Source organism: Pristiophorus japonicus, chromosome 14 (genome assembly GCF_044704955.1).
Source record: "Pristiophorus japonicus isolate sPriJap1 chromosome 14, sPriJap1.hap1, whole genome shotgun sequence".
NCBI lineage: Eukaryota > Metazoa > Chordata > Chondrichthyes > Pristiophoridae > Pristiophorus > Pristiophorus japonicus.
In genome coordinates, this window is record NC_091990.1 from 30320422 (window position 1) to 30464600 (window position 144179).

Sequence of the window (144179 nt, forward strand, 5' to 3'; positions counted from 1 at the left end):
TTGTCGAAAGCCTTCTGAAAGTCCAAATATACCACATCAACTGGTTCTCCCTTGTCCACTTTACTGGAAACATCCTCAAAAAATTCCAGAAGATTTGTCAAGCATGATTTCCCTTTCACAAATCCATGCTGACTTGGACCTATCATGTCACCTCTTTCCAAATGCGCTGCTATGACATCCTTAATAATTGATTCCATCATTTTACCCACTACTGAGGTCAGGCTGACCGGTCTATAATTCCCTGTTTTCTCTCTCCCTCCTTTTTTAAAAAGTGGGGTTACATTGGCTACCCTCCACTCGATAGGAACTGATCCAGAGTCAATGGAATGTTGGAAAATGACTGTCAATGCATCCGCTATTTCCAAGGCCACCTCCTTAAGTACTCTGGGATGCAGTACATCAGGCCCTGGGGATTTATCGGCCTTCAATCCCATCAATTTCCCCAACACAATTTCCCGACTAATAAAGATTTCCCTCAGTTCCTCCTCCTTCCTAGACCCTCTGACCCCTTTTATATCCGAAGGTTGTTTGTGTCCTCCTTAGTGAATACCGACCAAAGTACTTGTTCAATTGGTCTGCCATTTCTTTGATCCCCGTTATGACTTCCCCTGATTCTGACTGCAGGGGACCTACGTTTGTCTTTACTAACCTTTTTCTCTTTACATATCTATAGAAACTTTTGCAATCCGCCTTAATGTTCCCTGCAAGCTTCTTCTCGTACTCCATTTTCCCTGCCCTAATCAAACCCTTTGTCCTCCTCTGCTGAGTTCTAAATTTCTCCCAGTCCCCGGGTTCGCTGCTATTTCTGGCCAATTTGTATGCCACTTCCTTGGCTTTAATACTATCCCTGATTTCCCTTGATAGCCACGGTTGAGCCACCTTCCCTTTTTTATTTTTATGCCAGACAGGAATGTACAATTGTTGTAGTTCATCCATGCGGTCTCTAAATGTCTGCCATTGTCCATCCACAGTCAACCCCTTAAGTATCATTCGCCAATCTATCCTAGCCAATTCACCTCTCATACCTTCAAAGTTACCCTTCTTTAGGTTCTGGACCATGGTCTCTGAATTAACTGTTTCATTCTCCATCTTAATGCAGAATTCCACCATATTATGGTCACTCTTCCCCAAGGAGCCTCGCACAATGAGATTGCTAATTAATCCTCTCTCATTACACAACACCCAGTCTAAGATGGCCTCCCCCCTTGTTGGTTCCTCGACATATTGGTCTAGAAAACCATCCCTTATGCACTCCAGGAAATCCTCCTCCACCGTATTACTTCCAGTTTGGCTAGCCCAATCTATGTGCATATTAAAGTCACCCATTATAACTGCTGCACCTTTATTGCATGCACCCCTAATTTCCTGTTTGATGCCCTCCCCAACATCACTACTACTGTTTGGAGGTCTGTACACAACTCCCACTAACGTTTTTTGCCCTTTGGTGATCTGCAGCTCTACCCATATAGATTCCACATCATCCAAGCTAATGTCTTTCCTAACTATTGCATTAATCTCCTCTTTAACCAGCAATGCTACCCCACCTCCTTTTCCTTTTATTCTATCTTTCCTGAATGTTGAATACCCCTGGATGTTGAGTTCCCAGCCCTGATCATCCTGGAGCCACGTCTCCGTAATCCCAATCACATCATATTTGTTAACATCTATTTGCACAGTTAACTCATCCACCTTATTGCGGATACTCCTTGCATTAAGACACAAAGCCTTCAGGTTTGTTTTTTTAACACCCTTTGTCCTTTTAGAATTTTGCTGTACAGTGGCCCTTTTTGTTCTTTGCCTTGGGTTTCTCTGCCCTCCACTTTTCCTCATCTCCTTTCTGTCTTTTGCTTTTGCCTCCTTTTTGTTTCCCTCTGTCTCCCTGCATTGGTTCCCATCCCCCTGTCATATTAGTTTAACTCCTCCCCAACAGCACTAGCAAACACTCCCCCTAGGACATTGGTTCCGGTCCTGCCCAGGTGCAGACCATCCGGTTTGTACTGGACTCACCTCCCCCAGAACCGGTTCCAATGCCCCAGGAATTTGAATCCCTCCCTGCTGCAACACTGCTCAAGCCACGTGTTCATCTGCGCTATCCGGCGATTCCTACTCTGACTAGCACGTGGCACTGGTAGCAATCCCGAGATTACTACTTTTGAGGTCCTACTTTTTAATTTAGCTCCTAGCTCCTTAAATTCGTTTCCTAGGACCTCATCCCTTTTTTTACCTATGTCGTTGGTACCAATGTGCACCACGACAACTGGTTGTTCTCCCTCCATTTTTAGAATGTCCTGCATCCGCTCCGAGACATCCTTGACCCTTGCACCAGGGAGGCAACATACCATCCTGGAGTCTTGGTTGCGGTCGCAGAAACGCCTATCTATTCCCCTCACAATTGAATCCCCTATCACTATCGCTCTCCCACTCTTTTTCCTGCCCTCCTGTGCAACAGAGCCAGCCACGGTGCCATGAACTTGGCTGCTGTTGCCCTCCCCTGATGAGTCATCCCCCCCAACAGCACTCAAAGCAGTATATCTGTTTTGCAGGGGGATGACCACAGGGGACCCCTGCAATACCTTCCTTGCACTACTCTTCCTGCTGGTCTTCCATTCCCTATCTGGCTGTGGATCCTTCTCCTGCGGTAAGACCAACTCGCTACACGTGCTACTCACGTCATTCACAGCATCGTGGATGCTCCAGAGTGAATCCACCCTCAGCTTCAATTCCGCAACGCGGTCCGTCAGGAGCTGGAGGCGGATACACTTCCCGCACACGTAGTCGTCAGCGACACTGGAAGTGTCCCTCAGTTCCCACATGGAACAGGAGGAGCATAACACCCGACCGTGACTCCTGCCATGACTTAACCCTTAGATACACTTAAATTGGCAACAACAATGTTAAAAGTTACTGACTGATATAAAAAAGAAAAAGACTGAGATAGATAGATTTTTGGACTTAGGGGGAATCCAGGGATCGGGCAGTAAAGTGAAGCTGAGGCGGAAGATCAGCATTGATCTTATTGAATGGTGGAGCAGGGTCAAGGGACTGTATGGCCTACTCCTGCTCCTAATTCTTATGTTCTTAAAACTCTATCAAAAACAGAAAATGCTGGCAGCTCAGGCAAATATTTTGAGCCAAAGGCTCCACACCTAAAATATTAACTCTATTCTCTCCACAAATGCTGACTGACCTTTTCAGTATTTCCAGCATTTCCTGTTATTTATTTGTTGTTTCAGATTTCCAGCAGCTGCAGTTTTTTTGCTCTTTTTGTTGATTGACGCTAACTTTGACCATTTGTGTGTCTGGATGGCCAGGGAAGGCAGGGACAGCTCTGATTGACAGCTATATTGACCAATCAGTTAGTTTACATTGCCAAGTGCGCAGTGCCTGATCGGCCGACCCCTCGTGCCAATAATCCAATAAGAATGGCGATTGATAACAGAGAGCCAATGAGAGTGCGCTGAGGGCGGGGCCCCGCAGGTTATAAAAGGAAGAATCGGCCGCCTTGACCTCAGTGAGAAGATGGCGATAACAGATGAGCTTGAGGTTTTTGGCGCGCCGAACTCACTTAACGATCAATCTGGTGACACTAATCTGTAAGTTTTGGGGGAGAAACAGGACCTAGGGGGTTAAAATTATTCTAAGTTCCCATTCTCTTGGGAAATCTGGATGTATGAAGCAGTTTTAAGTCTCGGCTTTGGGTGTGACGCATGTCAGACTGACGGTAAACACGGGCCCAGGGATTGGGGGCAAAGGTCGTGTCTGGGCTGCTTCAAAATCACCAAATGCTGGAAATACTCGGCAGGCGGGAGGACCAGAGGCAAGGTTTCAGGTCCATGATCTTTCGTCAGCAGCTGAAACGTTAACTCTCTCTCTCTCTCTCCACAGGTGCTGGCTGATCCGCCAAGTGTTTCCAGCACTTTTTGTTTGAGTTTTACATTTTCAGCATCTGCAGTGTGTTACTTTTACTTGGGTTGTTAAGCGAGGGATTGGGGTCAAAGTCAATGGGTTGGGTTGTCGGGCGAGGGATTGGGGCCAAAGTTGGGGCGTCCATGATTGTGTAGTGTTTCCTTTTTTAAACTGTCGTAAGAAAGACAAATTGTTAACCTAAAATCAAATGAAATTCAGTGAGTTTAACCTGTTGTGTCTATTAAAACTACATTTAAGGAGAGGCTGTATTTCGACACAAGGATGTAAAAGCCAAGCTGCTGACTAATCTCTGATCAGTTAGTTTACATTGCCCCTCCCACAGTTTGTTCTGGGAACTCTCGAGCATTGGAGAATTTTCCAGAAAGGTATTGACTCACTCTTGGGTGACGCTGATGATTCAGAATAGAATGCACAATTTCTTTGCCTTTTAATGCTTAGATTTTAAGGTAACTGTTGATTTATCAAATGATTAGTGTAAAAGCTGCAGTGTAATAAAATCTTGCAGTTATATAGCACATTTAACATAGAAAAACATCAGTGCTTCACAAGTGTAATCAAAAAATGAATGCTGTGCCAAAGGAGATATGAAGTGATCAAAAGCTGGGGAGGAATTTAGGGAGTGAATTTGAGTGTAGAGCTTAGATGGCTCCATGAGGCAGGGGGAAAGGAGGGCAGAATGCACATGTGGGCAGCATTGGAGGAAACTTGAGTTGGTGGAGGTGAGTTGTAGGTTAGAGATGGGGAAGGGTGAGGCCATGGGCTTCAAACCCAAAGATGACGATTTTAATTTTGAGGCTTTAGTAAACCTGGAGCCAATGTAGGACAATAGTAATACGTGAGCAGGACTTGGAGCGGGATGACTGGAGCAGCAGGATTTTGGATGTACTGAAGTTCATGGAGTTGGATGGAAAGCCATTCAAGAGAGCATAGGAATAATTGAATCTGGAGGAGATGAATGCTTGGGTGAAGGTTTCAGTGGCAGATGGGCAACGGTAGTTGTGGAGGTAGGTGACTGGGTACATTGAGTATATTTTTCTAAAGGCACTAGATTATTAACCATGGGAGCAGTGTGGGAGCCAATAATGACTGTCCTGTGTTAAAACTTTTTTTGATTGTGTTTTTCTAAAAGGTGGATATTTTACTTGCCTTAAATAGAATTTAACTATAAATATGGTTGTGAACTAAACTGCCTATTTCACTTACAAAAATAAGTTTATTTTGTGTTAACAGGCTAAATTCAGCTGGTTTATCCTGTGAAATTACGAGAGAGAAATCCAACTATGGTAAGTTTAGTGTTTTATTACTTGCTAGATTTCTGATCTTCAGTTATATTTGAAAATCAGTAGTTCAAAAGTTGTGATGTCTAGGGAAAATGGTCACAATTGTGACATCTAAGATCTCCTGGCATGCTCGCTTCCTTCAGATAAGAGATGCGGTCATGCATTCATGCTAATAGTGCCTTTCCGCCATACTTTAGTGCCTCAGCAGGGATTCCATCTGCTTCTGATGCCTTGTTCTTGAGCTGATGGATGGCCTTTTCTACCTCATGCAGGGCTGGGGTTTTACTGGCGGATAGTGCTGCGGGATGGAGTTGAGGATCTCTGCAAAACCCCAGTCCTGAACGAAGTAGAAAAGGCCATCTGTCAGCTCAAGAACAACAAGGCATCGGGAGCAGATGGAATCACCGGTGGCACTAAGGTATTGGCACGAATGTCTGACCCCATCTCACAACTCTGTCCCCTGCCCCCCCCCCCCCCCCCCCCCCCAGGTCATCAAAATCCACGGCTCAGCCTTGGACAACATGGACCATTTTCCATACCTCAGGAGTCTATTATCTACTACTCCTGTTGTAGCAGTGCATTTACTAGCCTCATTAAGATCGACAACAGCCAGGTAGAATCCATGAAAAATGGGGCTTCCTTGTTAGCTCTGGGAGACCTGTGCTATGGAAATAAGAGATTAAAAAAAGCAATATTAAAAATTCCACATCGCTTTTGTTTGAAACTGTGTCCCATTAGAGGAATTTTCTCATTACTGCTGAAATCTAATATTGAAAAGCTTCATGTTATCTACACTGAGAATTTTAAGTGTATTTAATGAGTATTTCAAATGATTATGGTAAAGGCTGACCCCACACCAAGAATTATTGTATAGCATGCTGTTGAACCCCAAAGTATGAATTTATATGCTGCTCTCTGAAGGATGTCAAGGCCTTGGAGAGGGTGTGGAGGAGCTTTACCATAATGGTGCGAGGAAACATCAGCGGCAGGTCGGGGCCATAAAAGGAGTGGTGGCCTGGGAGCAGCGTGGCGACATACCACTCCAGGGAATATCGTGAGTTGGTGCAGGAGGGTGACGGCAGTGAGAAGGCCGACTGGATTGGACGTCACCATAACCCCGATTGATGATTGGAGCGTGGGCAGATGGAGCGGCGAGAGATTGCAATACGATGTGATCGGGGCCCAGAAGAGGCATGGGCAATACTGGCCAGCCCACACTGTGATATGTGTGCGCACTAGGTCCGTGCAGCAGAGCTGGTCTCCAGTCGTCTTGGTTAACCCTTGCCACCTGTCAAGCCCGTGTGGTGGTTGGTGTGCAATGGCCACCTAGTGTTTAAAAAAAAATAAATAAAATAAAAATCCACGCACAGTTATATTCCACCTTTCCAAATGCAGTTCGGGACCTGGAATATTAGGTCCTTCAATGAGTTCACGGGTGTTTCAATGAGCACATCCCTTTTTGGCGTGGAAGCAAGTCATCCTCGATTTGAGGGATTGCTAAAGAAGGAGACGAGTTATGTGGAGAGGCAAGAGAAACTGGAATTGTTCTCCTTAGAGCAGAGAAAGTTTAAAGGGAGATTTATTAGAAGTGTTTTAATGGAGTAAATAATGAGAAACTGTTTCCACTGGTGGTGGGTCAGTAACCAGGGGACACAGATTTAAAATAATTGGCAAAATAACCAGAGGGAAAAGTGAGGAGAAATGCAGTGAGTTATGATCTGGAATCTGCTGCCTGAAAAGGTGGTGGAAGCAGATTCAATAATAACTTTCAAAAGGGAATTAGATATATACAGTACTTGAAAAGGAAGAGCGTTGGGAAGTGGAACTAATTTGATAATTGTTTCAAAGAATCCCGATGGGCTGAATGGCCTCCTATGCTTTTATGATTTGTTACATTGGTGAGTATTATACCACTGAATTGAACCATCAGTGTAAAATAATGGAAAATAGCAACAGGTGAAATTCAATTACATTGCACCATTTACTAGTTTTGATTCTTGTGTGTGTGTTCAATATGGATAACCAAAGGAGTGTTGTGTTTACTGACATTTGAATGTAGTTATTGATCTTTCAGGTAGAATGAATTTGCAACAAGGATGTGATGTTCTGAAATCCGATTCAGAAATGGAGCTGGTGCCTGAGATAGACATTGCAATGGAGTGGGGAACAGATGGATGCAGTACACAGGAGCAGAAGACTGAAAAAATAGCTGTTGGTGTGGATGAATTGAGAGTGGCTTCTAGTCAGAAGACTCCAAATTATGAGAGACCATCACATTCCAGAACTCTTGGCATCAAGAGGTCTAAAATCTACCAATCAAGCTCAACGTCTTCATCAGGCAGCTCTCGATCAAGCTCAACGTGTTCGTCGGGCAGCTTTCGATCAAGCTCAGCATCTTCATCAGGCAGCTCTCGATCAAGCTCAACATCCTCGTCTGGCAGCTTTCGATCAGGCTCAACATCGTCTTCAGGCAGCTCTCGATCAAGCTCCGTGTCCTCTTCGGCCAGCTCTCGATCAGGTTCAATATCTTCGGGCAGCTCCCGATCGAGTTCAGTGTCCTCTTCAAGCAGCTCACCTATAGAGGTGTACAGGTCAACTTCAGATGGCACCTCTTTAGCTTCAAGAGGCAGATGTGTATCACGGGGCAGGAGCTATAGAAGATCAAGGTCCCGGTCTAGAAGCTGTTCAAGGTCTTGTTACCCAAGATCCAGATATCAAATGTCTTGGTCACCGCATCGATACAGATCAAGGTCTAGGTGGTGCATACCCTACTCTAGGCCATACCGAAGACCGAGGTCCAGCTTGAGGTACAGAAGATCCCACTCGGGATCAAGGTCGAGGTCTCCATCCAGACTGCAGAAGAATAATTATGGCTCTGTGTACAAAGCCCAGTTGCCATCACACAGAAAAAGCCGAAGCAGATCGAGTGACAGATCTATCCACTTAACACAAAAAGGTATGGTTGAGAACAGGCTTAAGAGTGTTACAATGTATTTTCTAAAGAATTGGGACATAATCTGATAATACCTCTATGAAGTGGGACTCTTTAAAAAATATTGGCAAAATGTTGTATTTTGTCTGGTGATTTTTTTTGTTTTGACCTTTTCATTTGTGATAGCTTTGATAAAACTATTCACTTAAAGCAAAAAAAAAACTATTCTGTTTCCACCAGAGCCTGGTAAAGCAATTCCTTCTTTTGGGTAGCAGGGACGCATTGTGTAAATCCCTTCAAGTGCAACCCTATTTAAGTTCAAATTAAATGACAATTGAATTCTTCCTGCAGCTGTTAGGTGGGTAGTGGACTATTGTGGTTTCTTGATTTGATGCATTTGCAACATTTCTGGGTGCTGTTCATGTGCAAACTATTAAATATGGGCAGCTTCCTGAGCCATACCACCTTGCAAGTAGTTTTTGGGGAGCTTAAGCAATTATCTGACATCTTGTGGGTGTTTGCCATCTTGGTGCAGTTGGGATATACATATTTGAATTTTCTCCATTCTCTAGTTGTACTTCAGTGAGGTTAGAAAGTATACTCAACAGATTTGCCTCTGTTTAGCAGTCCTTCAGAGGCAGGAAGTTCAGCAGGAGGTTAGCAGTGAGCACCATACAAAATTATGGTCAGAACTTGATTCAAGTCTCGTTATATTGAGTGTTTAGCACTGGAGATGCTACTATTTCGATACCTTGAACAGTGAAGTTGTGTATATCTGCTATTCACTTAGCTGTTAATGAGCCATTTGGTAGTTTATAAACAAAGTGCTACAATGATGTTTGTTTTGCTGCCTTCCAAAGTCCAGGAGAGATGACACTTAGACATGTGGCATGTTCAGTAAGCTGAAGACTGCAATCAAGTGTTTTTATTTGACTCTTGGACATGTATGTTATCCAGTACTGTGTTTAAAGTCAGAGTCTCTGAATGACTGCTTGAGTATTGGAGTGATCTTGTGCATGGAACACAAAGTAGCATTTGCATTCTCCTAAAATAAACTGGATTAAATATCTTCAGTTGCAGTCAATATCTGGTCTTGATGTGGCATCACCATTCATAGTTTGGACTACAAATGTAGTAGCTTGTTTCCAATTGAAATGGTACTGATAACTGCCATCAGCACTTTAGACTCTTAATGCATGTTTTCAAAAGCTTGAAATTTTGCAACCTAAAAATTAATAAACCTGTTTTCTTTCAGAGAAAAAGAAGTTACTAGAAATAGCAACGGCAAATGCTGATAAGTTATTGGGAAAGAGTAACGTGCACTTGCCTCCTAATCTGAGGCCTGCCAGTTCTCTCTCAGATGAGTGCTTTTGTTTGGAAAAGTGCAACAGCAATGCAGTAAAAGAACTGACCAGAAGGGTGAGTGATGCCTATGTATAATATAATGAAATGTGTTCGTTCTAATTGCATGTATAAATGTAGATGGTCTCTTCTATCTAAATATTTGAGTACCCACTCGTGCAATGGGTTGTATGAGCTTGGTTATTAAAGTGGCTATCGTCGATTTTACCCCCGTTTTGACTCTCTTGCAGACTGGTGTTCGTGCGGTGGGGTAGAATAAATTTTGTGAGTTGTATTCTTTTTCTAGCTCCTCTGTTGCATTGGTTTATTATCCAAAAGCCCCCCCCCTCCCCATAGAGTCCAGTTTTATTAAAGTAATAGTGCTGATGGAGCACTGATATTTGCAGCATGTAACCATTCCTAAGAAGCAATGGTAGAAAATGTTTTGTGCTCTCATGCTGTAAAGAAAGACCTTGCATTTACAAAGCACCTTTCGCAACTTCAAGATGTCCCAAAGTGCTTTACAGCCTATAAGTGTACTCATTGTAATGTAGGAAGTTGTAATATACAGTAATGATGATTCAGCTCTTCTGTAGTTTTAGTCAACTTACCATTCAAACACTTCCCATATATAAAACGTGTAAAATCGGTTTGCGTGACTTGATTTATTTCTGTTTTATAGAAGCCTCGAAATGGACTGCACTTCTTGAAGATATGAGGTGGTATCTTTGTATCTGCGTGTGTGCAGTGTTTAGGGGCAGCTTGGACAATGTTGTATTATTAAAGGGACAATTGGCTTTCAAAAGCTCCGTGCTGTAAATAAAACTGGTACTGTGTTCGTACTGCTATATATGAAGCGAGAAAGCTCATTACAATCTAAGTGTGGTGCTGAAATGTCACTATTGTGAATATATTAGTTTTCCACACACCATCTGTGATGGGGATAAAGCATATGGCAGTCCCAGGACAAACCTGCAGTTGCCTGCCCACCATAAGTGTACATCTGCTTTTACTACCCTATCACTATTGTGTTTTGGAGGTGGAGATCAGTGACCTCTGTTGAGCCACCTACTTCTAGAAGTAGGGTCAAAATGGGGGAGCTGGGTCTGTATCATGCCACTCTAAAGACAAGACACTCTGAAGACAGTATGTTGGTACTTCAATACACTGTATAAAATACATTATATTGTCTCCTATTTCTGAAGGAAACTTGTCATGATGCATCTTAATTCTGGCACTCTAGTGATATTTAGTATAATAAAAGCTTGATGGGAACATCAGTGGCAAGTGAACCATTCCTCCACTGTCGATTTGTATATAGAACCTTTAATGGAAATGTAGCTGCTTTAATTACATAAAATATGCAGCACAGAAATAGGCCATTCGACTCTGCTATTCTGCTGTGTTTATACTCCAAGCAAGTCTTCTCCCAGTCCATCTATCTCATCTCAGCCATTCAACATGCATATCTTTCTAATTCCTATTTGAAAGCTATTTGCCTCAACCACTCCGTGGTAGCGAGTTCCACATTCTAACCACTAAGTAAAGAAATTTCTAATTTCCCTATTGGATTTATTAATTACTATCTTGTATTTATGGTCCCTAGTTTTGGATTCTCCCACAAGTGGCGATATTCTCTCCACATCTACCCTGTCCAACCCATTCATAATTTTAAAGATTTCCATCAGGTCTCCTTTAAATCTTTACTTTTCTGAAGAAAAAGGCCCCAACATGTTCAGTTCCTGATAGCTATTCCTGTACTATCCTTGGCACTGTCTTTTTTTTATAGCATAAAGACCAGAACTGTGCACAGTGCACCAAGTGTGGTCTGACCAGGATCCTATATAAGTTTAACATGACCACTACTTTTGAATTCTATACCCTGAGAACTAAATCCCAGTTCTTTGTTAACATATTTAATTTCTTTGCTGACCTGTGATGCTGCTTTTAATGGTTTGTTCACCTGTATCCCTAGATCCCTTTGCTGCTCTACCGCAATCAATGTCTTTACTAAGGTATAGGTGATGCTTCTATTTTTCCTGCCAAAGTACATCACCTCACATTTATCTGTTAAGTTCATTTGCCACTTAACTGCCCATTCTGCAAGTTTTCTATGTTTTCTTACATTGTTGCATTCTTCCTCTGTGTTAGCTATACCCCCCTCCCCCAAGTTTGGCACATTTTGATAGTTATTTGTTCCCAAGTAAAAATCATTAATGTCAGTTATGAATAAGTGGTTCCAGCACTGATTCTTGTGGGAAACTGCCTTCTACCATCTTCCAATCTGAATAACTACCCATTACCCCTACTCTTTCTGCTTTCTATTTTTAGTCATTTGCCATCCATTCAGCTTTGTCTCATGACTCCACATGCCCTAACCTTTGAGCCTATTGTGTGACATCTTATCAAAGATGCTTTAATTATATTTCTAGCACTTGGGTTTAAAAAAATATCCCATTGCTTTTATAAGTATTTGTAATAGAATCTAAGTGTTGAGGTTTCTATTAATATGGCAACTCCATAAATAGGGAAAAAAAGCAAGTCATTTAGGCAATGTGTTGTGCATTAGTAGTGTGACTAATAATAATGTATATAATTAAAAAAAAATTAAATGCAAGGCATCCAAGTGACCTATAGTGTACCACTTTTTTTTCTCTACCAGTTGGAGTTCAAGTTTACAATGTGGGCTGAGTTTGAGCAAACATAGAAAATAGGTGCAGGAGTAGGCCATTCGGCTCTTTGAGCCTGCACAGCCATTCAATGAGTTCATGGCTGAACAGACAGTCTGTCATGTGGAATTCTGAGCAGGTCTGTGCCCTCAAATTGGCATTGGATTGACTAATTTTGGCATCATGTAATGGTGTTGAAAGTGGAAAAGATGAGTGGAGGTGTTGTGCTCTCTTGGTTGAGGTACAACTCATTATTGGAGGGAGCTTCACTCTGCATGTGTCCATATTGCACTTGACCTTGGAGTGCTTGATCTAATACTGGGTCCAGAAGCACACCTGTCACTCAACAAGCTGAGGAAAACAAAACAAAATGACAGTTTCATGCTTTGTGCTATAATCCCAAATCTGATGGGAAATAGAATTTAGTTCACAAAATTTTAGCATCTGGAACGCAGTTAAAATATTGAACATTCCAAACAATCAGTACTGAAGTATGTATAACTCAGATCAGTTCTTGAACTGTGCTGCCCAGCACATCGCATTGTTAAATATTAGCAATTAATTTTAGTTACTGCAAAATGTCTTATTTCCTGCACTTACACTTCCTGCTGAGGTTTGACTAGATGCTGCTGTTGGATTCAGTATTAACCATGCATAAACTTTGTTCTAGGCTTTTCTTGTCCTCATAACTTATTCACTGTGTTCCAGGAGGTTTTGAATATCAGATCTTTGCCGAAGAAGAGGTCAACAGTTTTTGAAGATAAGTTTATTGGCTTTTATAGCCTAGAATATACTGTATCCATGCAGCTGCATACATTTGTAGTAGCTTTTAACACATGACAATGCTCAGAAGCATTTTGAAGTCATCATTGAACTAACAATGTTCAGTGGTAATTCACATTGATCGGAACCATTGTTGATATTGAAGCAATTGGTGCCCATTAAGCTTGATTAGTGGATCAGAAATGCTGGAACTTTAACATTTCAAGACTCATTCTTGTTTCTGTGGGTCAGCATGCTAAAAATAAGGTTTGATCTTTCTGAACTGTTAACCATATTGGTGCAAATTTACAGAAATAGTAGTGCCAAGCCACAAGGAACAATAGCAACTCTTCTGCAGGTTCTACCACATCAGGTAGAATAATGGTGACATATTATTCAAAAGCCAGTGTTATAATGTTGGGTCTGTCCAACCAATGCTGCAAATGTTTCACCCTGAAGACACTGTCTGAATGTCAGTCACAGTTTACATTAGATTGGCTCCTATTTTAAGATTAACCTGTGGATTTTCTGTTTTTTTTTCTTTGTGCAGAAATACAAAAAAGAAGCTGAAGAGGATGAGCCAGTTCCGAAATTGCAAAGTGCCACTGCCAGGTTGGAAACCAACCACTGGATAGCTTTCAGTGTGAAAGTAAGTAGAAGTATAATAAACAAAATTGGATTGCATTCTTTCCCTCTTGGCTCTCATCTAAGTTTTGGGTTATTGCTTGTTAATTTTTGATTAGGAAAATTTATTTAGTTGAAAAATTTGCACTGTCTTTTGTCAAGCACTATGCATTTCTTTTTCCTGATCTGATACTGCAGTTACATGCTATCTACTGGTCTTGCGCCAGTATGATTTTCACTGTACATCACATTGGTTCTGTATTTGTAGATTATTGTAGTGTAGTTGATGTGAAGCTAGTGATTCAGGATCACCTAATTTGAGGTGGTTTCAAACTGCTATACAGCTCACTAAAAATGCCAATCTACCATAATCATCATAGGCAGTCCCTCGGAATCGAGGAAGACTTGCTTCTGCTCCTAAAGTGAGTTCTTTGGTGGCTGAACAATCCAACACGAGAGCCACAGACCCTGTCACAGGTGGGACAAATATTTGTCGGGGGGTGGGGGGGAGAGAAGGAGAGGAGGTGGCACTGATTTACCACACACACTCCGCTGCCTGCGCCTGACCTCTTCACGTTCGCAGCGTTGAGATTCGAAGAGCTCCCGGATGCACTTTCTCCATCTAGGGTGGTCTTTGGCCAGGGTCTCCCAGGTGCCAGTGGTGATGTCGCACTTTACCAGGGAGACTTTGAGGGTGTCCTTGTAACGTTTCCTCTGCCCACCGTTGGCTTGTTTGCCATCTACCATCATTTTCTGGTTGGCATTGAACTGGAATAAAGCTGACAGACTAATGTACCTGTGGATTTAATTTATTACTCTAATCAAAATTTGGCAAATTAAATCTTTGCAGCTACTACCTATTTATACTTATTTTACAGAATGCAGTGGCAAAACCATTGAATCAAAAAACAGCAAATACTCCTGCGAAAGAGTCTCCTGAGCACAAGCGGAAAGGAAGCCCATATGGACAGTGGGTACTGGTACACAATGGCCACAAGAATGCTCATAAAACAAAGGCATGATGAAGATGTGTTAAAATGGTGTCAAAATATATATATATATTTTTGTACATGGGACCAATTATTTTGATCACCCAGACAGACTAAAGCTGGGCAGACTATTGTGATAGCACTCTTAGCATAGTTTGTGAAATGTGTAGCATTATCTTAATACTTTCACAAAACTATAGCTTGATCCAAAGTTTTTAAATTTAAGAATGTAATAGTACTCCAGCATGTGTCGTGCAACATGATTAGCAGTGTGTTGACCAATAAATAATCTATGCTAATTTCATGCTTAAATGTAATGCAAACTTCTGAAATGAGGTGCTGTTTTTCAGGTAAGAGACTGGTGATTTATCCAAGATTTCAGGTGGGATTTTTTTTGTTTTTGCAAAGATACCTTCATTTGTTTTGTAGATATGCACTGTTTTTCCAGAATTCAATAAAGGTGATTTGTGAATTTTAAATTGGTCTTTCTATGGCTTATAAATCTCTTTGTATAATGGCTAATTACAGGGAACCAACAGTGTGGATTTTGAATGCTAAATTTGTACAGGTTTTCTCTGCTTTTGGGGAGGGGAAGGGGAGAGTTTGATTTTATTATCCTTGTGATAAGAACAATGGACCATTCTTCAGGCTGATAAGTGGCAAGTAACATCAGTGCTGCACAATGATATCTCCAAAAAGTGAATCTAACCATGTGAATTAACAACCACTGCCCCATGGCATTACCCTTGCTGAATCCCCCATTATCAACATTCTGGGGGGGGTCACCATTGACTAGAAACTTAACTGGACCAATAACACACATGCTGTGGCCAAGAGCAAGTCAAGAATTGGGTATTCTATGGTGAGTGTCTCGCCTCCTGATTTCCCAAAGCCTTTCCACCACCTACAAGTCAGGAGTGTGATGGAGTACTCTGCACGTGTCTGCATGAGTGCAGCTCCAATAACACTCAAAGCTCGACACCATCCAGCACAAAGCAGCCCGCTTGATTGGCACCCCATCCACCGCCTACACCGTGGCTGCACTGTACCATCTAAAAGATGCTCTGCAGCAACTCGCTAAGGCATCTTCGACAGTATCTCCCAAATCTGTGACCTCAACCTCCTAGAAGGGCAGCAGGCGCATGGGAACGCCATCATATCCAAGTTAGACACATCCTGACTTGGAAATATATTGCAATTCCTTCATTGTCACTGGGTCAAAATCCTAGAACTCCCTTCCTAACAGCACTGTTGGAGTACCTTCACAAGGACAGCAGAGGTTCAAGAAGGTGGCTCACCACTTCCTTGTCAAGGGTAATTAGAGATGGTCAATAAATGCTAGCCTTGCCAGTGATGCCCCACATCCCAGGAACACACAATCTCCTGTAATTGAACTCTTCCTGTGTGGAGTTTGCCAATCATCATTTCTTTCCTCTGACATTTAAAATCTTATTCATTAAACATGTTTGTAGAGTGCTCTTGCATTTTGAAATGGCTCCATAAACATTGAGGCCTGGGGGCTTTTGCTGAATTGACCAAGACAGTGATAAGATTCAACAAAGTAGCAGACTCCCATCATACATGTGTCCATCATTGGCTTCTAACTGCCCGAATTCTCTCTGCCTGCCTTGCTCGGTCTATCTCATTGGCACTGCCTCTGAATTGAGAATGACTTGCTTCCACTCGAGTTCTCAGGTGACTGTACAGTCCAATGTGGGAATTTATTTCTGTAAAAGGTGGGGCAGACAGTGGTTGAAGAAAAGGGTGGGTGGGGAACCTGGTTTGCCGCGCACTTTTTTTTCCGCTGTCTGCGCTCGATTTCTGCATGCTCAGCAACGTGACTCAGTGATCAGCTCTTCCTCCATTTTGGGTGGTCTTGGGCCAGGGATTCCCAGGTGCCAATGGGAATGTTGCAATTTATCAAGGAGTGTGTCCTTGAAATGTTTCCTCTGCCCACCTGGGGCTCGCTTGCCGTGTAGGAGTTCGGAATAGAGCGCTTGCTTAGGGAGTCTTGTGTCGGCCATGTGAACGATGTGGCCCGCCCAATGGAGCTGATCGAGCGTGTTCAATGCTGGGGATGTGGGCCGAGGTGAGAACACTAACTGTACGTCTATCCGCCCAGTGGATTTACAGGATCTTGCAGAGGCAGCGTTGGTACTTCTCCAGCGCTTTGAGATGTCTGCTGTATATGGTCCATGTCTCTGAGCCATATAGGAGGGTGGGTATCACTACTGCCCTGTAGACAATAGCTTGGTGCCAGATTTGAGGTCCTGGTCTTCAAGCATGCTCTTCCTCAGGTGACCGAAGGCTGGGCTGGACCTCGATGTCTGTCCTTTGCTGATAAGCTCCCGAAGTGTGGAAAATGGTTCATGTTGTTCAAGGCTGCGCTGTGGATTTTGATGACCGAGTTTGTCACCATCCTCCGCCTGCTTCATGATGACATGCAAGCTGTGATCCTGAACAACGGATCCACCACAGATCCAATCCACATCTGGATCAGGGTCAAGCAGGGCTGCATCATCGCACCAATGTTTTTCTCGATCTTCCTTGCTGCAATGCTCCATCTCACTCTCGACAAGCTCTCCGCTGGAGTGGAACTAAACTAGAACCAATGGGAACCTGTTCAACCTTCGCTGCCTCCAAGATCATCCCATCCTCCATCATCGAACTACAGTACGTGGACGACGCTTGCGTCTGTGCATACTTGGAAGTCGAACTCTAAGCCATCAACACCTTCACCGAGGCATACGAAAGCATAGGCCTTGTGCTAAACATCCGCAAGACAAAGCTCCTCCACCAACCTGACCCTGCCACACAGCACTGCGTGCACCCGGGCCGCGTCTGTCTACATTTTATTTAACAACTTGGTTTGCAGCTATACGAAACTGATTCTGTATAGTCACATCTCAAATTTTTGGTACTTTCCTGTAGACAATGTACAAAAGGAAAATTGTAATCAACAGTCCGAAGGAAGCCAGAAGCAACTTAGACTAATACTGTAAGCTTAATCTGTACTTTCAAGCAGCAGCAGGCTCTAGGTTGGCTAGCTGGAATCCACATCACTAACCATTTTCATTTCTGTGGTCCTCGTACCGAGGCATCTCAACGCAATTCAGAGTGGTAGACAAATCGCCACCAAGAGGAGGGGTAAAAGCATTTAGGGGCAACATGTGCTGGAGGTGGGAGTTCCAGCTGCCATGGTCATAGTGATTCAAGGGGAAGCTGCTGATGAACACGGAATGAGGAGGCGTAGTATAACGTGGGAAAATGAGGTTATTCACTTTAGTAGGAAGAATAAGAAAGCAAATTATTTAAATGGAGCGAGATTGCAAAATGCTGCGGTACAGGGGGATCTGGGGGTCGCTGTATATGAAACATGCAGCTACAAAAAGCAATTTGGAAGGCAAGTGGAATGTTGGCCTTTATTGCAAGGGGGATGGAGTATAAAAATAGGGAAGTCTTGCTACAACTGTACAGGGCGGGGTGAGACCATACCTGGAGTACTGTCTACAGTTCATTCCCTTCACCCACTTCTACAACATCACTCAGCACCTCCTCTACTTGCTCCATTATTTTTAATTATTTTTAGCCAAAAATCAATTATTCACTATCCCACAAAACCAGCTTTCCAAACACAACCGCACCTTCTCCACTCTCGCGCGCTCTCTCGTGCACATGACCCCTGACCTCCCGAATCGCAGGAAAAATTAATCACCAAAAAAACACGCATGCACAGAACGGCTGTTATTAAGGACGCCGGCCTTGCACAACAGAATAAATTGCTAACGCCCATTTCACATCACTACAGCTAACGCCCAAATTGAAAAATCGGAACTAGCGTTTTTTTAAATGGGTGATATTCCGGCGATCCTGAAGAATAATATCACTAACGCTGGAAATATCGCCCAAAAGATCCCGATGGAAAGGCTAGCCCTTGGTCTCCTTATTTAAGGAGGGATATACTTGCATTGGAAGCAGTTCAGAGAAGGTTCACTAGATTGATTCCTGAGATGAAGGGGTTGTCTTATGAAGAAAGGTTGAGTAGGTTGGGCCTATGCCCATTGGAGTTTAGAAGGAGAGGTGATCTTATTGAAATGTATAAGATTCTGAGGGGGCTTGACAGGGTAGATGCAGAGAGGATGTTTCCCCTTGTGCGGGAATCTAGAACTAGGGGGCAGAGTTTCAGAATAAGGGGTCGCCCATTTAAAATGGAGATGATGAGGAATTTCTTCTCTGAGGGTTGTGAATCTTTGGAATTCTCTACCCAGAGAGCTGTTGAGGCTGGGTCATTGAATATATTTAAGATCGAGACAAGGCAGATTTTTGAACGGGTTATGGGGAGCGGGCAGGGTTGTGGAGTCGAGGGGCGAAATGGCCTACTCCTGCTCCTATTATGTTATGGAATAGGCCAGTGAGTTAGAGAGGCTGCAGAACAGGAAATGTGGCAGGAGAACATTACTGTGGTAGAAGTGGTGAGATCAGGGAGCGACTTGAAGGTGATCCAGGTAGTCCCACTCCCCTGCTCTTTCCCCATATTCCTGCATTTTTCTTTTCTCCTTCAAAATAGGCATTACATAGGCAAAGCTGGGCAGAATTGATTTCCCCTTGCTGAAGTGATTCATTAAGTTCTCTTCTCTATGCAGCGCACCCCACCAGCTTTTCCAACCTCCTTACTGATGGTTCTTGCCGCAGCTTTTAGGTCAAATGCCAACTTACCATAATGGTCTCTCGTGGATATAACACCAAGGTAGTCAATTAGTGACGCAAGCCTAGAGAAACCCTTTTGACCATGATTTGAAGACCGAACTTAGCTCATGGAAAAAAAAATTTGGATTATTTCTGTGTAACTTTGTGCCTTTGTGAATGATCTCATCCCACCAGTACTGCTTCATCTCCCTAATGGTTCTGCTAGCTTCATCATCATCTATCTTTGCAGCAGATTTTTAAAGTCTCTGACAAGGTTTCAAACACTGTTTTAATGGCCACTTGCTTTCACCTGACAGCCTGCCTTCCCCTCGCACTGCTTGGTCGACTAGGAGGCTCGAACATCAGTTGTTTATGACTTCAGTTGTGAAGAGAAGAAAATTATCTGCTGTTGAGTTTGTCCCATTGGCAGTCAGAAAGATCCAGTGCCAGGTATCATGGTCAGCAAGGAATGGCCTCCTCATTGTTGGTCACCTTGGCCTAATTGTTCGTGGCACAGTAACCATCAGCCACTCTGACATGGCAGTCACCATTTGTCATGAGGCTACCAGCTTGTACAAGACACCTAAGACTGCCCTCTTGACAAAGAAGATAACCAGCCGGTAGTGTGAAATTTTCAAATGGGATCAAATTGGTTTATATTTTACTGATAAAATGGTTATGCAACATTACCACCAGATGGCAGCAACACAACAGTATATTGTAAATATAAGGCATTGCATCTCCATTCATTTGACTCACTAATCTTGGTTACAAAATGTAACCTTTTTGAAAATCACAATTTGAAAATGTAGGTAGAACTACAATCAACTTATTGAAAGCACAAGATTTGAATCATTTCTTCAACCTTTATTGCATGTATGAACCTTTCAACACATTAGAGGACTAAATAAATGCAAATTAAATTTTATCTAACTTTTTTAAAAAAAGTGCAGAAGAACTATGTAAAATTGAGTGAAAAAATGTTTGTGTGTTTCTCAATCATGATTTAACTTTATATCTTCCTGTGTAAAATGCGCATTTTATTTTGAACGTGAAACATTTATTTACCTGTTTTATGATTACATTTCTATTTGCTTTATCTTGTCAATAATGTTTCTTTGTGACATAATAGGGTAGATTTTCATCATTACTGCCTTGGTGTTAAGCATTCCATAGGTGGTGGGGAGGATGGCACAGATCATGCTCAACTTTCCTTCCATTAATTTGAATGGTGGGGCGATCGGGCATATTCTGTTGGAAACATAGAAACATAGAAAATAGGTGCAGGAGTAAGCCATTCGGCCCTTCGAGCCTGCACCATCATTCAATAAGATCATGGCTGATCATTCCCTCAGTACCCCTTTCCTGCTTTCTCTCCATACCCCTTGATCCCCTTTAGCCGTAAGGGCCATATCTAACTCCCCCTTGAATATATCCGATGAACTGGTATCAACAACTCTCTGCGGCAGGGAATTCCACAGGTTAACAACTCTCTGAGTGAAGAAGTTTCTCCTCATCTCAGTCCTAAATGGTCTACCCCTTATCCCAAGACTGTGTCCCCTGGTTCTGGACTTCCCCAACATCGGGAACATTCTACCCGCATCTAAACTTTCCCGCCCGTCGGAATTTTATATGTTTCTATGAGATCCCCTCTCATCCTTCTAAACTCCAATGTATAAAAGGCCCAGTTGATCCAGTCTCTCCTCATATGTCAGTCCAGCCATCCCGGGAATCAGTCTGGTGAACCTTCGCTGCACTCCCTCAATAGCAAGAACGTCCTTCCTCAGATTAGGAGACCAAAACTGAACACAATATTCCAGGTGAGGCCTCACCAAGGCTCTGTACAACTGCAGTAAGACCTCCCTGCTCCTATACTCAAATCCCCCAGCCATGAAGGCCAACATACCATTTGCCCTCTTCAATGAGCAATAGTTCTGCTGGATGTTTCTTTCTGCGCCCGCTGGAAAAAAATTCCATTATAAGAGACTTGAGTCCATCGTGTAGTCTGACACTCCAGTGCAGTACTGAGGGAGTGCTGCACTGTCGGAGGTGCCGTCTTTTGGGTGAAATGTTAAACCAGGGAACTGTCAGTCCTCAGGCAGACATAAACAATCCCATGGCACTATTTGAAGAAGATCAGGGAGTTCTCCCTGGTGGCTTGGGTCAATATTTATCCCTCAACTAACATCACTAAGAAACAGATTATCTGGTCATTATTTCATTGCTGCTTGTGGGACCTTGCTGTGCTCAAATTGGTTGCTGCATTTGCCACATTACAACAGTCACAACACTTCATAGAAGTTGCTGAGATTGTGAAAAAAGAAAGACTTGGATTTTTATATCATCATCATCATAGGCGGTCCCTCGGAACGAGGCTGACTTGCTTCCAAGTCGAAAAGGGATGAGTTCACAGGTGTTTCAATGAAGGACTACTATTTCGGATCCTGAGCTACATCTTGGAGGGTGGAAGATGCCTGTGCGTGGATTTTTTTAACGTGTGGTGGCCGTTGCACCCCAGCCACCACACGGGCTTGACAGAGCTAGGTCTTGGTCCAGTGGCAAGGATTAACCAAGACGACTAGAGACCTGCTCTGCTGCACAGACCTAGTGCGCGCATATATCGCAGTGTGGGCTGGCCCGTGCTGCCCCTGGGCCCTCGCCTCTCCTGGGCCCCGATCACTTCCTTCTACGAACCCTTGGAGCTCCTTCGCCCCGACCTCGCCGCTCCTGCTGTACCTGCCCGCACTGCAGTCAGCCGTCGCCCTCCTGCAGCACGCTGCTCCCTCTAATGGCCCCTGCCTGCTGATGGAAATCGGCATGGCCCCGGCCTGCAAGACCATCAGCAGGCCGGGGCCATTACAGGGAGCAGTGTGCGGTGGCCCGGGAACCGGAAATCGGCATGGGATTTATATAGCGCCTTTCACGACCATTGGGGTATCCCAAAGTGCTTTACAGCCAATGAAATACTTTTTGGAGTGTAGTCACTGTTGTAATGTAGGAAACACGGCGTACGACAAGCTCCCACAAACAGCGATGTGATAGTGACCAGCTAATCTGTTTTGTTATGTTGCGAAAGGTGCTATATAAATGCAACTCTTTAAATGAACATATATATCAAGTGGTTCAGAAAATCTTTGAAAAGGAAAAAAATAGATCCGTCATCTTCAACAAAAAAAATGACACAATTCAAATCTATAATATCTTTTTAAATAAAAATTCAAACTCAGATACTAATATATCTGGTATTTGCTTAAACAGAATTGACTGAGGTACCTGTGTTGGGGTCTAAGTGCACTTACATGATCTTGATTTAAATCCAGACATTAAAGAGAATCACTGAATTGAGTTGAAGCTGATCAGAGTTCTCGCAGTTGGACAAAGCTCTGCTGCTCTTTTACCCATTAATGTGATGATGTTTTGATGTTGGTTTTGGCTCCTGCACAGGAATCTGTCACGAGGCCAGATTTTATGTCTGTTCATCAATAGCAATCTGGTCCTTTGAACAAGTCCCTTCCTGATGCCTTGGTGAACAGGTGTGCTGTGCAACAGCCAAAATCCGTTTTTAATTGAAAATACTAATCTCATGTGCCTTCGCTGGAAATAAAAACTAAAATCTACTTAATTACAAATGTATATGTCATGTCTTTGGATTGAATCTTTTGCTTAAATGTGGGGCCAAGTTGCAATTTAACAATTGAACTCGTATTACCATCTTTCTCTTCTTAAAGAGCTTTGGCTGAGAAAGGTATAATGAAAGAAAAGAACAATGATGGAATTCAAATTAATTTTTCAGAGATTTAGCCATTTCCCGACAAATCAAACCAACAACTATAGTAAGTGATGGAAACTCCCGAAGTACTTAGTAGTAAGAGTTGTAGTGACACAGTCCTCAAAGGATAATGTGGGCTATTAGTTATAACCCTCTTTATCTTAACCTTATCTAAAGGTTAACCCTGATTGCCAGTTCTTATGTATGATGGCGTACATTCTATCCTCAAAATGAGATATTGTTTTGCATGATTGCCTGACTTCGGACATTTATTTATTAGAATTATGAATTAGGATGCTAAGCACAATCATTTTGTGCAGTTTAAATCTAACTCTCAATGTACAAAAAACACCATCCCCCCCAAAAAAAAAGGGACCGTAATGTGCCACTAATCAGGCAATTATTCTCGGAGGAGCCAGAGAGTGGATTGTTTTAATAAGGTTAGGGTTTAATGAATGTTGACAGGGATTTGGATGGAGTGAGAGACATCTGAATTACATCCAACGCATATTACAACAATCCTTTATTTGGTGATGATGGGGGAATTGCAAATAAGGTGACTGCCCATCTGAAATAAAGTGTTGAGGCAAATTAGAGTTTAGGGCATCCAGAAATAAACTTAATCCACAGAATGTCATGAATTTGGAAAATATATCAAACAGCATCTAGTTATTTACATTGGTTTCACCTGCTGTAGCCTAACAGTATTAATCATACATAATTAAATAAGTAATTGGGGGAAGTATACAAGAGATATGAGGGGAAATTTCTTTACCCAGAGGGTGGTGGGAGTCTGGAACTCAATGTCTGAAAGGGTGGTAGAGGCAGGAATCCTCACCACATTTAAAAAAATACTTGGATGTGCACTTAAAGTGCCGTAACCAACAGAGCTACGGACCAAGAGCTGAAAAGTGGGATTAGGCTGGATAGCTCTTGGTTGGCCAGCACAGACACAATGGGCAGAAATGGCCTCCTTCTGTGCTGCAAATTTCTGTGATTCTATGATACATATCTCAGATAGCAGTCTTGGCTCAGTGGTAGGCTCTGAATCATAAGGTTGTGGCTTGAAGTGCCACTCTAGAGACATGAGCCTATAATCTAGGCCAACACTGCATTTGTGCACAGAGAGTGTGCTGCACTGTTGGAGTTGCAGTCGCTCGGATTAGATGCTAAAATGAGTCCTGGCTGCCCTCAGGTGGGCATAAAAGACCCCAGGACACTTCAAAGAAGAGCAGGGAAATTGTCCTGATGTTTCAAAATTTATCTCTCTACCAACATTATTAAAACAGGTTATCTAATTATTTTTTTCGCCGTTGTTTGTAGGACCTCACTTTGGGAAGGTTGGCGACACATTTGCCTGCATGGCATGTTGGCCTTCATAGCAAGGGGATTTGAGTACAGGGGCAGGGAGGTGTTGCTACAGTTGTACAGGGCATTGGTGAGGCCACACCTGGAGTATTGTGTACAGTTTTGGTCTCCTAACCTGAGGAAGGACATTCTTGCTATTGAGGGAGTGCAGCGAAGGTTCACCAGACTGATTCCCGGGATGGCGGGACTGACCTATCAAGAAAGACTGGATCAACTGGGCTTGTATTCACTGGAGTTCAGAAGAATGAGAGGGGACCTCATAGAAACATTTAAAATTCTGACGGGGTTAGACAGGTTAGATGCAGGACGAATGTTCCCAATGTTGGGGAAGTCCAGAACCAGAGGTCACAGTCTAAGGATAAGGGGTAAGCCATTTAGGACCGAGATGCGGAGGAACTTCTTCACCCAGAGAGTGGTGAACCTGTGGAATTCTCTACCACAGAAAGTTGTTGAGGCCAATTCACTAAATATATTCAAAAAGGAGTTAGATGAGGTCCTTACTACTAGGGGGATCAAGGGGTATGGCGAGAAAGCAGGAATGGGGTACTGAAGTTGAATGTTCAGCCATGAACTCATTGAATGGCGGTGCAGGCTAGAAGGGCCGAATGGCCTACTCCTGCACCTATTTTCTATGTTTCTATGTTTCTATGTTTCTATTACACTTCAAATAGTATCTCATTGGCTGTGAAGGACATCCTGAGTACCTAAAAGGCGCTATGTAAATGTAAGTTCTTTCTATATAATGCAAAGTCTTGTTCATTGCGATAAGCTGAGAAAGCTGAAGAATGGAGCATTTTCCCACTTTTGAATCCGATGATACATGGCTCCTTGGCTGCTGATTGTATGGCATGCGTTGGATGCAATAATAAACTCCTACTGCCTGACTCTTAGCCCCGCCTCTGAAAAGCACATCTACCGCAGCAGAACATGCACCACAGAGGTCCTCTTTACAACAAGAAAAACACCCTGGCATGTGCTGGTGCTGGAATGCACCAAAGCCCCAGTGGTAAAAGGATGGCTTATTAACATGTTCTTTGTTTGGAGACGGTGATAATTAAACAGAAGCTTTGGTTCTGGGAGAAGGAGCACTTTGTAAATAATACCAGTTGAGAAGTTGATTTTGATGTTATGTTAAAGTGGAGTCATTCTGAAATTGCCATTGGGTCAGAGTTCTAACTCCCAAATGAAATGACAATAATGATCATATGAAACTTTGCAAAGTAGTTGGCATCAAAATATAATTTTTGAAATGAGGTTAATCAAGACAATAATTTCTTTGCATATATAAATGTGTTTTTTTTGGTCTTTTTTGTGTGTTCCTCATTAATTCCTCTAAACGTTTCCTCTTCCTTGCCTGCCTAACCTGACGCCTCCGCAGCTGAAAGTGTGGCCGCATAACCTGCTCCCTGACCACCGCTAACTCATCCTTCATCTATCTGGCAGGTGGGAATGCTCAGGTATGACTGTGCCCCCTCTTATTTTCTCCCGATGCCCCTCCCACAGTTAGACACCACGGGGTACAAATTGCCCCCGCCTGAAACAGTGCGCACGCACCCTGCTGCGATGTCTTTTACCACAGCTGCGGTGCAGGTCGAGTCTTTAGAGAAATTGCGGATCAGTTTCTGTTTTGATTTGGAAGTCGGCCATAATGGGGGCGATGACTGAGGGGCAAAAACGCGGCGATGACAACAACTGAGGGGCGAAAGTTGGGGGCGGTGTGGTGTCAGCACCACGATGACGTCATGCCGTGTCACCACGACTCTCCCCTTCACTTAAAGGGGAGAGCCTCTGCGCTTTTTAAACTACGCTCCACTGGGTCACCAAGGAGGGTGTCGGCCAGGCTGCCTGTTGGTGGCCTGGCCGAACCGGGGGCACAATTGTTGGGCTGACATGTCAGTCGGTCGACAAAAAAAAAAACATGGCAGCAGCGGCAGTGAGCCCTCCCCCATAAGTGAAGCCGCACGTCTGCTGAAAAAGGCCACAGCCTCACTGGACCACCGGGTGAAAGCTTGTTTTAACACCGCCGGGCGGGCCGAAGATTTTCCGAGGGGAATGTCGCCATCGTGGGGGGGTGGTTAGATCGGTGGTACGTACGGTGATGATGTGCTTAACACCGATCGGCAGCAGAGGAATGGTACAGGGGGGATCCGGGCATGGCCGGGAAAACTCGGGAGAGCAATTGGGCTATCAGCGGCCATTCCACCAAAACTCCACTCCGCAGCGTGGCCGCCGATTTGTGGTGGTAACAGGCCTTAAGAAAATGGGCACTTTCGGCCCGGGCTTACCTCGTACCTTCCCAGTCAATGCAGCTGAGATTAAAGACTGAGTCTGTTCCACTCCACTAATGCTCAGTAGCATTACCCCACCCCTACATGATTTAAATGTTGAAAACATGAACGCAGGAAGTTCAAAGTGCTGTTGGCAACTACATTGGATTTTTATCGGATCATGTTCTCTTTGAAAACGAAACTTGATTGATTGAAGTATAAAGTTATTACACTTGCAAGGAAATCAAAGTACTGCTGGCTTTTTAACCACCCAGTTTTGAATAATACCACATTTTTCGGTGATATTTATTGAAATTTCCTATCAACAAACATGTTCACTTTGCAAATGATGCCTCACATCTTTGGGTTAGGGTTAGGGTTATCTCCTCGTCTTTCTCTCCTCCACCGCCTTGCTGAAGTGGCCATTCTTCACATGTGAGTCCAGGAAGGTTATTTTATAAACATGTTAATAAAATCAATATATCCATTACAATATCACATTCCTCCTTTAAGACACTCCTTAAAATCTATTTCTTTGACCAAGCTTTTGGTCATCGGAACTAATTTCTACTTATGTAGCTCGGTGTCAAATGTTGTTTTATAACGCTCCTGTGAAACGCCTTGGGACGTTTTACTACATTAAAGGCACTATATAAATACAAGTTGTTGTTGTTATTGTTGAAAACACAGATGTAAACAGTTGCTATGGCCATTGCCATGTTAAATGCCACCTATCCTGTACCATTCGAATGTACACCTGTTCTCCGTGATGCCTGTAGGCAGTGCTGTTGTACTTGTGGCACATTTTGGATATTTCCAAAGTTTCTGACTGCAGTTCAATTAATTTCCTACAGCTTTTCCTCAGGTGAATGCTCTGTGTGAATTTGTGCTCTGGTGAAGATTTGCAGTTGTCATTTAGCTGTAAGTTTGCTTTACATTTAAACATTTGAGTTTCCGTTCTAAACATTTAACTTTAATTTATTGAGTGTTTATAGAGAAATACAGAGCAATTCATCTAAATGTTGTTGTTTCCCTACATTACTGCATGTGTGGCACTTGCATTTTTGTGAGGCAGATGGCTTTTTTTTAAATAAAAGTGCTGTGGTATATAAAAAATCAGTAAAAAGCCCCCCCCTCACCTTCCCCCTTCTGCTGTTTCTTAGGCTTTTACTTGTCCTAATTTTATCTCACAATTTTCCTCCTCCCGCCTACAGTTTTCTGTTGCTAATGTGTTTGTGTTGGGTTGTGGATATATCTGTTGACTCAGGTTTTCAGAATAGGAGGACATGGTGCAGGGTATTGTGCCTCTGCAGAACATTTTTCATCCAGAGGGTAGTGGGAGCGGTGGGGGGGGGGTCTGGAACTCACTGCCTCAAAGGTAGTAGAGGCAGAAACCCTCATCGCATTTAAAAAGTGCTTAGATATTTGCTTGAAATACCGTAATCTGCAAGGCTACGAACCAAGAGCTGGAAAGTGGGATTAGGCTGGATAACACTTTTTTGGCCGGCACAGACATAATGGGTCGAAAGGCCTCCTTCTGTGTTGTAAATTTCTATGATGGTTGGTGAGTTGACAGATTCAGAAGTTTCCTGTTGGCTTTGTGCCTTGACTTAGCCATAAGTCGTTTTCTGCTTTAAATATCTATCCACTCCTTATTTACTTTCCAGTGCTTGTGTGTGGGCTGTTTCTTGCACCACAACATTCTATGCCTTTGTCAGGTCTAACTTTGTTGCATTCAGAGTTACACCTGACAACTTGTTGCCAGGTGCAGCTTTTATTATCTTTAAGAGTTTATGGGGGAAAATTTCCGTAGCACCCCGTCTGGAGGCGGTAGCACTCACGAGGCGCAAAAATTATCGCCAGGCGGAGAAGTCTCGGCCCTTGTGAGAAATTGGGGTTACCGTCCCCAAAAGGAAGTGGAGCGCTAAATAACACGTTCAAAGCACCAACTCGACAAAATCAGATGTTTTTTTTTTTAAAGGCCCACACCACCCGATACCCGTCACCTGAAGCTGTCGCTGGCATCGCCCGGCGCAACTTCAGGGGGCGAAACCCAATTTAGGGTCCGGGGCGATAACGGGGCGCTGTGCATGATGATGACGTTGTTATCGCCGTCGCAGCGGAGTGGGGCGCTATGGGTTACCGCCACTGCTAAACTCCTGCTGAATTTAACGGGAGACGTTAACGGTGCTGCACTTGGGCGAAAAGTCGATTGCGTCCTGTTAGCGCCCTCTGGGGGCGTGAACAGTTGGCGCAAACGACCCAAATTTCTAGGCCTATGTTCTTAAACATGAGCACCTTATTCACACTGTTGTGCTCCTCTTTGGGAACTTGTTTTCTATTGAGTTTCAAGGTAGTATTTTTATGTGTGATTGTATTTTTTGTTTTACAAATGCACTGAAGTATGACATCTAAAGTGTGTCAGGAAGTAAGTGTGACACACAAAGTGCGAGATTAACAGGACAGCTACATCAACATTGTGGTTACAAGAGCAGGACAGAGCCTGCATACTCTGCAGTGAGTGGCTCTCCTCTCATTTGTTTTACTATTATCTGACGCGAGTATTCAGAAGTGTGATTTGAGTGTATGTATGAAGGGTATTGTATGATTAATAATGCAGTTATTTTGTATTTATTTTCCTTTATTTTTATTGCTGCCTCTTTTATTGCAATTGATTTACAGAGGACTTAAGTCTAAATAGTTATGTTTGTTGCAATTACACCTCTAAGCAGCACAGTTGGTCTTTACGCTATGTGTGCAGGCCCAGATTAACAGGGGTGCTGATCAAGTGAACAGTTGCTTTCCTGGATGATGTCGAGCTTCTTCAGTGTTGTTGCAGCTGTACCCGTAAATGGGGTGTCTCCCATCACGCTGCTGGCTTCAACCTTGGGGATGATGGAGAAGCTTTGAGAGGTCAGGGGGCGAGCCACTCACTGCAGCGTATGCAGGCTCTGTCCTGCTCTTGTAACCACAATGTTGATGTAGCTGTCCTGTTAATCTCGCTCTTTCTGTGTCACACTTATTTCCTGTCGCACTTCAGATGTCATACTTCAATGCATCCCCTGTCTCACTGTAAGCAATGACATAGGAGATCGGCTAGTATGCATAAATGAGGAAGCCATGACAGCCATGCCTAATAGTTTATGGTGATATGTGTACACTTCTGGGCTGGGCGGGACACATCATCCACATGCCCAACACGAGGCTCCCAAAGCAAGCGCTCTACGCGGAGCTTCAACACGGCAAGCGAGCCTCAGGTGGGCAGAGGAAACGCTTCAAGGACACCCTCAAAGCCTCCTTGGGAAGTGCAACATCCCCATCCACTCCTGGGAATCCCTGGCCCATGACCGTCAAAGTGGAGGAGAGCATCTGGGAGGGCGCTGAGCAACTCGAGCCCCATCGCCGAGAACAAGCAGAAACCAAGCGTAGACAGCGGAAGAAGCGTGCGTCAACCCAGGCTTCCCACCCACCCTTTCCTTCAACTATTGTCTGCCCCACCTGTGACAGATACTGTAGGTCCCGCATTGGACTCCTGTCACCTGAGAACTCACTTTAAGAGTGGAAGCAAGTCATCCTCGACTCCAAGGGACTGCCTATGATGATGATACTTCCAGCAGGAGTCACTATATTGGGGTTAGAAGCTGGCCAATCTTGTTTGATATAGTTATAACAGCTCTCTCCCACTCAAATGAAGCAGATACAATTACAGAAAATAGTGTGCCTAGATTGTGATTGTTGGCAAGTTAAGTAACAGCACAGGGCTTCCTAACTGAACTTCACCTAACAAGTTAGAACATAGGAACATAAGAAATAGGAACAGGAGTAGGCCATACAACCCCTCGAGCCTGCTCCGCCATTGAATAAGATCATGGCTAATCTGATCATGGACTCAACTCCACTTCCCCGCCCGCTCCCCATAATCCCTTATCCCCTTATCGTTTAAGAAACCGTCTATTTCTGTCTTAAATTTATTCAATGTCCCAGCTTCCACAGATCTCTGAGGCAGCGAATTCCACAGATTCACAGATGAGAGAAGAAATTTCTCCTCATCTCTGTTTTAAATGGGCGGCCCCTTATTCTAAGATCATGCCCTCTAGTTCTAGTCTCCCCCATCAGTGGAAACATCCTCTCTGCATCCACCTTGTCAAGTTCCCTCATAATCTTATACGTTTCGATAAGATCACCTCTCATTTTTCTGAATTCCAATGAGGCCCAACCTACTCAACCTTTCTTCATAAGTCAATCCCCTCATCCCCGGAATCAACCTAATGAACCTTCTCTGAACTGTCTCCAAAGCAAGTATACCCTTTCGTAAATATGGAAACCAAAACTGCATGCAGTATTCCAGGCGTGGCCTCACCAATACCTTATATAGCTGTAGCAAGACCTTCCCTGCTTTTATACGCCATCCCTTTTGCAATAAAGGCCAAGATACCATTGGCCTTACTGATCATTTGCTGTACCTGCATACTATCCTTTTGTGTTTCATGCACAAGTACCCCCAGGTCCCACTGTACTGCGGCACTTTGCATCTTTCTCCATTTAAATAATAACTTGCTTTTTGATTTTTTTTCTGCCAAAGTGCATGACCTCACACTTTCCGACATTATACTCCATCTGCCAAATTTTTGCCCACTCACTTAGCCTGTCTATGTCCTTTTGCAGATTTTTTGTGTCCTCCTCACATATTGCTTTTCCTCCCATCTTTGTATCGTCAGCAAACTTGGCTATGTTATACTCACTTCCTTCTTCAAAGTCGTTAATATAGATTGTAAATAGTTGGGGTCCCAGCACTGATCCCTGCAGCACCCTCCTAGTTACCCTGCAGCACCCTCCTAGTTACTGGTTGCCAACCAGAGAATGAACCATTTACCCCAATTCTCTGTTTTCTGTTAGTTAGCCAATCCTCTATCCATGCTCATATATTACCCCCAACCCCGTGAACTTTTATCTTGTGCAGTAACCTTTTGTGTGGCACCTTGTCAAATGCCTTCTGGAAGTCCAAATACACCACATCCACTGGTTCCCTTTTATCCACCCTGTTTGTTACATCCTTAAAGAATTCCAGCAAATTTGTCAAACATGACTTCCCCTTCATAAATCCATGCTGACTGCCTGGCCGAATTTTGCTTTTCCAAATGTCCTGCTACTGCTTCTTTAATAATGGACTCCAACATTTTCCCAACCACAGATGTTAGGCTAACTAGGCTATAGTTTCCTGCTTTTTGTCTGCCTCCTTTTTTAAATAGGGGCATTACATTTGCAGTTTTCCAATCTGTTACAGGATAATGATCAGAAATAGTGCCCAGTTGACTTTTCACCTTCCCAGCCCAGCTTTATGCAACATTTCTGTAATATCTTGCCATTTCTATTCAGCTATCATAGTATAAATCTCTGCAAAGAAAAAAGACTTTCTAAAATTACAATGGTTTTGGTCCCTAGTCTGTGCTAACGGTGAACCCACAACAGTAGGCTTCCATGGGGTAAGAAAGACTTGTATTTAAGTAGCACCTTTCATGACCACTGGACGTCCCAAAGCACTTTACAGTCAACACGGTTAACTCCCCTGCTCTTCTTCAATATAGTGCCATGGAATCTTTTACCTCAGCGGATGGGGCCTCAGTTTAATGTCTCATCTGAAAGACGACACCTCCGCCAGTGCAGCAAATCAGCAGAGATTTCTACACCCCATTACTACTCAATGATTCCAGTATGTACGCCAGGTGAAAACAGGCTCAGTTAAGATACTCTAAGATCACCAGAGTCTATTAGCATTTACTATGCAGCTCATGCATGAAGAATAGCTTCTTGCATAAGGCATTGGAGGGCTGCCATCATCCATGGAGCCATACTCCTATACAATTCATTTCCTTCAGAAAAGACGGAGAAACTTGGGGGAAAACGGGGTTGATGATTTTGTTACGCTTTCTATAGAGGAAATCTCCCCTTGCTTTTATAGCCAGAACAGAAAGTTATAACTGGCTTTATGTATTAGTTGCTGGGTATCCCTGGGATTACAATTACAGGAGTGTGAATCAAACATCTTAATCAGTTACGTTACTTTCCCCTTAAACAACTTACTTTTAGTCATTTTCCTACAACAATTAAAAGTAGCTAATTGCAGACCCCAATTTATTGGATTTTGCATTAACATAGAACTGGGGCAGTGGAATGGGCAATTAATCCAAGGCATTAATTTGTCCCAGACTTACTTTGTTTGTGAAGTTTGGGCATCTTGACATTTCACTGAAAAGTGGGCAGTGTTAGGCAATAGCAGAAATAATTTTCAAATTAATCCCCAATGAGTAATGCTGCACTCCCAGATAATCAACAGCAAAAGGTGGTTTAAATGAAACAAACATTTATCTGTGCACAATACGTATATAGATTGGTACTCAAAAACAGATTAACTGATCATTCTCAATTGCTGTTTGTGGGAACTTGCTGCATTTGCCTTGTGAAGTAATTTCATGTGAAGTCCGAAGAATGTGATAGTGATTTCAGTGCATTATTAAGGGAGTGCGACATCATTTTCGGATCAGATGTTAGATCAAGGCCTTGTTCACCTTCTCAAGTGGACTTAAAAGATCCAATGGCACTATTCGAAGAAGGACAGAAGAGTTCTCCTGCTGTCCTGGCCACTTATCCCTCAACCAACATCAGTAAAATAGATTATCTGGTCATTTATTTCATTACTGTTTGTGCGACCTTGCAATATACAAATTGGCTGCCATATTTCTCACATTACAACACTTCATAAAAAGTACTTAATTGGCTGCAAAGCATTTTGGAACGTGAAAGGTGCAAGTTTGTTCTTTCATTATATATAGGTTCTTTCTCAGTAGTGGTTTATGAGGAACTTCCTAACTGACATTAGAATACCTCTTAGTTATTTCAGATCACTGGGGTTTATTTTTAATAAGGGCATGTGCAGCATTAGCAGAAAAGTATATTAAAAGAACTTTCACTGCTCATTACCCTTAAAAGGAAAACATTTATTGAATGGTGAGTTAACTTAGTGTTATATCAACTACATATAGGGAAGTGGAGCTGAGTCCATGATCAGATCAGCCATGATCTTATTGAATGGTGGAGCAGGCTTGAGGGGCTGTATGGCCTATTCCTGTTCCTATCTCTTATGTTCTTATATCCAAGCATACTACGGTCAGGTAACACAGCAGTTCGATGCTGGTGAAGGTTGATTCCTTACACTCCAACAGATTGTTCAGTTTACAACTGGGGTAAAAATGTTGCCGCACCAACACTTTGACCGTATCAGTCATTAGTGATTTAATAAATATTAGAATGCAACACATTTACATTGCTGGCTAAAAAAGTGAGCTTTATTGCACAGAGGTTATCCCTACTTTGACTCTTAAACATTAGATTGTTATATGCAAATTGGGTATTTTGTGATAAATTCAGCTAGCCCGTGATTGACACAAGTATGAGCTAGGAGCACTTGGGTGATGAAGATGGTGCAATGACTAATGTTCAAAACATATGTTGAGTTATTTTAAACAAAAATGTGTCATGTATCATTTTTCAAGGTAGTGGGAGAGTCAGACTGAATTCCTAGATGAACAACCCAGCCCATCATGTGGATACACTGATGAACTGAATTTTAGTCAATGTCCAAGTGAGTAAAGTTATTGGTATCAATCTGCACATAATTCAGTTACGATTGGAAGAAATTTTATTTCTCTCCAAAGAGCTGAAGGTGGGAAGTTCATTTTGATCACATTCCACAGTAAAATGTGTAAATTGCTTAGAAACTGAAAATATTTTAAAGTGAATAGTACACTTGCACAGGTATTTAGAGTACATCTTACAGAAAATAAATTCTGTAACAGCAGAGATTGGACTGTTTTCTAGCTGACCAAGTTCTTCCACAGAAACTGTTCATCAGGTTAAAAAACCTATATCAACAAGAAATCAGCATCTTGCATTCATGTATGATTTTACAAAAGTTTAGAATTAAAAATAGCTTCAGAACTGATGAAAGCAAGTTTTTGTTCTACTGTGAATCTTAAATCTTTGAGAGAAACAAAAATATAACCGCAAGACATCAAAAAATCTTGTGGACTTTACATAAAAGATTGAATTGTGAATAGGTAGCAAGTACAGGAGGCAAATAATACTAATTGTTAGATACTCATACCCAAAAATTACAAAAAACCCACATGGAGACATCATGGTCCAGACCGTAGTCATCTGAAAAGCGTATGTGATGAGATGTACGCTTTCTGTTGGAGATCCATAAATGATGCTCATTACGTGAAAGATTTTGCAGCATTGATTAACAGGTTAGATTTACACAGGAGTACAGGATACAAAACTTATCACAACCTCTACATAGCATAGGAGGATAAGTCCATTTGAATGTTTCAGGAAAACAAGTTAGACAGCTGTTCCTCTCTCCAAATTCTGCTTGATCTCTGCAGTGTATTTTCCATAGAACCGTTCGGCCTTCTTGTTGAAGTTGGCATTTCTCTCGTTAATGTAGTCAATATCAGCATCGTCATTGTAACGCCGACGTCTGCTGTATTTGGCACGCTTCTCAATTCTGAAAAAGGAAATTAAACTTTGTACTATCACGAATAAAACAAAGCAAAATGATACACCAAAAATTGTCCAGTATAAATTTCCATTATCTATGCTAATTGGAAACACATAATTGATGCTAACATGGCAAAGACTGTATGTTGGTTGAAATCACTAATTTCACTAAACACATTTGACATGTATAGGAACTGGAGGTCTTTGCAGTTTACCAATGGCTCCCGAAGGAGACATTATAAATGAGAGGTACCTACACTGGAATTGTGTGGCATGTCTAACTGCCTTGTATTTTGGCAGCCTGTTTAGTCCCTGAAATGTTTTCATTCAATGGCTGTAATTAGAATTTTAAAGGGGAAATTCATTGGGGCTGGGGGGAGGGAGGATACTCCTCTCAAAAAGACTGCAAAAGAACAACCTTATTTGTTCCAGTTCAGTAACACCCACTTGGAGACCCACTGTGTTGGGTTTCCTGGCCGGAAAAGACTTGCTTGGATAATGTATTCAACTGATTTGTTTCCTGACAGCTGTCATTGAGACGAGATGGGGAATTAGCTCCTTCCAGAGTTCTGGATGCTAACCCTGGCACTCGAAAACAACTCCAACATTCAGAAGCAGCCAACAGCCCCATAGGGTCTGTCCAGAAATTTGATGCACATTCCTCAACTAGTCTGCAGATCAGAACAATTTGGAAATTGGGAGTCTTCCAGCAAAACAGAGACACAACAGGTACGCTAACTAATTATAAATACAGCAGACGCTAATCCCTGGCACCATCTCAGAAAACATTTTAAAATTGCAAACTATTACAGCACACACCTGGAATTAGCTAGTAATTGCTCCAGTGTACAATCACACTTGCTTAATGTTACAGTAAGACACCGCAAGCTGATTAAAGCATGAGGTGATAGCTAAATACGTTTAAAGCAGCACTCACTGTCAGTTTCCAGCAAAGCATTATTACAACCACCACAATAACCTTTAGTATCTATCAGTAGGGCTTTTCTGCCCTTCTAGCTCTGCAAGATGAGCTCCTGGTCTATTATGCATATTTTACAAACACACAAAAAATATAGCATTAAAAACACACTCACTGTTTTTCAACATCTGCCACCAGCCTGTCCACGCCTGCTTTGGATGGAACATGGGTCCCATGCAAGAGACTGTTTGCAGTTGCATAGAAGTCCTCCCCACTGTTGGTAAGAAATATAAAAACAAGCCCCCTTAGCACAGGTAGAAATATGTATTTAACCCCAATAATAATAATAATAATAATGCTCTCAGTGATTCCACTGTGATATCAATGGAGGTGCTTTTGGAAGATAAAACAACCAAAATACAATGTGAAGAACTGGTCATGAGAAAGGAAAAGTAAAGTTTAAATAGAAAATCTTAGTGATCATCAGATTTATTCAGTTTGAGGTTTCCTTACATTAGTATCTGTGGCACTAAGAATCAGGTTTAGATGTGATGCCCTCACAGTCAAATAGGCTGCCATATTCACTTTCTAGATAGTCCATTGGGGAAAGTACAGAGTACAGCCAGCACCTATAGTGGTACTCCAAACACGAGTCAGTAGCTTCAAGACCTCAGTGTCCTATTCGAGCCCGAGGTGCTTTTCTGACACCATATACTCTGCAATTCAAAGACTGCCTATGTCCACCTCTAACATTGCCTGCCTCGGTCTATCTGCTGCTGAAATCCTCCTCCTTGTCCGTCACCTCCAGATTTGACTATTCAAATACAGTCCTGGCCAGCCTCTCACTCCACCCTCCTTAAACTTCAGCTCATCCAAAGCCTTGCTGCCCATGTCCTGTCCTGCACCGTCTCACTCACCTATCACCCTGTCCTACATTTATTCCCTGTCCCCCAACACTTCAAATCTAAAATTCTCATTCTTAAATTTTAATCCTTTTATAGCCTCGTCCTTCCCCATCTCTGTAACCTATTCCAGCCCTATCCAAAATCTCCATTCTTTTAGAGTTTGGCATTTTGTGCATCCCTTCCACCTCCTGTTGCCCCACTATTGGTGGGCGTCCTTACAGCCATCTAGACCCCATACTTTGGAATTTCCTCCCCAAACCCCTCTACCCACTTCTTGTTCTTAAAACCCACCTCTGACTAAGGTTTTAGTCACCCCTCTTAATATCTCCTTCTTTGTCTGGCATCCATTTTGTCTGATTATGGCTTCCATGAAGTGTGTTGGGATGTTTTTCTACATTAAATATATTTACATATTTCTGCTATATAAATGCAAGTTATTGTTGGGAAGAGACCAAGGGAGAGGGAATGAATGTCTAATCACATTAAAAGAATCAAAATGTATATATACTGTACATATTGCATTAATATTTTGACTGAACAGATATTCTGCCTGTTACTGTTGCACATGGCTGCAGTGTGTACCATCTGCAAGATGCACTGCAGCAACTTGCCAAGGCTTCTTCGGCAGAACCTCCCAAACCCATGACCTCTACCACCTAGAAGGACAAGGCCAGCAGGCGCATGGGAGCATCATCACCTGCAAGTTCCCCTCCACGCCATCCTGACTTGGAGATGTATCGCCGTTCCTTCATCGTCGCTGCGTTAAATTCCTGGAACTCCCTCCCCAACAGCACTGTGGGAGTACCTTCACCACAAGGACTCCAGCGGTTCAAGAAAGCGGCTCACCACCACCTTCTCGAGGGCAATTAGGGATGGGCAATAAATGCTGACCTTGCCAGCGACACCCATATCCCGGAACGAATTAAAAAATGTTTTATTCTATTGTCTCTGTCCACATCCATTTCATCAGCTTAGTTTATTTATCTTAATGGAAGTACGTTATAACTTTAGATTTGATCTAAAGCGCTGCGGAGCCAGGGCTAAGACTAACAAATGATATTTTGTAGGTCTTCAGAGGGAGTATTTCATTAATTACAATGGGCTACTTTTGAAGGGTCTTTACAGCTCAGTGTGGCTGCAGATTTGTCTGCTATTAATTACCATTATGCTCTTTATTTCAGTATTTAACTTGTATATTGCTGTCAGTGTAATTTTGCAGATAGTGTCTGGATAACAACAACTTTCAGTGACTTGAAGGGAACTACTTTGAAATTTAATTTAAAGAGAAAGTAACTCTTGATATTTTGAATCTTCCCTCCTGGGCTCCAGATACATCGCATATGTAGTTCTGTTGGTTTTCTGGGTAAGTTAACATTTTTTAAATTACATAGGCTATTTAAAGGCTCTCAGTAGGAATCTAAACAAGGTAATTCTTTGTTCCATCACCAAGACTGCCTACTTCCAGCATCTGTAATATCGCCCGTCTCCGCCCCTGCCTCAGCCCATCGGCGGCTGAAACCCTCATCCATGCTTTGGTTACCTTCAGACTCGACTATTTCAATATGGCCCTCGTCGGCCTCCCACCTTCCAAAACTGTGCTGCCTGTATCCTAACTCTAACCAAGTTCCAGTCACCCATCAGCCCTGTGCCCGTTGACCTACATTTGCTCCTGGTGTGGCAACGCCTCAAATTTCATATTCTCATCCTGGTTATCAAATGCCTCCATGGCCCTGCCCCTCCATATTTCTGTAATCTCCTCCAACCCTCCGAGATCTCTATGCTCCTCCAATTCTGGCCTCTTCCGCATTCCCGATTTTAAACGCTCCACCATTGGCGGCCATGCCTTCAGCTACCAAGGTCCCAACCTCAGGAATTCCCTCCTTAAACCTCTCCTCCTTTAAGACACTTCATAAAACCTACCTCTGTTACCAAGCACCTGTCCCAATACCTCTTTATGCGGCTTGGTGTCCAATTTATTCTGATAATGCTTCTGTGAAGCGCCTTGGGATGTTTTACTATGTTAAAGGTGAAACATAAAGGAAAGTTGTTGAATTAAAAAATGAAGTGGATAGATCTGAGTGCCAGCAGCTATGATACTCCCCATGGAATACTTTTGTGGCCTTACACTGATAAATCTGTTTTTTTTCCCCTTTGTGTCTAGGCCACCCTCACATGTCATTTTCTCCCCTGTTCAGAATAGCATGAAGATCAGAAGGTACATTTTTAAAAAGCAACTCACACATCATCCTTCTGCTTCTTGTATTCCTCCATGTCTGGTTTAATCTGCTTCACTAATCTCTGATACTGGCGTAACTGAGCAGCAGCAAAATCTGAAACAAAAATGTAAACATCATTTAACAAGCATCCTAACATGAGAATAACAAACCCAGTCCAGAATGGAACCGTGTCTATGATAATGTAATTAAACAAAATATTACAAAATCTCACACCATCCTTCATTTTCTTACGACAACGTTTTGTCCTGGTAAGATGCCGTAAAATGTTCAATACATTTAAAACAAAATTAAAATTGTGACTTCAAAATCCTTCCTGTTTTACAATAAACAGAACACAAAAAAGTATGGTGCAATCATATTTGTTGAGTTTGAAACTCAAGTGATGTTTATGGCTGTCTCCGCACATATGATGTTGAACTGTATTTGCCCATGTGGTTGAAAGTCAGTTGAGATGACCTTGAACATCACTTCAACCAGTTGTCCCATGGACCATTTCAGGTGGCAGACAATGCTGGTATATCAATGCGCTGTATCGTGAGGAGTCAGACATGCCTGCAATTTTCAACATGGCATATTCTTGATTTCAGCTGAGACAACAGAGAAAAGTGTTTAGCAGAGGCTGGGAATATCCCGAGGGGGAAAAATTAGGGAAGTCACCCCGGAGACCCTCAGACAGATCATACCAGCTGTTTATGAAGCAGTATTGGCAGAGGATGAGAAACAGATTTGCTGTCTACACTCTTAGCTTGGGAATGAAGCATGGAGAATTTTGAGTGGCATAATGAAACTAATATTGATGGCAAATCTTACCTTTAAAAAAAAATCTTTTCATTCTTACATTGGATTTCAGCTGAAAGATTCATTTAATACAGGTTGACCCTCCCTTATTCGGATAAGGATAAGGGATTTTTCCATACGAGTCGTGGTTACGTTAAATTGGATGGTATAGGTACTGAGCAAGGGGATATCTGGATTGGCTGGCTTGGGGCTGGGAGTGTGGTAGAGAGATCAGTGGGGGGGAGCGGGGGCAGTGGATCGCAGGGTTAGGCCAACGATTGCAGGAGTCGGCAGAGAGGAAGGACTTCAATTTGTTCATGTTCCGCGCATGCGCCACCCGGTAGCCGGGAATGATTCTGGACAAGGGGTGGTTCCAGATAAGGGAGGTTCAACCTGTACTAAGTTTTGTTAGTACAGGATGAGCGTCCGAAATCCGGACATTGCGCTGATCCGTGGAGGGGTCGTCTAGAAACCGGAAAATGTTCCGAAATCCGAACACTTTTTAAAACCGATTATGCTGCAAGTTGGGCCTAGGGAGGGGGGAAAAAACACCAAAAAATAAACATTCACAAAACCCTTACCTACTAAATCGCTGAAAAAGAATTAATAAAAACTTTAACATACCTTTTTTGCAGGTCTTCAACGTAAGTTTTTCCTGGCTACTGCCGCTGACCTGCAGCACCGCCCCCGAACCCTCTGCCGCCCCCACCCTTCCTCCCAACATGGCTTCATAAAAAGAGAGGTCATGTCTCACAAATCTAATTGTATTTTTTGAAAAAGTTAGACGAGGAAAACCCAGTAGATATTGTCAACTTAGATTTCCACAAAGCTTTTGACAAGGTATCGCATAAGAGGCTTCTATATAAGATCGCAGCCTCTGGTATTAGAGGAAATATTTTGAGTTGGATTCAGAACTGGCTGGCAGGACGCAGGCAAAAAGGTAGTTATAGATGGATTTGGATCCGTTTGGAGACTGGTCACCAGTGGTGTCCCACAGGGATCAGTGTTGGGATCGTTGCTTTTACTATTTTTATTAATGATCTGGATTTTGGGGTTGGGGCCACAATTTGCAAATGATACCAAGACCTGTGCGTGTGTTCGAACTGTAGCTGATGCTTGTCTGCTTCAGGTAAATCTGAATGTGTTGGGAGATTGGGTTCAAGACTGGAAAATGATGTATAACTTAGATAAGTGCAGTGTTATGCATGTGGGCAGGGCAAATGCTCAACATTCATACACCCTACAGGGAAAGACATTAAAGATGGTGGAGATAGAAAGAGATTTGGGCATTATAGTGTATACATCCTTAAAGGTACATGAGCAATGCCGTGCAATGATACCTAGAGCTAATGGTGTATCCATAGGACAATTGAGTATAAGATGAGGCGTACTGTTGTGTCTTTGTACAAGACCGTAGTCAGGTTATACTTGGAATACTGTGCCCAGTTTTGGTCTCCTCATATGGTGGGTGATATTGAGGCTCTGGAAAGGTTGCAGAAGAGGGTCACAAGACTAGTTCCAAGTCTAAAGCATCTTAGTTATCAAGATCGGCTAAAAGAGTTGGGACTCTATACCCAAGAGCAGCGTAGACTTAGGGGGGGATCTGACTGAGGTTTATAAGAACATATGAAATAGGAACAGGAGTAGGCCATAAGGCCCCTCGAGCCTGCTCCGCCATTCAATAAGGTCATGGCTGATCTGATCATGGACTCAGCTCCACTTCCCTGCCCACTCCCCATAACCCCTTATCGTTTAAGAAACTGTCTATTTCTGTCTTAAATTTATTTATTGTCCCAGCTTCCACAGCTCTCTGAGGCAGCGAATTCCACAGATTCACAACCCTCAGAGAAGAAATTTCTCCTCATCTCAGTTCTAAATGGGCGGCCCCTAATTCTAAGATTATGCCCTCTAGTTCTAGTCTCCCCCACCAATGGAAACATCCTCTCTGCATCCACTTTGTCTAGCCCCCTCATAATCTTATACATTTCTATAACACCACCTCTCATTCTTCTGAATTCCAATGAATAGAGGTCCAACCTACTCAACCTTTCCTCAGAAGTCAACCCACTCATCCCCGGGATAAACCTTGTGAATCTTCTCTGAACTGCCTCCACAGCAAGTATATCCTTTCGTAAATATGGAAACCAAAACTGCATGCAGTATTCCAGGTGTGGCCTCACCAATACCCTGTACAGCTGTAACAAGACTTCTCTGCTTTTATACTCCATCCACTTTACAATAAAGCCCCAAATTCCATTGGCCTTCCTGATCACTTGCTGTACCTGCATACTATCCGTTTGTGTTTCATGCACAAGTACCCCCAGGTCCCGCTGTACTGCGGCACTTTTCAATCTTTCTCCATTTAAATATTAACTTGCTCTTTGATTTTTATCTGCCAAAGTGCATGACCTCACACTTTCCAACATTATACTCCATCTGCCAAACTCTTGCCCACTCACTTAGCCTGTCTATGTCCTCCTGCAGTCTCTTTATGTCCTCCTCACACATTACCCTTCCTCCCATCTTTGTATCGTCAGCAAACTTGGCTACGTTACACTCAGTCCCCTCTTCCAAGTTGTTAATATAGATTGTAATAAGGTGGATGAATTAACTGTGCAAATAGATGTTAACAAATATGATGTGATTGGGATTACGGAGACGTGGCTCCAGGATGATCAGGGCTAGGAACTCAACATCCAGGGGTATTCAACATTCAGGAAGGATAGAATAAAAGGAAAAGGAGGTGGGGTAGCATTGCTGGTTAAAGAGGAGATTAATGCAATAGTTAGGAAAGACATTAGCTTGGATGATGTGGAATCTATATGGGTAGAGCTGCAGAACACTAAAGGGCAAAAATCGTTAGTGGGAGTTGTGTACAGACCTCCAAACAGTAGTAGTGATGTTGGGGAGGGCATCAAACAGGAAATTAGGAGTGCATGCAATAAAGGTGCAGCAGTTATAATGGGTGACTTTAATATGCACATAGATTGGGCCAGCCAAACTGGAAGCAATACGATGGAGGAGGATTTCCTGGAGTGCATAAGGGATGGTTTTCTAGACCAATATGTCGAGGAATCAACTAGGGGGGAGGCCATCTTAGACTGGGTGTTGTGTAATGAGAGAGGATTAATTAGCAATCTCATTGTGCGAGGCCCCTTGGGGAAGAGTGACCATAATATGATGGAATTCTGCATTAGAATGGAGAATGAAACAGTTAATTCAGAGACCATGGTCCAGAACTTAAAGAAGGGTAATTTTGAAGGTATGAGGCATGAATTGGCTAAGATAGATTGGCTAATGATACTTAAGTGGTTGACTGTGGATGGGCAATGGCAGACATTTAGAGACCGCATGGATGAATTACAACAATTGTACATTCCTGTCTGGCGTAAAAATAAAAAAGGGAAGGTGGCTCAACCGTGGCTATCTAGGGAAATCAGAGATAGTATTAAAGCCAAGGAAATGGCATACAAATTGGCCAGAAATAGCAGCGAACCTGGGGACTGGGAGAAATTTAGAACTCAGCAGAGGAGGACAAAGGGTTTGATTAGGGCAGGGAAAATGGAGTACGAGAAGAAGCTTGCAGGGAACATTAAGGCGGATTGCAAAAGTTTCTATAGGTATGTAAAGAGAAAAAGGTTAGTAAAGACAAACGTAGGTCCCCTGCAGTCAGAATCAGGGGAAGTCATTAACGGGGAACAAAGAAATGGCAGACCAATTGAACAAGTACTTTGGTTCAGTATTCACTAAGGAGGACACAAACAACCTTCCGGATATAAAAGTGGTCAGAGGGTCTATTAAGGAGGAGGAACTGAGGGAAATCTTTATTAGTCGGGAAATTGTGTTGGGGAAATTGATGGGATTGAAGGCCGATAAATCCCCAGGGCCTGATGGACTGCATCCCAGAGTACTTAAGGAGGTGGCCTTGGAAATAGCGGATGCATTGACAATCATTTTCCAACATTCCATTGACTCTGGATCAGTTCCTATCGAGTGGAGGGTAGCCAATGTAACCCCACTTTTTAAAAAAGGAGGGAGAGAGAAAGCAGGGAATTATAGACCGGTCAGCCTGACCTCAGTAGTGGGTAAAATGATGGAATCAATTTATTAAGGATGTCATAGCAGCGCATTTGGAAAATGGTGACATGATAGGTCCAAGTCAGCATGGATTTGTGAAAGGGAGATCATGCTTGACAAATCTTCTGGAATTTTTTGAGGATGTTTCCAATAAAGTGGACAAAGGAGTACCCGTTGATGTGGTATATTTGGACTTTCAGAAGGCTTTCGACAAGGTCCCACACAGGAGATTAATGTGCAAAGTTAAAGCACATGGGATTGGGGGTAGTGTGCTGACGTGGATTGAGAACTGGTTGTCAGACAGGAAGCAAAGAGTAGGAGTAAATGGGTACTTTTCGGAATGGCAGGCAGTGACTAGTGGGGTACCGCAGGGTTCTGTGCTGGGGCCCCAGTTGTTTACATTGTACATTAATGATTTAGACGAGGGGATTAAATGTAGTATCTCCAAATTTGCGGATGACACTAAGTTGGGTGGCAGTGTGAGCTGCGAGGAGGATGCTATGAGGCTGCAGAGTGACTTGGCTAGGTTAGGTGAGTGGGCAAATGCGTGGCAGATGAAGTATAATGTGGATAAATGTGAGGTTATCCACTTTGGTGGTAAAAACAGAGAGACAGACTATTATCTGAATGGTGACAGATTAGGAAAAGGGAAGGTGCAACGAGACGTGGGTGTCATGGTACATCAGTCATTGAAGGTTGGCATGCAGGTACAGCAGGCGGTTAAGAAAGCAAATGGCATATTGGCCTTCATAGCGAGGGGATTTGAGTACAGGGGCAGGGAGGTGTTGCTACAGTTGTATAGGGCCTTGGTGAGGCCACACCTGGAGTATTGTGTACAGTTTTGGTCTCCTAACTTGAGGAAGGACATTCTTGCTATTGAGGGAGTGCAGCGAAGATTCACCAGACTGATTCCCGGGATGGTGGGACTGACCTATCAAGAAAGACTGGATCAACTGGGCTTGTATTCACTGGAGTTCAGAAGAGTAAGAGGGGATCTCATAGAAACGTTTAAAATTCTGACGGGTTTGGACAGGTTGGATGCAGGAAGAATGTTCCCAATGTTGGGGAAGTCCAGAACCAGAGGTCACAGTCTAAGGATAAGGGGTAAGCCATTTAGGACCTAGATAAGGAGAAACCTCTTCACCCAGAGAGTGGTGAACCTGTGGAATTCTCTACCACAGAAAGTAGTTGAGGCCAATTCACTAAATATATTCAAAAGGGAGTTAGATGAAGTCCTTACTACTCGGGGGATCAAGGGGTATGGCGTGAAAGCAGGAAGGGGGTACTGAAGTTGCATGTTCAGCCATGAACTCATTGAATGGCGGTGCAGGCTAGAAGGGCTGAATGGCCTGCTCCTGCACCTATTTTCTATGTTTCTATGTAAATAGTTGGGGTCCCAGCACTGATCCCTGCGGCACCCCACTTGTTACTGATTGCCAACCAGAGAATGAACCATTTATCCCAACTCTCTTCTGTTTGTCAGCCAATCTTCTATCCATGCTACTATATTACACCCAACCCCTTGAACTTTTATCTTGTGCAGTAACCTTTTGTGTGGCGCCTTGTCAAATGCCTTCTGGAAGTCCAAATACACCACATCCACTGGTTCCCCTTTATCCACCCTGTACGTTACATCCTCAAAGAATTCCAGCAAATTTGTCAAACATGACTTCCCCATCATAAATCCATGCTGACTTACCAAATTTTGCTTTTCCAAATGTTCTGCTCCTGCTTCTTTAATAATGGACTCCAACATTTTCCCAACCACAGATGTTAGGCTAACTGGTCTATAGTTTCCTGCTTTTTGTCTGCCTCCTTTTTTAAATAGGGGCGTTACATTTGCAGTTTTCCGATCTGCTGGGACCTCCCCAGAATCCAGGGAATTTTGGTAAATTATAACCAATGCATCCACAATCCCTGCCATTACTTCTCTTAAGACCCTAGGATGCAAGTCATCAGATCTAGGGGATTTATCTGCTTTTAGTCCCATTATCTTACTGAGCACCGCCTCCTTAGTTATTGTGATTGTGTTAAGTTCCTCCCCCCCTATAGTCCCTTGACTATCCACTGTTGGGAATATTGTTAGTGTCCTCTACCGTAAAAACTGATACAAAATACTTGTTTAGAGTTTCTGCCATCTCCATGTTCCCCATTACTAATTCCCCGGTCTTGTCCTCTAAGGAACCAACATTTACTTTAGCCACTCTTTTTCTTTTTATATACCTATAGAAACTCTTACTATCTGTTTTTATATTTTGTGCTAGTTTACTTTCATAAGATAATGAAGGGAATAGATGGTGATCCAACTGACAGTTTATTTCAATTAAATAGGTTAGGCAGGACCAAGCGTCACAGATTTAAGTTGTAGAGGCCTAGATCTAGGCTAGACGTTAAGAGGTGGTTCTTTTCCCAGAGAATAGACGACCTCTGGAACAAGCTGCCGATTGCATGTGATGGATACAGATTCACTGAATTCCTTCAAGCGAAAGCTGGATTTGTTTCTGGCTGCGGTGGTGATCTCCTGGACTAGTTTCGATCACCTAGATGGGTCGGAGAGGAATTTCCCAGATTTCCCCCCCCACCTCAAATTGGCCTCGGTTTTTAATCTGATTTTTGCCTCTCCCAGGAGATCACATGGATTCGAGTGGGGTGGACTGTATGTGTTGTGATACAAAAGGTATCGCAATTGTGTGGGACGGGCTCGATGGACCAGATAGTCTTTACCTATCCGTCATTGGTCGTATAGGCACTTGAGGATGAGTAACTTACAGGGTTACGGATAAAAAGCGGGGATGTGGGACCAAGCACAACCACTCCTTCAAAGAGCCAACACGGAGAGTGTTGGGGACGATAGGATCAGGTTCTGAAACTACTCATCGCCAAGGTTCACACATGAATAATGGCCATATATGTGAGGGCACCCATGAAATCATATACCAGCAAAGTGTCAAAGCTTTCAGGAGACGACAATTAGTGGCGAAATTATTATTTTTTTTAAACCACCTCCTTCTAAGTGTATTTAAGATGCTTCTTCGGCAGCACCTCCCAAACCCGTGACCTCTACCACCTAGAAGGATAAGGGCAGCAGGCGCATGGGAACACCATCACCTGCAAGTTCCCCTCTAAGTTACACACCATCCTGACTTGGAAATATATCGCCGTTCGTTCATTGTCGCTGATTCAAAATCCTAGAACTCCCTCCCTACAGCATTGTGGGAGTACCTTCACTCAAAGGACTGCAGCGGTTCAAGAAGGTGGCTCACCACCACTTCTCGAGGGCAATTAGGGATGGGCCTCAAATGCTGGCCCATCCCGCCCACATCCATATCCCGATAATGTCTGAGTTCCTTACCAGCCCTCCAAATATTGTGCCTTTTGATTGTCCGATCATGTGTGCTGAAATAGGAAACTTTGAAGGTGATAAGAACATAAGAATTAGGAACAGGAGTAGGCCATCTAGCCCCTCGAGCCTGCTCCGCCATTCAACAAGATCATGGCTGATCTGGCCGGGCACTCCACTCCATTTACCCGCCCACTCCCCATAACCCTTAATTCCCTTATTGGTTAAGACATAATAAGGGTCTCTATAAATGCAAGTCTTTTCCTTTGTATCTAATGTGGCTTAGGAGGACTCTCCACTAGCGGAAATGTTTGTTTGTGACGCCCACATCCCGATACGAAGAAAAAAAAATCAATTTTTAAATAGTAATGCAGCAACAGCTGCAGGAGCCACTATACTGCCTCTGGGCATGCAGCAGGACTTTCCAAGCTGATCCTTCATCACATCTGATCCTTTGGAACATGCTGCCTAGAAAAGGTGACCAAGAATATGCAGCCATAATTCTATCAGTTCACCTACATTTACAACCCCATAAGAGTCACAGGATACGTTTGGAGAAAATCAAAGTATTTTTAAGGTGCTATTAATAACAGACAGACGATTCCACATTATAAATTCCCTCAATTTCTAACAGTGAATGGACACTGAAGTGATCAAAGTACCTGAAAATCCAGGATCTGAATTTTTCTTTTTTTTCTTTCGTTCCCATCGCTCTGCATCATCAGCGCTGATTTCCAACAACTTAACTCGTTGATAATCTTCTCCCTTTTCCAGACACTCCTACAAGGTTAAGCAGGAAATACAGATGGAAATCACTGCTTCAGACTCAGGCATTTCCTCACTATATCAAGATCCAAATAAGCAAATCCACAAAGGACAAGAACATGTTGAATTTTACATACGTGTTAAATAATGGATTCATCACACATTGTTATGACAATAAGGCACGATGGGCCAAGTGGCCTTCTGTGCTGTACGATTCCATGATTCTAATTTTAATGTATTCAAAGAGATGGTATCATTGCCTGGTACAAGGTTGCATTCTTCAAACAAACTCAACTGCTGCATTCGGTAGTTACATGCCGCCTCTGTACTCATATCTATCACAAACATCCTGGTGTCTTATGCTGTAATAAGAGACCTTGAACAGATTAAAGCACCCAACTGCACTTCATACTTTGATCACTCGGACATTACCTATCCAATTCCTGTCCTACAAACAAACATTTCCGCTAGTGGAGAGTCCTCCTAAGCCACATTAGATACAAAGGAAAAGACTTGCATTTATAGAGACCCTTATTATGTCTCTCAGAAATGGCGCCAAGAGTTTCACATACAATGAATTTCTTTGAAGTGCAGTGACTGCTATGCAGGCAAATGTGGGAGCCATTTTGTGACTGACCAGTTGATCTGTATTTTTTGGTGATGCAAATCAAAGGAAGAATGTTCACCAGCACGCCACAAAACTCTACGCTTCAAAAATAATGCCATGGAATCTTAACGCCCATCTGGACTGGCAGGTGCAGCCTTAGCTTAATGTCACAACCCAATTTTGACGCCTCTGACAGAATAGCACTCCTCCGCGAATGCACTGGAGCATCAACCTAGATTAATAGCTCAGAGTGGAACATGAACCCACAACCTTCTTACTCAAGAGGAGAGCATCTACCAACTGAGCCAAGCTGACACATAGCCCTGTGTTTCTACTGAGTATAACAATGGTGACTTGCTCTAATTTTTTTTTATAAAACTGTAAACTTTCTCGATATGTTCAAGATTAAAATAAATGCTAAGAGATGGTTTAGTGACTGCTAAAACTGAAAATCTGATAAATTTAATAATTTAATGTTACGTTTCAGAGATAATCAGTGTGTGAAACTGGAGATGATGAGATGATCACCAAAGGCTCCTGTTGATTTGGATTAAAAAAAAAATCTTAATCCTTTGTCTGCTATTTATGAGTCGCGGGTTAACAATATTGCAAATACCTTTTTTTTCTCTTCCACCTTCAGCTCCCACTCCAATCGTGTTCTTTTGGACTCCCAGTTGGCTGGTAGTTTCAGGATCCTGTCCTCCTCAGCTACCGCCTGGTGATTCAATTTCCGAGATTCATTCTGTCAATAAGGAACACCTTTTACTGCCTGGGTCACAAATCCAAGAATTCTCAAGGGAACAAGCACAGTTGTGGAACTTGTGCACCTTTACAATCTATAACAGGATAACTACTTAACGTATTCACAAACTTGGATATGCACTTGAAGTGCCATAACCTACAAGGCTACGGACCAAGAGCTGGAAAGTGGGATTAGGCTGGATAGTTCTTTGTCGGCCGGCACGGAAACGATGGGCCAAAATGGCCTCCTTCCGTGCTGTAAATTTTTATGATTCTATGATTCATACTTAAAAGGCAACCGCGGTCACAATATGATGAGACCGATGACAAATTGAAGCCTGGGCCAATAGCAACAGACTGACACCATCTGTACCACACAATGTCAAATGGTATGACAGTATTATTTAAAATTAATAACTATTAAGCACTAAATGCTGGTCCTCTTGACTCCTGCTGTACACATTAAAATACAACAGTAGGTCAATAAAATAAATAAATTGGACTCCTGACCGGACATTCAGAATACAATTACCATTGTGGGATTTAAAGTTGGGGAACTGATTGAAGGTTATTTGGAGCCAATGGCCCACTGTTGTATGATCTCCAGTTCTCTCCTGGGACCTCTTGATTTTAAAAGGCCAGAGTGTGATTAATCCAGCAGCATTTGACCTCACAGAGTGATGCTCTGAAGCACAGAAATAACCAGCTTAATGAGGAGTCCAAACAACAACAACTTGCATTTATATAGCGCCTTTAACATAGTGAAACGTCCCAAGGCGCTTCACAGGAGTATTACGCGATAGAAATTTGACACCAAGCCGCATAAGTAGAAATCAGTGCAGGTGACTAAAAGCTTGGTTAAAGAGGGAGGTTTTAAGAAGCATCTTGAAGAAGGAAACAGAGGGAGAGAGGCGGAGAGGTTTAGGCTGGGCGATCCAGAGTTTGGGGCCTAGGCAACAGAAGGCACGGCCACCAATGGATGAGCAATTATAATCAGGCCAAAAAATAGAGGAGCGCAGACATCTCGGGGGGAGTTGTGGGGCTGGAGGAGATTACAGAATAGGGAGGGGTGAGGCCGTGGAGGGATTTGAAAATAAGGATGAGAATTTTGAAATTGAGGAGTTGCTTAACTGGAAGCCAATGTAGGTCAGCGAGTGCAGGGGTGATGTGAGCGGGACTTGGTGCGAGTTAGGACCCGGGCAGCTGAGTTTTGGATCACCTCTAGTTTTACGTCGGGTAGAATGTGGGAGGCCAGCCAGGAGTGCGTTGGAATAGTCAAGTCTAGAGGTAACAAAGGCTTGGATGAGGGCTTCAGCAGCGGATGAGCTGAGGCAAGAGCGGAGACGGGTGATGTTATATAGGTGGAAATAGGCGGTTTTGGTTATGCTGCAGATATGTGGTCGAAAGTTCAAACAACTTATTGAACTTTCAAGCTTACAAAGATTGCATCACCCCAACAATGGCTTGGCAAGAGTAAACTGATAAATTTGTACAAGCCCCTTGTTGATGGCACAAAGGATTTAGAACTGCAGTTATATTACTAAAAAAGACCCCAAGACATTTGAGTTACTGGCAACAATCCCGTAGCCTTCCCAATTCCAGCAAAAATCCACCGTAGTGCAGATCATTGAAGAAAATCTCATGTCTATAACTATCTACAATATGCTGTGCTAAATGTAAATCAGCAACTGCAATGAAGTAAATTATAATTTTAACAAGTTAAAGAGAATGGTTAAAATGGTCCAATATCACTTGGTTCAGATCAAAACAGGAATTTGGGTATAAAATTGACCATTCATCAGGAGGTTTCTCTTACTGGCTGCGCACGTTGGATTGCTAACCATACGGCCTATTGGTCACTTTTCCCACTAGAGCATCGCCTACTTTGAGTGAAACAAACAAGGCATTTAACATAAAATAGCCATCCATTTCTCACCCGCTGAAGATGGAGATCTCGGAATCTCTTCAGTCGTTCTTCCCGTTTCTGTGCTGCTGAGGTCACAGACTCTCCACTGCTGCAAGGGACGTCCTGTGCCTGTAAATATTCAAAGAAAACGAAGTTCTGACACACAAGTTCAAGTTTCCAAATGTGGTTTAATGCAGAGGAAAACTTGGATTAGACAGGCAACTCGATGTGCTCACTGAAGTAAGGTGCTACAGATCCCAGGTGCTGAGTGAAGGAAGGGAAGTCAAGAGATGTGACTACAAGCCAAGGCAAAGAGAAGATAGGTTTACAGAAAGAGTTAGAAAGGAGGGCTCAGGTGGCTGCGGGCTTTGTCACTAATTAGGGGGCGGGTCCACAGAACGTCAGGGTTGGAGGACTGAAATGTAAGACTGTGTAAGGTTTCAGAGATAGGGAGCAATGAGGCTGTGGAAAGTACCCTTTTAATGGTGCAATAATTCTTAATTACTGCCAATCTCTCTGGCACTGAAAAATTTATTTTACAAGTGTGCAGTCTAATTCCTTCAGCTTTTAGTTGTTGGGGATTTTTAATATAATTTTTTAAAACTTTTTCTTTCTATCTCTTTTTTCTCTCTCTCAATTCAATCTTTCTTTCCCTCTCTATTTGCTTTCTGCATCTGATTTAACATTGAATTCACTAATCTAATTTACACATCCTGGTTCAGATTCTGCGCTGTTCATTAACAATTCTTCAATCGGATTAATTAAGGAGATACACAGTTGCTTTCCCTGTTCACACAGGTCCCAGATGTCCTATTGAGGTCACTGTGCCATTTTGACCTCCCACTTAACCTCAACTTGCTGTGTAAAAGCTCATGGAAATTAAATGGACAAGTGGGCACCATTCATTCTCCGGCTGCAGTAAATTCTGGACCCCGCCACAAACTCAAGTTTTCTCGTCACCGTTGCTAGCCCCCTCCTTGGCCACTGTTTCTGGCTGAACCAGAATGATCGCAAATATGGCATCCTATTTGACTTCAGCTTCCGACCCCAAATACTTTCCATCACAAAGATCTACTTCCGTAACATCACCCATCTCCGCCCTGCCTCAGCTTATCTGTTGCTGAAACTCTCATCCATGCCGTTGTTACTTCCAGATTGACTATTCCAAAGTTCTCCTGACCTCCACAAACTTAAGCTCCTTCAAAGCTCTGTTGCCTGCATTCTAACCCACACCAAGTCTCGCTCATCCATCATCGCTGTGCTCACTGATCTACATTTCCTCCAGCCCCACAACTCTCCAAGAACAGTGCGTTCCTCTAACTCTGGCCTCTTGTGCACTCCCTTCGACCCACCATTGACTGTCGTGCCTTTAAGTATTTAAGTCTTACTCTCTGGAATTGCCTCCCCCTCCCCAACCAAAACCTTTGTTTCTGCGCATCACTCTCCTAATTTAAGACACTCTTTAAAACCATGCGTTTGGTCACGTCCTAATATCTCCTTCTTTGACTCGCTTTCAATTTTAGTCTGATTACTCTCCTATTAAATATCTTGGAGGCTGAAAGGATTTAATTAAGGTGTATAAAATGATATGGTGCTTAGTTAGAGTGGATAGCAAGGACCTATTTCCCTTTGCAGAGATTTAAAGTAATTGGTAGAAGGATAAGAAGGTAGTTGAGGAAACATTTTTTTTCACCCAGAGGGTGGTGGGGGTCTGGTACTCACTGCTTGAAAGGGCAATGGAGGCAGAAACCCATATCGCATTTAAAAAGTACTTGGATATACACTTGTAGTGCCGTAACCTGCAAGGCCATGGATCAAGAGCTGGAGAGCGGGATTAGGCCAGATAGCTCTTTTTCGGCTGGCAGACACGATGGGCTGAATGGCCTCTTTCTGTGCCGTAAATTTCTGTGATTCTTGGGACATTTTACTACATTAAAGGCGCTATACAAATGCAAGTTGTTGTTGTGCAGTATGCAAAGGGGGGGGGGGCGGTTTCAGAGAAGGACCATTACAGGCAGTGAATCTTAATTCCATTATCAGAGGAGCATTCGTGGCCTGAAGGAAGCATCTTTACCAGCGATCCTGGTGTAAACTAACGAATATCTGTCATTTACAGGGATAGCCAAGCAGATTTTATTCTGTATCCAGTATCAACTCGGTTACTTTACTGGGTACTCAATCAATTTCAACTTTTTCTCTGTCACATACAAGTGATCAGCATTGCCTCAGCATGAATTAGCTTGTTATTGTCCGATCGCTCTCTCTGTGGGATCAGAGGGTAAACTGAGCATTTTAAACCATGCCCCAGTAATGAGTTATTACTTTAAACTCTACCCCTGCCACCGGAGTCTGACTCCCCAGGGCTCAGACTGTGTGGGCTGAGTTTGTCCCTCCCGTCGCCCCAAGGCCTCCTCTTCCGCCATCCTCACCTCACCAGCCGCCGCCATCTTTTCGCTCCCTCCTCCCGCCGGCGGAAGTGACGCCACAAACAGGCGTGGCGAACCGCCTGCGTCATCGGCGCGCGCGACGGGCTGACGTCACTGGGCGGGTGCCGCTTGGTTGCCATGGCAATGCGGCCGGCGCCTCAGGTGCGGGAGGCCCGCTCTCTCCTGTCCCAGCTTCGGGCTCCGTGATCGGGTGGCGGAGGGGAACGGCCCGCGACACAGAGAAAGAACACAGAACTTGCATTTATATAGCGCCTTTCACCACCAGCCGACGTCCCAAAGCGCTTTACAGCCAACGAAGCACTTTTGGAGTGTAGCCACTGTTGTAATGTAGGAAACGCAGCAGGCAATTTGTGCACAGCAAGCTCCCACAAACAGCACTACGATAATGACCAGATAATCTTATTCCATTATCATAGGAACCCATCTGGCTTGAAGGAAGCAGCTTTTCTCCCTATCCTCTTGCCAACAGGAATATCTGTAATGTAGATTGAATCTGCAACAGATTTTATTCTACATCCAATAACTCCCCTGCTCTTCTAAGAAATAGTGCCATGGGATCTTTTACATCCACCTGAGGGAGCAGACGGGCCTCATCCGAAAGATGGCACCTCCGACAGTGCAGCACTCCTTCAATACTGCACTGGAGTGTCAGTCTGCATTTATGTGCTCAACTCTCTGGAGTGGGACTTCTAAAAAATTCGTTCACAGGACGTCCCTGGCAAGGCCAGCATTTATTGCCCATCCCTAATTGTCCTTGAGAAGATGGTGGTGAGCCGCTGCAGTCTGTGTGGTGATGATACACCAATTAAACCCGCAACCTTCTGACTCAGAGGTGAGAGTGCTACCCACTGAGCCACAGCTGGCACCTATCACAGTCCGAGACCCGGGGAGTCAGTGCTGCCGCCAGTGTCCGGGGGGCAGAGTTTAAAGAGCTCAGGTCCCCACCGACCCAGTGTGGCAGGTCCTTCCACCCAAAGGCGGGATATGCAACAGTTAACAATCTACAGAGCTCCGCATTGAATGAATTACTTCACACCAATCATGAGTCATGGACACTGGCCGCTTCATTCTGAACCATATATATATGCTCCCTATAAATTATTAAAAGCTGAGCAGTAGCTTCAAAGTCATTGCACCACCAAAAAAGCTCACTAATGGGAAAACTGCCCTGCATACAGCCCGTGAAGTGAAAATATGTAGTTAGATTGAGAGTGCGTTGGGACAACTTAAACTGCAGGGATAACTAAAAGTATAGTCAAAAGCTTGTTTGCAGTAGTGATGATCTGAAAAACATCTGAAGGGAGATTTGAGTTAGCTTTCCCCTTCTAAGGATTACTGTAATTCTGATTTTCAAACCAAAACTTATTCTTGAAGAAACCAGACTGATTCCCAGGATGGTGGGACTGACATATCAAGAAAGACTGGATCAACTGGGCTTGTATTCACTGGAGTTCAGAAGAATGAGAGGGGATCTCATAGAAACGTTTAAAATTCTGACGGGTTTAGACAGGTTAGATGCAGGAAGAATGTTCCCAATGTTGGGGAAGTCCAGAACCAGGGGGTCACAGTCTTAAGGATAAGGACTGAGATGAGGAGAAACTTCTTCACCCAGAGAGTGGTGAACCTGTGGAATTCTCTACCACAGAAAGTTGTTGAGGCCAATTCACTAAATATATTCAAAAAGGAGTTAGATATAGTCCTTACTACTAGGGGGATCAAGGGGTTTGGCGAGAAAGCAGGAATGGGGTACTGAGGTTGCATGTTCAGCCATGAACTCATTGAATGGCGGTGCAGGCTCGAAGGGCCGAATGGCCTACTCCTGCACCTATTTTCTATGTTTCAATGTTTCTATGTTTCTATAGAAATCTTAAATATGAAAATAAAGTAGTTGTACAGACTTGGCCTGCTAATATAATTCAAATGCTCTCCATTAAGGCAATCAAAGATGAAATTACTTGGAATATTCTGTACAAACAACTTAGCTTAGATTTTCCATTTGAACAGAATTGGAGCTCATCTTTGGGATTGCAGGACTTCTGCCCACTTTTAAGATACATCCTCTGATCCCTGATGATTTTCTGGCCATAGGGTCTGTGACAAAAATTTACTCCTCTGTCTATGTTGAGTTTTTAACTTTTTAATTTTATATAGCTGGAAACAGCCTGCAGAAGATTAACAGCTAAAGGTCACACAAAATAATTTTCAATTGAAAGCCATCAGTTCAGGTCAGACGAGATCGCCCATTACATGCAGCCATGGTAACAGTTCAGACCCAGCTATCTTCCTGGTCTCTATGGCTCAGCTGCTGTATCTCGAGCCATTGGAGCAATCCACATATGGAGGGAAACTTTAACCCCAAATAACGGGTGGGTTTGGGTCAGGTATTTTAAAGTTTAATTTGTATTAATTGCCGGTTTTAGTGTCCCCCCTCCCCTTTTATAGGGGGCACCTGAAAAAATTATGATTTTAGTGCCCAAAAAACAAAAAAAAAATACAAAAAAAAAACCCCCAAAAAAGGGCCTTAAAATGTTTGGAGTGTCCCCCAGATTGGGGGGCACTTGATTTAATGTTTATTTTGTCCTATCAAAAGAGTTGTCTGGAGGGGCAAGTTCATTTTTAAAATCTTGGCGTGAGCACAGCTTTGTACTGAGTCTAGAGTTTTGTAAAAAATCATCCTCTAGAAATGATTATCTATATTTGATCATTACTCCACCAGGAGATTCTTAATAATGGGAAGTGAAATTGGGTAGAATGATCTTTACCATCTTCTTCGTTATTTGGAGGAACAACAGAATACAAAAAATGAAAATGATCAGATTACAAAATGCGAAGAATGGGGGATTATTATTGGATAAAAAGTTGAAGGGAAAAAATGACTGGGCTGTGGGCAAAGAACAGGGAAGTGGGACTAATTGAATAGTTATTTCAAACAGCAGGCACAAGCATGATGGGCCGAATGGCCTCCTGTGCTGTATCATTCTATGATTCTACCCGCCCTACAATTTTGTCTGCTCCCTTGTCTCACCTTCCTTTCCTGGTGCGTATTAGAATTATTACTGGTAGATGGTGCTTAATTACCTAAAGAGTAATTGAAGAAATCTTTGTTACCCATTAGTCACCTTCCTGATATTCAACTGTGTGTTTTTGAATCTGAAAGACTGTAGTTTCCCAGAAACCAGCTCTAATTCTCATTGTCTAAGTGGAAGCAAATCCCACAGAGGGAACAAAATTAATCCCATTAAACCAATCTTCTGCAGAATTCCCTCGTGGCAGCTTTGGCTGCATTCACATACATCTCACAGACAGTAAGGCCCTGATAAAATAGTGCCATGGGTAGAAGCTGCTGATGGATTCTCTGACAGTTTTAAAAGCTATCACTCACATACTTAAAACCCATTCAAAAGATCAGGTTGACAAATATTGATAAATGATTTCCCGGCATTATGTTGAATGGCATACCAGTGTATCGCCACAACTGGCTTCCACATTTAACACTCCCATCACTCTTTGTTTAAAATCCAGGGTTCAAGGGCATAACTCGTGCATCTATACAATCTGCCATATGTGCTGGTTCTGTAATACTCTTACAATTCTTCCTGCAGAATATTGAAGTTTTCAGTAATAAAGCAGAAGCATAGTTGAAAGGTAGGAGAGACTGACATGGTGTGTGAAGACTTTGTTTCAACAATTGATTGTGCCTTACAAATCCAGTCAATTTGTGGATAAGAGCAAGATAATTTATATGATTATTTGGATTTTCAAAAAGAATTACATCAGATCTGACATAAACTGCTTTTAGAATGGGTTGTACCTTGTGGGATTCAAGGGGAATATGAAATAGGACACACAAATGATAGCCAATTGGTAGAGAAGTATGGTTATAAAATAACACTTCTAACATTTTGGCGCAGTGACTACTGGAGTTGGGAATTTAAGTGTACTGATATAAAATTGTGTGGATGGCTCATTGTGTTATGAAGATGGAAGTTATTAAAAATGATTTAGAGAGGCTAAACACATGAGAAGATTACTGGCAAATCACATGTTTGTATCATTTAATAACAAAAGTATTAACTATAGCTACACAAGGAGGTGTAACTTTAAAGGAGTCAGGGTGTAAGGAGCAGAACCCACATAGACTGCAGCAGTTCACCAGCGGCTTCTCGAAGACAATTAGGGACCGGTAATAAATACTGGTCTTACCAGCGCACCCACATCTCGTGAATAAATAAAAATAAATCCAACATCCCAACATATGAGACTGGAAGTGACTGGCTAGAACTTTTTCAGCTAAAGATCTGGATTATAGAGGAATGATCTGGAAGGGCCAAAGGGCATTCATTTTCCTGAATTTATTATGGTCTTAAGTATTCCCTGATCTGGAAGTAGGCCTGAGCAAATGGATAGAGGAACTAATACTGATAATTAAGTTGAATGATATAAATAAACTGGAAAATGACTAGTTCTGTTATTTAAAAATGTTGATTTTGTTAACCTTTTGTTTTGATGTAGCCCTTTGTTGAATAGTCTTAAGTACATGAAGCTCCAGTTATTGAGCTGATGGAAAGTCAATGTCATACTTGTACTGTGAGGATTGCCCAAAGGAAATTAAGGATGGGCTGTAAACAGGAAATCCAGTTCTTCTAAGTTCTGTGCATATTCTAATCTAGGAATCAATTTCAGCTGATCTGACAGCTTATTTTTAAGGTAGTACATGTGATGCGCATTTAATGTGAAATGCTACCTCTTCATTTTGTTACTGCCTAGCCACAGTTTCCTTGGCGTGACCTTGCTCGACATTGCCTTGAATATCATACCAGGTCAGTTAGAAATTATAGGTATGATAAGATTACGCTTCATGTTTTAATTTTATTTATCACATACAACACTGGAATGAAATATCTTCTCTGCATAACAGATATACTGTAATACATTGTTACTTCATTCAAGGATTGTTCAATAGAGAACTGGATAAGCATTTACAATACAGGTTGAACCTCCATTGTCCGGGACTCCCTTATCCAGCATCACCCCTCGTCCGGCACCATTCCTGGCCATCGGGTGGCGCATGCGCAGAACTCTGACATGAACAAATTGAAGTCCTTCCTCGCTGCTGACTCGCGCAATCGCTGGCCTGACCCCGCGATCCCCCCCCACCCTATGATCTCTCTGCCACACTCCCAGCCCTAAGCCAGCCAGCTCCGATATCCCCATGCTCAGTACCTGTGCCATCCAATTTAATGTGACCGCCCCTCAACTGGCAAAATCCCTTATCCAGCACTGACCAGGTCCAGAAGTTGCCGGATAAGCGAGGTTCAACCTGTACATTAATCTTCATAGAACAGCACACCTGCCATGCCAGAAAGCCAGAAAATTGACCCAAAAAGTTGGCACAGCCTCAAACAACTGACAACTCAAAACAGCCCTGAAAGTGCGGTGGGGCACAAGTTTGTCAGATCTTAAGCTGCAGCTATACCAAATATTCTATCACTTTTGTTAAAGGATGGCGGGGAGGGACTTAAAAAGTACATAAAAGCATAGTTTAAAGCAGTGGTGAGTTCAATAACAATGACTACACTCCAAAAGTACTTTACTGGCTGTAAAGCGCTTTGAGACATTCGATGGTCGTGAAAGGCGCTATATAAATGCAAGTCTTGTTATTGAAAGCATGGGATTTCTATTCTAGTGGGGTCTGCCCGTAACAAAAAATGTAATTTTTGACACATTATTTGATGCATTATCTTATATTTTGGAGGCTACTTTAATTCTGAATTCAAGCCAAAAGAAATTCAGGAAGAATTAGATATTTTAGATATGAAAATAGTAGTTGTAGCAACTCAAGCACAACTTTACAGGGTATAATTCCTCTATTGCATTATGTTAATTTGTGAACTCAAACCTATTGTAACATGCTCCACCATACTGCATTCTATATTCACAAGCCAAAGTAGGCTCATTATCACATCTTTCCCTGTCTCAGGTCTACATGGCAGCCCAGAGACAGGCAGGGGATAACCTGGATTGAGAGGAGGCTGATTTATCTAAGCAATTGCTCTTTTTAATAATTCAGAAATAAGTGTATATAACTGAGACAAAATCTTACATTTTGAGTTCTGATTTAAAAAGTACACCCAAATATTAACCTGCCCTTTTATCTTTTAGATGCTGATCAACTTGCAGTGTATTTCAAATATTTTCAATTTGTAAAATCTTAAAACACACCGAGCTAGAAATGACTGTTGACGGTGATTGTGGACGAATTACCCTGAGTAATCCCCTACCCTGGGTACTGCAGGGTAACAAAGGGACCTCCACTACCAGTGAGTAAAGACATTGAAAATGACTTTCAAAGTTACAAGTCATGCCCAGGTGCCGGACTCTCACACAAGCAAGCTAATGGTCTACATCACAACCATTGTGGTACACGGTTGTAAAATCCTAAATATGGAATCTCCGTGTAATATTTTAAATTCCAAACCCTGGAAATTCCACAGACACTGACACAAATAAAGCCAGTTAATGCATTTACACCAGGGAACATCCTTTTTTTTCCCCAAGATACAATTACATTTATTATTGGCTGAGAGACTAAGTCAGTACAGGCAGTGACTGTGGCTACAAATGAATCGAGGTACTGAATCCACTCCTGGAAATGATCTGCGGAGCGTCGCCAGATTCTTCTAATGACAGTTCAGTTTGTAGGAACAATACCCCCGCCTCCCCCGCCCCCAGCTGCAACCAGCCATGAAGAACATGAGCCTTCAGATAATACAACAGCAAGTTAAGCCCTAGAAAGTTCCTTTGAGGATTTTTTTTTTTAAAAGCTGCATTTTCGTAGTTTATTTATGGTACATAAATTCTTTGGGGACAAACGCTTAAGAAACATGCTCTAGCTGAAACTCCCGAAAGCCATTAGCTCATCTTAAAACTTTTCTGTCTCCATATGCAACCAGAAAATAGTTCTGACAGGCTCCAGTCCCACTCTCCAACCTATTTGGTTCTGACAGCCTCCTGGCCTGCCTTACAACTGATTTGATTGGTTGATACTGAGAATCTCTGAACATAAGTGAATAAAGCTGACTTTTCTTATGAAATGCTAATAAGCTGTTACATGGGTTCTATGTATTGTCCATGTACATTAAATGTATAGTGACAATGGTGCGCCACAAGGGGCACTGTGGTGGGAGACCCGAAAGTACCTGCGAGACAGAGTATAAAAGGCTGCCCATTGATAGGTCCTTACTATACAGTATAAATGCACATGAGGCCCATGCTTGAGAGAAGGTCAGTCTGTGACCTGTCCTTTATTCCTTAGCACTCCAAGTGACGAAGGTGGGTGGAGCTTCCCCTTTTGTACCTGAAGGCCCAGGTTAGGAGTGTCTCCCACCTAGTGGTCATTGTTCTCACAGTGTACAACTTAGGTCAGATTATACATGGGTTACAATGCTGGTTGAATACATGGCACCTACCTCCTGAGGGGAGTTACACAATAAAGGACCAAGGTCACAGCAGTTACTACAACACCAGACTGTGTGGAGTCAGTGATTTGAGTGCTACATACATCACAAATTGGCAATGAGCTCTTCACGCAACCATGGCTACTTTGGGCACGCTAAAGGATTTCACAGAGGGTAATGACTGGGATGCCTTTATGGAGATAAGGCTCGAGTACTATTTTATAGCAAATGACCTGACGGGGGACACGAACGCACTGATAGAGAAGCGTAAGGCGATATTGCTGTCCAGTTGTGGTGATGAGGTTTACCGCCTCGTCAGGGATTTGCTGGCACCCGCGAGCACCAAGGACAAGTCATATGAGCAGCTGATTGAAATCATTCGTAACCAACTGAAACCAAAGGAGAGCATCCTCACGGCCAGGCACAAATTCTACCACCTCTGCAGACCTGAGGGCCAGGATGTGACAAAATATGCTGCGGACATCAGGAGACTTGTGGCGCCATGCGATTTTGGCACACACCTTAACGAGGCGTTGCGAGACGTCTTTGTTATGGGGATTGGCCATGAGGGTCTCCTTCACAAGCTGCTATCTACTGAATCTAGAGTCAGCCTGCAGCAAGCCATCAACATCAGCCGGGCATTTATGACCTCGACTTGCAGCACCAAGCAGATGATCCACACGGTCACGAACCAGTACTATTCACAGGATAGCACTCATCACGGACAAAACTGCAGAACGTGGCTCTGCCCAGGGCAGAGAGCACGGACCTCAGGGTCCTGGAACTCAGAGTCTGCTGAGGAGGGCTAATCGAGTAGCACCATGCTGGCGCTGCGGAGGAAGCCATGGGGCTCACCAGTGCAGGTTTGCGGAGTATACGTGCAATACCTGCCACACGAAAGGCCACCTTTAGCGTATGTGCAAAAGAAACATGACTCACCATGTGGCTGAGGAGATGGTAGATGGTCTGCTATCCAGCGAGGAGCATTGCGGTTTGGCTCGACGGGCATCCCAGCCCCAGGTAGAAGAAGATGATGCGTTTGGACTGTATACGTGTACCGACGATTCGGCCCCAGTGATTATGGAAGTCAAGATTAACGGAGTCCCAGTGAGTATGGAAGTGGACACGGGCTTGGGTCAGTTGCTGATGAGTCAGGAAACTTTTGATAAACTGTGAATCAACCCAGCTGCACGACCCAAACTGGCCCCGGTCACGGCGAAGCTGCGTACCTACACCAAGGAACTGATACCTGTTCTTGGCAGAGCGGATGTGCAGGTATCTCACGGTGGCGAGACGCACGGTTTACCTTTGTGGATCATTGCAGGCGATGGGCCGACGCTACTCGGCAGGAGATGGATGGGGAAGGTCCGTGGGAGCTGGGAAGACTTCATTCCTCCACAGACCACAGTCACCAGTGTTCACAGGCAGAGCAGGCCTCCACCTTCGGATCGGATGGCAGCGAAGGAAGCGTTTGTGGGGTTGGGCAGAGCAGTGGCGGCCGTCGACTCTCCCCTGCAAAGTCTGAGAGTGAGAAAGAGGCGCTGGAAACAGCAGCAGCGCCAACCGAGCTGGAGAAGAGAGAAGGGCTTCGACGGGCTGCTCCAGCAGGCACCGTCGGCCCGCAGGCAGATGCGGCCGTTCATGGGGCTTGCAGTAGGAGGAGCAGTGAATCGGCAGTTTCGGGAGCGGGACTCGCTCGGTGACGTCGTGAGGGCCGGTGCTCCGAGGAGCGGGGCTCGTCCAGGTTCGGCTGCGGCAGTGAGGAGGTCGGCTCCGGAGGACGTGTGTGTGTGTGGCGGCTCCCGGGCAAAAAGGGCAGCTGCGTGGGGTGCTCCGGAGGATGCGGCGGTCCGGGGGCCGGTGCGTTGCGGCTCCCGGGTGCGTTCAGAGTGTGGCGGCTCTCTCTCTCGGGGAGAGCAGGCAGCAACACAGTGAGTTCAAGATGACGGCGAGCCTCGTGGCAGCAGAGTTCTGGAGAGAGAGGCAGGCAGGCACCAGCAGAGCACCTAAAATGGCGGCGCCCAGTAGAAACCTTGTGGGGAAAACAAAATGGCATCTTAAAAGGGAAATGTACCTGGGAGTCTTAAAGGGGCCTTACACCGTTGGCGGTCCCCACAAAGAGACTTTTGTAAGGGCAAGAGTGAGTCAACATGATTGCTGTGATTTGTATGATGACGTGATTTATGACAAGAGTTAATATTTTGATGCTAAAATGATTACTGTGATTAAAATGATTGATATGATTGGTGAAAAGAGTTAATATCACAATGCACAGTTAAAAGGGTTAATAGATCTGTGACTAACATGACTAATGGATTAATCTGATTTCTGATTTTATGTGATTTATGCAATTGTTCAGCGGCTGCAGACAAGCCGCAAAGGCAACTATTTTCTGAGAACAGAGGCAACGCACCAGTTGCGATACCCTGTCTCAGCGCAGCCCATTACCTCGGGCAAACAGGGGCAGTATGTCACCACCATACCTCACCCAGTGGAGCTGGGATTTAATAACTGTTCAGTGTACCTGCAACCTTTGATATAACTCTTCAACGCATCTATATGTATCATACAACTGTACTGTCTATGTGTACCTGCTTTCTACTGGAGATTATGTTTGTGTACTTGTATCACCCATGTAAGGACTGCAAATATCACATGCTTGCATCGGATCGCAAGCATAATCTCTATATGGGGGGGGCGGAGGGGGGAGAGGGAAGTGGATGGTCATGGACTCACAGTCACAAATCAACCAGGACGAACAAGGCCGAGGTTACCGGCAATTTGCTTTTGGAACTGGTGGGTGGCGGGGGGGGGTCGGGGGCGGTGCAGAGTGAGATGTTATGTATTGTCCATGTACATTAAATGTATAGTTACAATGGTGCGCCACAAGGGGCACTGTGGTGGGAGACCCGAAAGTACCTGCGAGACAGAGTATAAAAGGCTGCCCACCACACCTGAGGGGCACTCTGGAGTTACACAATAAAGAACCAAGGTCACAGCAGTTACTACAACACTGGACTGTGTGGAGTTAGTGATTTGAGTGCTACATACATCACAGGTTCAACACTAAGTTTAAAGCATGGACCATTGACATCTATAGAGCATTGAGAGGTATCCATTGTAAGGGAAAATCACGAGGTTCTTTCCTCAACTTCCATTACATTCTAATGGATCATGATTTTAAAGTACAATTTTATGTTTTATTTGCCTGATCTATTGATCTAACAACATTTGTTGTCACAAGACACAGTGCAATGCTCAGTCTCTTAGCACTGACATTCCTCACAATTGCCACACATGCACATAAATAGGCTAAAAAAAAGATATATAACTAAGTTCGTTTGTAGTGGCACCTTTTGCTAAGCTAACAATGATGGAGCTGAGTCCATGATCAGATCAGCCATGATTTTATTAAATGGCGGAGCAGGATCGAGGGGCCAGATGGCCTACTACTGCTCCTATTTTTTATGTTCTTATATTCTTATGATGTTTTACTTCTGTTATACTTGTGCCTTAAGGAAATCAGTGGAAATAAGTTCAAAACCTTTTAGGGACATAGGCCTCAAATTTCCCCAGCCGCTTAGAGTGGCGTATCTTGATGTGGTGAGACGATTTCCAGGAGGAGAAAAAGCACCAAAAATCTACCTTGTAATTTGGCTGCTCCCTCATCGTCCGGATCCATCAGCGTCGCGCAGCAGGGTGTGTGAGGTGGCGGGGGGCGGGGTCGGAGCTTTGGCCGCACTTGCTCAGCGCGGCTGGTAGGGGGAGAGGGGCTTGGGCCCAGCGTGTCGTGCAGTGCCGGCAGGGGCACGCATGACTGTTTCAGTGTGCGCGCATGCGCAGTGGGCGCTTCAGTCTGCGCGCATGCGCAGTGTAACAGGAAGCTTGGCAATCGGCCAATTAAAGGGAGCGTGTCCTCAGAATAAGTGGCTACGGAGAATATATAAAGGTGAGGTCTGAATATTGATTTTTGTGTGGCTGAGGGAGTGGAAAGGAGTGCTCGATAGGTGTAAGAGAGGCGCAAGTGTGATCTTTGAACATTACCTGCGTTTGAGTCCAATGGACGAATGGCGCAAGAGCGTGCAAGGAGAACCAAGAATTTCCTCCATGAGGAAGTGGAGAAATTAGTAATGGTTATTGAGGAGAAATGGCTGGAGCGGGATATCAGCAAGAGTGGTCCGTCAAAGGTCTCCCCCAAGGAAATGAGGAAAAGATGGAACCTCATTGCCGAAGAATTCTCCGCTGGGGTCAACACTGCAAGATCTGGAAGCCATTGCAGTGAAGAAGAAATGGCAGGACATTGGTCAAGTAGTGAGTGTAAGTAATATCTTCATCTTTAAATTGAATTGCAGTGGAAAATGTGAGCATCTGTATGTGTCCCACCCATCAGAAGCGCACCATGTCTGACAATTTATATTTTCATCTTTGCAGAAGAAATTGGCCCACAACAAGAGGAAGAGGATTAGAACAGGAAGAGGTCCACCAAATCTGCACCAACTGACACCCCTGGAACAGAGGGTTGCTGCCTTGCTGACTTGCACTGGAAGAAAAAGAATAAGCTCTGCACAAGCTGGACCCACACGCGAGAGTGAGGGTGAGTCATTAAAATGCATAGTGGCCCTTCAAATCAACCTGCTGACTGGCTTGTTACACGTGAGACTACTCATGCCACCCATCCTGCTCTCTCCTGTGCTGCTAACCATTTGACTGTTGTGTTGTCTTTTGCAAAAGAAGACGACACTCCTCAAGATCCTGACCAAGGCGGATGGGGGGAGGAGGGATCCATGGAACTATGTGCTCAGGAGAATGCTGACCGCGATATCAATCAGGACATATCACAGGGCATCACACTGCCAGAACTCTCCATTAGCTTCTCGGCAACCATCCATGGGTTCACAGCTTCCGAGGTCGCGGGTCCGAGTGGCGGTCGAGAAATGCATCTTGGGACACCCAGTGCCCCAGCCTGCGCCTCGCACTGGAGGGGTGCCACTAGGTAGACCCACAGCGAGGGGAAGGAGAAGCCGACTAGTCTCTCCTGAGAGGCAGCCCTCAGCAGAAGTAAATCAGGTTTTTTCATTGGGTGATGAGACCAATGCCCTCACAAGATCACTCGTGGCGGCCGTCAGTGGGATGCGTGATGAGGTTGCCACACTATCGGGTGAAATCTCTACACTAAGACGGGAAGTCAGGGCGGGCATTTCAGAGGGTGTGCAGATGATGGCAGATGCCATGAGGGAGCTGGCTTCTGCAATAAGGGCACAAAGGCCGGAGACTCAAATTTCACTCCCACTTCACTCCATGCACCAGCCACTGGTCAGACCAAGACGGGCCCCCAACCGCCCCCCCACCCCACCATCACCGACCCTATAAGGAAGGGCTCTTTCCCCGAGATGTGGGTGAGGGATGGGTGCAGACTTTCTTTCCTGCTGTGGCTGTTGTTGTTGTTTGTATCGTTGAAGTGCACTATAAATTTCACAATAAAAGATATTTTACATCAAAACTGAATCATCCTCCATTAGGACCACGCAATATTTAGGGTCAACTGTAAAAAGTAAAAATCCCTCACCCCTACAGTCATGCATGCCTGCCGCCCCTAGCCCTGGTGGGAGGGCTAGCTGGTGCGTTCTGCAGTCAGCAAGGTAGGACTGCACTATTTTCTGTAGCTGATTTATCTTTCATTTATTTGTGGTGATGTTGTGCAGCTGTTGTGCTGAAGATGTTGTAATGTTGTGCTAATGTTGTGAAGGTCTTCAGAGCTTTGGAATCCTCTAACTCACCTTCCCCTCCCCCTCCCCCTCCCCCATCTCTGGCTACCTGCGCTGATTTCTTAAATGTAGGTTTTTCTATGCCTACAAAAGTGGCCGCATACACTGGCCGAAGTTAGTTTGGAGTAACTTTCAGCTGGCCAAATTTGCTTCTATGGCCAAAACAGGCATAAGTGGCTGGTCACGCCCCCTTTTGGAGAAAAGAAACAAAATTAAAAAAAAACCTAACTGACTGACTTACACTGGAGCATGTTAAATGGAGAAATTTGCGATTTTTAAGTTACTCCAAAAAAAGCTATTTGCTGCAAAAAAAGCGGGGCAACTCCTGGGGAAATTTGAACCCATAGGACCCAAATTTCCCCATGAGTTGCACCATTTTTTTTGGTGTAACTTGATTTTTCTGATGTATTTTTTTAGTTGCAAATATGGCCATTTAATTTGTGCCAGTGTAAGTGAGTTAGTTAGGTTTTTTGTTAGGTCAGTTTTTTTTCAAAAGGGGGCGCTCCCAACCACTTACACCATTTATGCCAATTTGGCCAGAAAAAAGTTGTACTAAACTAACTTAGGGCAGCGTATGTGTCCACTTTTGTCCGTACAGAAAAACCTTACTTACAGTTAAGGAATCGGTGCAAGTAACTACATTTTAAAGCACCACCAAGCACCAAACAAAGTAAAAATGTAATAAGCAATTAATTAACAAATAAAATAGAAGGAACACTGCACCTAAAGAACCAAAATCAATCAGTAAATAACAAATAAAAAATAGAATGCCTACCTTAGGGAACGCAGCGGGCCGCCGATGAGGGAGCCCATTTGGCCAGGGCTAGGGACGGTGTGCTTCGGCCCCTCCCAGACAGCCTGCAGCACGCATTTGCCGAAACGGCTGGCCAGGAGCTACTGCACATGCGCGCGGACTCTAGCGCACATGTGCAGAGGTCCCGGCACTGTTTTCAGTGCCGGGACCTAGCTCCGCCCCCTCTTGTTCCTCTGCGCCACACCAGCTCCACAGACGGCCCGAGAATCGGCCATGATCGCACGGATTCTTTTTGGCGCTGCTTCTGATGTAAAATGTCGGCGGGGGCTCGGAGGTGCGCCGAAAAAACCGGAGGGCCAAATTTGGGCCCATTGTTTTCTTTTCCTGGCTTATGCTAGTTTGGGTTTGAGTTATATTAATTGGTCCTAATGTTTTGTTCAGATCATTTTTGATATCTAAATATTACATTTACCTGCATTGGGTCGACTGTCCCCATGGAGTCTTGAGCCCATTTCTTAAAAGTGTTCTCATCCCATTTTATTTTTCTTTTATATTCTATTTGCACATGCATTTGTTAGTTTTATCTGTTTTGGTATTGACATGTAGAATGGAAGGGGAGATAATATTGCTCGGACTCTCAAAGGACAATCCAGGCTTATTCTAGACAGAGTGGCCCTTCAGTCACATTCTAATTTTCACTTTTGCTTGCAGGGGGCAATCTGGATCTTAAAGGACTTCAGTTCTAATGACAGGTATGAACCTGGAATGTAGTCGGTCACCGATACTGATTGATCCCTTGTGTGTTTCCAACTTTATCTATTTTTGTTTCAGGTTAACAATATTTGCAGTACTTTGCTCTTTGAGTAGTTTTGATATTTTTTCAACTAATTCAGTGAATTATGCAACAGAATAGGGTAGTTTATTGGCTGTACGTTCTTCGAGATTGAACATTTTTTGACAAATACTGAAAACTAGTCATTAACAGTTTGGAAAAAAATACTACTGTGTTTTTGTGAAATTAACAGTGGTCACTAATCATCTGATCATTAGTAGCCTGGCAGGCTTTATTTATCAGGGTTTGCGGCTTTATGTGCCAGTGCCTGGATAACTTCAAGATATTGTAAAATTTGACAGTTAATCTTTTGCTGACACAATATTGACTACATGTAAATATGCTGTCGCATTGATTTTAATTTTAACTTAGCAAGCAAGGACGTCATGTAAATAGGATCAACGGAAGGCTTGGAATGAATAAAATGTGCTGACTGAATGAGAAAGATTGTTGAAAATAATAGCATTGAAATAGTTAATTTTGCTGTCAGTAATTTCTTGAAAAGCAACGGGCTGAAGATATCAATTACAAAAAAAAAATCATGTGTTTTCCAGTATTTTCCTATAGGTAGTGATAGCAGCCAGTGGGAACTGAGACCATTAACTTGCATCAGTGAGATCCCCTAGTTCGGAACCTGATCAGCACTGCAGCCTGCAAACACTCATTTACTTTAAAGATTATTCAGGCTAATGACTTCTTTGGAAGCTCAGGTATCCTCCCATGGGCTCTGTTTACAAATCCACCCACCCTTCAATATTTTTATAACATCACTGATTTATATCAAACAGAAAGTTTAGTGGGAAACCTGATTCCTAGATGCAAATCTTAATATGAACCTGCATGCACTTGTTTTCAAATATCGAATGGCTTGTTGTGCGGGCTGTATAATGTAAAAAAAAATGATTGGAACTCAGTTAAAAATGTTGTACCGTTAGCATCCAACTAGGTCCTCTTGATAAATGTGTAGCAGGTGTTCTTTGTGTCACCTGTCCGGGTTACAGAGAAAGCTAAGCCACCACCCATCTCTTAGCTGATTGTCAACAAAGGCTATATGAAATTATATAGCCTGAAGGTAGCACTGGGCAATATTATTTCACACTTTTCTATCAAATTCCTTGGCCCTCTATTTTAATGGATTTGTTAATCTGTTTATTTTTAATAAGTTAAAACTCCTTTAAAATAGTAAACAATGGAATTAGATATAAACACATTAAATATATGCAATGATGGGGGAAAAACTCCAGTCGGATGCTTCCTTTGGATGAACATCTCTGACCCGGAAAAATTTGCGAAAATACCCGGTGGTCCCTCGATTCCGGTCGGAGGCCTCCAATTGATGCGCAATGTACAGGGACAGGATTTCCCCGTACGTACGAAAATGCTGGAGTCACGTGGGCCTGGACCACCAATCACTGGGCAGTATTCTCATTGATAATAATGGAAACTCCATTTTTACGAGTTCCCATTATTATCAATGAGAATTACCCCCTAAAACAAGGAACACAAAATAATAAATTAAAAAAAACACCTCACATATTTAAAATTAATTGAAATTAAAGTTAATTAAATGTTTTGGAAAAAAAATGTTTTGGAATTTTTTTAAATGTGTTTTAATAGGGTTTAAAATAAACTTACCTTAATGGACAGGATTTTTAACATAAAAATGTATGATTAAATTTAATTTTTTTATGTTTTGAAACTCTTACGCTGGCAAAATTAAGCTATACGCCTGCTTTTATCAGGTGTAAAAGTTTGAAGGACCTGGGGATTTATCGGCCTTCAATCCCATCAATTTCCCTAATACAATTTCCTGACTAATAAGGATTTCCTTCAGTTCCTCCTTCTCGCGAGACCCTCAGTCCCCTAGTATTTCTGGAAGGTTATTTGTGTCTTCCTTAGTGAAGACATAAATAACGCCTGGTAAAAGCCTCCCACAAAGCCTCCCACTGCTTTTCCTTAAACACTCTGTAATCCTAACTTCAGGACAGCTAAAGCATCTGTGCAAGAGCCCAATCTCTCCTGCGTGAATGTCCTTCTCCCGGGGATGCGGAGAAATCTTAACAGATCGTAAAAGCCGATTTTCAGCGCATGCGCATCGCACCCCAAAAAACGGCTTTTGTGAGGCCTCACTGGGTCCATGCGCACTTTTTACGGACCCGGCGAGGCCGGAATTTCAGGCACATAATACAGAACAATATGATAAGAGGAGAAAGCAGTGAATAGGACACAAAATTGGCATTAATTGGTATTAATGTGGTAACTATTTGGCGAGACCACAAGGATAGAGAATGGGAAGTGGATAAATTGCACAGATGCTTTAGCTGTCCTGAAGTTAGGATTGCAGAGTGTTTAAGGAAAAGCAGTGGGAGGCTTTGTGGGAGGCTTTGTGGGAGGCTTTACCAGGCGTTATTTGTGTCTTCACTAAGGGAGGTTATTTGTGTCTTTACTAAGGAAAACACAAATAACCTTCCAGAAATATTGAGGACCGATAGTCTAACGAGAAGGAGGAACTGAAGGAAATCCTTATTAGTCAGGAAATTGTGTTAGGGAAATTGATGGGATTGAAGGCTGATAAATCCCCAGGGCCTGATAGTCTGCATCCCAGAGTACTTAAGGAAGTGTGCCCCAGAAATAGTAGATGCATTGCTGGTCATTTTCCAACATTCTATAGACTCTGGATCAGTTCCTATGGATTGGCGGGTAGCTAATGTAACCCCACTTTTTAAAAAAGGAGGGAGAGAGAAAATAGGGAATTATAGACCGGTTAGCCTGACATCGGTAGTGGGGAAAATGTTGGGATCAATTATTAAAGATGTAATAGCAGCACATTTGGAAAGCAGTGACAGGATCGGTCCAAGTCAGCATGGATTTATGAAAGGGAAATCATGTTTCACAAATCTTCTAGAATTTTTTGAGGATGTAACTAGTAGAGTGGACAAGGGAGAACCAGTGGATGTGGTGTATTTGGACTTTCAAAAGGCTTTTGACAAGGTCCTATACAAAAGATTAGTGTGCAAAATTAAAGCACATGGTATTGGGGGTAATGTAATGGCGTGGATAGAGAACTGGTTGGCAGACAGGAAGCAAAGAGTAGGAATAAACGGGTCCTTTTCAGAATGGCAGGCAGTGACTAGTGGGGTACCACAGGGCTCAGTGCTGGGACCCCAGCTATTTACAGTATACATTAATGATTTAGACGAAGGAATTGAATGTAATATCTCCAAATTTGCAGATGACACTCAGCTGGGTGGCAGTGTGAGCTGTGAGGAGGATGCTAAGAGACTACAGGGTGACTTGGACAGATTAGGTAAGTGGGCAAATGCATGGTAGATGCAGTATAATGTAGATAAATGTGAGGTTATCCACTTTGGTGGCAAAAACAGGAAGGCAGAATATTATCTGAATGGTGACAGATTAGGAAAAGGTGAGGTGCAATGAGACCTGGGTGTCTTGGTACATCAGTCATTGAAAGTTGGCATGCAGGTACAGCAGGCAGTGAAGGCGGCAAATGGCATGTTGGCCTTCATAGCAAGAGGAATTGAGTATAGGAGCAGGGCGGTCTTACTGCAGTTGTACAGGGCCTTGGTGAGGCCACACCTTAAATATTGTGTACAGTTTTGTTCTAATCTGAGGAAGGACGTTCTTGCTATTAAGGGAATGCAGCGAAAGTTCACCAGACGATTCCCGGGATGGCAAGATTGACATATGAAGGCATATATTCACTGGAATTTAGAAGAATGAGAGGGGATCTCACAGAAACATATAAAATTCTGACGGGATTGAACAGGTTAGATGCAGGAAGAATGTTCCCGATGTTAGGGAAGTCCAGAACCAGGGGTCACAGTCTAAGGAAGGGGTAAGTCATTTAGGACCGAGATGAGGAAAAACTTCTTCACTCAGAGAATTGTGAACCTGTGGAATTCTCTACCACAGAAAGTTGTTGAGGTCAGTTCGTTAGATATATTCAAAAGTGAGTTAGATGTGGCCCTTACGGCTTAAGGGATCAAGGGGTATGGAGAGAAAGCAGGAATGGGGTACTGAAGTTGCATGATCAGCCATGATCATATTGAATGGTGGTGCAGGCTCGAAGGGCCGAATGGCCTACTTCTGCACCTATTTTCTATGTTTCTATGCTTGCATTGCATCTGTGCTGTGTTTTCTTTGCTTGAGGAATATTTGATGCTGTTCATAATTACAAACAGGAAAATATCCACTCCACTTTCAATCGGTGCAGAGGAGACAAAAGATAACTACAGATGGGGGAGGTCATTCATCTCATAAAATAATAAATTACAACACATATCGGCAGGGTCAAGGGACCCAGTTTTACGTCTTTCATATTGTATCTTTTTTCATGAATTCAAGTCAACATGGATCAATCCTTTTGGATGGATTTGGAATTGGTGACATGTCAAATAATTATCAACTCAAAGCACTTCACAGCCAATGAATTACTTTTGCAATGCAGTCACTGTTGTTATGCAGAGAAACTAGACAGCCAATTTGTGCACAGCAAGGTCCCACCAAGAGCAAATAAGATAAATGTTCAAAAGTGAAATACTGCGGATGCCGAAAGTCTGAAATAGCAACTGCTGGTCAGACAGCATCTGTGGAGAGAGAAACAGAGTTAACGTTTCAGGTCAATGATCTTCTGTCAGAACTGGAAAAAGTTAGAGATGTAACAGGTTTTAAGCAAGTACAGAGGCAGGGTAAGGGTTAGGGGTGGAAAGAACAAATGGGAAGATCTGTGATAGGGTAGAAGGCAGGAGAGATTAAATGACAGGAGAAAGAAAGATAAATGTTTTGGTAGTGTTGCTTGAAAGAGGAATATTGGGAGATCTACCTATTCTTCTTTGTGTCATGTATGTAACCACAATGTAACACCACTGTATTACTGTATACACTTAACCTAGATGCACACCTTGACCACAAGGGGTAAACTTGTGGGAGACATTCCTTACCTGATCACACAGGTATAAAAAGGGAGGTGCCACACAGGGTCATGGTCTTTTGAGTCCTGTGAATAAAGAGTTAAGGTCACAGAGTGATTTTGTCCCCAGAATGTGCCTCGTGTGGTTACTGTAGAGTAAGGACTTTACATTGGCGACGAGAAACGGAAATTCACGACCCACGAGAATGGGCACCGGTAGCACAGAGGAACGGTACTATGTTGGGGAAAACTGGGAAGATTTTGTCGAGAGGCTTCAGCAAAGCTTTGTTACGAAAGAATGGCTGGGGGATGCAGCGGCCGACAAGCGAATGGCTCATCTTTTGACCAGCTGCGGACCAAAGGCTTATGCGCTCATGAAGGACTTACTAGCACCCGAAAAGCCGGTGGACAAAACCTTTGAAGAACTTAGCAAATTGATCGGGGAGCACCTCAAACCGGCGAGTAGCATACATATGGCCCGACACAGATTCTACACCCACCGACGTCGTGAAGGACAGAGCATACCGGACTTCGTAGCGGTCCTCCGGTATTTGGCCAGCCTCTGTAAGTTCACAGACGCCTGCAGGGGGGAGATGCTAAGGGACTTCTTTATCGAGGGCATCGGTCATGCGGGAAATTTCCGCAAATTAATTGAGATCAAGGATTTGACCTTGGAAGCGGCGGTGTTGATAGCTCAAACTTTCATGGCGGGGGAGGAAGAGACGAAAATAATATACGCGCGCAATTTTGCCTCTAACGCGGCGGTGGATCAGGGTAGTCAACATCATCGATGCGACTCAGAGCCCTGCAGGCAGGGAACTTGTGGGAGACACTCCTTACCTGATCACACAGGTATAAAAAGGGAGGTCCCATGCAGGGTCACGGTCTTTTGAGTCCTGTGAATAAAGAGTTAAGGTCACAGAGTGACCTTGTCCCCAGAATGTACCTCGTGTGGTTTCATACTGTAGAGTAAGGACTTTACACTTTGAATAGTGCCATGAGATTTTTTTGCATTCACCTCAGTGTAAGCTATGGCTCAGTGGGTAGCACACTCACCTCTGAGTTTGTGGGTTCAAGTCCTGCACCAGGAACTTGAGCACAAAAAATCTATGCTAACACTCTAGTGCAGTGCTGAAGGAGCAGTGCACTGTCGGAAGTGTCGTCTTTCCGATGAGACGTTAAACCGAGGCCCCGTCTGCTCTCTCAGGTGGACGTAAAAGATCCCATGGCACTATTTTGAAGAAGAGCAGGGGAGTTACCCCCGTGTCCTGGCCAATATTTATTCCTCAAACAACATAACAAAAACAGATTATCTGGTCATTATCGCATTGCTGTGAGCTTGCTGTGCACAGGTTGGCTGCCGTGTTTCCCACATTACAACAGTCACTACGCTCCAAAAGTACTTCACTGGCTGTCAAGCACTTTGCGACGTCCAGTGGTCGTGAAAGGCGCTATATAAATGCAAGTCTTTCTTTCAACAGGCAGAAGAGACCTCAGTTTAACTCCTCATCCAAAAGACAGTAACTCTGGCAACGCAGTACTACGCCTATACTGCACTGAAGTCTGGATTATATGCTTAAATTCTGAACTGGGGCTTTAACCAACAATCATCTGACTCCAAGGGGAGACTGCTATCACTGAGGCAAGTTAATACAGCAGCTCTTTTAAAAATGACACCTTTTTCAGTTATAAGATCTTAATTAGTCAGTAGAGCACACGTTATGTTGCAGGAGGCTGTGCAAAGTGTGGTTCTCTTAACTTTTTTCCTGAGTGAAGGATATGGTGAAGGGGATCATAGTTTATCCATTCTCCCTCCCAGCTGAAAGGTGTGGAAAAAGCTGCCCACCCCCACCCCCCCCCCCCCCCCCCCACCCATTCCAACTGAAGGAAGCTGTGTAGGACAATATTTAATTCGCATTCCCTTCCACATAAGGCAGGCTACACAGAGATCAGTTTTATTGTCCTCCTTTTACTTGGAGGCTTGAAGAACATTAATGCACCTTGTTCCAAAATCACGATTTGCATGTCCTTCTGAAATGAAGTCGCTTGGCTGGTGGATGTGACTTCCTCAACAGCTCAGTTGAAGGCACTGATGTGGAAGGGATCAAAATTCAGTCTTTCCTCAGCACATAGGTAGCTTTGTGGTAGATACTGCGCGGCTCACGAGCTTGTTGAGCTGAAGCAGGCTATTTGAAGTGTGAAGCACTGAAGGGGCAACAAAAAAAGACTTGAGGAAAATATATATTTTTTAAAAAAGTGAATGAGTTGATCATGGTGTGGTCATTCTTCTGAATATGGAATAAAATAACATTAGCTGCAGTACAGCTGCTTCACATCTGGAGCTGTCATCTAAACAGTGAGGTTTATAAATCCGTTCCGTGCTCTTAATTACTATTCCTGTAATTTCCACTCCGAGTGCAGAGTTATTCATGGGGTTCCAAAATAAACACACTTTGGTAAAAGCCAAGAGTCTTTAGGAACAAACTCTCCTCTCTCCTCTACCTGTTTTTGAGCTGCAGAAATTCCGAATGTCATTTGAAACATGCAGACCTGTTTTTTAAAATAGCAAAGTCCATCTGTGTGGGCCTTTCAGTGGAATGTTTTGGCACATTCGGAATTAATTTTAATGCCCATTTATTTCTTCTTGCCCTTGAGCGATTAAAACACACAAAGAGAAATTGATTAATTGAAAACGTATCAGTATCCTGAGTCCTCTTTGCTACTCTTACATTCCCCTTGAATTGTGCTAAAGAGTAGTATATTGTTATTAATGTACTTACAGCAGTGATAACATTGGTGCCAGCTCAAGTACCGAATTGGTGTTCAGGTAATCAACAACATTCCTGTGCCAACGTGAGTTTCCACATTCTTTGTTCTTCCAACCTTTAAGAACGAGATTACCAAACCAGTACAACTACGTACATTTCTGTGATGTTTATACATGCTTGCAGGAAACTGTCCAAAAAAATTAACTTAAAGCAAAGGTACCAAAATCTGGTTTGGTACATAAAATCATTGAATCATAGAATAGAATCATAGAATGGTTACAGCACAGAAGGCGACCATTTGGCCCATCGAGCCTGTGCCGACTCTCAGCTAGTCCCACTCCCCTGCCTTTTCCCCATAGCCCAGCAAGTTTTTTTCCTTCAGATACGTATCTACTTCCCTTTTGAAATATAGGATTAAATCTGCCTCCACCATCCTTTCAGGCAGTGCATTCCAGACTTTAACCACTCGCTGCGTAAAAGAGCTTTTTCTTATATCGCCTTTGATTCTTTTGCCAATCACCTTAACTCTGTGTCCTCTGATTCTTGACCCTCCTGCCAATGGGAACAGTTTCCCTCTATCTACTCTGCCCAGGCCACTCATGATTTTGAACACCTCAATTAAATCTCCTCTCAATCGTCTCTCCTCCAAAGAGAACAACCCCAGATTTTTACTTTTATTTGGTGCGCACTAACACAGATCTGTATCATCAAAGTGTATTGCACAGTTAAGAAACAGTCTGAGCGCTAAAATTCTAGTAGCTTTTAATTGGCTATCACCTTTTTGTTGCTAATAAAGGCACAGTACCACTAGCGTCATTCCAGTATCAGTAATACTTTGTCAGTAATTAGGAACTTTTCATAGTTATCAAAAAGAGATAGGAAGGAGGCATGTTTGCCCTGGCGAGGAGTCCAAAAGATGAAAGAAGCATATTGGAGCTCTCATGTCGACTTTACAAGTTTGTGGGATAACTGAGGAGTGGAGACCAGGAAGGCCACAGGTTTGATTCCTGCTTGGTGCTGAGATGGCTGATCTTAGCCAGGATGGTGGTTAGGGCACTATTTAAGGCCTGAGAGCCCTGGCAGAAAATCAGCCTGGCACTTTTTTCTGATCGTTATCTAAAACCCCCGACAGGAAGTTTGTCTGTGTGGACATCGGGTGAGGCAGAACCTGGCTTGGCTGTGAGGACCCCTCCACCACTGCATACAAAAATCCCCAAAACACACAGTATCCAGAATCATACTTGAGTCGTGTCCAAAAATGCCTTCAGGAAAGGAAGGGAAGGGAGAGAATTGGCATGGTAAAAATATACTGATTTTAAAAAGTGCCATGACTTAACATCTTTTTTATTCTACTCATAGCTAACTAACAGCAAACAAAAGTCTGTGTTTCTGCTTTCTATGAATATCTTCTTGACTAACTATAAAATTACCTAAAGTATAAAACAACATTAAAGAATATTTCACTGCAAATCAAAGACCAGGTTTTAGGTAATGAATGTCATTGGGGTTGCCTAGTTTGGATTATTCAGGCCATGTAGTTCCTTGCTGACATTGGGAATTGGGAGTACCTGTGATTCAAAGCGTACTCTGTGTTGTTTCAGCTGGACTTCACCTGGTACCCAAGTGTTTTAGAGGCTAAGGACACGCTATTTGCTTTTAGGCTTTGACCACATTGTAGTCTTTCTAAATTCTTGGTGAGGATTATACCAACATTCCCGGCAGTGTGTGAAAATCCACAGTAACCACATTCTGCCTTGTTTGTTATTTCATTGAACAAAACAGTGTATTGGGGTTCAGTCATGTTCTGGAATACCTTTCTGTTCCAAAAGGTTGTATTGGTAGAACTTAGAAAAAACAGATTTTGTTAAATATTCACAGGCACTTTGTGTTGACAAAAAACCTCAGATTACAATATTAAATGCAGTTAGTCTGCAGCTATTTAGTTAAAGTCTTTTTTTAAAAGCTTACATTTTCATAATACTGTAACTGAATTTCCAAAAAGGATTGTACAATAGGCTCCTCACCTGGAAACAATTTTTCAGTTAATTTTTATACTGTTATGAGAAGTGTAGAATACCCTGTATAAAATCTAATTTGAGAAAATATATTTTTATAATTGTAATACAGGCCCGTCTTGAGCATGATCCTGGACAACAGTCTCAAACTTTGTTGCTACCATGTCCATTTTACAGGCATAAAACGGGCGCCAGTGTCCAATATTGCAGGCATGTGTACATTCCGCGCCAGACATGTGCCGCCCGCCATGTTGGTAAAAACTCCAGAATAGGTGTCAAGGGCCCTCGCCTTAACAAATGTTCGCCCCTTTGCTAACACAGACAGAGGCCCTGTTTCAGGACCCCTTCCCAGAAACAGGGCTGCCCTGACCACAGCCGGCACTGGGCCAGCTGCCTTCAGAATAAATATGTCCACATGCGGTCTAACCAGCGCGGCGTAACAGGACCGGTGGAGGCTGCCACCAAAATGGTAAGTTTGAATAAAAACGCTTACCCAGGATCTGTGAAGAGCAGGCGTGTTCCTCCCGGCTCCGCTGCACTCACAAAGACCATTGCCCATTCCTGATCAACTCCCTCCCACCCCGATCGTCCTCTTCCCCCCTCCCAGCTGCCCCCTTTCCTCCCTCTCACGCATTCCCCCAACACCCCAGATCTACCTGAGAACTGCTGCCTGAAATTTACAGCTGCTTTGATGCCGAGTTGGCTGGTGATGCACAGCCAGCATTCATAGCTCAATGGTCTAATTTAAATGAGGCTCAAGGCCCAATTTTAATCGGGCCTTGGGCCTACCCATTCACAGAGATTGGCGCTTTCCAATTTCACCGCCAATTAGTTTTACAGCTAGTTTAATGGGAACGGTTGCATAGTGGTTATGTCACTGGACTAGTAATCTAGAGGCCTTGACTAATGATCCAGAGACAGGAGTTCAAATCCCACCACGGCAGCTGGGGAAATTAAATTCAGTGAATTAAATAAATCTGGAATAAAAAAACTAGTATCAGTAATGGTGACCATGAAACTATCAGATTGTCATAAAAATCCATCTGGTTCACTAATGTCCTTTTAGGGAAAGAAATCTGCTGTCCTTACCCGGTCTGGCCTATATGTGACTCCAGACCCACAGAAATGTGGTTGACTCTGAACAGACCTCTGAAAATGGCCCAGCAAGCCACTCAGTTGTCAATAAAGCGGCTCACCACCACATTCTCAAGGGTAATTAGGGATGGGCAATAAATGCTGGCTTTGCCAGCAACACCCACATCCTGTGAATGAATAAAAAAAATAATTTGCAAAGGTGGGAATATAGACTGCAATTCTAAGACTTAAAGGAAGGTTTCCCTTTTCCACAGTACTGTAAATAGAACTGGCTTACATAGGGAACAGTGTAGCTGTGTTTGGTGCTGGAGTTGTGGAGAGTGTTCGGATGTGGTTTGGTGTCTACACTCGCGCCCCCCCCCCCCTCCGCCCCCAACCCTGCCTACTGGAGTTAACAGTAACGATGTACTATGTGGCTGGCAGTGTGCAGAGTCCAGGAGATGGTATGTGATCTGGGGAAGCCAAACAAAAGGGAAGAGGAGTGTATATATAAAATATTTAAAGGGATAAAATTTAACCTTAGTGCAACAAACGTAATGTAAATATATTTTACACAGCTAGATGTAGGTGTAAGGTTCCGTATACCCAAGGTATTTAAAAAAATGATACTCTGTTGGGTGAGGGTGCAACATGAAAAGTATTTCCATTATTGGGACAATGTCAACATTCATGAGAAATGAAGTCTCAAGTGAGTTTGAATATTATGAGTTGAAATATTTTTCATATTGCACCCTTGTACTGGGTTCTGCATTTAGAAACATAGGTCCCAAGTTTCGACATGATTTGCTCCTGATTTTTAGGAGCAACTGGTGTAGAACGGAGTATCTTAGGAATCGGAATTCTCGACATTTAGTTTGCTCCAGTTCTAGTCAGTTAGAACAGTTTCACTTTGGAACAGAATTTTTTTTTCAAAAGGGGGCGTGTCCGGCCACTTACGCCTGTTTTCAAAGTTTCGTGAGTGAAAACTTACTCCAAACTAACTTAGAAAACTTAAGTGAAGATTTTTGTACGCTCGAAAAAACCTTGTCTACACTTTAGAAAATCAGGCGTAGGTTACAAATTAGGCATAGGGAACGAGGTGGGGGGGGAGGGGGGGAAGGGAAGTTATTAAATTCTACAATAAATCCTCAGTTATACTTATACAAATATTATACAAATAAATCCAACCTGAATAAAAATTTATAAGCAAAGAAAAGATTAAATAAACCATGTTCCCACCTGTGTGAAATAGCATCAGCCTTCGAGCTGCTGTGCTTCAGGCAGGCCTTTCATGTTGGAGACAGGCAGGGGTGTGGCGTCAGTGTCTCGACGGCAGCGGCAGCGGCAGCAAGCTTCGAGCTGAGTTGCGGTGCTTGAGGCAGGCCTTCATTCTCTTCATGGCTGGCCGCGAAGAAGCAACACCGGACGGACCCGAGGCCATTCGGCCATGAGATATCAGCGGCGTCAGTGGCTGGCCGGCAGCCGTAGAATCAGCAGCGGACCGACTTGAGGCCATTCGGCCATAGGATATCAGCGGCGTCAGTGGCTGGCCGGCAGCTGAAGGATCAACACCTGACACATGCAGCTCTTTAAGGTGCTTGAGGCCATTCGGCCACGCTTTAGGGGCGGCGTCAGTGGCTCGACGGCAGCCGAAGATACAGCAGCAGCCTTCGAGCTGTGAGGGGGACTGAGGCCATTTGGACAGGGAGAGGCAGCCACATCGACAGTTTTATATTTAAATTTGCAAAGTTGAATTGGCACTCTTATTTCTCCAAACACACAGTCCTTAATTTGCATGCACCAATGCAGCATGGTTCTGCAAGTTTAGCAGTGAAAAGCTGAACTCACTGAATTCAGCAGGTGATTTATTCAGCAGTGCTGCTAAAAGCACTCCCTCACACACAGAAATATAAAAAAAAATTAAATTACAAGCCTTTGCAGGGGTCCAAGAAACAAATCTTCACTTTTTCTGCAGTCCTTTTAAAAATGGCCGAGTGCCAATGTTTGTGTGAGACTGCGCGTGCGCGCACGCTCCAACACGCACGTACAGGGTTGCCGGCACCACGAAGGCTAATTTAAATTGTACCCGCCCCCTGCTACTTAGAAAATCGGCGCGAGTGTTAGGCTCCGCCCCCTGCTGCGAAGAGCGCGCCGCGCCAAGCAGACATCGAGCTCCAAGGAGCTCGAGAATATCGGACTTTTTTTTAAACGCAGTTTTCGGCGCGAAAAACAGGCGCCCAGCTCGGAGGTGCGCCGTTTCCGCTGCGGGATGAAACTTGGGGCCATAGAAACATAGAAAATAAGTGCAGGAGTAGCCCTTTCGGCCCTTCGAGCCTGCATCGCCATTCAATGAGTTCATGGCTGAACATGCAACTTCAGTACCCCATTCCTGCTTTCTCACCATACCCCTTGATCCCCCTAGTAGTAAGGACTTCATCTAACTCCTTTTTGAATATATTTAGTGAATTGGCCTCAACAACTTTCTGTGGTAGAGAATTCCACAGGTTCACCACTCTCTGGGTGAAGAAGTTCCTCCTCATCTTGGTCCTAAATGGCTTACTCCTTATCCTTAGACTGTGACCCCTGGTTCTGGACTTCCCCAACATTGGGAACATTCTTCCTGCATCTAACCTGTCTAAACCCATCAGAATATTAAACGTTTCTATGAGATACCCTCTCATTCTTCTGAACTCCAGTGAATACAAGCCCAGTTGATCCAATCTTTCTTGATATGTCAGTCGCACCATCCCGGGAATCAGTCTGGTGAACCTTTGCTGCACTCCCTCAATAGCAAGAATGTCCTTCCTCAAGTTAGGAGACCAAAACTGTACACAATACTCCAGGTGTGGCCTCACCAAGGCCCTGTACAACTGTAGCAACACCTCCCTGCCCCTGTACTCAAATCCCCTCGCTATGAAGGCCAACATGCCATTTGCTTTCTTAACCGCTTGTTGTACCTGCATGCCAACCTTCAATGACTGATGTACCATGACACCCAGGTCTCTTTGCACCTCTCCTTTTCCTAATCTGTCACCATTCAGATAATAGTCTGTCTCTCTGTTTTTGCCACCAAAGTGGATAACCTCACAGTTATCCACGTTATACTTCATCTGCCATGCATTTGCCCACTCACCTAACCTATCCAAGTCACTCTGCAGCCTCATAGCATCCTCCTCGCAGCTCACACTGCCACCCAACTTAGTATCATCCGCAAATTTGGAGATACTACATTTAATCCCCTCATCTAAATCATTAATGTCGCAAGGTTATCAATCGAGCGACGTATGAGAAAAGATTTGCATCTGGTGCATCCGTCAAACTTGAAGCATCACCCTTCAAATGTATAAATCACCACCAAGTCACAATGGAACAATCTTTTTTAAAAAAAAGGTTTATAAAAAGAGAAATAAATCTGGTTATTTTCTGCTGGCTTTTTCTGACTGAGTTGACCTAACCAAATTAACAACAACAACTTGTATTTATATAGCCCCTTTAAAAACATCCCAAGGCGCTTCACAGAAGTGTTATCAAACAAAGTTTGTCAAAAGTTCAGTACGAGTACACTATAGTGTCAGCTGTGGCTCAGTGGGCAGCACTCTCGCCTCTGAGTCAGAAGGTTGTGGGGTCAAGCTCCACTCCAGAGACTTGAGTACATAATCTGGGCTGATACTCCAGTGCAGTACTGAGGGAGTGCTGCACTGTCGGAGATGCTGTCTTTCAGAAGAGATGTTAAACAGAGACCCCGTCTTCCCCCTCAGGTGGATGTAAAAGATCTCTCACCTACTATTTTGAAGAACGGGGGGAAACCCACACCATACCCCGGAGAACCCCAATAAACCCACACCGTCCCTGAGAACCCCCAATAAACCTACACCGTCTCCTGGAGACCCCCCAATAAACACACAGAGGAGAAGACCCTGACAATTCACCAATCAAGAACTGAAGAGCCCGATGATACCCACCTTCCTGGAAGCTTCATCATTGACAGGAGCCACAGAGGGTGAGGAGGGGACGCGGAGAGTGGGGAGGGGGTGCAGAGAGTGGGGAGGGGGCGCAGAGAGTGGAGAGGGCGGGCTGATAGTGGGGAGGAGGTGAGTGATATGTTCATAATAAAGGAGGACATTGTACTGTGTACAATGAGCAAGTATGACCTTAGCTCCTTTAATAAGACTCCAGAGTGCAGGTACCTCGTGGGTGGCCTGCTTATATACCGTGCTCCCAAGGGATGCTGGGATCCCTTGGGACTCCCAACAGGTAGGCCCTCTGGTGGCAGTGTAGTACAGTTTACAAGGGGTTAAATACATAACATCAAGGGGGATTTTTCGTTTTCGAATGCATCCATTACCATGAGCAAGTTCGCTGGCTGTGCCATTTCCACCCTGGTGGTGGGCAATAGCAGCCGACAGAGCATCTGCGCAGTTCTCTGTGCCCGGTCTGTGGCGGATTACATAGTTGTATGCCGACAGCGTGAGCGCCCATCTTTGGATGCGGGCAGAGGCATTGGTGTTAATCCCTTCGCTCTCAGAGAACAGCGATATGAGCGGCTTGTGGTCAGTTTCAAGTTCAAACTTGAGGCCAAATAAGTACTGGTGCATTTTTTTTTACCCCGTAAACGCACACCAGAGCCTCTTTTTCAATCATGCTGTAGGCCCTTTCGGCCTTGGACAAATTCCTGGATGCATAAGCGACTGTTTGCAAAATCCCCGATTCGTTAGCCTGTTGTAACACACACGCGACCCCCTATGACGATGAATCGCAAGCTAGCACTAATCTTTTATAAAGATCATACAGGACAAGCAGTTTGTTTGAATACAACAGATTTCCGGCTTTCATAAAGGCAGCCTCTTGTGAATTCCCCCATACCCAGTCATCTCCCTTGTGCAGTAGCGCATGTAGGGGTTCTAGCAGGGTGCTTAACCCAGATAGGAAATTACCGAAATAGTTAAGGAGTCTCAGGAATGACCGCAGCTCCGTCACGTTCTGTGGTCTCGGCGTGTTTTTGATGGCCTTCGTCTTGGCGTCAGTGGGTCTGATGCTGTCTGCTGTGATTCTTCTTCCCAAGTACTTGACCCCCTGCGCCAGGAAAACACACTTCGAGCATTTCAACCTGAGCCCCACACGATCCAACCGACTATGATTCTCTTCCAGATTCTTCCAAGTGCTCAATGGTGTCCCGACCTGTAATCAGTATGTTGTCCTGGAAAACCACGGTGCGAGGAACCGACTTTAGCAGCCTCTCCATGTTCCGTTGGAAGATTGCCGCGGCTGATCGAATCCCGAACGGGCATCTGTTATAGATGAACAGACCTTTGTTCGTGCTGATGCAGGTGAGGCCTTTCGAAGACTCCTCCAGCTCCTGCGTCATGTAGGCCGAGGTCAAGTCCAGCTTGGTGAACGTCTTCTCTCCAGCCATGGTCGCAAATAGGTCGTATGCCTTAGCGGGTACTGGTCCTGTAGCGAAAAACGGTTAATCTTTACTTTGTAGGTCCCCTGCAGTCAGAATCAGGGGAAGTCATAACGGGGAACAAAGAAATGGCGGATCAATTGAACAAGTACTTTGGTTCGGTATTCACTAAGGAGGATACAAACAACCTTCCGGATATAAAAGGGGTCAGAGGGTCTAGTAAGGAAGAGGAACTGAGGGAAATCTTTATTAGTCGGGAAATTGTGTTGGGGAAATTGATGGGATTGAAGGCCGATAAATCCCCAGGGCCTGATGGCCTGCATCCTAGAGTACTTAAGGAGGTGGCCTTGGAAATAGCGGATGCATTGACAGTCATTTTCCAACATTCCATTGACTCTGGATCAGTTCCTATGGAGTGGAGGGTAGCCAATGTAACCCCACTTTTTAAAAAAGGAGGGAGAGAGAAAACAGGGAATTATAGACCGGTCAGCCTGACCTCAGTAGTGGGTAAAATGATGGAATCAATTATTAAGGATGTCATAGCAGTGCATCTGGAAAATGGTGACATGATAGGTCGAAGTCAGCATGGATTTGTGAAAGGGAAATCATGCTTGACAAATCTTCTGGAATTTTTTGAGGATGTTTCCAGTAAAGTGGACAAAGGAGAACCAGTTGATGTGGTATATTTGGACTTTCAGAAGGCTTTCGACAAGGTCCCACACAAGAGATTAATGTGCAAAGTTAAAGCACATGGGATTGGGGGTAGTGTGCTGACGTGGATTGAGAACTGGTTGTCAGACAGGAAGCAAAGAGTAGGAGTAAACGGGTACTTTTCAGAATGGCAGGCAGTGACTAGTGGAGTGCCGCAAGGTTCTGTGCTGGGGCCCCAGCTGTTTACATTGTACATTAATGATTTAGACGAGGGGATTAAATGCAGTATCTCCAAATTTGCGGATGATACTAAGTTGGGTGGCAGTGTGAGCTGCGAGGAGGATGCTATTAGGCTGCAGAGTGACTTGGATAGGTTAGGTGAGTGGGCAAATGCATGGCAGATGAAGTATAATGTGGATAAATGTGAGGTTATCCACTTTGGTGGTAAAAACAGAGAGACAGACTATTATCTGAATGGTGACAGATTAGGAAAAGGGAAGGTGCAACGAGACCTGGGTGTCATGGTACATCAGTCATTGAAGGTTGGCATGCAGGTACAGCAGGCGGTTAAGAAAGCAAATGGCATGTTGGCCTTCATAGCGAGGGGATTTGAATACAGGGGCAGGGAGGTGTTGCTACAGTTGTACAGGGCCTTGGTGAGGCCACACCTGGAGTATTGTGTACAGTTTTGGTCTCCTAACTTGAGGAAGGACATTCTTGCTATTGAGGGAGTGCAGCGAAGGTTCACCAGACTGATTCCCGGGATGGCGGGACTGACCTATCAAGAAAGATTGGATCAATTGGGCTTGTATTCACTGGAGTTCAGAAGAATGAGAGGGGACCTCATAGAAACGTTTAAAATTCTGACGGGTTTAGACAGGTTAGATGCAGAAAGAATGTTCCCAATGTTGGGGAGGTCCAGAACCAGGGGTCACAGTCTGAGGATAAGGGGTAAGCCATTTAGGACCGAGATGAGGAGAAACTTCTTCACCCAGAGAGTGGTGAACCTGTGGAATTCTCTACCACAGAAAGTAGTTGAGGCCAATTCACTAAATATATTCAAAAGGGAGTTAGATGAAGTCCTTACTACTCGGGGGATCAAGGGTTATGGCGAGAAAGCAGGAAGGGGGTACTGAAGTTTCATGTTCAGCCATGAACTCATTGAATGGCGGTGCAGGCTAGAAGGGCTGAATGGCCTGCTCCTGCACCTATTTTCTATGTTTCTATGTTTCTATGTTTCTATGTAGTGCCCACAAATTTTGACCGTGCTGTCCTCTTTAAGTACCGGGACAATGGGACTGGCCCACTCGTTGAATTCCACCGGCGTGATGATGCCATCTTGCTGCAGCCTGTCCAGCTCAATTTCCACTTTCTTACGCATCATATATGGTACCGCCCGTGCCTTGTGATGGATGGATTGCGTACCTGGAACCAAATGGATCTGCACTTTCGCCACCGAGAAGCTTCCAATGCTTGGCTCGAACAACGATGGAAACCTGCTCGGAACCTGGGCACATGAGGCCTCGTTGACGGACGAAAGCGCTCGGATGTTGTCCCAGTTCCAGCGGATTTTTCCCAGCCAGCTTCTGCCAAACAATGTGGGGCCATCCCCTTGCACAATACACAGCAGGAGTTCGTATACTGCTCCATCATAGGAGACTTTGACTTCTGTACTGCCAATTACAGGGATTAGTTCCTTGGTGTAAGTCCTTAGTTTGGTGTGAATGTGGCTGAGCTTGGACCTGTGTGCCTTATTGCTCTACAGCCTGTCGAAGACCTCTTTACTCATTACGGACTGACTCACACCCATGTCCAGTTTCATCGATACTGGAATTCCGTTCAGTTCAACTTTCAACATTTATTGGTGGACATTCCGTGGTGAATGTGTGTACCCCGTGCACTTCTGCCTCCTCGGTGCGAGTCTCCAACTCAGCCTGATCCACAGTGGATCGATCTCCCTCTGCAACGTGGTGGTTTGCAAGGTTTGCAGCTCGCCTGCACATTCGCTGGAGGTGTCCCATTGTTCTGCAACCATTGCACGCATAGTGCTTGAAGTGGCATTGATGGGCCCGATGATCACCTCCACAGCACCAACAAGGTGTTAACTGCCTCGCATTAATGATTGATGGCGGACTCTGGGTCATCTGAGGTCAGGCAGCAGCAGCCGGCATGTACGTTCTGCCATGTATATTCCTGCTCGAAAACGACGTTACTTTGTGCACAGTACTAGCCAAAACTTCTTTACTCTGCGAAATCGGTTTGGTGTTGTCACTGGTGGACATGAATGCCTGGGCTATCGTTATGGCTTTACTTAGATTCGGAGTTTCAACAGTCAACAATTTGCGAAGGATTGCCTCATGGCAAATGCCCAGTACAAAAAAGTCTCTAAGCATTTGTTCTAGGAATCCCTCAAATTTGCAATGTCCTGCGAGTCGCCTTAGGTTGGCGACATAGCTCGCCACTTCCTGGCCCTCCGACCGTTGACACGTGTAGAACCGATATCTCGCCATCAAGACGCTTTCCTTAGGATTTAGGTGCTCCCGGACCAGCGTACACAATTCTTCATAGGATTTAGCTGTTGGTTTTGCCGAAGCTAGAAGATTCTTCATGAGGCCATAGGTTGTTGCCCCACAGACAGTTAGGAGGATCGCCCTTAGTTTGGCAGCGTTCTCGTCCCCTTCCAGCTTGTTGGCCACAAAGTATTGGTCGGCTCTCTCCACGAAGGCCTCCCAATCGTCCCCTTCTGTGAACTTTTCCAGGATACCAACTGTTCTTTGCATTTTCGCGCGGTTGTTCGTTACCTCGTTGCCAATTGATACATTGATAATAAAGGAGGAAACTGAATACTGTGTACAATGAGCAAGTGTGACCTTAGTTCCTTTAATAAGACTCCAGAATGCAGGTACCTCGTGGGTAGCCTGCTTATATACCGTGCTCCCAAGGGATGCTGGGATCCCTTGGGACTCCAACAGGTAAGCCCTCTGGTGGTAGGGTAATACAGGTTACAAGGGGTTAAATACATAACAGTGGGGAGGGGATGCGGTGAGTGGGGAGGGAGTGGGGAGAGTGAGGACGGGAGCTGAGAATGGGGAGGGGGTGAGGAGAGTGAGGACGGGGAGCTGAGAGTGGAGAGGGGGTGAGGAGAATGGGGAGGGGGTGAGGAGGCCTATCCAAGAAGAGGAGCTAAGCAACTGCCACTGTGTTTCCAATAGAAACAACTATGCACCTCTGAATAACTTCCCAATGTGCCTATTTAAGCCACTTTCTCACAGAGAGTACCTGGGCAGTGGCTTTAAAGAGACAGGACACGTTAGCTGCTAAACATCACGGCTAAGAGTTTCCTCTTTGTCCGTAATTAAACTAATTTCTGCGCAAACTCATTTGAATATTGCTGAATGTAAAATCTGCCATGAATCAGCACAATTGGGCAGCACTTCATAATACAATTAAAAAAAATTAGTATTTCTTTGATATATTTAAGAATGGTAACTTGGTGCAGCTTTAATAATGCAGATGAAAATCGGTTCATCACAAAAAATAAGCATTTTAATCAGAGTGTCTAGTCCAGCACCTGTGAGTAACTCACTTTTAAATAACTGAAGATGATTTTAAAAACTTTATAGAACTATTTACCAGTTACATTGGTGTACAGTATTCAATTTCTGAGTAAATTAGAAAAATATATTTAAAAGCTTTTAAAACGAGCCTATTGGAATCCTTGTATCGAAAAGAAAGCTTAATTTAAGAGCCTTCTCGAAGGCCCACAAAAGGGCACAATTAGCGGCAACCCCCAAAGGTGAGTAACTTGATCTGGGGGCGTGGCCAGTTTTGTGGGTGAAGCCAGCTTCCAGCGCGATATTTTTAAACTAGCGCAAAGGATTGCGGAAACTCGATTTGCGTGGAACGGAATTTGTGCTTAAAATTCTGCAATCTTATGTGCTGGCTTGGCTGATTTTGGGTGAATTGCACAGAAAAAACCAGCAGAAACTCCTGCCCTGCAATTTTGCCTGAGACTCAGGCTCTCTGTGGGCAGTGCCATGGTGATTGGCTAATTGTTAGTTTTAATTTTTTCATTTGACTTTTCAATTGAAATGGGATCTATTGGAGAGGTTGGTCATTCTGTTAATATTCTTTAAGTCACATGGATTCGGCCAACATTCCTCCCTCAGCCATCATATCATCATCATAGGCAGTCCCTCGAAGCGAGGATGACTTGCTTCCATGCCAAAAAGGGATGAGTTCACAGGTGTTTCAATGAAGGACCTAATATTCTAGATCCTGAACCACACCGTGAAGCGGGAAGATGCCTGTGCGTGGATTTTTTTAACGTGTGGTGGCCATTGCACACCAGCCACCACACGAGCTTGACAGAGCTAGGTCTTGGTCCAGTGGCAAGGATTACCCAAGACGACTGGAGACCTGCTGTGCTGCACAGACCGAGCGCGCACACATATCGTAGTGTGGGCTGGGTCGTGCTGCCTCTGGGCCCTCGCCTCTTCTGGGCCCCAGATTCACGCCTCTCCTGGGCCCCGGTCACTTCCTTCTACAAACTCTTGCCTTCTTCGCCCCTCCTGCTATGCCTGCCCGCACTGCAATCAGCGACCTGGCTTCGTGGCCATCCCCTCCTGCCGCCGCACGCGCTGCTCCCTGCAGTGGTATGCCGCCGCACGCTGCTCCCTCCAATGGCCCCGGCCTGCTGATGGTCTTGCAGGCCGGGACCGTGCTGATTTCTGGGCCACCACACACTGCTCCCTCAGCCAACAACACCAGATTATCCGGCCATTCATCCATTTGCTGTTTGTGATTGTTAAATTTCTCCACATAATGGTCACTGCACTTCAAAAGTAATTCATTGTTTGTCAAGCATTTTAGGACATCTTCGGGAGGTGATGAGGCGCTTTATAAATCCAAGCTCTGTCTACAGCCTGCTTAGTGTCTGTTGTTCCTCCTCAAAAGATCTTTGGAACATTGTGCTATGTGAAAGGAGCTATACAAGTTGTTGCTGATAATATTAAGCCTACATTACCCTCATGTGTCAGCTGTCGCTAAGTGGATTGCACACTTGCCTCTGGGTCAGAAGGTTGTGGGTTCAAGCCCCACTTCAGGAACTTGAGCACAAAAAAATCTAGGCCGACACTCCAGTGCAGTGTCAGAGGTGCCATCTTTCGGATGAGACGTTAAACCGAGGCCCCACCTGCTCTCTCAGGTGGATGTAACAGATCCCATGGCACTATTTTGAAGAAGAGCAGGGGAGTAATCCCCAGTGTCCCTCAATCAACATAAGGAAAAAAAACAGATTATCTGGTCATTATCACATAGCTGTTTGTGGGAGCTTAGCTTGTGTGCAAATTGGCTGCTCTGTTTTCTACATTACAACAGTGACTACACTTCAAAAATATTTAATTGGCTGTAAAGTGCTTTGAGATGTCCGGTGGTCATGAAAGGCGTTATATAAATCCAAGTCTTCTTTCTATAGGAAATCATTCCATGTGTTATGGGCCACATCTACGGTATAATGTGCAAACCATTACATGGATTTGTGGTAACGGAAAGGCTCTAGACTATTTGCTGTAAAGAGTGACAGTAATTTTGTTCTCAACTCTTTACATACATTTGTGTCATGAAAGGGTATTGCAGCTGAACAATGTTATTATGGAGCATAATAGTTATAAATGTGGGAGACACTAAAATCATATGTTAATAGTAAGTGATAGTTACATTTATAAAGTGCCTTTTATATAAAACTGTTTAAACTTCACAATTTTTTTCTCTGAAGTTCAATGGTGAATCATAGAAACATAGAAACATAGAAAATAGGTGCATGAATAGGCCATTCGGCCCTTCTAGCCTGCATCGCCATTCAATGAGTTCATGGCTGAACATGCAACTTCAGTACCCCATTCCTGCTTTCTCGCCATACCCCTTGATCCTCCTAGTAGTAAGGACTTCATCTAACTCCTTTTTGAATATATTTAGTGAATTGGCCTCAACAACTTTCTGTGATAGAGAATTTCACAGGTTCACCACTCTCTGGGTGAAGAAGTTTCTCCTCATCTCGGTCCTAAATGGCTTACCCTTTATCCTTAGGCTGTGACCCCTGGTTCTGGACTTCCCCAACATTGGGAACATTCTTCCTGCATCTAACCTGACTGAACCCATCAGAATATTAAACGTTTCTATGAGGTCCCCTCTCATTCTCATGAACTCCAGTGAATACAAGCCCAGTTGATCCAATCTTTCTTGATATGTCAGTCCCGCCATCCCGGGAATCAGTCTGGTGAACCTTCGCTGCACTCCCTCAATAGCAAGAATGTCCTTCCTCAAGTTAGGAGACCAAAACTGTACACAATACTCCAGGTGTGGCCTCACCAAGGCCCTGTACAACTGTAGCAACACCTCCCTGCCCCTGTACTCAAATCCCCTCGCTATGAAGGCCAACATGCCATTTGCTTTCTTAACCGCCTGCTGTACCTGCATGCCAACCTTCAATGACTGATGTACCATGACACCCAGGTCTCGTTGCACCTCCCCTTTTCCTAATCTGTCACCATTCAGATAATAGTCTGTGTCTCTGTTTTTACCACCAAAGTGGATAACCTCACATTTATCCACATTATACTTCATCTGCCATGCATTTGCCCACTCGTCTAAATCATTAATGTACAGTGTAAACAGCTGGGGCCCCAGCACAGAACCTTGCGGTACCCCACTAGTCACTGCCTGCCATTCTGAAAAGTACCCATTTACTCCTACTCTTTGCTTCCTGTCTGACAACCAGTTCTCAATCCATGTCAGCACACTACCCCCAATCCCATGTGCTATAACTTTGCACATTAATCTCTTGTGTGGGACCTTGTCGAAAGCCTTCTGAAAGTTCAAATATACCACATCAACTGGTTCTCCCTTGTCCACTGTACTGGAAACATCCTCAAAAAATTCCAGAAGATTTGTCAAGCATGATTTCCCTTTCATAAATCCATGCTGACTTGGACCTATCATGTCACCTCTTTCCAAATGCGCTGCTATGACATCCTTAATAATTGATTCCATCATTTTACCCACTACTGAGGTCAGGCTGACTGGTCTATAATTCCCTGTTTTCTCTCTCCCTCCTTTTTTAAAAAGTGGGGTTACATTGGCTACCCTCCACTCGATAGGACTGATCCAGAGTCAATGGAATATTGGAAAATGACTGTCAATGCATCCGCTATTTCCAAGGCCACCTCCTTAAGTACTCTGGGATGCAGTACATCAGGCCCTGGGGATTTATCGGCCTTCAATCCCATCAATTTCCCCAACACAATTTCCCGACTAATAAGGATTTCCCTCAGTTCCTCCTCCTTACTAGACCCTCTGAGCCCTTTTATATCCGGAAGGTTGTTTGTGTCCTCCTTAGTGAATACCGAACCAAAGTACTTGTTCAATTAGTCTGCCATTTCTTTGTTCCCCGTTATGACTTCCCCTGATTCTGACTGCAGGGGACCTACGTTTGTCTTTACTCTTCCTCTTCCTCTCCACAATATATCTGTTTAAAGCCACCAGAGCTGAATTATCATTCTTTTCTCTTCCCTCTCTCACCATGTTAAAAAAAAGTGGAGCATTCGTACATATCTTCCATCCACATATATTTAACCATTAGCCTGGTCAATAAACAGCGTCCTTGTGGTTAGCATAACAATGCTACACCCAGTGCTTTAATGGTTAATACAAATAAAACCAGAATACATAACTCATCATTGGATAGAATTGCAAGGCAGTAAATCACTTCCCGTTCACACCCACTAAGTGCAGTGTCTAATCAGTCACTGGGGATTTGTAATGGTCACAACACTGGGTGTTAGCAGTTCATTGTTTATTTTTACTTGAGTACTGCAACACCAGAAATTGAATGTCTAACACCTTAGGCAGAAGTTAGTACTTGCTGGTACGCTCTCTAGTAGGTTAGGTTAACATTTACACTTAGTTACTGAAATAATGATTACATTGACTGAGGTAGAAAGAAAAAGGGAATTGTGAACATAAGTTGCTGTGCGGGCACAATAGGTCTGCCCATACCTGACAGGAATGATATTGTTGCCAGGTGAGGATGCTTCAGCATCAGTACTGATAAATTGAACTGACCCAAACTATAGTATGACTTTTTTTAATATATGATATATTAGATTATATAATATGACTTTTCTATTTTCAGAAGCTGATGGACCTGTTGTAGATTTCCTGCATTTTCTAAAGATATAAAAATCTTACGTCTGAATATTTTCTAAATTGCCCAATTTTCTCTTCATATTTGCTATTGAATTCCTTATCAAAGCATTGCATTTGGGCATTTACACCCGTTATTCATGCTTTTTGTTGCTTATCATGCCTTGACTTAGTGCTAGCACGCTTCCCCCTCTGAATCCGAAGGTCATGAGTTCAAGGCCAACTCCAGGGGCTCAATTTTCCCCAAAGCAGCTTTTTGGCGTACTTGAAGAGTTACGCCCGTTTTTTTGGGGCCCAACTATGCCCCCCAAAATATCATCCAACTTTCCCCATTTGAATTGTTGATTTTGGCGCTGCCTATCCTGTCCTTTAGCTTTGGGAGTGGAGCCTAAGATCTGCACCAAAAAGATCGGATTGCCAGGGTACCGAGGGACACACTGCGGGCTGAGGCTGGAAAGTGAAACATACAACACATTCTGGCCAGCTCACAGCAACCCGCACAAGGACCCTGTACATTGCAACAGATTACCAGCATTAAATTATTAAAGAATTTATGACAAAAGTCTATCCTCCCTGCCCCTCCACCCCTTCCCTCCTGGTGCCGCTCCTAACCCTGGCTGAAAGGCCTTCTCTCCCCCCTCTCCCCTCTCTCCCCTCCCTCCCTCTCCCTCCTCTCCCCCCTCTCCCCCCTCTCCCCTCTCTCCCCTCTCTCCCCCCTCTCTCCCCTCTCTCTCTCCCCTCTCTCTCCTCCTCTCCTCCTCTCCCCCCTCTCCCCCCTCTTCCCCCTCTTCCCCCTCTTCCCCCTCTCCTCTCTCTCCTCTCTCCCCTCTCCTCCCTCTCTGCTGCTGTCCCAGCTGTGGAGCTGGACCTTCGACACTGATTCTCTTACCTGCGGCGATTTTGTTAACTGCCGAGGTTTTTCCTGAGTGGATATATTTACCGTCCTAAGAAAAATTGGAGTAAATCGGAGCTGGCCAAACTTGCTTAAATGGCCAGAATTGGCGCAGGTGGCAGGTTATGCCCAGAATGAGGTAAAAAAAAATCATGGCCTAAAAAAATCCTGTGAATTACGCTAACGCAGAAACTTTGGGGAAACTTGGAGATTTTACTTTACTCCCCAAAAAACGGTGCACACCAAAAAAATGGCACGGATAATTTGGGAAAATTGAGCCCCCGGACTTTGAGCACATAATGTTAGCGGTGCTGCCTTTCAGATGCAATGTCAGCTGGATGTAAAAACTTCCATGGCCATATTTGAATAAGATCAGGGAAGTTTACTGTTGTCCTAAGCATATTTATCTCGCAACCAAAATCAGCAAGGGCAGTTTATCTCATTGCTGAGTGTAAATTACCACCACGTTTGCTTAGAAAATAACAATGACCATACTTTAAAACAAATTAATTGGCTAAAATGTGCTTAGGGGTATCCTGATGACGTAGAGTAGAATCATAGAATAGTACAGCATAGAAGGAGGCCATTCGGCCCATCGAGTTTGCGCCACATCTTTCTAAGATAATCCAGTTAGTCACACTCCCTCGCTCTTTCTCCATATCCCTGCCCTTTTTTGTCCTTGATATATTTATCCAATTCCCTTTTGAAGGGTACTATTGAATCTGCATCCACTACCCTATCAGGCAGTGCATTCCAAATCCTAAACACTCATTGCGTAAAAAAAAGTTTTTGCTCATGTCACCTCTGGTTCTTTTGCCAATCACCTTAAACATGAACGGCATTATATAAATGCAACATGAATTCAGAAAGGGAAGATACTATCTGACCAACCTACCTGACCATTTTGAAGAAGTGATTTCCCAAATGGATTAAGGTTTATACAATAGTGTACCTTTACTTGAGCTTAAAGCTACAGCGATTAAGGATACAACCTGGGAATGGATAAGAAGTTAGCTAAAGGCAAGGAAACTGGACACTTGTTAAGTGAATGATGTGGAAGTTGTTGGATTGGGGTGCCCCTCTGATTGGTATTGGGACCACTACTGTTTCTAATTTAAATTGACAGCTTGGATTCAAAGGCTCAATGTAAACAGGTCAAAATAGGAGGGGTGGTTAAATCTGAGGAGTCTGGTTGGAGCTACCACTGCACAATAGGTAAGTGGGCTGCAATTTAATATGATTAAGTATAAAGTGCTGCCAATAGAGATGAAAATAGCTAGTGCAGGGTGAAGCTGAAGGAGATCTCGGGGCCTTAGTAGACTCATCGTTCAACATAACCATTCACTGTGGAGCAACAGCAACGGATCAAATAGAATTATAGAATGATATAGCTGAACAAGCAGAGTACAATTCAGAGGGAGATGTGCTCAAACTGTACACTGCTCTAACCAGACTGCACGTTTGAACACAGTGTCCAGGTAATTGAGGCACATTCGAGCCCAAGTGATTCAGAGAAGAGCCACAAGATGATCCCTATCATCAGAAGGAGGACTGGAGAGGTTTGGGCTTTTCAGCCTGGAAAGGAGGTAACTAAGAGGCAACCTTATAGAGGGAAAGAAAGGGAGGGAAGGAGGGACTTGGATTTATAGTGCACCTTTCACGATCACCAGGCAGCTCAAAGTGCTTTACAGCCAATTAAGTACTTTTTGGAGTGTAGTCACTGTTGTGATCGTAAGTGGTGTAGAAAAAGCAAATCTGGGACACTACTTTAAACTAAACTGTGATTATAGGACAAGGGACCACCAATTCAAAGAATCAAAGGCACAATTGGGGCTGTCATCAGTAAGTTCTTTACACAAAGAGTGATCAACACATAGGGTGGATTTCCAGGTAAGCAGTAGAGCAAAAATCCTGGAATCATGTAGAAAATGGTTGGATATAGTGGTGAGGAGAATGCATGATAATTCGGGATGGATACATTAGTGTAAGACCAAATTACTTTTCTATTAGTTTCTGGGATGTGGGTGACATCTGGTCTTCGAAAAGAGGGATTTCACCTTTTGCTGATCTGCTAATACCAGTCGGAGATGCAGGGCAGACAGTGAGGCAACTCGTCCCTCCCAGAGGAATGTGCCCTCCTGCAGAGTACCTTCATTCTGTTGGCATGGCCAATGCTGTCAGCTGTCTGAGTGGGGGATTGCTGGCACAGACCTGAAGCTTCAGTGTGCTATTCTGTCAAGTTGTCTCATTAAATTCCTGTTCAGAAAATCAGTCTGTGGAAATCCTGATCACTGCACTTTAGGGCAAAGTAATTGCATTATATCATGATTCAATTGTAGGCGGCAGTTACAACAAAATAGTCACAGTCAGTTTTATTCAGCTCTTATTTAAAGAGATTCTAAATTTAAATATCACTTAAATATGAATTTCAAAGTCTTTTTTTCAGATCGTCTAACTGAAGAAAGTTCTTTCTAATATTTTTATCCATTTCCATCCTGAGTTTCTCCAACACGTTAAATGTATATGTGTGAAATGACTTGAGTGTGTATGTGAATATACAAAAACCATTGCAACATCGCATGACCAGCTCCGATCACGATTGCGAGGAAGGGCGAGGCCTTTTACCATGGAGAATTCACTTGGCCACAGAAAGAGAGGTAAAATCAACAGACTTGAGGCTAGACTTGTACACTTAACCACTGGCTCCAGAGTGCCATTAGTGGAAACCTGGAAGTAGAATATGTGGAGTGTTGTATGGGGTGAAGGGTGGACCAAAGCAAACAAGTTAATGTAAGTGATCAGTTGTGGTATCACATTGCATTGTGCAACAAGTCAGGGAAAAAAAAAAAATCATGGACAAAGAGCACTTTTTAGGTCCATAATGCCCTTTACTTCGCAAAGATGAATCCCAATTGACACTGTTTATCATTATATTTTCATTATTGCTTGGTGCTGTTTAACTGCGATATTTGCAAATGATGAAACTAGTTAAAAAGCAGTTGCAGTGGGTGGTGTAGTGGATTGGGCACCTGGGTTCAATTCCACACCAGACGGATGTGGTTAAGTTCTCCTCTGCGAGGGTCCCGTGTGTTTTGGCAGTTTCAGTCCAGTTCCTTGTGGGCATGGACTTAAAAGCATAAAACTGGTTCCAATTGGCAGGCCAGAGGATAGTTAGTGTAAGGAATGGAACAAGTAGCTCCCTGGTGTAGTCGGGGCACTCTTCGGCGGTTGGGATTGGTGTACAAAGGAGAGGGAGCTTTACTCTACATCCTGACGCTGGGCACCAGAAATGAAAAGTGCTCCATTCCCCAACATTAACTTCCCTCATCTTGATAAGAAAATAAAAACAAGTTGTAAAAGTTAATTGTGAGACAAATGGTCCAGGTGCTTTTAATAGATCTCTTTGTAATTATTTCCTGTTTACATTTTGTTTTGGCAGTGTAGTTTAAATAGGCTGTAGGTCTCATTTATTTCCAGCAGAGGGCATCATCATCTCAGGTTTTAAGTATAATCCTCTGCAGTGAAACATTTATACATGGTGCAAATGTATCAAATCACCTCAAAATCACTCAATATATGGAATTTTGGAACCACATATAACATGACATGCACAATACTGATCCTGGAATAAAATAATCTCTCTCTGGTGATAAATTTCTTTCAAATGCTAGCTTTTAATGTTCCTTTCTTTGTGAAAAATGTTTTATGTTTATGATAGTAAACCATTTTTGTTTTAATTTATATTCAGTTGAGGAATGGGTCATTTAATGGATTGAGGTATATTACTTAAAGCTAGTCTTTGACACTATTTGTAAGCCTCATGACCAAGCCATGTGCCTAGTTAAAGGTGTCCATATTCAGATGTCACTGTATTGCAATGACTGCACCTTAAAAGATCTTACTGAAAGTATGGCCCCTGGTTCCAATGCTGTGGGATTTACTTAGTACAGTATCAGGAACTATAGGGTAAATTCAGTGGTCTAGTACTCCCAGCATGGAGCTGTGCCGGAAGGGACTGCGGAGTGGAAATTTGGTTGCGCCTGTGTTGCAGCGTTAATCCGGGTGGAGCGGTAAATTGTGCGCCGGCATATGGTTTGCGTCTGCCACTGCAAAATTCATCAGCTAGGCCCTGAGTTTGGGGCGGAGTGCTAAGGGAGGCGTTGCACACCTCTTTTCGGACACTAGGCTGGCTGAGCAAGTGAAAATCCCGAGCTAAACAGCTGGCCTCGGAGCTCCCCAAGAGAGGCCTCGGGGTGGATAAAAAATCTGAAAAAAACCCCAAAAAACATTCCCAATAAATAACTCGTGCCACCATAACATAAATCGCCCCCCAAAAAAACAATCACACTTACCTTGGCTCGACATTACTTACCTCACCTGCGGCCAGCAGCTTCCACAGGCATTCCCACTAGGGGGCGCTACGGGTTGGGCGCGATCCAAATATCGAGCCGGTGTCGCAACCAGGAGTGATGCACACCGGCTCGCCACTTCCAGGCGGTAATGCTGGGCGCCCCCTCCAAACTGGCACCAAATGTCCCGGCGGGGCACTGGAAGCTGGCTGCCCGCCTGGAAGTGCTTGCCATCACCATTGCCACCCCTCCGGGGCGCTAACTGGGGCGGCAACAAACTGGAAATCTCGCCCTGCGGGTTGGAATAGGACTGCACCTACAACACGAGAGCACTGATTCTGTGAGCTATACTGTCTTTAAGACTGGGCTGATGAATTTACCTTAATCAGCAGCTAAATAGTTTGATAAAGCTATCGGATTGGTGCAAACAGCATTTAATGGTGAAGCAAACTGAAGAAGTTCCTTTCAGACTAGTATTTTGGTGTCTTTTGGCCTGTGAACATGTTTCTCTACGCAGCTGATTAGATGTGAGTGGAATTTGTTTGAGAGGATTGATACAGCCTCTCTTGATTCTTTGCAGTAAGCTAAATCTACTTTTGGGAACAGGATGTTACACTTTAACAGCCAGTAAGAGATACAAGCCCCAATTTTGAACCAGCTTGTACCTAAGTTTGGCAATGTGTCATTAGCATGTAACTGATATTTAGTGCACTGACCGACTTCTATTTCTAGGGGCAGGTTCCTGCATCGGTAACACTTGTCTTGGGAGCTCACCAATAGTAGGAGCTGGAGGCAAAGGGATATCGTGCTGCTACAGGCAAAGATACTTCTGATGGAGATTGAGAATCGTTGAAGTGTAGGAATTTACAAGATTGTCTTCAACTGCTCCCTTCGTTGGTGACCAGAAATGTACACAGTACTCCAAGTGTGGTCTAAGTCTGCTCCCTTAGTTGGCTTACAGTATATTACATTTTAAATCCGCAACCTTCTCTATAAATCCCTCCATGGCCTCTCCTCATCTTACCTCAGCAAAGTCCTCCAGCCCTATAACCTCCATCGAACACTCATTTCCTCAGATTCCAGCCGAGTATTCATTCCCTCTTCCCTTCACCCCACCACTGATGGTGCAGCTTTTAACCTCCATGGTCCTACTGCTGTGGAACACTCTCCCATGACCACCTTACCCCTGCCATCATCTTTAAAAACCTTCTCAAAACCGATGTGTTTAACCAAGTTTTCCACAGCTTCCAATCTGTCAGTTCGCTGGCTTTTCTTTCATTTCCTACGCTCATCTGTGAAGTGCCTTGGGGGTATTCCTCACGCTATACAAATGGTTCATAAAGCTTTGCACAGCTTGGTGCTGCGATCCCAACAGGGACTGAGTTGAAGCAGCTGAAACTCACTTGGCACCCTTGCAGTCAGCAGAGAGATCCTCATTTCAGTCACTGGGCAAAATCCAAACCGTGTTCCTGAAGTGAAAGGGCAATCGACTGTGCCACCCCGTTCATAGAATCATAGAAATTTACAGCAGGGAAAGAGGCCATTCATCCCATCGTGTCTGTGCTGGCCGACAAAGAGATACCCAGCCTCATCCCACTTTCCAACTTTTGGCCCGTAGCCCTGCAGGTTACGGCATTTCAAGTGCATATCCAAGTACTTTTTAAACATGGTGAAGGTTTCTGCCTCTACCAACCTTTCAGGCAGTAAGTTCCAGACTCCCACCATCCTCTGGGTGAAGAAATTTCCCCTCAAATCCCCTCTAACCCTCCTCCCAATACTTTAACTCTGTGCGGTCTGGTTGTTGACCCCTCTGCTAAGGGAAATAGCTTCTTCCTATCCACTCTATCTAGGCCCCTTTTAATTTTATACACCTCGATAAGGTCTCCTCAGCCTCCTCTGTTCCAAAGAAAACAATCCCAGCCTATTCAATCTTTCCTCATAGCCACAATTCTCCAGTCCAGGCAACATTCTCATAAATCTCCTCTGTATCCTCTCTAGTGCAGTCACATCTTTCCTGTAATGTGGGGACCAGAACTGCATGCAGTACTCCAGCTGTGGCCTAACTAGTGTTTTATACAGTTCAATCGTAACCTCCCTGCTCTTATATTCTATACCTTGGCTAATAAAGGGAAGTATTCCGTATGCCTTCTTAAGCATGCTACCTATCAACATTTAATTTTAAAATTTGAAGCAGGTCTTGGCAGATTAGTTATAATATTGATCAAAATTCTGGTGTTGAACTGATCAGATGAACAAATCTGAGGGATGATTTAATTGGGGTGTTTAAAAGAAGAGATACACTCTGGTGGAGGATTCCAGAATAAAGGGCATCAATCTTAAAATTAGAGCGAAGACATTCAGGAGTGAAATCACAAAGCACTTTTTCCATTCACAGGGTCGTGGAAATCTGGTATTATCTCCCCAAAAGGCTGTGGACACTCAGCCAATTGAAATTTTCAACACTGAGACGGATAGATTTTTGTGGGGTAAGGGTATCGAGGGACATGGATCAAAGTTAGGTAAATGGAGTTGAGGTACAGATCAGACACGATCTCATTGAATGGCAGAACAGGCTCAAGAGGCTTAGGGGCCCATCTAGGGGTGCTAACCTTCCCAGCCCGGATCAGTTAAGTTGCCCCTTTGTGACCCGGAAACGAGGTGGAGCACTGACCCTGGTGCTCCGACTCATTTCGGGGGCGATCCCGGAGCGGTAGCTCGCGCTGAGGTCATGGCTGTGCTGAACAGGTCAGTGCTATGTGGCTGCTCTGTAGCGTCGATGTGCCACAGCACTCCTCCCCTTCATTTAAAGAGGAAGGCCGCTGTGGACTCCACTGGGCCACTAGGGGCACTTTCGACCGGGCCAGTGGCCCGGCACTCAAAAGGCAGTGCATGATGGCGGCCCGGTAGAAACGAGGGCCGATGAGAATGTTGGCCATCAATAAAACATGGCGGCCCGGGGCACACATGCCCTGTCCTTTTAAGGGGCACCCCGTGAAGCTGGCGCTGACATCGGCCTGTACCATCCTGGCGACCTGTGGGGGCAATTTCCCCCGCGGGGCGCAAAGGGGTCGGCGCGGGGCGGTGATGACGTCATCGCCATGTGCGCCCCGACCCAGAAAAATGCGGGGCGAGGTGCAAACTCCAAATTGCCCCCAAATTCTCAGGGGCAATTTCAGTCGAGGCTCCACCGCCGCCCGCATTGGTTGGTAGGTAGGTGCTAACGGGGTGCAAAAAGGGCAATTTCTGCCCCTTACTACCTTACTCCTGTTCCGATGTTCCTAAATTAACCATTAGAAAAGGAGGATTAGCTGATCAATCTCATTTTAAAATGTGGCATGTGTGACGATTGTGAAACTGTACACTTGATTGAAGATTACATTTAAAGAAGCAAACAAGCTTCAATTGAACTGAATGCGGAAAATATTGGTTTCTTTTTACTGAAAAAAAAGTACGCATATAAATGGGAAAACACCTGGGGGTGTTTCTGACAACTGCCTGTGGTGACTTCAAAGGCTTTGGGAGGTAAGCAGAGACTCGAAGACCAAACTCCTCTCAAATTTAGCTACTGATAGTTTCGTCCTTCCACTGTTGGCTTGCTGCAAATTTAATGATGAAAATGACCGATAGTGCCACTTAAGTCGTGTTTTAATCTCTTCCCAAGAAGGAATTCCCACATGCTTAGGATTAAATAGAAGCTCCTTAAAAATTGCTACTGGTTCCTTACTGCAATGACTTCTGAAGGATCGCATTCTCAAAGCAGCATACACTTACAGCCTCAATAATGGAGAAACAATAAATCAAAACTTTTAATGCACCCTTCATATTAGTACTGTGACAGAGCAGGTGTTGTTTATGGTGGTTTTAGTCACCAAGAAACAGGTGAAGGAACATGAGCTTCACACTAGTGCAGAAACATCAGAAAACACCATCACCCTAGTACGGCTGTCTGGTTCTGTCATTAGCAGAGAAACCACAAAAGAAACAAGATTTTATTGGCAGATTGAAGGTACCTTACGATGCCATTACCGTACAACAAATAAGTTCTATTAAGTGTAGATTTAAAGCTGGGTAACCCATGTGTGTATATGTTGTGATGCTATTTAACATTTCAGCAGGTGCAGACCGCTTGTGACCCTCAGTGATGGCCAGGCCCAACATTGCATCAATCCCTGCGTGTAAAGGCTATTATCGTTTGTTGTTGTCCTGAAGATAAATGGGTTGGAATTTTGTGCTGTTGTTTAAAAAGAAAAAGAAAGACTTGCATTTATACAGCATATTGCACAACTGCAGGCTGCCCCAAAGCATTTTACAGCCAGTGAAGTACTTTTTGAAGTGTAGTCACTGTCATAATGTAGGAAATAGAATCATAGAATAATACAGCACAGAAGGCCATTTGGCCCATCGAGTCTGCACCAGCTATTTCAAAGAGCAATCCAATAAGTCCCACTCCCTGCAATTTTTTTTCCCCTTCAAGTATTTATCCAATTCCCTTTTGAATCTGATTCTATCACCCTATCATGAATCTGTTTCCATCACCCTATAGATTTGACCAACGTGACAGCCAATTTGCGCACAGCTAGCTCCCACAAACAGCAATGCGATAATGACCAGGTAATCTTATTTTATTTTAGTGATGTTGATTGATGGATAAATATTGACCCAAGACACTGGGGATAACTCCCCTGCTCTTCTTTGAAATAGTGCCATGAGATCTTTTACATCCATCGGTTTAACGTCTCATCTGAAAGACAGCACCTCTGGCAGTGCAGCACTCCCTCAGTCCCTCAGTGCTGCACTGGAATATCAGCTTAGATTTTTGTGCTCAAGTCTCCTGAAGTGGGACTTGAACTCACAACATTTTGACTCAGAGGCGAGTGTGCTACCCACTGAGCCACGGCTAAGATGAGTTCGCATACACTCTATTAACAGGAAACTGATGATGTTCAATTTTTTTGTTGATCAGATTGAATCAGTGTTTTAGTCCATTGTTGTCAATATTTTTCTTTTATTGACAGTTCTATAAATATCAACACATTTTCACTTCCCTGCCTCCGACTCCATCCCTCTCCCTGGCCACAGTCTCAGGCTGAACCAGACCATTCACAACCTTACCATTCTATTTGACCCTGAGATGAGCTTCCGACCCCATATCCTCTCCATCACCAAGATCCGCCTATTTCCACCTCTGTAACATCGTCCTTCTCCGCCTCTGTCTCTGCCCCAGCTCATCTGCTGAAACCCTCCTACATGCCTTTGTTACCTCTAGACTTGACTATTCCAATGCTCTCCTGGCCGGCTTCTCATCTTCCACCCTCCATAAACTTGAATTCATCCAAAACTCTGCTGCCTGTATTCTAACTCGCACCATGTGCTGTTCACCCATCACCCTTGTGCTTGCTGACCTACATTGGCTGCCACTCCTACAATGCCTTGATTTTAAAATCCTCATCCTTGTTTTCAAATTCCTCCATGGCCTCACTCGTCCCTATCTCTGTAACCTCCTCCAGCCCTACAGCCCTCCGAGATAAGAACATAAGAACATAAGAACATAAGAAATAGGAACAGGAGTAGGTCATATGGCCCCTCGAGCCTGCTCTGCCATTCAATAAGATCATGGCTGATCTGATCATGGACTCAGCTCCACTTCCCCGCCGGCTCCCCATTACCCCTTATTCCCTTATCGCTGAAGAAACTGTCTATTTGTCTTAAATTTATTCAATGTCCCAGCTTCCACAGCTCTCTGAGGCAGCAAATTCCACAGATTTACAACCCTCAGAGAAGAAATTTCTCCTCATCTCAGTTTTAAATGGGTGGCGCTTTATTGTAAGATCATGCCCTCTAGTTCTAGTCTACCCCATCAGTGGAAACATCCTCTCTGCATTCACCTTGTCAAGCCCCCTCATAATCTTACACGTTTCGATAAGATCACCTCTCATTCTTCTGAATTCCAATGAATAGAAGCCCAACCTACTCAATCTTTCCTCATAAGTCAACCCCCTCATCCCCGGAATCAACCTAGTTAACCTTCTCTGAACTGCCTCCAAAGCAAGTATATCCTTTCGTAAATATGGAAACCAAAACTGCATGCAGTATTCCAGGTGTGGCCTCACCAATACCTTGTATAGTTGTAGCAAGACTTCCCTGCTTTTATATTCCATCCCCTTTGCAATAAAGGCCAAGATGCCATTGGCCTTCCTGATCACGTGCTGTACCTGCATACTATCCTTTTGTGTTTCATGCACAAGTACCCCCAGGTACCGCTATACTGCGGCACTTTGCAATCTTTCTCCATTTAAATAATAACTTGCTCTTTGATTTTTTTTCTGCCGAAGTGCATGACCTCATACTTTCCAATATTATACTCTGTGCTCCTCCAATTCTGGCCTCTTGCACATCCACAATTTTAATTGCTCTATCATTGGTGACCGCGCCCTCAGCTCCCTAGGCCCTAAGCTCTTGAATTCCCTCCCATAAACTCTCCGCTCTCCACCTCTAGACACTCCTTAAAACCTAGTTCTTTTGGTCATCTGTCCTAATATCTCCTCATGTGACTCGGTGTCAAATTTTGTTTGATAATGCTACTGTGAAGCACCTTGGGACATTTTGCTGCTTGAAAAGTGCTATATAAATTCAAGTTGTTGTTGATGATTAATACATTCAGGAAACATTAGGATTAATGACAAAATGTGTCAGTTTAGTTAGCAGTGGCCTGCCCGATCTTCCTCCACTCATCTTCATGGGCTCCTCCTGCAGCGCGTTCCTATTCGAATAAGGTCCGACGCCCAATATCCGTGGCTCCTTGGACCTCTCCAGTTGTGGGATGATAGCAGGTATGGAACGACTGGATAAGCTGGGGCGACTTTCTCTAGGCTGAGAGGTGACCTAATAGAGGTTTTTAAAATTATAAAGGGGTTTGATAGAGTAGACATCGAAGATATCTTTACCTGTGGGGAGTCCAAAATTAGGAATCATATAAATATAAAACTGTCACTAATAAATCTAATGAGGAATTCAGGAGAAATTTCTTTACCCAGAAAGTGGTTAGAATTTGTTACCAGATGGAATAATTGAGGCTAATAGTATAGATGCATTTAAGGGGAAGCTAATCAGTACATAAAGGAGAAAGGAATAGAAAGATATGCTGATAGGATTAGATGAAATAGGGTGGGAGGAGGCTCGTGTGCAGCATGAACACTGGCACAGACCAGTTGGGCTGAATGGCCTGTTTCGCTGCGGTTAATTCTATGTAATTCCACGTACCCTGTACAGGAGGTGCGCTCCCAAATTTCTAGGCCAGCATATTTTAATTTAAATACAAATTCGACTGGAAACACAAGGAAATATATATGAGTCTGTTCACTTCAAATAATCTTTTTATTTTGTTTTCCACCACTGTCTATTTTGTCTCCTGCTATTACTCTGGAGGGCAACACATTGGTTTTGATTCATTTTGCAGATGGGGAATATTTGTAAAAATAATACTGTCTGATCGCCCACAGTGCAGTGATGTTGAACAGGATGCATTGGGCGCAGATCAATGCCAAGATAACTCAGCAGATCTTATTTGTAAAACACCTGTACAGCTGTTGTCTTATTGGGCAACTTTGAACTGAAAGAATTATTTCCTTCAAATGTGGGTTTGATCATTGGGGCCCGGCCCTGTTAACCATCCCACAAATCAGGCCCTGTGTAAATATGTTAACAAAGCTAATTTGACTCGGTTGGGTTACATCAAAAAAAAAGCGTATTTTTTTCACACCGTTTTGTTAGAACACGAAATACGTTACCACAAGCAGCTTTTGAGGAAAACACTAAAACATCATTTAAAATAGAATTGCATAAGTGCTTGAAAAGAGAGAATGTAAAAAAGATATAGGAGAAACGAGGAGGAAAATGGGATTAGAATAGCTCCCGTTAAAGAGTTAGCACTGCGTAGATACAATGACTGAATGGGCTTTTTCTGCACTGTAATTTATATAATTAAAATTACACATAGGCAAAGTACAGAATTGATATCATAAATGTGATAATTATATGCTGTGCAAACAGTTTCTTCCCAACAGTGTTTGATAGAATAAGTATTAATATGACTCTTAATTTACCTCAAATGAGTTCAGATGCTGGGGTTGATTTTAACTATGTGTTTGTGTCGTGCTGGCAGGTGGCCCAGTCCATTCTGAGGGTGGTGCCTCATTGCGGCACTAACCGGGCCCCCTGCACCTACTCACTGGCCCCGGGCCGGTGCGATATTTTGTTGAGTTGTGATTTGTTGCTGCTTTGAGCAGACGATAATTGAAGGAATCAGGTGCAAGTGTGACCCTTTCAGTGCCAGATACAAGACTTTTATTACATGTACAGATAGATGTAAGGGTAAGGGTATAAGACAGATATTTTAATGCGTACTCCTGTTGCAAAGCCTTACCCACTGGGAGTGCCTATAGGGACATTGCAAGGGCACCCAGGATTTCCTGATTTGTGTTCCTGACAGGCGATGTTCCCTGCTGGGAGTGCAGTTTTGTAAAATCGACCTTACAATGTCTACTTTAGTTCTTAGTAATCTGCTACTGCCGACAGCATGTATCTTTGTGCTAAAGGGTGATGCCACATCTCTTCTGTTCTTGTATGATCATCTTTAGTACTCTTTCACCTTTATCATACGACTTCTATTGTACTCGGTATATGATAAAATAAACAATACAGTAAGTCTTGCAGTTAAACATATCATAGACAGTTACAGTGCAGAAGGAGGCTATTCAGCCCATCGTATCAGTGCCAGCCGAAAAAGGGCTATCCAGCCTAATCCCATTTTCCAGTACTAGGTCCGTAGCCCTGTAGGTTAAGGTACTTCAAGTGAATATCCAAGTACTTTTTAAATGCAGAGAGTTCCAGACCCCCATCCCCCCCCCCCTTTGAGTGAAGTTTCTTTTTCCTCATCTCCCCTCTAATCCTTGTACCAATTACTTTAAATCCACACTCCCTGGTTATTGACCTCCCTGCTAAGGGAAGTAGGTCCTTCCTATCCACTCTATCTAGGCCTCATAATTTTATACGCCTCATAATTTTATACACCTCAATTAAGTCTCCGAAGTGATTATCTGCACAAACATTCTTGTGTCCTTCTGCGTATGCGTGTTGGCACCAAGGTCCAGCCGCATGTGCACAGTACCCCACAATGCAGCACAGCCTGGCTCACGCTTTGTTCAACTCCCTGGATCAAGGCCCTGGAGAAGCTTGGATCGAAAGGGGAGAGACAGGAAGAGAGAGCGAGACAGAGACTGGGGAGAAAAGGGGGAAGATCGGAAGGGGGGGGAGGGAGAGACGGGGGAGAGAGTGGGGGGGAAGATCGGAGAGAGAGAGAGAGGGGGAGATCGGAAGGAGGGGGAGATCAGAGAGAGAGAGAGGGGGGGAAATCCGAAGGAGAGAGGGGGGATCGGAGGTGGTGGAGAAAAGAGATCAGGAACTCGGTGGGTGTAAAGAGTTCAGAGAGCACAGTGGGGATGATGGAAGAACGTGATCCAGTTCTAAAGGGAGGCGGGTGGGGGGTGGGGGTGGTTGAGAGCGAGAACGTGATCTAAATGGTAAGACTGGATGAAATCCGGAAGTCACAATGCTGTCACTATTCACTTCTTACTCAATAAACCTGTTAACAATCCATGATCCACACAAAATGCCTCATCTATGAATGGGTCAGGGGGTGAGGGGGGAGGAGAGAGAAGAAAGTCAGGAACTTGTTGGGGGGAGAAGGTCATGAATCCATGGAGGAGGAACTTGAGCAGGGGGAGAAGGTCAGAACCTGGGGGTGGGGGGAGATCAAGAACTTGTGCTGGGGGGAACGGTCAGGCACTTGTGCGGGGGGAGGGGGAGAAGGTCAGGAACTTGAGTGGTGTGGGGGGGGGGGCAGGAACTTCTTTGGGGGGTGGGAGAAGGTCTTAACCCGTGAGAGTGAGCCTTGTTTGTTCCAAATGAGCTCTGTTCTGTCTGGAATCGGCAGCCAGAATGGCTTGAATTTACAGTTTGCAAAGAAAAACTGCTGGGTGTATCTTATCCTCCAAAGGGACCAATCAGCAATCAATTCTTGTCATCAAGGGGGCCCAATCAGAGCTTTAGGTGTTGTAAATAAATGCGTCCTTAAGTCTCCCCTCAGCCTCCTCTATTTCCAAAGAAAACAACCCCAGCCTATCCAATCTTTCCTCATTGCTAAAATTGTCCAGTCCTGGCAACATCCTCATAAGTCTCCTCTGTACCCTCTCTAGTGCAATCACACTTTCCTGTAATGTGGTGACCAGAACTGCACGCAGTACTCTAGCTGTGGCCTAACTAGTGTTTTATACAGTTCAAGCATAACCTCCCTGCTCTTATATTCTATGCCTCAGCTAATAAAGAAATATATCCTGTATGTCTTCTTAACCACCTTATCTACCTGTCCTGCTACCTTCAGGGATCTATGGACATGCACGCCAGGTTCCTCGACATTTCTCAGTAACCTACCATTTATTGTGTATTCCTTTGTCTTGTTTGCCCTCTCCAAATGCATTACCTCACACTTCTAACAGGTTATGCCAATGTGGCAAAACTGCATCTTAGACCAGTTTATTTGAGTTAATGCATGTAATGCAGACATGATTTATCACCCTTTTACATTTGTGCATATATAAATGTTTGTTAAGCAACATAATGGAAAGCTAATTTTTGATTGAGGTAAATATTGAAACTCATACACCATGTAAATGTAGGAATTCTATTGCTTGTCATTTTTTAAATTATTCAAGACAACCTGTCATGACCATATACTTAATCCTTCGCTCAGCCTCCATCAACAGGACATGTTGCATTTAATTGAAACTGGGGAAAAGAATATCTGTTTCAGTGATGGAGTGTGCGCCTGTGTAGATAGGATAATGAAACCTGTGATTGAGGTGAATGAATTCTCCTCCCCTCCCCATTCCTTGCGCACAAATATTAATGTAATATTTAGTCGAACAAGGTCAAACTGCTATCTAATGCTGGGTGTCAGAGCTGTTATGCCATCTGTTGGTAGTTTGAGCTCATATGCATTTACAAAGTGATGTTCTTTAACAAGATTTGCTGGTGCTGAGACTGCACCAAATCACTATAGACATATTAATGTATATGCATTCACCATATTAAATCGTCATCCACGGTGTTAATGGATTATTGCTGATCATTCCTTGCTGAACAAGACTATTAGTCTGATTTTAAAAATAATACAACTCTAAATTTTTTGCCCATGATCTGTACTTATCATAGAATCTTACAGCACAGAAGGAGGCCATTCAGCCCATCGTGCCCGTGCCAGCTCTTTGAAAGAGCTGTGCAATTAGTCCCACTCCCCCGCTCTTTCCCCATAGCACCAACTTGTTGCCAAAAACTGTCAAGTGCGGCATTATCAGCCTACTGATGAAAAGCTTCGACCTTCAGCATTCTTGTAGAACAATTGCAGGTTCATGCCTTGATTTAATTTCCAGCAGCACTGGGGTTAGATGCAATGATCCGTCAGAGATCTTTTTATTTCTTAAATTTAAAAAAAATAGTTTGAAAGTTTGCCCATTGTGAGCAAATAAAGGAGGCAAGTGGAATATTTTTGAAGTTAAGGGAACCTGAGGCATTTGCTACAGTGCCAAACATATGTTTTAAGGAAAACGTGTGATTTGATGGGCTGAGGGAATCACTTTCCCTGTACTTGTTCCCTTGACCCGGAACCTATGAAGGAGTTTTGCAGTCATGACAGGATTATTCACTAGTACAGAATGATGATTTATGGAAAACAAACCGTTCTTAAAATTGAATGCAATGCTTGTGAAATCTTCACTGCATTGAGATATCTGGGACTTGACGCATAGGCCTGGAACTTCCTGCAACGACAAAACAGGCAAAACAGGCACCTTTCCAGTTTATATGCTACATATATTCTTCCACCAAAATTTTCTGCCAATTTTGTTAGTGTACCTGTACTCCAGAACATAAAAACCGGTGTAAACATATGGAAACAATTGGGCCCATGGAAAGAGCGGAATTTACGCAATATTCCTTTTTCAGGTCCCTATTTATGGGTGAAAATTAAAATTTAAAGCCATCAAACTATAATTTCTGCACATTAGGCACAGCAGCCTGTAATTCGTGATCAGTAGTGATGCGACGCCGATCATTGCTGGCCTTGAAAAAGTCAATCACATTGAAGAATTCGCAGACGGCAAGCAAGGAAATGAAAAGCATGATTATCTGCACTTTTTAAAAAATGTTAGAGAGAGCAAAATAAAGATTGGAACATACACATGAGGTTAAGGCAGAAGCTGATATCATGCACAAACTTAAAAAATATATATTTAAAAAATATTCTAGTAATTTTTATCAAGAAATTTGACATTCCGCAAATATAAAATTAGTTGTTCAGGGTCAGAATGGTTGTTTAGTAGTCAATATGCTGTTAAAACCCCAGTTACACCTATTTCAACAAGACTTAACATTTAATGGATCCACAATAAGATCCACAAACAGGACTGCCCCGGTAGTCCCATTGTTCCAGCCTGTTCTTGCCCCACGGAACTTATTTCTTCCTATCTTGACTCTATTTTTTTTCTCCCCTTGTCCACTCTCTTTCCATCTGCATCCGTGACTCTTCCAATGCCCTCCGCCACTTTATCAGTTTCCAGTTTCCCGGCCCCAACCGTCTCCTTTTCACTATGGACGTCTCCTTTTCACTATGGGTGCCACATAAAAAGTCACTGCACAAGATAAAAGCTCACAGGGCTGGGGGTAATATATTAGCATGGATAGAGGATTGGCTAACTAACAGAAAAGGAGAGTTGGGATAAATGGGTCATTTTCCGGTTGGCAAACAGTGACTAGTGGGGTGCCGCAGAGATCAGTGCTGGTCCTCAACTATTTACAATCTATATTAATGACTTGGATGAAGGTATGGAATGTAATGTAGCCAAGTTTGCTGATGGTACAAAGATGGATGGGAAAGCAAATTGTGAGGAGGACACAAAAAATCTGCAAAGGGATATAGACAGGCTAAGTGAGTGGGCAAAAATTTGGCAGATGGAGTATAATGTGGTAAAATGTGAGGTTATCCACTTTGGCAGAAATAATAGAAAAGCAAATTATAATTTAAATGGCGAAAAATTGCAAAGTGCTGCAGTACAGAGAGACCTGGGGGTTCTTGTGCATGAAACACAAAAGGTTGGTATGCAGGTACAGCAAGTAATCAGGAAGGCAAATGGAATGTTGGCCTTTATTGCAAGGGGATAGAATATAAAAGCAGAAAAGGCCTGCGACAACTGTACAGGGTATTGGTGAGGCTACACTATACTGAGACTACACTCAGTATTGGTCTCCGTATTTAAGGAAGAATATATTTGCATTGGAGGCTGCTCAGAGAAGGTTCACTAGGTTGATTCTGGAGATGAGGGGGTTGACTTATGAGGATAGGTTGAGTAGGTTAGGCCTATACACATCGGTGTTCAGAAGAATGAGAGGTGATCTTATTGAAATATATAAGATAATGAAGGGGCTCGACAAGGTGGATGCAGTGAGGATATTTCCACTCATAGAGGAAACTAAAACGAGGGGACATTGTCTTAGAATAAGGGACCGCCCATTTAAAACTGAGATGAGGAGAAATTTCTTCTCTCAGAGGGTTGTAAATCTATGGAATTCTCTGCCCCAGAGAGCGGTGGAGGCTGGGTCATTGGATATATTTAAGGCGGAGATTGACAGATTTTTTAAGTGATGAGGGTTATAGGGAGCGGGCAGGGAAGTGGAGCTGAGTCCATGATCAGATCAGCCATAAGCTTATTGTATGGCGGAGCAGGCTCGAGGGGCCAAATGGCCTACTCCTGCTCCTATATCTTATGTTCTTATGTTCTTAATCCCTCTACACTTCCATCCCCCACCAGGATGGCCTGAGGGCGCTCCGCTTCTTCCTTGAACAGAGGCCCAAACAATCCCCACCCTCCTCTGCCTGGCTGAACTTGTTCTCACGTTGAACAACTTCTCCTTGGACTCCACTCACTTCCTCCAAATTAAAGATGTTGCTATGGGAACCCGCATGGATCCTAGCTATGCCTGCCTTTTCGTGGGATATGTGGAACATTCCTTGTTCCAGTCCATTCGGGTCCCCTCCCTCGCCTCTTTTTCCTGTACATTGATGACTGTATCTGTGCCATTTCCTGCTCTCGCCCTGAACTTGAAAATTTCTTTCACTTTGCATCCAATTTCCACCCTTCCCTCACCTTCACATGGTCCATCTCCGACTCTTCCCTTCCCTTCCTCGATGTCTGTGTCTCCATTTCTGGGGATAGTCGATTGACAAACATTCACTACAAGCCCACTGACTCCCACAGCTCCCTGGACTATACTTCTTCCCATAAGCATCCTGTAAGGACTCCATTTCATTCTCCCAGTTTCTCCATCTATGTTACATCTGTTCTGATGACGACATCTTCCACACTAGTGCCTCTGATATGTCTTCCTTTTTCCTCAACCTAGGATTCCTCTCCACCATGGTTAACATGGCCCTCGACCATGTCCGTTCTATTTCCCGCACTTCTGCTCTCACCCCTTCCCCTCCCTCCCAAAACCACAACAGGGTTCCCTTATCCTCATCTTTCACCCCACCAACCTTCACATTCAACGGATCATCCTCTGCCCTTTCCTCCACCTCCAGCGTGATTCCACCAGCAATCATATCGTCCCCTCCCCTCCTCTCTCAGCATTCCGAAGGGACCGCTTCCTCCACGACACCCTGGTTCCCTTCCAACGGCACCTTCCCGTGCAAGTGCCGGAGATGCAACACCTGCCCTTTTACCTCCTCCCTTCCCACTGTCTGGGGCCACAAACATTCCTTCCAGGTGAAAAAACGATTTATTTGTACTTCTTGCAATTTAGTAATACAGTATTCGCTGCTCACGATGTGGTCTCCTCTACACTGGGGAGACCAAACGCAGATTGGGTGACCACTTTGCAGAGCACCTCCATTCAGTCCATAAGCGTGACCCTGAGCTTATGATTGCCTGTCACCTTAATTCTCCACTCCACTCCCACTCGGATATCTCTGTCCTTGGTCTCCTACATTGTACCAATGAAGCTCAACGCAAGCTCGAGGAACAGCACCTCATCATTCGTTTAGGCACTTTACCGCCTTCTGGACTCAACATCGAGTTCAACAATTTCAGACCATAACCTCTGACCCTATTTTTTTCCCTTTCCCTCTTTTTTTTCTCTTTCCCACGGCAGCTGGTGATCATTCTGCCAGTCACACCCCATCGAGATCATCTTTTGTTTCTTAACTTGTGCAATTACCATCTCATTTTTGCCCATCATCCCTTTTGTCTCTTAAATCTCTCCTGCCTTCCACCCTATCACAGACCTTCCCTTTTGTTCTTTCCTCCCCTCCCCCTTTCGGGTCCCCAGCACTTCCTTAAGAATCTGTTACATCTCGAACTTTTCCCGTTCTGACGAAGGGTCCCAGACCTGAAACGTTAACTCTGTTTCTCTCCACAGATGCTGCCTGACCTGTTGAGATTTTCAGCACTTTTTGTTTTTATTTTAGATTCCAGCATCTGCAGTACTTTGCTTTTGTAATAACATTTAGTGGGTTATTTAACAGTGATATTAGTGTGGAACAGCTTAAGTAGCTTAAGTTTTCATCAATTCCACTGATTACGCTGATTGCCGGCTATGGGGGGGTCCACAGCGCAGAAAGTGTCGGAGCGGTGAATGACCGACCGCAACTTCAAGATTCTCGCATTTAGCTGCGCATGTGCTAAATCGGTCAGTTTCAGAGGGGTAACATCGGCAAACGCTAACAGTCTGCTGTCATACCTACTGCAAAATCCGGTCCAGCATGTTTAAGAAAATGCAATTGTAAAAGCTTTTCAATTTTTAATTGAATGCATTCTTTTGTCATAAAAATACATTCAAGATTCAGACAATACAGTGTGTGTCTCAATGGGGCAGAGGTTTTGCTGAATTAGTGCAAAAGATCGAGGAATTCAGGCATAGCGTAACAATCAGCGTAAGTCACTTGCATGCAAGTTTCCTTGATCGTTTGCGCTCAAGTACGGAGGAAATTTTGGACCTGAACAGACTCATACAAACATGTGCATGTACAGTTTAAATGAACAGCTTTATGTTTCAGCACTTGTAATCTGGAGATTTTCTACTGCAGTTCATCTGCTAACAATTTATAAAAATCAATGTTTTTAGATAACAGACAAGGTGAAAATATTTCCTATATTTTTGTTGCAATTTGCAAACGTGAGTTTTAAGAAGGTGTTCATGATTTCAATACACATTGCAAACCAAGGAAATCACTTCACAAAATTCTTTAGCTTTACAGTATAATAAAATTGAAACTCAGCAAAGTAAGATTGTAATTACCGTGTCCAGACCCAGATTCATGCACAATTTTAAAATCTTGAAATTGCAATTTCCCTGTTGGGCATGCATGGCTATGGACACAGGTCCAATAAGAAAGAATGAAAAAATGGAAAAATGAAAGAAAGAATGAAAGAAAGACAGACTTGCATTTATATAGTGACTTTCACGACCACTGGACGTCTCAAAGCGCTTTCCAGCCAATGGAGTATTTTTGAAGCGTAGTCACAGTTGTAATGTGGGAAACCATAGAAATTAGCTGCAAGTAGATTAACTTGAGCCAGAGAGCTATGGCTAAAGGGGATACAATGAAAAGGTACTTGGCCATCTCTGAATTCCCATCCGATCTTAAAATAAATCGGGAATACAGACCAGCAAGGTTCAAGGTTCGATTCCCCGGTCTATATTGATTTCAGCTGGAGTAACATCACTCCCTGGATAGAATAGAAATAAACTTGCCAGGGATCCTACTCCTGATCCACTTTTGTCCAGTGCCTCCATGGAGTTAAAGTATTCCTGATCACCTCCAAGTGCTCAAATCCAGCTAAACTAGAAAAATGTAAATCTCTTCTGGGTGTAATGAGTAGAACATACTTCAGCAGTTTAACTTTGGTTCCTAGTCTCAGATTCTGTAAGAATACTCCATCCACATCTGTGTGTTCTGGGTTGAGAGAAATTGCAGAATCTAAGTTTAAAATGTTAAATCGGAACTGCTACAGGAAACTTCATCCAACTTTTTGTGAATCCCAACAAATATTATTTTTATCATCTTTGCTTGGGTTGAGAGGTTTGTTTCACTGAACCACTTCCTCACTTTTTTCCTTTGAAGCTGTTTTTTCTATAGAAGCAGTAAGTACAGGGTGATGTCATTAGCAAAGAGATCAGTCAGATATTTGTATCAAACTAATGTGTTCTATTGACCTATATGTCACTCACACTATTATGTATTCATAAGACAACTCTGTTAGGACAGCCATAGATTGGAGAACTATTTAAACAGTGCTGGAGAAGGTGAAGAGAAGATTTTGCTGTATGATGATGCTGTATAATTTGACCTATTTGTAGATCACATGTTTGGCACCTTGTGATAAGATGGGGCATGGACCAACGCTCAATCTCTCTCAGACAGACTTGTATTTATCATCATCATAGGCAGTCCCTCGAAATCGAGGAAGACTTGCTTCCACTCTAAAAGTGAGTTCTCAGGTGACTGAACAGTCCAATACGGGAATTACAGTCTCCGTCACAGATGGGACAGATAGTCGTTGAAGGAAAGGGTGGGTGGGATTGGTTTACCGCATACTCCTTCCGCTGCCTGCGCTTGCTTTCTGCATGCTCTCGATGACGAGAGTCGAGGTGCTCAGCGCCCTCCAGGATGCTCTTTCTCCACTTAGGGCAGTCTTTAGCTTGGGATTCCCAAGTGTCGGTGGGGATGTTGCACTTTATCAAGGAGGCTTTGAAGGTGTCCTTGAAACGTTTCCTCTGCCCACCTGGGGATTGCCTGCCGTGTAGGAGTTCCGAGTAGAGCGCTTGCTTTGGGAGTCTCGTGTCGGGCATGCGGACAATGTAGCCTGCCCAACGGAGCTGGTCGAGTGTGTTCAGTGCTTTGATGCTGGGGATGTTGGCCTGATCGAGAATACTGACGTTGGTGTGTCTATCGTCCCAGGGGATTTATGTGAAGGTATTTATATAGCACCTTTCATGGCCACGGGACATCTCAAAGCGCTTTACAGCCAATGAAGTGCTTTTGGAGTGTAGTCACTGTTGTCAATGAGTTATGATTTAAATTGAGGCTTTTTTTGATAAGAAATTTTGGCAAGGTGAAAGATATAAGCAGTGTTTTTTAATTTTTTCTTCAGCCAGGAAATGGGTCGATACTGATTTTCCACCTTCTTAAATGCAGATAGGTTGAATGTAATTGAAAAGTCCATCCACATGGTATATTCTATTTGGAAGATGGACTTGGGGAATAATTTAGAGGGTGGGTGAGGGGGTGAAGATTCCCTCTGTGTACTACGTGTTGGATGTGAGCTTGGGTCAGAGATAAAGCACTAAGATGGTAGCCCCGGTTCTGTGACCTAAGCTCACTGCTGGTGAGGCTCTGTGCTGGCTGCAGGGCTTCATGGGAATACCCTTCATGGGTAATAACACACAGGTTGTTATGTAAGCAATAAAGGTTCAAACTGAGTACTGTTTAACTAAGCAAGGTACGAGCTTGGCTGTGCTTTATTTAATCCCAAAGTGTCTGAATCACAAAATGGCTGGCCTTTTATACCTGAGCACCATGTGCGTGCTGCTCAGTGGCCTCCAACAATGACACCATCTGGTGGCTGCAAACAGCATGTACATACATGACGATATCCTCTCTGAGATCTTGTCACAATCTTCCACAGGTTGAGACGGTCCGGTGCTTTATGCTCCCAGGTTGACCATCTCAGTTCAATTCCGGCCTTAGGTGAGTGTGCGGAGTTTGTTGTGTCTGGTGGCTGGATGGCTGACTTGTTGGGGGTGGCAGTGGCCATGTCAGGAATTGCAAGTCCATTTTTATTGAACAAGTCCGTGATGGAAATTCCGGGTTCACTGATGACCCTTGAGTCCACTGAAGGCTGCTGGTAGGTTGGTTGGTCATCGACGGTTTCTTCGTCCGACTGCTCTGGCTCGTCTGTGTGCCTCAGCCTTGTTTGATCCATGTGTTCCCTGCAAGTTTGCCCATTCTTGACCTTAATAACAAATACTCTGTTGCCTTCCTTGGCCATGACCGTACCGGCGATCCATTTGGGACCCTGACCATAATTCAATACATATACAGGATCATTAACAGAAATCTCGCGTGACACAGTTGCGCGATCGAGGTACCCTTGTTGACTCTCTTCTGTATTCAACATGATTGCTTAAATCCGGGTGTATAAGTGATAACTTAGTCTTAAGACCTCTTTTCATCATGAGTTCAGCAGGTGAAATCCATGTGAGTGTGTGGGGTCTTGTCCTGTAACTCAGCAGTATGCAAGACAAGCGGGTCTGCAGTGACCCTTGGGTTACTCTCCTCATGCTTTGCTTGATAATTTGTACTGCACGTTCTGCTTGCCTATTGGATGCAGGCTTGAACAGTGCTGACCTTACATGTTTTATGTCGTTAAGTTTTACAAACTCCTGAAACGCCTGACTGGTGAAGCACGATCCATTGTCGCTCACCACTATGTCAGGCAGACCATGTGTCGCGAACATGATATTGAGATTCTCCATGATTGCCGTGGACGTACTGGATGACATGATTATGCATTCTATCCACTTAGAATAAGCATCCACTGTTATGTCTTTAGATGCTCTGATAATGACTCCATGAGGCAATGTGTTGCACTTGAACTGTAGTGACCTTAGTCCTTTATTGATAACTCCAGAGTGAGGATCACACATGGTGGCCTGTCTTTTATACTAGGCCAGGCACACCTGTACAGGTAACCTGCAAGTCTCCCACTGCAGTGCCCTCTGGTGGCACACCTTGTAATAGAACAAGCAGTAACCATGTAGGATACATGACATCAATCTCTCCCAAGCCTTTACTGCAAATCGCCTCTGCATTGACTGTGCTCTGGGCTTAGCTCTATCTGATTGACCCTTGATGGGTCGTTTCTATCTTGGGTGAGTGGTTGGTGTTTTGTTGGCAGTAGAGTGCTGGTGGTTTCTGTTTGTGTGTCCATGACTACTCTATTCTCTTCCCACCCACCCCCGCCCTCCACATATCAATTATGCCGAAGGCTCATTACATTCATATACATTCAAGTCCAGAAAAAAAAAGTTGCATTAACTCATTACATTTGTGGTTCAGTTGTGAGGCAAGTACATTCGACTGGTGAGATACATTCTTGATATGTACTTGGAATCGGTACAGGTGTCAGCACTGGTGTGTAAGGACAAGCTAGTTCCAGAACTGCTGGATGGTGTCTAGGCAGTCTGGTGGCGGCGTGGTGCCCAATGCTGGCAGTGGGAACCCGGTTGGCTCAAGTTGCCTGCTGTCGGGGCTTTTGCTGTTGCTCCTAGCGTCGGGCAGGTTCACAGATGCCTGTGACCTCTCTGTCCTCTCCTTGCACCCTGGGTTGCTGCTGCTCCCTGAGGGGCAGTCGTCTAGCAGTGCACAGGGAACTGCTGACTCGCTTGCCTGGGCGTTGTTTGGTTTGGGATCCTGACTGGTCCCAGTCCCATTTGGGAGAACTGTTGTGGGTGACCCTTCGTTCCTGGGTATGGCCTTGGTGGTGATAGGGTCTGGGGGCTGCGCCTTAGCACAGTTTGCTCTTTCAGGCTCGTGGCGGTTGGTGCCATCGGGTGCCTGAGAGGTGGAGCCGATCAGGGGCAGGGTATTGATACTGGTGCCGTTGCCCTCCTGAGATCGCTTGCTCTGCAGCTCATATGTATTGGCTGCTTGTGGCCACACTCCATGGTGCATAACTCTGGTCCCAGGGATGCAGGCTACTACATTGGGTAACTCGCTGGACCTGTGTGCTCCCGATGGGTGTCTGCCCAGTGCATTGACTGAATGCTGTGGAAATCCTACATCGCACAACGTTTCATTACTCATTGTAAATAACCTGTAGCTCCGATCGTGATCGTGCCCCTTTTCTTTGCTTATTGCATGTACACAACACTGATCATCAATTACACATCTTACATCTAACTCACAGTTGCGATTACATTGAGACTTCTATTTGCTTATTGCATGTACACAATTCTGATCATCAATTACACATTTTACATCTAACTCACAGTTGCTCTTACATTGATTGAAAATGTGGAACTTTTCCTTTAAGTGTGGTGGGTTGCAGGCCTCCTTTAAGAGAGCCTTGCCATTTTTACTACCCCAATCCTCTTCTCCGTTTGGTGCCAAGTGTTGCTCCATTAGCGCTGTACCTCAGGGTCTGGCTGCCGCCATCTTTTTCTTCAGCGCATCACCTCGTGGTTTGGGCGCCATCTTTCCTCCATCCATGATGTCGACTGCGGTGATCCTCTTTTCCCCGGGTTCTGCCACCGAAGCTGGGAAGTCGCCTTTGGATCCGATTTTCTTCCTCCGGAGTCCTGCTACTGGAGCCCTGGAAGGTACGTTCAGCTGGATCATCTCCACGTAGTCGTGCTGGGCGGTCTGTGCCTCGGGTGCTGTGCTGGTCTGCTCTCTGGTGCCGGGTCCACCCTCAGGTGAGGGCTTGCTTTGCCTCTGAGCGCGGAGGACGTTGATTGCTGGAGGGATGAAGTCTTCCCAACTCCAATGGATCTTCTCCATCCACCTTCTTCCGAGTAGCGTTAGTCCATCACCTGCAACAATCAGCAGAGGTAACTTGTGCACTGCTCCATCATGGAGTACCTTTACATCCGCACTATCAACGACTGGGATAAGTTCATCGGTGTAGATGCGCAGCTTTGCCTGAACCGGGACCAACTTGGGTCGTTCAGCCTGATTGTCCCATAGCCTCTCAAAGGCTTCTTAATTCATTACTGACTGGCTCGCCCCCGTGTCCATTTCCATGAAGACTGGAATGCCATTTATCTCGACTTCCATCCTCAACAGGGAACACTTGGTGCAGGTAAACATGCTATATACCTTATCGTGGGGCTGAGCTGCCTCTCTGCCAATCGTTTCATAATCCACGCTGGATTCATGGCCATCTGCAGACTCTTCATCAACACGTGAGTCATATTTCTTTTACACATGCGCTGGAGGTGGCCCTTTGTGCTGCAGCCTTTTCTCACACAGTCTTTAAAGCGGCACTGGTGAGCCCTGTGATTCCCTCCACAACGCCAACATGGAGCTACTCGATAAGCCCCCCTCAGCGGACTCCGGGGGGGGGGGGGGGCCTTTTCTCTCTCCCCTGAGAAGGTTCATTTTCTACAGTCCAGCCTCTAAGAGGCACCACTCTGTGCACAGTACTTGCCGGATTTGAGTCCTGAGGATGAGTCACCTACCTAGAGCTGCAGGTCAAGGTCATGAATGTCTGGCTCACGGAGATAGCCTTCTGTGGTATTCGCAGACAGTAGCTTATGAAGAAGGCCCTCATGGCCGATTCCAATGACAAAGATGTCCCACAGCGCTTCGGTGAGGTGGTTGCTGAAATCATACGGTGCCGCCAGCCTCCTGAGGTCTGCAGCATATTTCGCGATTTCATGGCCTTCGGACCGTCGGTGGGTGTAAACCCGGTGTCTGGCTGTGAGGATGCTCTCTTTGGGCTTGAGTTGTTCTTGGATCAGCGTTACAAACTCCTCGTACATCTTGGTCATTGTCTTCGCTGGTGCCAGCAAGGCCCTGATGAGGCCATAGACAGTGGGCCCAAAACTGGTTAGCAGGATAGTTCGGCGCTTATCAGCCAGTGTGGCCAGATTGTCGCCTGCCAGGTCATTTGCTGTGAAGAAATAGTCGAGCCTCTCCACAAAGGTGTCCCAATCATCACCATCGGCGAACTGCTGCAATGCACCAAGCATAGCCATTTTCGCGTGAAAGTCTGTAATCTCGTCGCCAATTGTTATGTCTTTAGATGCTCTGATAATGACTCCACGAGGCAATGTGTTGTACTTGAACTATAGTGACCTTAGTCCTTTATTGATAACTCCAGAGTGAGGATCACACCTGGTGGCCTGCCTTTTATACTAGACCAGGCACACCTGTACAGGTAACCTGCAAGTCTCCCACTGTGGTGCCCTCTGGTGGCACACCTTGTAATAGTACAAGCAGTAACCATGTAGGATACATGACATCCACTACCACTAAAAACATCTTGCCCAGGAAGGGACCTGCAAACTCTACATGGATCCTGGACCAAGGTTTGGATGGCCATGACCACAGACTCAGCGGCAATTCCGCTGGTGCTTTGCTGAGCTCCATGCAGGTGTTGCACTGATGCACACATGCTTCCAGCTCAGAGTCAATCAAACAGCATGTACTTACGTGACACAGGTAAACATCAGAGTTATGCAATTAAGCTACAATGGGCATGTATTGTTTTGCCAAACTGCCACGATGTACCGCAGAAGCATTCTGTTCCTCGACTCTGTCATCCTTCTGCACCTGGAGGAACAGATGTGAAAAACAAGAGAAATGAAAGGAAATCTGTTTCTGTGAAATAGTAGACAGTATTGTTGAAGCCCCAGCCCAGATGTTGATGAAAGTTGGGATTTCATTTCTGACGCTCAAGTGGGTACATTTGAAGTTGCTGGCAGAGGGCCAATGGGCGAGCAGGATTCAGCATTGCTTCACATTTCCAGACTCTTTCTTCTTCTGCCAACTTCTGTGGGAATAAACAAGATTCAACATAAGTCGGATTATCAGGTTTTACGATCTCAACTAAGTGGTACACAATGCATGCATAATTTTAATATTTTGTATTTTTCTTATTTTTGTGGGAATTCCCTTTTGCCTGCTCTTTCACGTGTATGACATTTCATGTATTATCGCGCTTGCTTCAGTAAGAAATGATGGGGTTGTCTTGGAAAACAACTATTCAGATTGCCTTACTAGATTTTCTTGTAACACACAGATGCCATTAAGATACTAATTTTTTCCGATGGTAGCACATGTGCTATGGAAGATTAGAGTTCAGAGGTAGGGGAACAGAAATATCCGTGACAAGGATTTAATAGTAACATTTTGATTTGAGATATATAACAGTATTGGAGGTTCACCGTTTGTATGCTGAATAATCATCAGGTGCTGCATGGGAGCAGCTGCTGATTTAGCATGTCTTTAATATCGATAGTGGGGATTGCTAGCATTCGCATTCTGCCTCTGTTGCAGGGGGTCATGGGTAGTATTAGGTGTATACATACAAAGGGCATAGTGCTTCCCATGCTTCTTCACCCTACAAAGGAACATGGGTAAATGGGATCAGTGAAGAAAGAAAGAACTTGCATTTATATAGCGCCTTTCAGGACCTCAGGGCATCCCAAAATGCTTTACAGCCAATGAAGCACTTTTGAAGTAATGTAGGAAATGTGGCATTCAATTTGTGCACAGCAAGCTCCCGCAAACAGCAATGAGACAATGACCAGATCATCTGTTTTATTTTTTTCCATTGCTGTTGGTTGAGGGATAAATATTGGCCAGGACACCGGAGCGAACACCTGCTCTTCTTCAAAAAGTGCAGTGGGATCTTTTACGTCCACACACAAGCGGCAAACAAAGAAATAGTGGAATGAAAGGTAGATATCTAAAAGGGGCAAAAGACAAATTCAGGTAGAAAAGTTGAAAGACAAATACATTAAAGAAACATAAAGTAAGATAGTGGAGGAAACGAGGATCTGGATATCTATATACGTGCATATGTGAATTGTATTTGGTGAGGCAAACATACCACTAACGATCTGTTGTGGAGGAAACCTTGTTCCTGACAAACAACGGAGGTAATTTTCAGTAACTTGGAACTCAAATCCTAAATTTACAAGGATGATACAAGAACTGAGAGGTTATAACTACCAGGAAAGATTGATCAGGCTTGGGGCCCTTCCTCTGGAAAAAATAATGCTGTAGGGTGACCTAATAAAGGTCATTAAAATGATGAAAGAGTTTGACAGGGTAGATGTAGAGAAAATGTTTCCACTTGTGGGGGAGGCCAAAACTAGGGGCTAGAAATTCATTATAGCCCAGGAATGGGTGGTACCTTTCGAAAAGTTTGAGAATTAGCGCCGGGTGCTAATGCTTTAGACTGCACGCAAAATTCATTCTCATTGCTCAAAGAAATGATTGGGGTGCTAAATCAAGTCTTAAAGCCCTAATTCAGTGGCGTTACACTCAAAAGGTGGACCAATATCGGGTGCAGTCTAATCTCAACTCCTCATTGCCACAGGCTTTTCCCAGTACTTAAAGGGGAGGTTCATTGATACTGCAGCACCTCATTCTCAGCATTGCTGGCTGTGCAGCTGCCTCAGCAAGGAGAAGCACAATAAGGAGAAGCTTTCGGAGGACTGAAACATAGAAATGTAGAAAATAGGTGCAGGAGTAGGCCCTTCGAGCCTGCACCACCATTCAATAAGATCATGGCTGATCATTCACCTCAATACCCCTTTCCTGCTTTCTCGCCATACCCCTTGATCCCTTTAGCCAGTGTGCTCAGGGCAGACCCACCTCAGTTGGGTGGTCAGGATGATTGAATGCTTCAACAAATGTTACATACCACCATCTGTACCACAAGCTTCACACTGCCCAAAGCACTACACCCCTAGCACTCATCCACCAACAATCTACCTACCAACACTCACACCCACATCTCACGCCTTACACACAATGACAGCTATTCAACAATGACAGGCACAAGGAGCATTACTTATTAGAATGAATATGATATGTTTATGCATAAATTTATTGATGGAGATTGCAATATTTTGTGACCTCTCTCATTTCACCTTTGCACACAGGAAGATGCTGTGATATGGCATGACACAGGGATGGTATGATGGGCATGTGGTGAGCAAAAGGGATCTGGGGTTTAAGCTGGATGTCCATTTGGAGGAAGTGGCAGAGTTCTGAGACCACCACTTTGGTCATGTGGAGCCATCTAATACAAGGCTCCTTGCTTAATTGAAGGTAGGAGAGGTGCTGTTGGAATTCCCTCGGATGGTAAGGCCTCCTGGTGAGAGCCCTGATGTCCTTCCTCATTCCTCTGCGCACATGTTCTCGTATTTCTGGCTACGCTCCCTCTGCCATAGATCTTGGAGGACGAGGTGGCATGCCAGTACAGCCCCCCCATTAATGTTGCCAAGTGTAGCAGTTTGAATCTTTGAACAATAAATGTTGCTACTCTGCACTTGCCAGAAGCCTGCTGATAAAAAAGAACCTTGAAATTACTCATATGAACTGATCCACTGGCTGAAACTGACAAGAAACCACTGAAAGTAATCTGCCCTGACAGCTGCGAGTGATTAATGCGGATGCCTTTAAATAACGTTGCTGGAGCCGGCTTCCTGCAGCTGTGCGCCTGCTCTCCCTGCTGCTGTCTGCTCGAGGCGCAAAAATAAGTGGCCAGAATGAATTTTGCAGATCAGGCACCCAGTGAGGATTGTACGGTTATTGATGTCACAATCTGCCTGGCATTGAGGTCCCCAGTGGTACCTGTACCGGTGGCGCAACAGGCGGGGGGCTGGGGGGCGAATTTGCCGTGTGGTGCTGGATTCATTACCGCTAACAGGAGGTGCTAACCTACTAAATCTTCCTCCTAGCAGTCAAAAAAATAATGTAGTCACTAATGGAATAAATCCAGTAAGGAATTCAGGAGAAACTTCTTTAACCAGGGAGTAGTTAGAAAGTGGAACTTGCTACCACACAGAGTAGTTGAGGTGAATAGCATCGATGCATTTAAGGGGAAGAGGGTGAGATGAAGTAGGGTGGGAGGAGGCTCATGTAGAGCATAAATACCGGCATAGACGAGATGGGCCGAAGGGCCTGTTTCTGTGCGGTAAATTTTGTCATTCATAGCGTAAGAGGGAACAAATGCTGTTGCTCAATGGGGGAAATGAAGGGATATACTGAGAGATTCTACTGCCTGGCCTCACTAGGATCAACTAATCTTTTCCAGTTCTTTTAAATAATTGCCATTTGTGTTAGTACAGGTTAACAAATAATAATAATTAACAGCAGATTCTTTGAACTGAATCCAGGATTAAAGATTAGAGGGAATAATTTCAAAATTAGGAAACCAAGAATGAAGTTAACTGGTGGAGTAAGCAGCTACCCAGACAGGGCTTGGCATTTTTCTTTGCTTCATGTTTAAGCAGGTTACTAATGGATAATATGCAACTTTTCAAATCTTAATGGAATAAAAGTTTAAAAAAATATGTATATTAGCTAAGTAAACAAAAAAATTAGGGGGCATAGGATTATATCCTTATTTCCTATTTTTTCTGATGATGCTATATCATTTTTTTGTAAATGCACTAATAACATAATCTTTCTTCACACATTTTAACCCACACAACAGAATGTTAAACAGCTAGAAATTCAACTGAAACGAAGTACACTGTGGGACAGTCTAAATACTTTGATAGTGGAAAGCACCAAAGAATAAGATCTGTAAGCAAGTAGGTAATTCTTTGAAGCAGAAGAAGATCCAGACTATGAGGAGTGAGCAGGGAGGATGGGGTAGTTTTGGATTGCTTTAACAAAAAGTGCTGGCACCGGACACAATGGCCAGAATGGCAGCCTTCTGTGCTATTAACACTGTGGGGCTAGGTGTCTAGAAAGTAAATGCATTTATAACTGATACATTTTCCATTTGAATTCAGGATTCCATTTGGAATAACTAATACCTGTATTTTGCACTTTTCAACATGATTATCTACAGCTCAAAACTCTATGGGGTAGAAATTTGGGTCATTTGCGCCTCCCGTTAGCGCTCCGGACCCTAAATTGGGTTTCGCCCCCTGAAGCTGCGACGGGTGATGACTGCGACAGTTTCAGAGGACGCCTACTGGGCGGCCAGCCACTCACGGGGCAAGAGTTAAAGGGGAGGTGTGCTGCTGTTCATTTTTTTTAAATGGCCGCTTTTCTTGTGCGCCCTGTTGCCGCTTTGGGCACCGGATCCGTGCTGATCGCATGGCAACCCCGCTCCCCGGTGGTCTAGGTTGAACCCTTTCATTAATGCAGAGTATGCAGCTTGAGCCCTTCCCTTTAATTCAGGGAAGAGCCCCTCCTACACGACAGCCCCTCCTACTGAACTTCCAGAAAGGAAGTGGAGCATTTGATTTAGCGCTTCATTTCCTTTCGAGGCGGTAACCCCAATTTCTCGCGAGAGGCGAGACTTCTACGCCTGGTTCAAAGTGTCATGCCTCGCGAGTGTTACTGCCCCCAAATGGGGTGCTACAGAATCACTAGCCCTGCGAGCCAAAACATTCCAAATCAGGCAATAAAAGAATTGACGACTATGCTTCTGAGCTGAGAAAGGACAACAAAACCCGTTGTGACATGTACATATGTAGTCTATTAGAGTGCAAGAGATAATAGCACAACTAAAGAAAGACTTGAAGTTGAAAAGAAAGATGTTTAATATGTTTGGGGGGGAGGGGGAAATTGAGGAGGTCAGTAAATTAAAATGAATGAAACATATCCAGAAATAATTTTTATCTATTATCATTAGTGAGTTTCTGAGTTAACACATTTAATGGCAGTTGTGAAATTCAAGTGCCATTAGTCTAACTTTAGTTGTAAACTTTAGTGTCAGCTATGGCTCAGTGGGTAGCACTCTTGCCTCTTGAGTCAGAAGGGTATGGGTTCAAGTTCTGCTCCAGAGCTATAAATTTAAGCTGACAGTGCAGTGCTGAGGGAGTGCTGCACTGTCAGAGGTTCCGACTTTTGGATGAGATGTTAAACCGAGGCCCCATCTGCTCTCTCAGGTGGATGTAAAAGATCCCATGGCACTATTTCAAAGAAGAGCAGGGGAGTTATCCCCAGTGTCCTGAGCCAATATTTATCCCTTAATTAACATAACAAAAATAGATTATCTGGTCATTATCACATTGCTTTTTGTGAGAGCTTGCTGTGCGCAAATTGGCTGCCACGTTTCCCACATTACAACAGTGGCTACACTCCAAAAGAACCTCATTGGCTGTAAAGTGGTTTGAGACGTCCGGTAATCATGCAAGTCTTTATTTTTCCTTAATAATATATATTATCAGTAAACCCGTCACTACATTATGTTGTTTTCCAGTTCAATAAAACACATCTACATAGTTTGTGTAGTGGATAAAAAAAGAAAAGTAGATGGTCAAAGATGAGATAAGCCTTTTAAGTACACAGACTACATAGGAAACGAATGTTATTTTCAGAGACACATCAGTGATACCTAGCATGTGTGAGAATGCACATTACTTCAGGCACACACGGAAATATCCCTAGATTGATGTTCCCAGATGTGGGCATTTGAGATCATTGCTACCATGTTCAGTGATCTAAATTCATTTGGAATTGCTTAGACAGATTTAAAGTGATTACGCACTTAAATAATCAGTCCCCGAGCAACTGGCATACAATGTTCTGGATTTAATCAAATTGCTATCTTCCAAGTCCTCTAAATTTAAATTTCCTAACAGCATGAAAAATTATTCCTTCATTTTGAAGTCAGACTGAATCTGCTACCAATTAGCTACTGCCTGTCACTGTCCACCGTGATTCTCACCACCACTTAAAAGAAAAACAATCAAAATGCTTCTCCCAAAGAACTCCAACTGTATCTGTACAGAAGATAGGTTGGAATGCATTTAAAAATGTAATATGTCTCAGGGTTCAGATGACATTGTCAAACCCTCTTCTCAACTTCTTATTGTTACTATCTATTAAGAAAAACAATTTGCACTTAGATAACTTCTTTCACATCCTTAGGGTGCCCCAAAGTGCTTCACAGCCCTTGAAGTATTTTTGAAGTGTCGTCACTGTTTTAATGTAGTCCCGATGCCGATTGCTGCATTCAAGCCTCAAGATCGGGTTGCAGGAAGGTAAGTTTTGGGTGAGGGTTGCCGCGATCATGGAAATTGGGGGTCCCGGGGCTGCAGTGACCCAGAATATTTCCGTGGGTCTTGGAGGAGCAAAATTAATTTGAGACTTACCTTTGGCGGGCTTCTTCAGTTGCATTGCCCATGGAACTGAGCGAAGTCTACACAGCACAAGCTCCGACCAGTTCCGGCCAAGGACCCCGATTTCCACGTTAAAAGGGGCTTATCGCCTGAAAAGGGCATGTACTGTGGACACCTAACGCGAGGCTCCTTTCAAAATGGAGTCGGCCATGGTGTCATCAGTATTAACGGGGTGATAAGGATACTAACCTAATTTCGAGACTTCACCGCCCTGTTAATGGCAGGCGACGACAGTGAAAATCAACCCTAATGTGTTCGCTACCATCCTTTCTACTATTAAGAAATAGTCTGCTTCTCCAGCAGCAACGTCCCCAAGCAACAACAAGGTATAATGAGGAAACTTGATGTATAATTACTACGGTATAATGGTTTAGCAGAGATTGCCACAGAATTGCGAAGCAGAGAGTAAAACATTACAAAGACCAATATCAAGCACTGAAAGAAACAAACGAACCACTCTGTTCCATGGAGCTTTTGATTATCCGTGCCTGTATTTATCGGTAGAACTTTCAATCCATTCGTTGTCAGATAATTATCCTGCACCTTTGTAAAGCAGTTAATCAGACTATCTTTCTATCTTTCACATTGTTAAACAGTGGGTTGGGCTGACCACAATAGTGCACCTGAAGGAAAATGTAACTCCATCTTCTATGGATGAGTGGATGAGATTAGCACTTAAAAATCTTCACAGATGGGACTCCTTTGCTTCCAATCTACATCTGACAACACAACGCCTTCAAGTTGAAAGATTTTGCCAATGTCACTTCTGTATCCATAAACTCATCTCTTTCAAATTCCTCATATTTAAGTAGTCTGAAGGTTCAAAACTTGTCTGCACACTAAGGCAGCTCAGGCACCTGCCTGGAAATTGTGGTATTTATGATGTAAAAGAATGAAAGAAAGACTTGTATTTATATAACACCTTTCACGACCACCGGACGTCTCAAAGCTCTTTACAGCCCATGAAGTACTTTTGGAGTGTAGCCACTGTTGTAATGTGGGAAACGCGGCAGCCAATTTGCGCACAGCAAGCTCCCACAAACAGCAATGTGATAATGACCAGATAATCTGTTTTTTTGTTATGTTGATTGAAGGATAAATATTGGCCATGACACCGGGGATAACTGCCCTGCTCTTCTTCAAAATAGAGCCATGGGATCTTTTACATCCACCTGAGAGAACAGATGGGGCCTCGGATTAATGCCTCATCCGAAAGACAGCACCTCCTGGAGTGTCAGCCTAGATTTCTTTGTGCTCAAGTCCCTAGGGTGGGACTTGAGCCCACAACTTTCTGACTCAGAGGCGTGAGTGCTACCCACCGAGCCACAGCTGACATGCCGCAGATATGCCACTTCATGTTTCTCTCAACAAATGGTTAAACTGTGTAAACAGCAGTTAATTCAAAATAGACATTAAAAACACATTTTAAATCAAAGGGGTATCTAACCAGGTGATGAATCAACCTTTAAGATTTGTAGTCGGATCAAACTAAACTGGTCTACATTGAAGTGAACATCATAAAACCACACAAATCATTACTGTGTTAACAGGCACTGAGTTTGTTTTTGGAGTATTTAATGTATGAACTACTGTACTTATTTTTGATATACATTAATATTGAAAGGAAAATTGGACCCATGATGTGATCTGTGACATGTACAATCCCATTTAATCTGGAAGGATCTTTACTTGGTCACGCAATTCACATTGTCCCTGAAATTACACAATATTGTGCGATCCCATGAGTATTTGCCTGAAATTCCTTTGGCTATTTTAGAGAGGCATTAGCCCAATTGTTTTGTGAATGGGTTAATGCCTCTGCTAAAATAGCAGAGAGTAGAATTTCAGATGTTAGTATCCCAGGCCTTCATTTCAAAACCATTGTAATTTTTGAAGTTTTAGGGCTGGATAATTTGGCGTTAATGTTTTTGGGGCAGTAATTGCGGTGGAGGAGGTAAAATTTGCGCCTGGGAACAGTTTGCACCTTAGTAAGTAACATTGGGCAGCTGGGCCCTGAGTCAAGGGGCGCAGCGCTAAGGGAGGCGTTGTACACTTCTCTTGGATGCTAGCATGGGAAACTTCCAAGCTAACGAGCCAGGCCGGGAGCACTCCCGGAGAAGCGGGGGGGGGGGGTGCGGGGGGAAACTAAAAACAAAAGCCACCAAAACATTCCCAAAACATTGCCCACGCCACCACAACATAAATCGTAAAAAAAATTAAAAGAAAAAACAAACAAAGCACACTTACCTTAGGAGTCCATTACTTACCTCTCCGCTGTCGGTATCGTTGGACCGCCTGATTTCCCAGACGTTCACTGCGGGGCGCATTTCGGGGCATTCGGGCCGGGCCAGAGTTAAAACTCGCGCTGGTGTTGAAACCAGGGGCATTGCACACCGGTGCAGCTCCATGCCACCCCAAAAACAGAACCAAGGATCGCTGCAGGGCGCTGGAGGCTGTCCGCCTGGCCAGAACATCTCACTGCCGCCATTGCCGCCGCTCCGGGGCGAAAAACAGAGCGCAAAGGAGCCGAAAATTCAGCCCTTGATGTGGCTTAGTACTGACCTCCAGATAATGAGACCAGTACTTTCTTCAGTTGGAGGCAACACAAGCTCTTGCTGATGGTCACTTAGCATTCAGTGTACCCACAATTAAAAGCAGGTTGGAGCTGTCTGTGTGGATGTGCTCCCCAGTAATTAAATCTTCTGGTTAAAGTGGGATTAGCAGAGTCAATGTATGCAGTAATAAACTGTACATTCTTTCTGAGAGTCTATCTATGATATGGTTGCTGGATTGACACAGTAATTGTTTAAGACCTTGCTATTATGTTGGTGAGCAGATAAAGAGCTATAAATGCAGCCATCCAAAATTCCTGAATTTATGCTTTCATGTAAATCCCATGTGCACAGAATGAGTTACATTTAACAGAAAACTCTCCATTAAAGAAATAAAAGAATGACCACCGTTAGCGTCAATATTCAGGCGGAGTGAGCTCATCCTATATTTGGTCCATCGCTCCTGCTATGATGAGCAATTCACTGTCATATTAAAAAATCAAGTAAAGCTCCTGGTCCTCCTTTGCTATTGTTCTTGGATTATGCAAAAGTGTTCCACAGAGTTGAGGGGAACTTTTTAAAAGAACCGTTGATAAGAACAGGCTTCATTTCTCCAGTGGATCATCCTGCTTTGTTCCAGCACAGGACATCTGTGGTGATCAGTGGTGCCACGTCAAGTCTTGAGATTGAAAAATGTGGTAGTTTATCTGGTAATAAGTTAAGTTATTACCAGATAATTTAGCTTTGGTAATCTTACATTACAACAGTGACTATACGTCAAAAGTACTTCATTGGCTGCAAAGCGCTTTGGGACGTTCGGTGGTTGTGAAAGGCGCTATATAAATGCAAATCAATCTTTTTTCTTTTAAACCCCAACATTAGAGGCTTGCGTCATTATTTCTTCAAACGACTGTTAGCAGAATTCAAATTTCTGGGTAAAAATGTGACCCGCACCCCCCACTTTAAAGGGGCTGTCTGATCAAAAAGCCGTGTGTGGTCTGATTATACCTGATTCGGGGTAAAATCTTGGTCTGGACAGAGTTAGCGTCCTAAGAAACTTATGAGTAAGGTTGATATTTGCTGTATTTGTGAAAGCCTGTAGAGTGGAGTCTTTAGTACCTGCTTAAATCACTGGATATGATTGTCTTATTTACTACCAATTACAATCCTTCAGTTTAGACACATAATCATTGCAAAGGAAAAGGAAAGAAGGCAGAGTAATGTACTTAAAGAAAAATTAACCTGGTTACCGCCTTGCTTTGTAGAAAATGAGAAACTGCTGATAGCAAAAATCAATCTCGTTAGGACAAAAAATTAGTTCTGGGATGGGTTTGGATTTCAACTAAAGGGGAAAACTGAAAAATACAGATACTAATCCTGTTAAATCAGATTATTCATCACACAGCTGAAATAATTTTTTAGTTAATTATATTATCTCTTTTTGAAAAGCAAAGATGACTGCTATGTATAAAAGTAGCTCCCTATAAGGTATGAGCACTTGTAAAACATCTAAGATATCACCATGAAGCACTTCGCAACTTTTACATCCTGTCCACATTCTCTCTCAGTTTGCTCCGGCTCACTGTATTTTACTGAAAGTGGTAATAGCTGTGATTGGGAGGCTGCCTGTCACTCAAGTCTCCCTGCCACGGTTAGCAAGCATTCGGACAGTTTGGGTCACGACACTTGTAGCTGCTCAGTAGAAAACAACTGTGTCTCGTTAGTCGCAGTTACTGTTTTGGACGTGATATTGTTGTCTGCAAGTTGCAACTTGATTTAATGCTGAATAGTAAAGACCAACAAAATTGAGGCCCTTTAGAGCCAGTAGCCCCCAGGTCTGAAGTCCTTCATTCAATGTCTCCACAAGAAAGGCCACTGTTTACTATGGTCTGCTGTAGCAACATTCTAACTTATTCAGGTATTTAGTGAACCTCTTAGAAAACTGGTGGCTGGTGAAGAGATTGAAGAGTGCACAGAAACATTAAGTAAGGAAAGGTAGACGTTCTCACAAACCCACGAGGGGCACAGAAACTCCCAAAACACCACCCCAACTGCCAGACCAGAGTGGAAGCCAATTATTGCAATTACTACCTCTTCATGTGCTATTACAACTATTTTCATGTAAACCTTTAAATCAAGTGCCCCCTTATTAAAGGGGCACTAGAACCGACAAATTAACAAATTAAACTTTTGAAAAACAACGGTCAAATTAAAATTTGGTTGCCGGGGTTGATGATGCACTCCAGTCCCTCCGGTGCCCACCTCTCGCGGAAGGCCGCGAGCGTACTGGTCGACACCGCGTGCTCCATCTCCAGGGAGACCCTGGCGTGAACGTAACCGCGGAAGAGAGGCAGGCAGTCGGGCTGAACCACTCCCTCGGCCGCCCGCTGCCAGGACCTCTTGACCAGATGTGAGCACACCCTCGTCCAATGGCCTGGCATTCCCTCACTTGGTGTGTTGTCTTCCGCAGCAGGAGGAATACAGAGAGTTAGTCAACTGCCGAAGTCTCCAAAGTGTAGGAATTCACCTTGGGCGTTAGTGATAGTGATAGTGAATCAGCAGCTGGTCTTACACTCCACCCAATTTTTTTTCCCATTGACTTTAGTGGGAAAGGAGATCAGGCAGAGTGTGTAACGGGCTGCCCATTCACCATCACCTGTTTGCACTATCGCCTGAGATGAATTTCAACCCCTAGGTGCTGCAGTCACAATCAGTCAGGATTTATGGATTGGATCGTAGTAAAGGTAGGTGTAAAGGAGTAAGCTCCTAGGGCGAGACTTTAATGTGCTAGCAGACATTACAGGACGTGAGACACTGGCCATAAGTGCTGCCGAAGTGACTTTGCTTCTGGGACAAGGAACGTGGTGTCATGTGATATTCTATTGCCCTAGGGAATATCCACGTGCTTCTCTGTGATTCAGTTATCTGCCTTGTTATTCATCTGTAAACACTGTCACCTTTGCTGACATAGTGACACCATTATACATTTTCTAATACTGCAAGTAGGTCCTTGGGGTTATGGAGATGCCACTTGCAGCCACATACACCTCCTTCTACGTGACCTGTGCTGCTGCAGATGCTGGCTTCTTCCCTGGCGCACCCTCCTTATCCTCATTTTCTGGCCAATATTAATCCCTCAATCAGCATCACTAAAAACAGATTATCTGGTCATTGTCACATTGCTGTTTGTGGGAGCTTGCTGTGCGCACATTGGCTGCCGCATTTCCTACATTACAACAGTGACTGGACTTGAAAAAGTACTTCATTGGCTGTAAAGTGTTTTGGGACATCTGGTGGTCGTGAAAGGCGCTATAGAAATGCATGTCTTTCTTTCTTTAATTTGTGCCAGCAGCATTTCCACCGAAGCCTCAGGGGAGTTAGGAGCTCGCCCTTTTCCTTCTTTAGCACCAGCCATTACAATCCTTCTTCTAAGAGCATTCTTAGCCCTTTAACTGCAAGCAACCCTATAAATACTGAAGTTAGGTCCTTGCTCCGCCCACTTCTTGAACTTTATGGGGCTCCAGTGTTTCTGGCCCCCTGCTACTGGGTTTCCCTGCCAGCAATATTTAAATTAGCGGATCCAGAATTTTTGAAGCGATCAACTCCTCTCATTTCATATGTTCCACTTTGCCTTCTGCACACTGGCAGAGCTAGGCCCCTGGAATTTCCAAGCCTGAATCTCTACAACTCTGGAATGATAAAATATTGAGCGTTTGATCATAGTGTTTGAAAATCAGGTGACTGGAAGCTATTGATTCAAACTGGCCTCGGGATAGTCGGGCCTGACTGAGAGTACTCTCTGACTTGCCAGACCAAGGTTATGTCTCAAACTATAGCCAAAACTATGATCAAATTGGTGCCAATATTGTACCAGCAATCAGATATCCGGTTAGCTGAGGAATTTGACTGGTGGTCTTGACTTTTAGATCAGTTCCCTGGCACATTACAGGGGATTTTAAAAATGTGTTCACAGGCTGCGGGCATCGCTTATGAGATTTATTGCCCACCCCAATTCCCCTCGAGAAGGTGCTGGTGAGCTGCCTTCTTGAACCACCAGACCCCCACCACCCCCAACACCCTCTGAGGTGCAGCTTCTTTGTAGCAGGTTGGTACAACTGAGTGGCTTGCTAAACCATTTCAGAGGGCAGTTAAGAGTCACATATAGGGCAGACCGGGTAACGGCAGCAGATTTCCTTCCCTAAAGGACATTAGTGAACCAGATGGGTTTTTACGGCAGCCAGGGGAAACATCCTCCCCTTATCAAGTCTATCCAACCCAGTCAGAATTTTATATGTTTCAATGATCCCCTCTCATTCTTCAAACTCGAGTGAATACAGGCCTAGTTGACCCAATCTTTCCTCATACGACAGTCCTGTCATCCCAGGAATCAGTCTGGTGAACCTTCGCTGCACTCCCTCTATCGTAAGTATATCCTTTCTTAGGTAAGGATACCAAAACTGTACACAATGCTCCAGGTGCGGTCTCACCAAGACTCTGTATAACTGTAGTAAGACATCCTTGCTCCTGTACTCAAATCCTCTTGCAATGAAGGCCAACATACCATTTGCCTTCCTAACTGCTTGCTGCACCTGCATGTTTGCAGTCAATGACTGGTGTACAAAGACACCCAGGTCCCTCTGTACAGCGACAGGTCCCTCTGTACAGCGACACTTCCCAAGCCATCACCATTTAAATAATACTTTGTCCTCATGTTTTTCCTACCAAAGTGGATAACTTCACATTTATCCACATTATACTGCATCTGTCATCTGTTTGCCCACTCACTCAACCTATCTAAATCACCTTGCAGTGTCTTTGCATCCTCCTCACAACTCGCAATCCCATCTAGTTTTGTATCGTTAGCAAACTTGGAAATATTACATTTGGTTCCTTCATCCAAATCATTTATATATATATATATATATATTGTGAATAGCTGGGGCCCAGGCACTGATCCCTGTGGTACCCCACTAGTCACTGCTCGCCACCCTGAAAAAGACCCGTTTATTCCTACTCTCTGTATCCTGTCAGTTAACCAATTTTCAATCAATGCCAATACATTAGCCCCAATCCTATGTGCTTCAATTTTGCACACTAAGCTCTCATGTGGGACTGTAAGGCCTTCTGAAAATCCAAAAACACTACATCCACTGGTTCTCCCTTCTGTATTCTATCAGTTACATCCTCAAAAAACTCCAGTAGGTTTGTCAAACATGATTTTCCTTTCATAAATCCATGTTGACTTTGTTTAATCCCGTTGATGTTGATATTATCTAAGTGTGCCATTATCACATCCTTTATAATAGCCTCCAGCATTTTCCCTACTTTAAAGGAATGACCGTTGTACATTGTCACTTGGGAACCTGCTGGGCTGTTTCTGACTTTCTGATAAGTTAACTTGAGCTCCCACTAAACTACTTCACAGATTTAAAGTAATTGGTAGGAGGTTTAGAGGGGATTTGAGGGGAAATGCTTTCACCCAGAGGGTGGTGGGGGTCTGGAACTCACTGCCTGAAAGGGTGGTAGAGGTAGAAACACTCACCACGTTTAAAAAGTACTTGGATGTGCATTTGAAGTGCCGTAACCTGCAGGGCTATGGACCAAGAGTTGGATAGTGGGATAAGGCTGGATAGCTTTTTGTTGGCTGGCACGGACACGATTTGCCAAAATGGCCTCCTTCCGTGCTGTAAATTTCTATGATTCAGACCCCACTGGAACACACAGTTATTGGGAAACATGTAAAGGGGGAAAAAAGTGACAAGACATTTATTTATACTCTTTTTGGATAATATATTTAATCAAGTGGTGGGCTTACAGCAGTAAGTTGTAATTCAGAGCTGCAAGCTGGTTGAGGAACTTTGTGGTCTTGTCCTGCCGGTCTTCAATTATAGCTCTGCCATTATTACTTCAAAGATGCACAGAAGACATGTGGCAGCAGTCTGTGCGGTGGAAACTCTGGGACTAAAACAAACGCAGCAATGTTCCTGTTACTCAGTGTATGAGGCAACACAAGCAACATCCTATTCATTTTAAATATGAATTCAAATTGAGGAAACACATTTAAAAGCACTTGATGAAAGAGAGTTTTTCAAGGCCCACAATTAATCTGAATATCCCACCAGAATCGAGGATACGGGAGTGCAACGTGCTACAGGATTGATGTTTAATGGCATACAGATTTGAATCCTCGACACTACTGGGCTCTTGGCCTTAGCTGTGCTTTGTGGAGAGATAAGGAACTGAGGCCAGGAAACCCCCCCGGGGAGTGAGAGGGAACATCTTCAGGAGGCTTGTCTCTGATTGGTGGGGGGGGAGGGAGGGGCTGGTGGAGTGGAAGCGGGCAGATGGTGGGGGAGGGGGTCTGGGCAGGGGGGGGGGGCGGTGAGGGGAGAGGGGTGTTGTTGAATGCTTCCAGCAGCTGTCTCAAGAATAGTTTTGTTGAAAGTTTGGGAGTAACTATGATGCTTGACCTTTCAGCTGTGTGAAAGGAACTGTTGCTGGAGTCTGGAAAACGAAGGACGAAGTGTTATAATAACAGTTTAAAGTTGATATTGTGATCTAAAGAAACATTATAGGCTAAAGATTTGTCTTTAACACTCTCTGCGCAATGCTTCTATGCAGGGATTGCATAATTTTAATGGACCGAAAACAGTAGGACCGTGCATCAGACATAGGTGCGAGTTCCTGATGTACGATCTCAGCACGAAGCTCTGCACTGGGAATGCCAAAATAAAAATATGCTCATTCATGTTTCTCCTTAATATCGTGACAGCCAAAATACTTTTTACAAATGAAACATAAAAAATGCTTTTGACACGCCAAGGCTGCATTTATATGATAACTGTAGCCTTGGTGTTAAGAAGTTATAGTATAAATTTGGAGTGAAGACAGTCTAACTCGAGAGCAAAATTATGAGAGGTTCTCTCCTTCAGGTTCACTCTGAACTCACACTACAATTAACATCAGTGCAAAGCAAAACCACTCCATTCGACATTACAGTTATAATGTCCGTATAATAACTGTAAAGGAACTGTAATGTGGAAAGTAAAGGAAGTAAAACTGATTAAGTGTTTTAAAATAAAGCAAAACATGATGAGCTTAATTTATTGGGCCGCATTTTGTGGCAAGAATAAAGATGAGGCTATTAGCGTTCACCGTTATTAAGGAGTAAATTGGACAGAAACCTCTGGCGTCCAAACATCCAGAAATTGCTGTACAATTTACCCTGCTCCTCCATAAGCTTCACTCTAACAGTATCTCACCAAGAGACTTGACATTCACGTACATTAAAGGGCATGAATTTGTGGTACTTACTCACTAGATACCCACTAAGCACACCAGAAAAGTTAGGGTTTGTCCATTCAAGTATAAGTGAATTTTTAACAGCGTTGTAAGTCTTAACTACTGCCAAGCAACCTCTCTGGCATTGAAAATTCAATTTTACAAGTGTGGAGTGTTATTCCTTCAGATTTTAATTATTGTTGGAGATTTAAAAACAATGAAACTTTTTAAGACTTTTTCTTTGTCTCTTTTATCTCTCTTAATCCCATCTGTCTTTCCCTCTCTCTTTATTTTGCTTTCTGTACAAGATTTTACATTGAATTAAATATTCTAATTTATACTTCCTGGTTTAGACTCTGCATGTCTCAGTAGGGATTCTTTAATCTGATTGGTTGAAGAGACACACTATTGCTTTCCCTGTTCACACACATCTTGGCACCGCGCTGTATCAGACTCCTGATGATCATATGTTGCTGCTCAAAAGCCCACGAAAAGTCTGTGGGAAGCTGTAAACGTAATGAATGGTATGTCATTTAAAAAAATTCCTTTATGGGATGTGGGCGTCGCTGGCAAGGCCAGCATTTATTGCCCATCCCTAATTGCCCTTGAGAAGGTGGTGGTGAGCTGCCTTCTTGAACCGCTGCAGTCCGTGTGGTGAAGGTACTCACTCCCACAATGCTGTTAGGGAGGGAGTTCCAGGATTTTGACCCAACGACGATGAAGGAACGACGATATATTTCCAAGTCATTCCTTCGCCGTTGATCACAAAAACCGGACCATTATGTACTTGCACCTTTTGGTAGTTGACTTTTGCAAATTAATACACGGATTTTCACTTAGTAAACTGTACATCATTAATTGTTACAAAATATTTTTTTAATATTTTAGATCAATAATATCAAACATTGTTGATAAGCTACACAATTAACATAATACCAGGAAGTCTCAGGGCCCGAATTTGATGAAGGCCTCCGCCCGCCCAAGTGCCACCCAAAGGACTGCCGAGGTCCCTGACGGTTCTTTGGGCGGGGTTTTGATCACCTAGGTCCCTCGAAGGTCGGCGGGCGGCAAATCTGCGACGTATGCTGCCAATCTGGGCGGCAGCCGGCGGGAGCTCTCATTCTTGGCAGCAAAGTCGCTTGCCGCCCAAGTGCCGCCGAGGATGGAGTCGGGGCCCACGGAGGGTCAAAGAACTAAAAATAAAAAGCACCAAAAACAAAAAAAACCCCACATCTGATGACCTTCAGGGGATCCCATCCAGGAAAGTACCTGTAAAGAAATAATTTAAATAAATTTCAGTAACCTTTTTTACAGCATCTTCACACTTACTGTTGAGGACGGAGCTGCCCGCACTCAGTGGTCCACTGTTGTCCTGCTGCTGACACCAGCTGACTCTCGCCCGCGTGAATTTGGCATCTTGGCGGGCGGCAGTGTACTTACGCGCATCGGCTGTCCGCTGATGTCGGCGGACGCTTCCCGGCGGCTCTCCCCTCCCTCCCACTCCAGGCCACGACGAAAATGGCACTGGGTGGGTGACCAGAGAAATGTCGGCGGCAGTGAGCGGTAAGGCCATCAATTTCAGCCTCTCAGAATCCTGACAGTAACCTTTTCAATTAAAAAAAAAAGACGGCAACTTGTGACTACATTGGTAGCTACTGCAAAATTCTTTATTAAAACTTAAAAAGACAAAAAAAAAATTGCTTGTAAGAGATGGCAATGGAAGACCCCTCAACATCCACAGTCTCCTCAGCTATTCCTCTCTGTCACTGAACAGAAAGCCATGTCTTCAGCATCAGCTCATGACGGAAAAGATTATGAAATATCATTTGTACTCCAGCACAATCTGGAGGCAGTCTGTGATGAGTAAAAGTCATCTGGCGTGGTACAGGAAATCCCTCAAATATTTATTTACTTATCAAGTACCACAGAAAAATGTTGATTTCTGGGCAGTAGCAAGTCACTTATTAGATTGAATCATTTGTCCTCACATTGAGATACTGCTGATGCATCTAAAACTATGAAAGCTATAGATCAAAAGGCTTCTGGAGATTTAGAGATTTCCGGTGAAAGGCAGCAATAGACAAACTTACGGTAACATTCGCTGGATATTATGAAAGGAAGAGCTACCCATTTTAAGATTAATTTCAGATTCAAATAATGTTTATAATTGTTGAGATCGATTGATCTAAAAACCTGCAGAATTATTTGGTAAATGTGCCTTGAATAAATAACATAAACACAGGACCAAATATTGTTATATGCCACTGCCGCTGTTTCAGATAATGAAGAACCACGTATAGGGTTTTAAAATATCTTTATTTGAACAGAGGACATTTGTAAATGCCAATATAACAAGGTTTTATTCTGGCTATATTGGCCTGGATTTCATTCCATTCGTAAATGGAATCCCCATAATCATATTAGGAATCCTCCTTTCTGTTAGGAGGACCTGGCCCATGTGATCCCAGGGACGATTCAGAACTGATTCCATCCCAGGGATCTATGGGCCTTTATGCGGGTTTACACCTCAGGCCCAGGACCTGAAGTCTCCAAAGCCCAGGAGCCTGAAGGTAGGTTTGGATTTTCGGGTCAGAGGCGTACTCCGGAGGTACACCTTCGACCGCAAATTCCAGCCCTTTTTTTTTAGGATGGTTATTATATCCCAGTGTCTGATACTGTGACATTGCCCCAATTTGTAAGTTGTCTGCTTTCACTTCCCCTTTCTGTGTCTGGGATTTTTCTCCCAGCTATTTACTGAAGCACCTATAGGGTGGAGGGAGGGAATATATCTTTGACCAGGAATTCCTGGGGTGTTGGATCCATCTGCATCGCACTATATCTGGAATAAACACAAAGTATGTTCTATGGAATAACCCTGTTCATAGGACTTGTGTTGTGTTTGCTTTCCTCTATTAAGCGAGCTAAATGCAAGCAATTTGGCATTAACAAGGTAGCTTAGCCAAAATAATGTGGTTTGCAGCAGCAGGCTCCAATTTTAATCTTTATTGTCCTCAATTTTTAAAAGTAAGTGTTTACTTGCTGCAACATTATGACACCTTTCATGCTGGGTAGTTAGGCTCCTTGCACCATTCCACCTGCAGGCTTGCATGACATTGGCATGATTTGAATGTGCAGACCTGAAGTTGCTGCGAGAGTTGTATTAGTACAGCCTGAAAGTATACGTTCCGGAGCAGAGATGGAGAAATATATTTTCACAGGTTAGGATTTGTAGAAAATCTTGGTCGTGGGCAGCAGTGCAAAGCAGGCGATAGCTTATTTTAGAATCATAGAAATTTACAGCACAGAAGGAGGCCAGTTCGACAAAGAGCTATCCAGTCTAATCCCGTTTTCCAGCTCAAGGTCCGTAGCCCTGTAGGTTACGGCACTTCAAGTGCATATCCAAGTATTTTTTAAATGTAGTGAGGGTTTCTGCCTCTACCACCCTTTCAGGCAGTGAGTTCCAGACCCCTCACCACTCTCTGGGTGAAAAAATCTCCCCTCAAGTCCCATCTAAATCTCATACCAATTACTTTAAATCTATGCAACCTGGTTATTGGCCCCTCTGCTAAGAAAGGCTTGAACTTATATCGCACCTTTCACAACCACCGCGCGTCCCAAGGCGCTTTACAGCCAATGACTTACATTTGGCGTGTAGTCACTGTTGTAATGTGGGAAACGGGTCCTTCCTATCCACTCTAGCTAGGCCCCTCATAATTTTATACACCTCAATTAGGTTCCCCTCCGCCTCCTCTGTTCCAATGAACGCTAACATTCCACCCGATATTCTTTTCATTGGAAAAGAAAATGGTGCGGAGTGTAAAACCAGCTGCTGATTCACTGTCGCCTGTTGTCGAATTTCACCCCGACTTTCTGTATCAACACGGAACTTTATTTAGCAGTGTGGCAAGTTACCCAGTTCCATTATACACGTTTTCAGCTCTATAGTTCACCTTGTTTAGAATACTTGAGGCTGCTGGCCAGGAGGAGGGAAATGATATATTCACATAAGTCAGATGTGTGAATTAAAAATGGTAAATATGACACACATTTACGCGAGCTCTCCAAATTGTTTTATTTCTTGTCCACTGCTAGATGGCAAAATAATAAACGAGTGGTTAAAACATTTGTGTTACTTTCTAATTGCAGTATTATTTAAAAATGAAATTATAGCAAACAGAGTCCCTCCATTTAAAGAGGGACCAATAAATTATATTATGTGTTAAATTACAAGGGGCTGCGTTATTACAGATGCAGTCTACAAGAGCTGCAGAATATAAACCCTGCCTCCGCTTATTATTGCATGGAGCCATGTTTAGCTGTTTCTGTGCTACCCATCTGTACTGGATCCATTTCTCCCTTGACATTGTAGCATAAATAGGATGAAAGAGGGATTCTACATACACTAAAGTACAGCGTGAGACTTTCCCCTTCCAACTACTATTAATGGGAAACCACCATTTGGGCTTGTGTGGGTGGGCTGGTAAATGTTTGGAACACCTAATCCTGCTTTCGTTTTCCTCCTTACCTCAGCTCAAAATAAACCGTGAATGTATTAAATCCATATAAAACTGAGCTCCTTTAGTGTTTCCTTAAAAGAATATTTAAATTTAGAACTAAAAAGGACTCTTCTCTAAGGTATTAAGCTTTTTTATGATTACACCTTTTTGTTCCTTCGGGTTAAGAATAAAAATTATTTTGAGCTCCAGTCCGAAATCTTGCATTTGTAGTCTCTTTCATGGCAGAGATAAGTCATTTATTGTGGTGGCAAATTGTTAATCAGCGTTTTAGACCACATTCACCAGCGTAAATTCACTTCTACTGGAGATTATGTCACGTTGAAAGAGCCAAAAGTATTAAAAATATAGAAAAGCAGTCGAGCTTGTTGGGTTTTTCTCAGTCTTAACCTTTATAGATCTGCTGATCCTCTTCTGGTTTGTGTGTAGCCACTGCAACAGGCCGAATTACTTCAGAGAGCCCACATCATAAATTTATAACAAAGCCTTCATGCCAAATATTATAAAAACAGGTTGTCTTCTGAAACCTTTACTGTGTTGAATTAAGAAAGGAATTGTTCGAAACCAAATGTTGTCATCTATTTTTCATGAAGAGTCACATTTGTGATCTCCACTATCAAGAGACTTAAATGTTATTTTTATATCCTCTAAACACAAGAAGTGGAGCCAGGAATGTCTCTGTATGCACAACTCTCCTGAATAACCAGCCACACCTCAAGGCTCAGGATTGGGAATGGTGACAAAGAATGACCAGCTAAGGCTGTACCTTGGATGGAGGACAGCATTAAGTTGAAGAAGTAAATTGGATCAGCAAGGTAGACAGTCTGGTTTTCTGTAGGATTCCTTACTCT

At 43.8% G+C, this 144179-nt stretch overlaps 2 protein-coding genes across 7 annotated transcripts; one reads left to right on the forward strand and one right to left on the reverse strand.

The window, feature by feature from the left end:
• The first annotated feature begins 3493 nt into the window (after positions 1-3493).
• rsrp1 (arginine/serine-rich protein 1) lies at positions 3494-15003 on the forward strand. 5 transcript variants are annotated; one of them, XM_070899085.1, is made up of 6 exons: positions 3494-3593; positions 5158-5210; positions 7282-8163; positions 9395-9558; positions 13462-13560; positions 14414-15003. In XM_070899085.1, the coding sequence occupies exons 1-6, from the start codon at positions 3520-3522 to the stop codon at positions 14555-14557; spliced, it is 1416 nt and encodes a 471-aa protein (XP_070755186.1). In that variant the 5' UTR covers positions 3494-3519; the 3' UTR covers positions 14558-15003. The 5 variants fall into 5 exon arrangements, with proteins under 5 accessions (XP_070755186.1, XP_070755190.1, XP_070755189.1 ...); XM_070899089.1 differs by lacking the exon at positions 14414-15003 and adding an exon at positions 9732-9765 and having other exon boundaries at positions 13462-13501; XM_070899088.1 differs by lacking the exons at positions 13462-13560; positions 14414-15003 and adding exons at positions 9732-9765; positions 10163-10308.
• An 18932-nt stretch (positions 15004-33935) lies between these two features.
• syf2 (SYF2 pre-mRNA-splicing factor) lies at positions 33936-62349 on the reverse strand. 2 transcript variants are annotated; one of them, XM_070899091.1, is made up of 7 exons: positions 62291-62349; positions 51478-51576; positions 49417-49542; positions 48091-48208; positions 39237-39327; positions 36268-36366; positions 33936-35180 (listed from the first exon to the last, which is right to left on the reverse strand). In XM_070899091.1, exons 1-7 carry the CDS (start codon positions 62291-62293, stop codon positions 35015-35017), a joined length of 702 nt encoding a protein of 233 aa, XP_070755192.1. In that variant the 5' UTR covers positions 62294-62349; the 3' UTR covers positions 33936-35014. The 2 variants fall into 2 exon arrangements, with proteins under 2 accessions (XP_070755192.1, XP_070755191.1); XM_070899090.1 differs by lacking the exon at positions 62291-62349 and adding an exon at positions 53877-53952.
• Positions 62350-144179: the final 81830 nt, after the last annotated feature.

Bases quoted from the DNA above. Each gene is read 5' to 3' on its own strand.
- rsrp1 (XM_070899085.1), top strand. From the start codon at position 3,520: ATGGCGATAACAGATGAGCTTGAGGTTTTTGGCGCGCCGAACTCACTT. The intron at 3,594-5,157 runs GTAAGTTTTGGG...TTGTGTTAACAG, and splicing joins CAATCTGGTGACACTAATCT to GCTAAATTCAGCTGGTTTAT. The intron at 9,559-13,461 runs GTGAGTGATGCC...TTCTTTGTGCAG, and splicing joins TAAAAGAACTGACCAGAAGG to AAATACAAAAAAGAAGCTGA.
- syf2 (XM_070899090.1), bottom strand. The intron at 48,209-49,416 runs GTATTTGCAATA...TTAACCTTGTAG, and splicing joins AGGTGGAAGAGAAAAAAAAG to GAGTGTCTGGAAAAGGGAGA. The intron at 35,181-36,267 runs GTGAGTGTGTTT...TTCCTTTTTCAG, and splicing joins GTGGCAGATGTTGAAAAACA to AATTGAGAAGCGTGCCAAAT.